Source organism: Pelodiscus sinensis, chromosome 15 (genome assembly GCF_049634645.1).
Source record: "Pelodiscus sinensis isolate JC-2024 chromosome 15, ASM4963464v1, whole genome shotgun sequence".
In the NCBI taxonomy this organism is placed as follows: Eukaryota; Metazoa; Chordata; order Testudines; family Trionychidae; genus Pelodiscus; species Pelodiscus sinensis.
This window is the reverse complement of record NC_134725.1, coordinates 2,579,064-2,722,469: the sequence shown is the minus strand read 5'-3', so window position 1 is coordinate 2,722,469 and position 143,406 is coordinate 2,579,064. Positions and strand designations below refer to the sequence as shown.

Sequence of the window (143,406 nt, the reverse complement as noted above, 5' to 3'; positions counted from 1 at the left end):
GAGACGGAGTGGCTAGACGCCCGGGGAGACTTTATGCGAGACCAGAGAGAGGACTTAACGTTGAGCCGAGCCTGGGAACAAATCCAGGAGGCTGAGGACAAAGAGTTCGGAGGCGAACGGGGTCAGCAAGGACCGAGGTTTGAGGTCCGGAACGACAGGCTTTACCGAGTGGCCCTAGACCCACAGACGGGCGAGGAATCCGTGCAGCTCCTCGTTCCCGCCAGGTACCGAAAGGGGGTACTGCGATTGGGCCATGCCAGTCCCTGGGCAGGACATCTGGGCCGTGAGAAAACGCTGCAGCGGGTGGCCCAGAGGTTCTTTTGGCCCGGGATCCATCGGGAGGTGAGGGAGTTCTGCGAATCCTGCCCCGAATGTCAGCGCACCAACCCAAAGGGGGTACCCAAGGCCCCCCTGGTGGCTCTACCAGTGGTAGGGGTCCCCTTTGAGCGGATCGGGTTGGACTTGGTGGGGCCCCTCGAGAAGGCTAGCTCGGGGTGCCAATATATCCTCGTTATAGTGGACTATGCCACCCGGTATCCCGAGGCAGTGCCCTTACGGAACACCACCGCCGCTACTATAGCCGCGGAACTCATGGAGGTATTCTCTAGAGTGGGGATACCGAAAGAGATACTGACTGATCAGGGCACCAATGTCTCGTCCAAACTGATGGCCGAACTGTGCCGGTTGTTAAACATCCACGCACTACGGACGACCGTATACCATCCCCAAACAGACGGACTGGTGGAGCGTTTTAATCGGACATTGAAATCAATGCTCCGCAAATTTGTAGAAGAGGACCCCCGGGGGTGGGACAAGATGTTGCCAGCCTTACTCTTCGCGGTGCGGGAGGTACCGCAGGCCTCTACGGGGTTCTCCCCTTTTGAACTCCTATATGGGCGACAACCTCGGGGGATCCTTGACCTCCTGAGAGAGGATTGGGAGGGGCAGGAGTCCCGGGTGATGGGAACGGTCCCCTACGTGCTGCAATTGAGGGAGCGCTTGCAGAAGTTAGGCGAGTTCGCTCGAACTAACCTTTTACAGGCTCGAGAAACTCAAGCCAGATACTACGACCGAGGGACAAAACTACGGACGTTTGAGCCGGGCGACCGGGTGCTCCTACTTTTACCCTCGCAAGAGTCCAAGTTACTAGCCAAATGGCAGGGGCCGTTTGAGGTGGTACGCCGAGTGGGGCCTGTCGATTACGAGGTGAGGTTAACGGGGAGGAAGAAGGGACTACAGATATATCATGTAAACTTACTAAAAAAATGGAAAGTGCAGGAAGGACTCGTGATCGATCCCTCCCCACCTGATGAAGACTTGGGGCCTTCGGCCGCTGACCCACCCCCGGATCAACCAGCCACTCTGGGGGAAGAACTGAGCCCGGGCCAAAAAGACGAGCTATCCCGCTTGGTCCAGAAATACGCCCACGTCTTATCTTCCCAGCCAGGCCGGACCAGAGGGATAAGCCATCATATAAGCACCCTACCAGGCCAACGGGTTCGGGACCAACACCGTCCGCTACCTCGGAAGATGTGGGGGCTGGTGGAAAGAGAACTCCAGGCGATGCTGGAGATGGGAGTGATTGAGGAATCTCGCAGCGAGTGGCGCAGCCCCATCGTGCTTGTCCCAAAACCCGACGGGACGATGCGCTTCTGTATTGATTTCCGGAAGGTCAATGCCATCTCAAGATTTGATGCTTACCCCATGCCACGCGTGGATGAGTTACTCGAGAGGCTGGGAAAAGCTCGGTACCTCTCCACCCTAGACCTAACCAAGGGTTATTGGCAAATCCCGTTGACCCCGACCTCCAAGGAAAAGACTGCCTTCCCCACCCCGTTCGGGCTGTACCAGTTCATCACAATGCCCTTCGGCCTCCACGGGGCGGCCGCCACCTTCCAGCGTTTAGTAGACCGGTTATTACGCCCTCACCAGCTATACGCCACCGCGTACATAGATGATATAGTCGTCTACAGCCAAACGTGGCCGGAGCACCTTCAACATCTGGAAGTAGTATTAAAAGCCCTCGAGGACGCGAACCTCACGGCAAACCCCGGGAAATGCCACTTGGGATGAAGGGAGGTGACTTATCTGGGATACACGGTGGGGAGAGGGACGTTGAGACCCTTAGTCGACAAGGTACAAGCCCTCCAGGAGTGGAAGAGGCCGACAACGAAGAAGCAGATTCGGCAATTTCTGGGACTGGCAGGTTACTACCGCCGATTCATACCTGACTTCTCAACATTGGCGACACCACTGTCAGACCTGACTCGGAATTCCATGCCGACAAAGGTACAATGGACACCAGAATGTGAAGAGGCTTTCCACACATTGAAACAACGACTAGTAAAAGAACCCGTGTTGTTCCCCCCAGACTTTGCTAAAGACTTTATCCTCCAGACGGACGCCTCTGAGAGAGGACTAGGAGCCGTGCTAGCCCAAGAAGTGGACGGCGAAGAGCATCCGGTGCTCTATATGAGCCGGAAGCTTTTTCCCCAGGAGCAGAGATATTCCACGATTGAAAAAGAGGCGCTGGCCGTAAAGTGGGCCACAGATGCACTCCGGTATTACCTGTTAGGTAGCCACTTTCGACTGGTCACGGACCACACCCCTCTGAGATGGCTACATAGTATGAAAGACACGAATCCTCGGATAATGCGATGGTATTTGTCACTGCAACCCTACGATTTTGAAGTGGCCCACCGCCCGGGTAAGACTCATATGAATGCCGATTTCTTTTCCCGATTAGGAGAAGAAGAAACCTGGGCAAAACAGACGGTAACTACCCATTTAAGGGGGGAGGTGTGTGACGGGGCGGACAGGCCCCGCACTAACGAGCAGGAGATAGCCCAGGCCCAGCTGGCAGAGAAGGCCCCGCCCCTCCGACCCTGCTGGGCATGCTCCCAACAGCGGCCGGGTATAAAGGCAGGAGGAGCCCCGCAGGCGGAGAGGCCCCAGGGAGAAGGAGGAGACCAGGCCGGACCGGAGTTCTTGCAGTTGCTGGGTCCAGAGTCGTCGCCCGCGCTGAACCGGGACACGGAGAAAGCAGCCGCCGGCCCAGAGTGGCAGGAGCGTGCCCTCAACCCCGACAGGTACTGCCTGAGAGGCGAAGGGGCCCGGGGGGAACCAGGGCGTGGTAGGAAGCAGCCCAGGGCAAGGGATACAAAGTTTGGCTCGGCGTGTATCGGCCGGATCCCCCGCCGAGCCGGCAGGAGCCATAGACCCTGCCTAAAGGGCCCTGGGCTGGGACCCAGTGGAGAGGGAGGGCCCGGGTCCCCCTACCACCCGTTTTCCCCTTCCCTGGACAAACAAACCCCGGGCCAGGGGAGGCTTCGCAGAGCAACTAGGCCTCCGCTACCGTATATGCCCTGATAGAAGGGCCGAGACTTTTGTGTTGAGACTTTGTTACCATATATGCCCTGATAGAGGGGCCGAGACTTTCGTGTTGAGACTCTGCTACCGTATATACCCTAATAGAAGGGCCGGGGCCTTGGCCTAGGGACTCTGGAGTACCGTATAGGCCCAGTCGGAGGGGGCCGAGCCCCTGGACGGGGGCGTACCCCTTGACATATGCCATTAGCCTTCTTGGCTACAAGGGCACACTATTGACTCATATCCAGCTTCTCATCCACTGTAACCCCCAGGTCCTTTTCTGCAGAACTACTACTTAACCTGTTGGTCCCCAGCTTGTAACTATGCTTGGGATTCTTCCGTCCCAAGTGCAGGATTCTACACTTGTCCTTGTTGAACCTCATCAGATTTCTTGTGGCCCAATCTCCAATTTGTCTAAGTCACTCTGGACCCTATCTCTGCCCTTAAGCGTATCTACCTCTCCCCCCAGCTTAGTGTCATCCGCAAACTTGCTGAGGGTGCAATCCATCCCCTCATCCAGGTCATTAATAAAGATATTGAACAAAACCGGTCCTAGAACCGAACCTTGGGGCACTTCGCTAGAAACCGACCGCCAACCTGACATCGAGCCGTTGATCACTACCCGCTGGGCCCGGCCTTCTAGCCATCTTTCTATACATCTTACCGTCCATTTATCCAATCCACATTCCCTTAACTTGCTGGCAAGGATATTGTGGGAGACCGTATCAAAAGCTTTGCTAAAGTCAAGGTATATAACATCCACTGACTTCCCCATGTCCACCGAGCCAGTTACCTCATCATAGAAGCTAATCAGATTGGTAAGGCACGACTTGCCCTTTGTGAATCCATGCTGACTATTCCTAATCACTTTCCTCTCATCCAAGTGTCTCAAAATAGATTCCTTAAGGATCCCTTCCATGATTTTTCCAGGAACCGAGGTAAGACTGACCGGCCTATAGTTCCCTGGATCGTCCTTCTTCCCTTTTTTGAAGATGGGAACTACATTTGCCTTTTTCCAATCATCCGGGATTTCTCCCGATCTCCACGACTTTTCACAGATAACAGCCAAAGGCTCCTCAATGACAGTTGCCAACTCCCTCAGCACCCTCGGATGTTTTAAGTCCGGACCCATGGATTTGTGTACGTTTAAATAGTTCCTAACCTGTTCTTTACCCACCACGGGCTGTCCATCTTCATCCCATCTTGTGTCACTTAGCTCAGAAGTCCAGGAGCCGACCTTGTCCGTGAATACAGAGGCAAAGAAAGCATTGAGTACTTCAGCTTTCCCTACATCATCTGTCACTAGGTTACCTCCTTTATCCATTAGGGGTCGCACACCCTCTCTGATCACCTTCTTCTTGTTAACATGCCTGTAGAAACCTTTCTTGTTATCCTGCACATCCTTAGCCAGTCGCAATTCCATTTGCGCTTTTGCCTTCCTGATAATCCCCCGGCATTCCTGAGCTGTACATTTAAACTCCTCCCTGGTTATTTGTCCAAGTTTCCACTTTTTGTAAGCTTCCTTTTTGTGCTTAAGTTCACCAAGGATTTCCCCTGTAAGCCAGTCCGGTCTCCTACCATGTTTGCCTCTCTTGCTATGCGTCGGGATGGTTTCTTTCTGTGCCTTCAATAAGGCTTCTTTAAAATACTGCCAGCTGTCCTGGACTCCTTTCCCCTTCATGTTAGCATCCCAGGGGATTCTGCCCATCAGATCTCTGAGGGAGTCAAAATCTGCTTTTTGGAAGTTCAAGGTGTGTATTTTACTACTCTCTTTTCTTCCTTTGGTCAGGATCCTGAAATCTACCATCTCATGATCACTGCTTCCAAGGTTGTCACCCACCTCCACTTCCCCTATTAGTTCCTCCCTGTTTGTGAGCAGAAGGTCAAGCTGCACACGGCCCCTGGTCGGATCCTTCAGCACTTGTGCCAAGAAGTTATCCCCAACATTCTCCAAAAACTTCCTGGATTGCCTGTGTACTGCCGTATTAGTTTCCCAACAGATGTCAGGGTGATTAAAGTCCCCAACTAGAACCAGGGCCTGTGATCTGGCAGCTTTGCTCAGTTGTCCAAAGAAAACCTCATCTACCTCATCCACCTGATCCGGTGGCCTGTAGCAGACACCAACTACAACATCACTGCTGTTGTTTGCTCCTTTAAACTTAACCCATAGACTCTCAACAGGTTTTTCTCCCTCTTTATACTGGAGTTCAGAGCAATCGTAGTGCTCTCTTACATATAGTGCAACCCCTCCTCCTTTTCTCCCCTGCCTGTTGTTCCTGAACAGTCTATACCCTTCCATGACAGCGCTCCAGTCATGCGAGTCATCCCACCAAGTCTCTGTTGTCCCAATTAAGTCATATTTCTTGGACTGGGCCAGGGTCTCCAGTTATTCCTGTTTGTTGCCCAGGCTTCTTGCATTAGCCTCAGGCTCAGCCTTCCCCTGTGTGACTCAGAAGGGGGCAGGCCTGACCTAGGCAAGCAGGCTTTAAAAAGCCAGAGCAGAGCGACCAGGGAGTGAAGCGCACAGGGGACTGCAGACAGGGAAGTTGAAGAGGGAGTGACTGATGGTGATGAAGACCCGAAGCGCTTGTGCCAGTACTTCTCCTGTCTCCTCCACCTGTGCCTGTATCCAGACAGAGAACCTGAGCATGGATGCCTCTACCCAGGTCCTGGTGTGGTCTTGCTGTAGTTGTGGCTTGCAATTCCCACTGAGTGATCTCCAGGCTGGGGGAGACAACCATTGTGAAAGGTGCCTGCTGGTGGAATCTCTCAGGCAGCAGGTGGGAGAGCTACAGGAGGAGGTGGCCAGGCTGAGGAGCATTTGAAGCCATGAGGAATTCCTGGACAGTATTCCTGTGGAGTCCACGGAGGTCACTGTCCTAGGATGTGGGACTGTTGACCAGCCACTTATGGAGGAGGCAGTGGTGCAGGGTGAGAACTGGCAGCTGGTTACTTCCGGCAGCAGGCAGTGTTCCACCCCTGCTCCTAACCCTCCCACTGTGTTGTTACATAACCGTTACACTTTACTTTCAGCAGGAGACAAGGAGTCACCCCCCACAGTGGAGGAGACCAGGCCTTGCACCACCAAGGTTGAGCAGTCTCCTGCCACCACTGCGAGGAGGAAACGTAGGGTAGTGGTGGTTGGAGACTCTCTTCTGAGGGGAACGGAGGCACCCATCTGTCGCCCTGACAGCTCATCTCGAGAGGTATGCTGTCTGCCAGGGGCCCGTATCCGAGATGATACGGAGGCATTGTCGAGAATTATCCGGCCCTCTGACTACTACCCCATGCTACTCATCCACGTGGGCACAAATGATACTGCCAGGTGTGACACTGAGCGGATCAAGTGTGACTACAGGGCTTTGGGAGTACGGGTGAAGGAGTTTGGAGCGCAGGTGGTATTCTCTTCTATCCTTCCTGTCAAAGGTAGGGGCCCGGGCAGAGAGAGGTGCATCCTGGAGGTGAATGCCTGGCTGCGACGATGGTGTCGCCAGGAGGGATTCGGCTTCCTTGATCACGGGGTGCTCTTCCAGGAAGGACTGCTTGGCGGAGATGGAGTTCACCTTTCCAGGAGCGGGAAGACCTTGTTTGGACACAGACTGGCTAACCTTGTGAGGAGGGCTTTAAACTAGGTTTGTTGGGGGCAGGTGAGCAAAGCCCACAGGTAAGTGCTGCATGAGCGGGACTGGGAGATGGGTTGGAAATGCGGGGGACTACGGCCTATAATGGCAAGGAGAAAGGAGGGTCAGGGCACAACAGGGAGGCAAGATCAAATCAGTATCTTAGATGCCTATATACAAATGCGAGAAGTATGGGTAATAAGCAGGAAGAACTGGAATTGCTAACCAATAAATACAACTATGATATCATTGGTATTACAGAAACCTGGTGGGATGGGACGCATGATTGGAATGTTGGTATGGAAGGGTACGGCTTGCTCAGGAAGGACAGACAGGGAAAAAAGGGAGGAGGGGTTGCCTTGTATATTAAAAATGTACACACTTGGACTGAAGTGGAGATGAATGTAGGAGATAGCTGTGTAGAGAGTCTCTGGGTTAAGCTAAAAGGGGTAAAAAACGAGGGTGATATCATGCTAGGAGTCTACTACAGGCCACCTAGCCAGGTGGAAGAGGTGGATGAGGCCTTTTTTAAACAATTAACAAAACTATCCAAAGCCCAAGATTTGGTGGTGATGGGGGACTTCAACTATCCAGACATATGTTGGGAAACTAACACAGCGAGGCACAGGCTATCCAATAAGTTTCTGGACTGCATTGGAGACAACTTTCTGTTTCAGAAGGTTGAAAAAGCTACCAGAGGAGAAGCTGTTCTGGATTTGGTTTTAACAAATAGGGAGGAACTAGTTGAGAACTTGAAAGTGGAAGACAGTATAGGGGACAGTGATCACGAAATACTAGAGTTCATGATCTTAAGGAAAGGTAGAAGGGAGACCAGCACAATTGAGGTAATGGATTTCAGGAAGGCAGATTTTGATAAGCTCAGAGAACTTGTAGGTAAGGTCCCATGGGAAGCAAGACTGAAGGGAAAAACAACTGAGGAGAGTTGGAAGTATTTCAAAGGGACGTTGTTAAGGGCCCAAAAGCAAACAATTCCGCTGTGTAGGAAAGATAGAAAATATGGCAAAAGACCAGCTTGGCTTAACAAGGAGATCTTGCACGATCTCAAAATAAAAAAGGAGTCATATAAAAAATGGAAACTAGGACAACTAACAAAGGAGGAATATAGGCAAGCAACACGGGAATGCAGGGGCAAGATTAGAAAGGCAAAGGCACAAAATGAGATCAAACTAGCTACAGGCATAAAGGGAAACAAGAAGACTTTTTATAAATACATTAAAAGCAAGAGGAAGACCAAGGACAGGGTAGGCCCACTGCTTAGTGAGGAGGGAGAAGCAGTAACAGGAAACTTGGAAATGGCGGAGATGCTCAATGACTTCTTTGTTTCGGTCTTCACCGAGAAGTCTGGAGGTGTGCCTAACGTAGTGAATACAAGCAGAGAGAGGGTAAGTTTAGAAGATAGGATACACAAAGAACAAGTTAAAAATCACTTAGGAAAGTCACCAGGTCCTGATGAAATGCATCCCAGGATACTCAAGGAGCTGATAGAGGAGGTATCTGAGCCTTTAGCTATGATTTTTGAAAAATCATGGCAGACAGGGGAGATTCCAGAAGACTGGAAAAGAGCAAATATTGTGCCCATCTATAAAAAGGGGAATAAGAACAACCCAGGAAACTACAGACCGGTCAGTTTAACGTCTGTCCCAGGGAAGATAATGGAGCAGGTAATTAAGGAAATCATCTGTAAATACTTGGAAAGTGGCAAGGTGATAGGGAACAGCCAGAATGGATTTGTAAAGAATAAATCATGTCAAACCAATCTGATAGCTTTCTTTGATAGGATAACGAGCCTTGTGGATAAGGGAGAAGTGGTGGATGTCATATACCTAGACTTTAGTAAGGCATTTGATACGGTCTCGCATGATATTCTTATTGATAAACTAGGCAAATATAACTTAGATAGGGCCACGATAAGGTGGGTGCATAATTGGCTGGATAACCGTAGTCAGAGAGTTGTTGTTAACGGTGCTAAATCCTGCTGGAAAGGGATAACAAGTGGAGTTCCGCAAGGGTCTGTTTTGGGACCCGTAGTGTTCAATATCTTCATCAATGATGTAGATATTGGGATAGAGAGTACGCTTATTAAGTTTGCAGATGATACCAAACTGGGTGGGGTTGCGACTTCTTTGGAGGATAGGGACATAATTCAAAATGACCTTAGCAAGTTAGAGAAATGGCCAGAGGTAAACAGGATGAGGTTTAATAAAGAGAAATGCAAAGTGCTCCACTTAGGAAGGAACAATCAGTTCCATACATACAAGATGGGAAGCGACTGTCTAGGAAGGAGCATGGCGGAAAGGGATCTAGGGGTCATAGTGGACCACAAGTTGAATATGAGTCAACAGTGTGATGCTGTTGCAAAAAAAGCAAATATGATTCTAGGTTGTATCAACAGGTGTGTTGTAAGCAAAACTCGTGAAGTCATTCTGCCGCTCTACTCTGCACTAGTTAGGCCTCAGCTGGAGTACTGTGTCCAGTTCTGGGCGCCACATTTCAAGAAAGATGTGGAGAAATTGGAAAGGGTACAGAGAAGAGCGACAAGAATGATTAAAGGTTTAGAGAACATGACCTATGAAGCCAGGCTTCATGAACTGGGCTTGTTTAGTTTGGAAAAAAGAAGATTAAGGGGGGACATGATAGCGGTTTTCAAATATCTAAAAGGGTGTCACAAGGAGGAAGGAGAAAATTTGTTCCTCTTGGTTTCTGAGGACAGGACAAGGAGTAATGGGCTTAAAGTGCAGCAGGGGAGGTTTAGATTGGACATTAGGAAAAAATTCCTAACTGTCAGGGTGGTCAAATATTGGAATAAATTGCCAAGGGAGGTGGTGGAATCTCCCTCTCTGGAGATATTTAAGAACAGGTTAGATAGACATCTGTCAGGGATGGTGTAGACGGAGCTTGGTCCTGCCTTGAGGGTGGGGGGCTGGACTCGATGACCTCTCGAGGTCCCTTCCAGTCCTATTATTCTATGATTCTATGAAATATTCCTGACTCATCGTATTTTGCAAATAATTTTAACTCATTTCAATACAGAAAAAGAACATTCACCAGAAGCATTTGTGATGGGTATTGTTAAAAATATTTTCAGAACGGTTTCTACATTTGGAAAGGTTGCCTGCAAACCAGCATGTACAGGTCTATACAAATCAGCTGGTGATCTTGAATCACAGACCTCAAAAGTTTGAGAAGTATCCTATTGCTGTTTTAACTAATGACTTTGCTTCAGTTTTTGCACGCGATTTTTCAGAATTTGATGTGGCTATGTCTAATAAGGTTCTCTTTATAACATCATAGCTCATTTTCAAAGCCAAAACAGCATCTGCATGAGCAGACCACATAGTGTCACAGATCCTTTTCACTGTCAAATGTTTTCCATTTGCCTGCTCCAAGCGTGATTGTAGCATACTATGGGTTAAGTTTAGAGGTGGAAGCAACAGGAGTGATGTGGTTGGTGTCTGCTACAGACCACCGGATCAGGTGGATGAGGTAGACGAGGCTTTCTTCAGACAACTGACAGAAGCTTCCAGATCAGAGGCCCTGGTTCTCATGGGGGACTTTAATCACCCTGGCATCTGTTGGGAGACCAATACAGCAGTACACAGACAATCCAGGAAGTTTTTGGAGAACGTTGGGGATAACTTCTTGGTACAAGTGCTGAAGGAACCGACCGGGGCCATGCGCAGCTTGACCTTCTGCTCACAAACAGGGAGGAACTAGTAGGGGAAGTAGAGGTGGGGGACAACTTGGGAAGCAGTGATCATGAGATGGTAGGTTTCAGGATCCTGACCAAAGGAAGAAAGGAGAGTAGCAAAATACACACCCTGGACTTCAGAAGACCGGACTTTGACTCCCTCAGAGAACTCATGGGCAGGATTCCCTGAGATGCTTACATGAAGTGGAAAGGAGTGCAGGAGAGCTGGCAGTACTTTAAAGAAGTCCTGTTAAAGGCACAGGAAGAAACTATCCCAATGCGCAGTAAGAAAAGCAAATATGGTAGGCGACCAGATTGGCTTGCCGGGGAAATCCTTGGTGAGCTTAAACACAAAAAGGAAGCTTACAAGAAGTGGAAACTTGGGACAGATGACTAGGGAGGAGTATAAATACATTGCTCGAGAATGCAGAGGAGTTATCAGGAAGGCGAAAGTGCAATTGGAACTGCAGCTAGCAAGGGATGTGAGGGGTAACAAGAAAGGTTTCTACAGCAGGCATGTTAGCAATGAGAGGGTGTGGGGCCCTTACTGGATGAGGGAGGTAACCTAGTGACAGATGTGTTGCATAAAAAAGCCTCCACCTGAGGTTACTTGATTTTACACATGCATTTTCTGAAAATACACTAAACTATAAGGTCTAATGTTTTAAAATGCAACTCATTGTAATCTTTGTCAAACTTTGCAACTCTCAGCAACTGTACTTTATAAGTTCAGAAACTTACTGTGAGCTGCAACTTCGTAATCTTTGTAACTTTCAGCCACTTTGTTTGTAACTTGCTCTAAACTGCATTCTCCCCAGAGTGATGGAGAGCGAGAGTGAGAGTGTAAGTGTGAGTTAGGAACTGCAAGGCAGGAGCACATGGTGATGAGTCATCAGACTGCTGCTTTGCTGGATAAAGGGAAGTCTGGGCATGCTCCCTGGTGACAAGGTGGATGAGTCACAGGGACCATTCAGACACAATATAAGGAGAGGGAGCACGTGTGAGACTCTCTCTGGGTATGTCTACACTACAACGTTAATTCGAACTAACTTAGTTCGAATTAGTTAATTCGAACTAAGCTAATTCGAACTAACGGATCTAGACTAAAAAACTAGTTCAAATTAGCGTTTTGCTAATTTGAACTAGCATGTCCACACATAGTGGACCCTGAACTGGGCTTAAGGATGGCCGGAAGCAGTGCCGGCAGGGCATCAGAGGAGGACTTAGAGTGTGGAGATGCTGCCTCAGGCTAGCCCAGGGCTGCGCTTAAAGGGACCCGACCCCCACCCTGGACAGACAGTTCTCAGGGGTGCCCCGCTTGCAAAGCAGTCCTGGCTTGGAGTGCCCGGACTACCCACACTGGGCACATCACACCACTCGGCCATCAGACCGGATGCACGTGCCGCAGGCTGCCATCTGGGGAGAGGGGGCAATTGGGGGGCTGCAGGAGAGCTTCCACCCCCAGAAGCCCGCAGAGCCAGCCTGGTCCTCCCCATCGGGGGCTCGTGCCCCAGTCCTCCCTCACCTCCTTCCACTTACCCTTCCCTAGCCCCTCTTCTTGATGTACAAAATAAAGGACACGTGTGTTCAAAAATAGAAACTCTGTTTATTTAACAAAACTCGGGGAAACTGGGAAAAGGAGGTGGGAGAGGGGAAGAGAGAGGGTGGGAGAGGGGAGGGGGAAAACTGGGAGGAGGGAGCTGAAAGGGGGAAGCAAGGGAAAGGAGGGGGTGGGGAAACTGAAGGATCAGGGGTGGGGGTCTCGCCGGGCCAACCGCCTCCCAGCACGGCGAGGGAGGGGGCCTCGGCGTCCCCGGGGGGATGGGGTGGAGGGTGCGGAGGTTGAGGTGGGGGGTGTGGACATTGAGGAAGAGGTTGTGGGGGTTGAGGAGGGAGAGGTGGGAGGGGGAGCAGGAGTGGGAGGAGGGACAGCAGTTGGGGGGGCAGCAGGTGCAGGACCAGCACGGGGCACCATGCTCTGCAGCAGGAGCTGCAGGTTGGTGCTCAGCCCTCGGCGCTCAGCCAGCAGCTCGTGGCGGACCTGCAGGTCTTCCCTCATCCACGCCTGTAGTGTGCGATTTACGGCTCTCAGGGCCCCAAGGTGCTGGTCCCTGTACTCCTGCTCCGTGCTGGCGGTCCGGAGCAGGCCGCGGGTGCGGGAGCATGTCCCGGGCGGGGTGGTGCGCCCTGCACGAGCAGCTGGTGCAGCTGTAGAGACAGAAGAGAAGTGGTCAGTTCTCCCTGGGGACACAGAGGATGATGCCCAGCCCCCTCCCCAACTCCGCAACGTGAGGGTGACCATGTCCTGCACCGTCACAGCCGCTGTGCTTGTACAGAGGCCATGGTCAGGATGTCTGGCTCTCCCCGGGACTGGGAGCTGCCCCAAGACCGCACCCATGTCCCTGTGCCATGTATAGTGTGGCCGGGGCGGTGGGGGGGAAGGGGAGATGTCCCCTGCCTCCATGTAGAGGGGACATGTGAAGGGAAATCATCCTGCTGGGTCCTGCCCCGGGGTCGGGAGCATGTCACGTCTCTTTGCACAAGCATGTGCCTATTGGGCAATGGCCCCTGGGTGTCACGCAGCTGGAGCCACCTGCCCAAGGGTGGCATGGCACGTGCTCGCACGTGCACAGGTGTCTGCGTGATCCGTGGAAGGCATGGCCCACGCGCGCGGTCCCTGGTCTCCCTCCCACCTCCCCCCCCGAACTACTTAATTCAAACTACTTACCCGGTACGGTCTCCCTGGACGACCCTGCTGGAACTGCTGGTGGTGGCCCTTCTGGTGCGCCCAGGTCAGGGCCCTCTGGTCCCGGCTCGCTGTCCCCCGGGCTGGCACGGACCGCCCTGCCCCCCAATAGTTGGTGGAGGGCAGTGAAGTAGGGGCAGGTGGCAGCCCCTGCAGCGGCGCCGCCCCTTGTGGCCCTGGCGGACGCCTGCCGCAGCTGTTTAACTTTAATGCGCACCTGCTCCTGGGTGCGCCTGTGTCCCCTGCTGGCCATGGCGGCTGCTATGCGGCCATAGACGGCCGCATTCCTCCTCCTAGTGCGGAGATCATGGACATTGGGGGCCTGCCCCCAAACCTCAATGAGGTCCATGACCTCCGCACTAGACCAGGAGGCCGCGCGCCGTCTACGGCCCCTGGCTGGCCCCTGGGCACTGGGGGACTGGGCAGGGGACGTCTCACTGGCACTGGCTGCCTGGCTCATCCTGCAGCCACTGGTTCGGGGCAGAGACTCCTGGCAGGGCTGGCTGACTCTAGTGCCGTCTGGCCAGAGTCTACCCCTTTAAGGGCCCGGGGCTGGGGGAGAGGAGAAGAGTTTTCCTGGTTGTGCCCAGAGAGGCCACCAGGGGGAACCTTGGAAGGGCTAGCCTCCCACTAGTTCGAACTAAAGGGCTACACAGCCCTTAGTTCGAACTAGCTAGTTCGAACTAGGCTTAATCCTCGTAAAATGAGGTTTACCTAGTTCGAACTAAGCGCTCTGTTAGTTCGAATTAAGTTCGAACTAACGGAGCGCTAGTGTAGAGCCTAGGAAAGCCTAACTTTGTAGTGTAGACATACCCTCTTCCCCCTGCTCCTGAGAAACTCCTCTCTACAGCCAGTGTCTTTCCTGACCAGCTCTCCAGCCATGATGAGCAGACGGACCCTCCAGGATCTACATGCCTTGGCTCCTTCTGCAACCCATATGCCTGTGTAAGTCTGTGAGTGCCTGAGGGCAGGAATGAATGTGTGTGAATGAATGGAGGTGTGTGTGTGCTTGTTTGCGTGTGTGAGAGGCTGTGTCTAAACTACATCCCTTTTCTCGAAAAAGGGATGTAAATTATACACTTCTAAATTGCAAATGAAGCCGGGATTTAAATTTTCCATGCTTCATTTGCATAATGGCAGCCACGGGTTTTTTCCGAAAAGGGGATTTTTGAAATAAAAACGGCTGTTTAGATGGGGATCGTTCGAAAATAAAACCCTTTTTTGAAAGATCCTGTACTCATTTTTTCAGAAGTACAGGATCTTTCAAAAAAGGGTTTTATTTTTGAACGATCCCCGTCTAAACAGCCATTTTTCTTTCAAAAAGCCCCTTTTCAGAAAAAAAAATGTGGCCGCCATTATGCAAATGACGTGTGGGAAATTTAAATCGTGGCTTCATTTGCAATTTTGAAGTGTCTAATTTACATCCCTTTTTCGAGAAAGGGATATAGTTTACACACAGCCAGCGAGAGATAGCTGGTTCCCTCATTAGTTTAAATCTTTGGTGGCTCTCTATCTTCTTTAGTTTATACCTAGTGGCAATAAACCCATGACAGTGTAACCCTGGGTGGTCTCCAGTGGGATTTTTTGGGGTAACAAGATGATGTGGGAAAAGCTGAAGTACTCAATGCTTTCTTTGCCTCTGTCTTCACGGACAAGGTCAGCTCCCAGACAAATGCACTAGGCAACGCAGTATGGGAAGGAGGTGGACAGTCCTTGGTGGGTAAAGAACAGGTTAGGAACTATTCAGAAAAGCTAAACATACACAAATCCCTGGGCCCGGATTTAATGCATCCGAGGGTACTGAGGGAGTTGGCAAATGTCATTGCGGAGCCTTTGGCTATTATCTTTGAAAACTCGTGGAGATCGGGAGAGATCCCGGATGATTGGAAAAAGGCAAATGTAGTGCCCATCTTCAAAAAAGGCAAGAAGGACAATCCAGGGAACTACAGACCAGTCAGCCTTACCTCAGTCCCTGGAAAAATCATGGAGGGATCCTCAAGGAATCCATTTTGAAGCACTTGGAAGGAGGGGAAAGTGATCAGGAATAGTCAACAGGGATTCACGAAGGGCAAGTCGTGCCTGACCAATCTGATTAGTTTCTATGATGAGGTAACTGGCTCTGTGGACATGGGAAAGTCAGTGGATGTGATATATCTTGACTTAAGCAAAGCTTTTGATACCATCTCCCACAATATTCTTGCCAGCAAGTAAAGGAAGTAAGGATTGAATAAATGGACAGTAAGATGGATAGAAAGCTGGCTAGACTGTCGGGCCCAACGGGTAGTGATCAACCGTTCAATGTCAGGTTGGTGGTCGGTTTCTAGCGAAGTGCCCCAAGGATCGGTTCTAGGACTGGTTTTGTTCAATATCTTTATTAATGACCTGGATGAGGGGATGGATTGCACCCTCAGCAAGTTTGCAGATGACACTAAGCTAGGGGGAGAGGTAGATACGCTGGAGGGCAGGGATAGGATACACAGTGACCTGGACAGATTGGAGGATTGGGCCAAAAGAAATCTGATGAGGTTCAACAAGGAGAAGTGTAGAGTCCTGCACGTGGGAGGGAAGAATCCCAAGCATTGTTACAGGCTGGGGACCAACGAGCTAAGTAGTAGTTCTGCAGAAAAGGACCTGGGGGTTACAGTGGATGAGAAGCTGGAGATGAGTCAACAGTGTGCCCTTGTAGCCAAGAAGGCTAATGGCATATTAGGTTGCATTAAGAGGAGCATTGCCAGCAGATTCAGATAAATGATTATTCCGCTTGATTCAGCTCTGGTGAGGGCACATCTGGAGTATTGTGTCCAGTTCTGGGCCCCCCACTACAAAAAGGATGTGGAAGCATTGGAGAGGGTCCAGCGGAGGGCGACCAAAATGATTAGGGGGCTGGAGCACATGACCTATGAGGAGAGGCTGAGGGAGTTGGGTCTGTTTAGTCTGCAGAAGAGAAGAGTGAGGGGGGATTTGAGAGCAGCCTTCAACTTCCTGAAGGGAGGTTCCAGAGAGGATGAAGAGAGGCTGTTCTCAGTGGTGACAGATGGCAGAACAAGGAGCAATGGTCTCAAGTTATAGTGCAGAAGGTCTAGGTTGGATATTAGGAAAAACTATTTCCCTAGGAGGGTGGTGAAGCACTGGGATGGGTTACCTAGGGAAGTAGTGGAGTCTCCATCCCTAGAGGTGTTTAAGTCTCGGCTTGACAAAGCCCTGGCTGGGTTGATTTAGTTGGGATTGGTCCTGCCTAGAGCAGGGGGCTGGACTTGATGACCTTCTGAGGTCTCTTCCAGCTCTTCGAGTCTATGATACTCCACTGATATGTGGAAACTGAAAAAAAAAAATATGTGTTTTGAACAAAGTCAAAAAATGGGTAGGTCCCTCACAAGATGCGGCTGCAGCATTTCAGATTATTCAATCCATGTTCCAGTCATTCCTTAAATTTGAAGCAGAGGGATTTGCATTGTTCAGTCTTGCCTGTAGATCTGAATATTTTCCTGCCATATTTGCGGCTGTAAGCCTGTAGGGCTTGGGAAGGGGTGCCTTCTGCTCAGGGTCAGTGGGTGGCCACTCAAACCACTGCTGAGAAGGAGGAGGAAAGTGTGGCTGCTGCTGCTGCTCTCCCCCCACCCTGTTCCTGCCACACTGGCTGGAGCTCTCCCTGCCCTGCCCAGCCACCACCTGCCTGCTGAGGTCTGCTGCTGCTGGACCTTCTTCCCCTGGACACCACTGCTGCTGCTGCCTTCCACCAACTGCTGCCACCTGAGGGGGGGCGGGGCCTGCCAGCCTGCCCCCCCCTCCAGAGGGAGAGGAAGAGGACCCCACCACCACCAGCATCCACCATCTGGGGTCCCCCGCCTGGGTTGGCTGCCACCTGCCTGCTGCTGCGGCAGCACCACCTGCACCCCGTCAAGGAGGCGAAGACACCATCACCACCTGGTCTTGTGGAGGGGGCTTTCAAAGTCTGAGCTTTTTTCACCTGCGCTCCTGGGGTGGTGGTGAGTTGAGTTGTTGTGAGGGGGGCCAGGGGAGAGGCGCAGAACCCTCCCCCCGCCCAACTGCCCCCAATTCCTGCTGCCACCACCCCCAACGCCCCCTCCACTACCCTTTAACACCTGGACATTCTCTTCGCCCCTTGATGGGGCCGCTGCTCCACCACTCCACCTGGGACTGTTCTGCTGTAGCAGCGGGCGAGGCTGAGCCCCCACAAGTGCTCGTGGGTGTGCTCCCACCCCACCCCTTGGACTTGGCCCCCCTCCTTCAGCTACAGTTGGCTGGGGGGACTCTCTCACCCCTGTTCACCCTGACCTGCCCCCCACCACAGCAGTTTCCCCCCCCATATCTGTCCTGTCCTGTTAGCCAAATTTGTTTTTACCCACCCTCCCTGAGTTTGTTCAACTGCCCCACCCAGCCCAGCCCCAGAGAGTTTGTTCACTGTCTGCCGCAATGCCCTCCCCAGCTTAGCCTGCTGTGGTGTGCCCCGCTGCCACAGCAACAGCTTGCCGCACCCTGCCCTGCCCTCTGCTCACCTAGTATTATCCCATCCCCCAGCCTCTCGATAGCCCTTCGCCGCCACCCTGTGCACCCTGGTCCCCTCCCCGAGCGCTTGTGTCCTTTCCCCCCTTTTAGTTAGCTTCCCTCCGCACACTGCACCCCCCTTAATGGCCCCATAGTTCCCCTCTGTACCCTAGTGCAGCCGGAGGAACCGGCCCCCGCCCTGCACCTGCCACTGCCCCCCCTGCCCCATCCCACCAGCACCCTCCTCCTCTGCCTTCAGACTTGCAGGGAGGAGCGGTTGCTGACCCTTCGGTTCCCCGTTCGTGTCCTGCCTCTGTTAGCGCCCTCCCTCCCTGCAATCAGTCCAGCGGGAGGGAGTAGTTGCTTTTTCCATTCCCCTCCCTCCCCTGTCGCGAACCCCCTTCCCTTGTGTCCTTGGCCCACCTTCTGGCACCCTCCTCGTCTGCTCCAGCCTCACAGAGAGGAGCGGTTGCTAGTTTCCCTTCCTCAGTTTCCCCACCCGTGCCCTTCCTCTGCTAGCACCCTCTGTGATGTAGTGTTGGTACTTTGCTGGTTGCTATGCTGGGTGGTGGGCTGTGGGTGACCTCCGCTGGCGGCTGTTTGTAGCACAGCCCAGCAGGACAGGGGATGAGTCATTATGCAAGGGGCTCCCAACCTGTCGGACCAGTTGCCTCCTAGGGAGAGAGACAAAGGAAGGAGGGCGGGGCCAGCCCCTGGCTGGGGGGCAGGGCTGGAAGGGTCGTTTGACTTTCTGTCTGGAATCATGGAGGAGGCAGCCTAAGCAAGGGGCTGGGATTTAGGGGCCCAGTCTCCCCCATTTCAAGGGGGGGCTGAGGCATCCTAGGCCTGGCCCTGTAACCGGATTGCATCTATGCTGTGCTGTACCCTGGAGAAGAAGAGGTTACTTACCTCGTAACTGTAGTTCTTCGAGATGTGTTGCTCATGTCCATTCTGATTAGGTGTACGCGTGCCGCGTGCATGGATTCCGGAGCTTTTTTCCCTTAGCAGTATCCATAGGGCCAGCAGGGAGCCCCCTGGAGTGGCGCCAGTATACCGGTGCATATATATCCCTGCTGGCCCCTCCACCCCCTCAGTTCCTTCTTGCCGGCTCCTTCCGACACGGGGAGGTCGGTGGGATGCAGAATGGACATGAGCAACACATCTCGAAGAACTACAGTTACGAGGTAAGTAACCTCTTCTTCTTCTTCGAGTGCTTGCTCATGTCCATTCTGATTAGGTGAGTCCCTAGCCGTGTCCCCCCTCCGGAGGCGGGGTCGGAAATTGACTAACTACTCTCTTATTATTATTCTGCAGAGCCCAGAACTGCCCTCCCGACGGCAGCATCCTCCTTGGCCAGTTGCGTGATTGCATAATGCTCTGCAAAAGTGTGCACCGATGACCAGGTTGCTGCTCTGCAGATTTCCAAGATTGGCACGCAGGCCAGGAACGCCGCCGACGTTGCCTGGGCTCTAGTGGAATGTGCTGTTATGCGGGGCGGTGGTCTACCCGCGCCCTCATAGCACAGTCGAATGCAGGAAGTAATTCACGAGGATATACGCTGCGCCGAGACTGGCTGCCCACACATCCTTTCCGCCACTGAAATAAACAATTGAGTTGACTTACGGAACTCCCGTGTCCTATCTATATAAAAAGCCAACGCCCTCCTAACGTCCAGGCAGTGCAGAGCCTGTTCCCTGGGCGACGCGTGTGGCTTGGGGTAAAACACTGGCAGGTAAATGTCCTGGGACATATGGAAGTGCGAGACAACCTTGGGAAGAAACCCCGGGTGTGGACACAACCTCACCTTATCTTTAAAAAACACCGTGTAGGGTGGTTCTGAGGTAAGAGCCCTAAGCTCTGACACCCTCCTGGCCGAGGTAATGGCCACGAGGAAAGCTACCTTATAGGACAGGTGCATCAAAGAGCATGAAGCCAGAGGCTCGAACGGGGACTTCATAAGAGTAGTCAGGACCAAGTTAAGGTCCCAAGCCGGGACCGGAGGTCTCTCATATGGCATCATTCTGTCAATTCCCTTTAGAAATCTTTTAACCAAGGGATTGGCAAAGATAGACCTTTGGCCCCCCCCCCGGCGTGGAAAGCCGCTATGGCTGCTAGGTATACCCTTAGGGAGGCTGTGGCCAGGCCCTGTTTCCGCAGGTGGAGAAGGAATTCCAAGACAGTCAGAACCGCCCCTTCACCTGGAGAGAGCGTCCTGCCCTCCAGCCACGAAGTAAACCTCTTCCACTTAGCCTCGTAAAGGGCTCTAGTGGACGGCTTTCTGCTTTCTAGGAGGACCTCCTGGACTGCTCTGGAGCAGGCTCGCTCCGTCACTGAGAGCCACTGAGGAGCCACGCTGCTAGGTGCAGAGATGGTAGGCTCGGGTGGAGTGCTACCCCGGCCTCGCAGCTCTGAGTGATTAGATCTGGCACTAGGGGTAGCCTGAGCGGGCCCTCCACAGTCAGATCCAGCAGGGTGGTGAACCAGTACTGCCGAGGCCATACTGGCGCTATCAGGATGATCTGGGCTCTGAACCTTTGCACTCTGAGGAGTGTATCGTGGATCAGAGGGAATGGGGGGAAGGCATAGAGTAGGCCCCTGGGCCAGCTGACCTGCAGTGCATTGCCCCGAGAGCCCAGACCGTGCCCCATGTACGAACAGAACTCCCTGCACTTGGCGTTGCTCAGAGTTGCAAACAGGTCCAGGTGGGGAAACCCCCACCTTTGGAAGACCCCGTGAAGTACATCCCACCTTAGCACCCACTCGTGTGCCTGGATCAAACGGCTGAGCCTGTCCGCTAGCCCGTTCCTGGTTCCCGGAAGGTGAGATGCCTCCAGGTAAATACTGTGGGCTATACACAGTTCCCATAGATCTAGGGCTTCCCAGCACAGGGGAGAGGAACGCGCCCCACCCTGCTTGTTGATATAGAACATGGCCGTAGTGTTGTCTGTCAGCACCGCCACCACTCTGTTCTGAAAGTGGGGGAGGAACGCCCTGCAGGCCAACCTGACTGCCCGCAGCTCCTTGATATTTATATGGAGGTGAACCTCCTCTGTTGACCATGTACCTTGCGTCCTGAGGTTGCCTAGGTGAGCGCCCCATCCCACGTCCGAAGCGTCCGTGACCAGCTGCACTGACGGGGACGGTTTGGTGAATCGGACCCCCGCACACACCGTGCCCACGTCCTTCCACCAGTCCAGCGAGCGCAGAATGTCCTGAGGGATAGTCTCTACCGCATCTAGCGGCGACCTCAAGGGGTTGTGCGCTACCTTGAGCCACCCCTGCAATGGGTGCATGCGCAGCCTGGCGTGTTGGACCACGTAAGTGCACGCCACCATGTGGCCTAGGTCCTCGCCGTTGTAGTCGGGAACTCCTGCAGCCCCACTACCAGCGAGTGAATAGCCATGAATCTGTCTCTCGGTAGGGATGCCTTGCCCAAAGGCGAGTCCAGATGGGCCCCCACAAAGTCTATGACTTGCGTGGGATCTAGCAATGACTTGGCCTCGTTTATGAGGAGGCCAAGACTCTCGAACAAAACCCTGGCCCTTGAGACATGATCCAACACCTGTTCTCGAGACTTGCCCCTTATGAGCCAATCGTCCAGATATGGAAACACTTGGACCCTGTGCCGCCGCAGAAACGCGGCTACCACCGTCATACATTTGGTAAAGACTCTCGGGGCTGTACACAGTCCAAATGGGAGGACCGTAAACTGGAAGTGGTCCTGTCCCACCGTGAACCATAGGAATTTTCTGTGACTCGGAAAAATTGAAATGTGGAAGTACGCATCCTTCAAATCGAGAGCAGCATACCAGTCCCCCTTTCTGAGCGATGGGATGATGCAGGCTAGCATCACCATCCTGAACTTTGCCTTCCTTATAAAGGTGTTCAGGTTTCGGAGGTCTAGTATGGGACGCATGCCCCCTTTTGCCTTGGGTACTAGGAAGTAGTGGGAGTAGAAACCCTTTCCTCTTACGTCTGGGGGCACTCTTTCTATGGCCCCTAGCGTCAACAGGTTGGACACCTCCTGCCGAAGGAGTGTCTCGTGAGAAGGGTCCCTGAAAAGGGAAGGGGATGGAGGGTGGGAGGCAGGGTAGGAAAGGAAGGGGATAGTATATCCCCGCTTCACCAGGTCTAGGACCCAACGGTCCAACGTGATCTTTAACCATTCCTGGTAAAAGAGGGAAAGACGGTCCCCAAAGGGTGGACAGGTAGGTGCTACTGGTATTCTGCTCTCTGGCGTACCTTCAAAATGAGGGCTTAGTTTGGTGACCGGGTGACGGGCCTGAGCCTCTCTCGGAGTCTGACCGAGGGCCCCTACGCCTGCCTCTGAAGAGGTCAGGGCGGTTATTGTTACGACCCCTCCTGCGACCCCTATCATTGTTTTGCCCCCTTCTAGGGTAGGGTCTAGTCTGGAAGGAGCGCCTCTGAGGCGCCGGGGTATGTATCCCTAGCGACTTCAGGGTTGCTCTTGAGTCCTTCAAGCTATGAAGCCTGGAATCAGTCTGCTCTGAGAACAAGGCCGGCCCCTCAAAGGGCAGGTCCTGGATAGTGGTCTGCACCTCGGGTGGGATGCCAGACACCTGCAGCCACGCACTACGCCTCATAACAACCCCTATGGCCATAGTGCGGGCTGCCAAATCAGCCGCGTCCAAGGCCGCCTGGAGAGAGGTACGCGCCACTGCTTGTCCCTCTTCCGTCAGGGCCCCGAATTCCTGGCGGGATTCAGGAGGAAGCTGGCTGGCAAATTTCTGCATAGATGCCCATGTGTTAAAGGCATAACGCCCCAGCATTAGTTGCTGGTTAGCTATATGTAGCTGGAGGCCCGCCGTGGCGTAGGCCTTCCGGCCAAGTAGGTCCAATCTCCTGGGCTCCTTCGCCTTCGGAGTAGGACCTGGAGGCCCTTGGCGCTCCTTCTGCCCTGCGGCCTGAACCACTATGGAACCCGGAGCCGGGTGGTTAAAGAGATGCTCGTGCCCCGCTTGGGGTACGTAGCACCTTCTCTCGACCCCCTTCTGGGTCAGTGCAATAGAAGCCGGCGTCTGCCACAGAGTTTTGGACAGTTTGTCCACCGTTTTATTCAGCGGGAGCGCCACTCGACCAGGGCCCGCTGCCGCTATGATGTCCACCATAGGATCTTGGTCCTCGTGAACCTCCTCGTGCTGGACTGCAAGATTGACCGCCAGCCTTCGGAGCAGCTCCTGGTGCGCCCTGGAGTCCATTGACGGGGGCTGGGGCGCAGGGTCGGCCAGGGCCTCGTCTGGTGAAGATGACGAGAACTCCCTTGAGGGGACTGCCTCCTCCTCGCTGAGCTGTACCCCTGGTTCCCCCTGGGCAGAGATGTCCATATAGGTTGAGCCCAGCTGGGACATAGCCCCCTGCCCCTGACCAATAACCGGGGGTCTTGGCATCGCCACTATAGACGATCTGTCTCCAGGCGGGGGGGCTGTCAAAGGGGTGGCAGATGGGGTGCCGCTCCTTCAGGACGACCCCGCTGCCGACCCCGTAGGGGGAGGCCCCTGGGCCTGGTGGTATGCCCAGGGCGTCCAGAATGCCCACTGAGGTTGCCCCTGCCACTGCTGCTGGTCCACTGGCTCCCGGTGAGATGATCTGACCGATGAGCGAGACCTATGACGGGGCCGTGACCTGTATGATGACCTGGCGGATGCCACCGATTTGGCCTCAGACTCTGAAGAGTATTCTGATGCTGACCAGGGAGGGGCCGAGGAAGACTGCACCTTACGCTGCGCTGCCATGGCCAATGGCTTGCCCCTGTGCACCACACGCGGTGCCGGTGGGGGCATAAATGGAGGTCCTTGCTGTAGCGGTACTGTGCCCAGCTGCATCTGATAGGCCGGTAAATAACCCTCCGGTGCCGTCATGTGCAGCGGCGCCACGCCCTGCTGCTGGGTTGGCGCGCCCAAGGTGTGAGCAGGGATCGGTGCCGGGAGAGGCATCAGCGTCGGTGCCGTGCGGGGCGCCTGCTGTGGCACCGCAGATGGCGCATAGTACGGTGCGGGGCCCTGCACCGTCCAAGGGGCCGTCTGCGGCGCCGGTGCCGTCGGTGCCACAAGCGCACTCGCTCCCGGTGCCGCTGCCGGTGCCGTAGGGAAGGGGCCCGGGGTCGGTGCCGGCGTTCGTCCCGGCTCCGGTGCCGGTGTTCTTCCCGGCACCGGGAAAAACTGCTGCTGGGCCGAGGCCTGCCCTTCGCCCAGAGGGTCCCACGACCCGGCCATAGCCTGCTGGGGGGCACTTAAGGCCGGTGCCGGCGCGGTCCGCTCCTGCGGCACCAGGCCCTCTCCTTCATCCACAGCCATGTGAATGAGGTCCCAGGCCGCCTCAAAGGTTTCTGGGGTGGAGGACCGATGGACCTCTCCTAGCCCCACGGGCTGCCCCGGGCTCTTGCCCTTGTCCGGGCTGCGCCTGCTTTTTGGAGGCCTTAGAAGAAAGGTGCCCCTCCTTAGGGCGCACCTTCTGGGCACTCCTCTCTGCCGAGCGTCCCCTCGAGCTCTTGGAGGCCCTCGGCACCGGGGACTGCGATCTGTGCCTCGGTGCCTTGTTGTCCGACGGGGGTGCCGCCGATGGTGTGCTGCGGGCAGAGTGAGGCCGCTCCTCGCTCTGAGGCTGCAGTGCTGACTCCATTAGTAGGAGTTTCAGCCGGGAGTCCCTCTCCTTTTTGGTCCGGGGCTTAAAGCTCTTACAGATAGAGCAGCTTTCAGCTCGATGGGCCTCACCCAGACACATTAAGCAGTCGGAGTGGGGATCTCCGCAGGGCATAGGTTTGGAGCAGGAAGCACAGGGTTTAGAGCCCTGGGGCCCTGGCATGCCCTCCCCTCACGGGAGGGTTCCGCTGCTCCCCTATCTAACTAAATATTTACAACACTTAACAACTACTTAACTAGATAAAAACTTCAACTAGAACTATAATACAACAGATAAGAAATAAGCTGCTAAGAGATAGGCTATCAGCCTGAAGCATGCTCCAGCTACCGTCACGGGCGGTAAGAAGGAACTGAGGGGGTGGAGGGGCCAGCAGGGATATATATGCACCGGTATACCGGCGCCACTCCAGGGGGCTCCCTGCTGGCCCTATGGATACTGCTAAGGGAAAAAAGCTCCGGAATCCGTGCACGCGGCGCGTGTACACCTAATCAGAATGGACATGAGCAAGCACTCGAAGAAGAAGCAATAAACTCCCTCTATTCTACTGGCTGCTGGAGTCTGTTCGTGCCACTACGGGGGTGCAGGAGGCTGGGGAACCCTGACGCGCCGCCACAGTGGTGTCAGGGGTGGGATGCACTGCACCCCGTGGATGGAGCTTCCAGCAGCGAGTGTCAAGGCGCAGTAGAAGGAAGGGGCTTAGAGCCAGGCATGCTGGAGACAGAGCGAAGCGGTTCCTGAGAATCGTGAGGCGCTGCAGCACTAGACTGGTGAGTCTGCACCGAGGGGACCAGTGGGGACATGGCCTACACCCAACTCCTGAAGGCAGAGCTGGTGATGCTGTGCAGAGAGAAGGGCTTGCCTGTGCGGAACGCAACCAAGGCCCAGCTGATTGCCCGGCTGGAAGAGAATGACCAGTCACGGGGCTGGGATCCTGTCCCAGTGGGGAGCAGCCAGACTCCCCCGGGAGCGTGTCAGGCTCTGAGGGGGGGCGGAGCACTGGAGCCCACCGGAGAGATGGGACAGCCTCCCAGGGGAACCCTGCAACCCATAGTCCGCCCAGGGGAGGTTCCAACCCAGCAGAGCTGCGGCGGCTGGAGATCCAGCTGCGGATGAAGGAAATGGAAGTAGAGGACCGAGAGAAGGAGCGCCAAGATCGAGAGAGGCAGCGACAGCATGAGTTGGCCATGGCAGAGCGGAGAAGCGGTAGGGCCCCGGCTGCGCTGAATGGGGAGGGACCCCAGGGTCCCGGGGCTGCCAGACACTTGGAGAAGCTCGTGGTGGCCCAACTGAAGGACATGGGCGACATAGACGGGTTCCTCAGCTCCTCTGAGAGGGCCTGTGGACTGCAACTGGTCCCCCCAGCTGACTGGCTACAGGAGCTCATCCCCGCACTGAACCAGGAGGCTGCTGGGGTGCTCAATCAGCTGGAGGACCTACAGCCAGGGGATTACAACCGAGTCAAGGAGGCCCTGCTGCACAAGTTCGGGCTGACTCCCAAGATGTACAGGAAAAAGTTCCGGGGAGTGCAGAAGGGGCCACGGGAGACCTATGTGGATATGGCCTCCCGCCTGGTGCAATACTGCCGCAAGTGGGTGTCTGGAGTCGAAGCCCAGACCGCAAAGGAACTGCTCAAGCTGATCATGATGGAGCAGTTCTATGAAGCATGCACACCCAGCCTGAGGCTGTGGCTCAAAGACTGAAGTCCAGAGAACCCCCAGGAGGCTGGGAGGCTGGCAGACGAGTTCACGGAGAGCCGGTCCGGGTGTGAACGGGAGTCCCGGAGAGAAAGGAAATCGCACAGAGACCAGTTCTTGGCTGAGCGACAGAGAGAGGCACCTCCGAGGCGAGCCCCAGGGACCAGGACCAGTCATTGGTGCCCCAGAAAACCAGCCAGGGCCCGGGCAGAGCCGACCCAAAAGGGCCTGCAGAACCTAACTTGCCACATCCTCCCTCACTACAAACAACTTAGCGGGAGGGAGTGGTTGCTTCCCCTTTTTCCCTTAGTTCCCCCCTACCCTTACCTCCCCTTCCCTTCGCATCCGCGCCCCTTTCTTTGCGCTCTCCTCCTCCGCCTTCAGCTGGTGGGGAGGAGTGGCTGCCACCCCCTCCCCTCGGTTGCCCCTTTCCCCTAAGTTTGGCGCCCTCCTCCCCAGCCTCTAATTTAGTGGGGAGGAGTAGCTGGCACCCTTCCCTGGACCTCCCAACCCATTGAGCATCCTCCTCCCCTGCCTCTGACTTAGCTGGGAGGAGTGGTTGGCTCGTCCTCCCCATCCCCCCGACTGGTCCCACCCCTCCCCTGCTGGCTGACTGTCAGGGAGGAGAAGTTGATCCCTCAGCCCCCTTCCTCACAATCTGTGCCTCCTCCAACACCCGCCCCACACCCCAGACCGCTGCAGCCGACCTCCAGACCCCTGGTCTGGGTTCCGCTGCTGCCATGGCCAATGCTCCCCCTGATATGGGAGAGCCTTCCACCTTGGCCGGTACGAAGGGCCAGGGGAAGAAGAAGGGCAAAGGCCTGGCCCAGAAGGCCAAACCTCCCGGGGCCGAGGCTGCCCCATCCGCGGTGGCCCTGCCATCCGCCGCACCCCCTCCTTCCCCTGCTGTTCCCCCCCACCGGCTCTGGGGGCAATCCACCCGCAGCCGGCAGAGCGTACGCCGAGGTGACCACTGCCGCACCCCCCCCCCCACATGCTGCCGTGTCATCAACCCCGACCACCGCCTCCAGCTCCATTGCGGGTGGCTGGGGCCCCTTTCCCACCCTGACCAGGAGGCATGGCGTCCGCTGCCTCCTGGTCGCCACCTCGCCCAACGTGGAAACGTATGTGCATGTGTTGGCGAGGGTTTTGGGAGCCTCGACCATAGTGGCGGCCTCCAAAATGTACAGGAAGGTTGTGTTCTTCCTTGCATCGGAGGCCGCTGCCCAGGAGGCGGTGGAGAGGGGCCTAGCAGTGGGGGGTGTGCATGTGCCCCTTGAGCCATTGGAGGACCTGGGTATACTCGTGGTCCTCACCTCCATCCCGCCCTTCCTCCCCAGTGCCACCTGCCCTCTCCACCCTGGGGAGGCCCATTTCGACCATCAGTCCTCTCCTGCTGGGCTGCAAGGACTCCGCCCTCCATCACATTTTATCATTCTGCGGCCAGGTACAGCTGCAGATGCCGCTGGCAGCACGTGATGGGGTGGCGCTGGAGGGGTCCTTCCTGGTGCCCTACCAGGGGGCCCATTACTTGGTCCACTATTCCTTGGGGGAGACCCAGTGCTTCCTCTGCCAGGAGATGGGGCATGTCCAGAGGGAGTGCCCTTTGGCCCGGTCGGAAGGGACGTCCAGGCCCCCCAGGGCCCGGGAGGGTGCTGGCCCCAACACCGCTGACCCCCTGGTAGTCTGGCCGCCGCGGCTGCCCCTCCTCCGACCGATGGCTCTGCTCGGGGGCCGGGGACACGCCCCCCCGGTACGCCCGAGCGAGCCCTTTTTAAATATTGGTGGCACGTTGGCTACCTTCCAGTCAGTAGGTACGGAAGCCGATTTAAAGGATAGGTTACAAACCACAGATAATAGTTCAGCAATTTCCCATTTGAGTTCTTTTAGCACCCTTGGATGAATGACATCCAGTCCCGGTGATTTCTTAATGTTAAGTTTTTCTATTTGTTCCAAAACCTCTTCTAATGACACTTCAATCCAGGACAGCTCCTCAGATTCATCACCCACAAAGAACGGTGCAGATTTGGGAATCTCCCCAACATCCTCAGCCGTGAAGACTGAAGCAAAGAAATCATTTAGTTTCTCCACAATGACTTTATCGTCCTTGATTGCTCCTTTTATATCTCGATTGTCTAGGGGACCCACAGGTTTTTTAGCAGGCTTCCTGCTTCTAATGTACTTAAAAACATTTTGCTATTTCTTTTTGAGTTTTTGGCTAGCTGTTCCTCAAAATCTTTTTTTTTTGCTTTTCTTATTACATTTTTACACTTGATTTGACAGTGTTTATGTTCCTTTCTATTTATCTCACTAAGATTCCACTTCTTGAAAGATACCTTTTTGTCCCTCACTGCTTCTTTTACATGGTGGTTAAGCCACGATGACTCTTTTTTTAAGTCTCTTAGGGTATGTCTACACTACCACCCTAGTTCGAACTAGGGTGGTTAATGTAGGCAACCGAAATTGCAAATGAAGCCCGGGATTTGAATTTCCCGGGCTTCATTTGCATCTTGACGGGCGCCGCCATTTTTAAATGTCCGCTAGTTCGGACTCTGTGCCCGCGGCTACACGCGGCACGGACTAGGTAGTTCGGATTAGGCTTCCTATTCTGAACTACCAGTACACCTCGTTCCACGAGGGACCAAGAGGCAGGACATCAAAGCCTACCACCAAACCCACAAATTCCATGATGCTCTCCTGGCCTTTGGGTTGGAGAGCAGCCTGTTGCGGGTCCTTCAGGAGGCCGACGATCACCCTGCCCGCAAGGATCCGCCCCAGCCCTCATCATGAAATATACGATCATCGCCACCTTAAATACCTGGGGCTGTAGGGTGGGTCTCCGCAGGAGTCAGGTGCTCTCCTTCCTCCAGGAGGGGGGTACTCGATGGTTTCCCTGGAGGAGACCCACATGACTCCAGCCATCACGGCTGGCTGGGGACGGGGTGTATTTTAGCCACCTCAGCTCCCGCTCGGCCGGGGTGGTCACCCTGTTCTCCTCTGCCCTATGGCCCGAGGTGCTGGGGATCACCGAGGTTGTCCCGGGCCGCCTGCTGCACGTCCGGGCCCGCGTGGAGGGGCTGACGTTGAATCTGGTCAACGTTTACGCCCTGAATGTGGGCCCAGACTGGGTCACCTTTTACCAGCAGGCGGCCACCTTCCTCGGCACCTTGAATCCTCGCGAGTGTCTGGTCCTGGGCAGGGATTTCAACACCACACTTGAGGACCAGGACCGCTCAGGACTCAAGAAATGCCAGGCCACAGCAGGCATCCTCAGGGAGATCGTGGACCATCACTCCCTGGTGGACGTCTGGCGAGACCACCACCCGGACGACACCACCACCTTCACATTCGTCTGGGTGGGAGACAATCGGTCGAGCCACTCCTGGTTGGACCCCATCTGGCATGAGCCAACTCCTCCAGCATCTGGCCAGTCCTGTTCATGGGCCACCACTTGGCGTCTGTGAAAACCGCTCTGTGTTCAGAGAGACTGGGGCCGGCCTATTGGAACTTTAATAACAGCCTGCTGGAGAATGTGGGCTTCGTGGCTTCCTTCCAGGAGTTCTGGCTGGCCTGGCGGAGGCAGCGGTCCGCCTTTCCCTCGGCGTGGTGATGGTGGGACGTGGGGAAGGTGCGCGTCTGGCTTTTCTGCAGCAACTACTCCCAGGGCGCCAGCCAGCAGAGGGATGCAGTGATAGAGCAGTTGGAGAGGGAGGTTTTGATGCTTGAGAGGCGCCTGGTGTCCGACCCCGAGGATCCACCCCTCCGCGAGGCGTACTTGGAGAAGCGGGAGGAACTCCGGGCCCTTGAGGACCACTGGGCCCGGGGTGCCTTTGTTTGATCCCACATCTGTCTCCTTCGGGAGATGGATCGCGGCTCCCGCTTCTTCTATGCCCTGGAGAAAAAGAGGGGGGCTAAAAGGCACGCCACCTGCCTTTTGGCGGAGGACAGCACCCCCCTCACGGATCCGGAGGAGATGTGTGGAAGGGCCAGGGCCTTCTATGCCAGTTTGTTCTCCCCGGATCCGACCGAAGCCGACGCCTGCACGGTGCTCTGGACCGAGCTCCCCATGGTCAGTGCGGGTGACCTGGACCGGCTGGAGCTGCTTCTCACTCTGGCTGAGTTCGCGAAAGCCCTCTGGCTCATGCCCACCAGCAAAACCCCGGGCATGGACGGGCTGACCGTGGAGTTCTACCGCATGTTCTGGGACGTCCTCGGCTCAGACCTCGTCACCGTCTGGGCTGAGTCCTTGGAGAGCGGGGTCCTCCCTCTGTCGTGCAGGCAAGCCGTGTTCGTCTTCCTACCGAAGAAGGGGGACCTCCGCGAACTTCGGAATTGGCGTCCTGTGTCGCTCCTCGGCACGGACTATAAGGTCACAGCAAAAGCCATCTCGCTACGACTGCGGTCCGTGCTGGCGGACATGATCCATCCCGAACAGACCTACACCGTCCTGGGCTGTAGCACCTTTGATAATTTGTACTTGGACTGGGCTCTCCTACAGCTCGGGTGTAGAGACGGTCGGTCGTTCGCCCTCCTGTCCTTGGACCAGGAGAAGGAGTTCAACAGGGTGGACCACGGGTATCTCCTGGGCATTCTGCAGGCCTTTGGCTTCAGTCGCCGTTTTGTGGGTTTTCTCCGGAGTGTTTGGTCAGGCTCAACTGGACCCTGACCGAGCTGGTCAGCTTTGGGTGGGGAGTACGTCAGGGGTGTCCTCTGCAGGGCCAGCTGTACGCTCTGGCGATCGAGCCCTTCCTCTGTCTCCTCCGTAGGAGGTTGACGGGGTTGGTGCTTCGAGATCCAGGGCTGCAGCTGGTCCTGTCAGCGTACGCCGATGACGTGCTCCTCGTGGTCCAGGACCTGGGCGACTTGGCGTGGGTGGAGGCCTGCGAAGCAGTCTACTTGGCAGCCTCCTCCGCCTGGGTGAACTAGGTCAAGAGTTCTGGCCTGGTGGTCGCGGACGGGTGGCGGACCGGCTCCCTCCCACCCGCGCTTCAGGCCATCAGGTGGAGCGCCGGTCTTCTGCTCTATCTCAGCGTCTTTTTATCCGCCATGCATCCTTCTCCACCGGAGAACTGGCAAGGTTTGGAGGCCAGGGTGGGTGAGTGGCTGCAGAGATGGACAGGACTGCTCCAGTGTCTCTCCCTGCATGGGAGGGTGCTGGTGCTGAACCAACTGGTCCTGTCCATGCTCTGGCACTGGCTCAATACCCCGAGCCTGGCCCCAGAGGTCCTGGCCAGACTCCAGAGTATAGCCCTGGAGTTCTTCTGGTCAGGAATGCACTGGGTCTCTGCAGGGGTTCTGTCTCTTCCCCTGGAGGAGGGGAGCCAGGGCCTGGTCTACATGCGCAGACAGGTCCGGACCCTCCGCCTCCAGGCCCTGCAGAGACTCCTCAATAGTGCGGGTATTCCACCCTGATCCCACGGCCCACTGGGGACATCAGTTGGCAGCTCGTTCATGGAGCCGTGAGCACAGCTCCTTTCGCACACCTGTCCCTTCTGCCGCGTGAGGGAAAACCTGGTGCACATGTACCTAGAATGCGTCAGGTTGCAGCCCCTGTTCCGGCTCCTCGAGAACCTCCTATTGAGGTTCTGGCTGCACTTTTCCCCTCCCCTTTTTATTTATGCACATGTAAGCAGGGGCTGAACTGCTGCTTGCTGTCAGCCAGCTAAAAGGAGGGGTGGGTGTGACCACTACAGGGCTACGTCTACACTGGCCCCTTCTCCGGAAGAGGCATGCTAATTTTGAACTTTGGAATAGGGAAATCCGCGGGGGATTTAAATATCCCCCGTGGGATTTAAATAAACATGGCCGCCGCTTTTTACCCGGCTTGGGGAAAAGCCAGAAAAGAGCGTCTAGACTGGCGCGATCCTCCGGAATAAAGCCCTTTTCCGGAGGATCTCTTATTCCTACTTGCAATGTTGACATGTAAATACTGCTCAGAAGAGAATCTGAGGTGTGGCTATGTAAATCCCATTCAGCCAGGGCTGATGGAAGGTCAGTGTTGGAATGGAATGTAGAGAAGTGTATATAACTTGGGACTGTTGTGGGGGTAACTAATCACGCTACCCCTAAATGTGGGAACTGTAAAACATGCCACCAGTGCTTGCAGGAGAGACACCACCATCATGGGAAGAGGTCTCGGACGAACAAGCCTCCCCCCTTCCAGAGTTGAGTGAACAGAGCGGGGGGGGAAAAGGTTAAAGAATTTGAGTTAGCCTGTCTCACAACTGTCAGGTAAGAGCTATAAGACTGGCTCAGCCTGCACCTTTTCCCCCTTTGTTTTAAGGACAGACCTAAAGCAGACTCCCTGAGGAGTCTTTTCTTCTGCTAGTCCACTGAAAGCTGGATTCATTTGCCAGTCCAGCTGGTGGCTAAAGAGTTGAAATCACTGAGGGTATGTCTACACTACAATGTTAGTTTGAACTAACGGACGTTAGTTCGAACTAACATTCATAGGCGCTACACTAGCGCTCCGCTAGCTCGAATTTAAATCGAACTAGCGGAGCGCTTAGTTCGAACTAGGAAAACCTCATTTTACGAGGACTAAGCCTAGTTCAAACTTACTAGTTCGAATTAAGGGGTGTGTAGCCCCTTAATTCGAACAAGTGGGAGGCTAGCCCTCCCCAGGTTTCCCTGGTGGCCACTCTGGCCAACACCAGGGAAACTCTATTGCCCCCCTCCCGGCCCCGGACCCCTTAAAGGGGCACGGGCTGGCTACGGTGCCCGTGCCAGGTGCAAGCCTGCCAGCACCCAGCCAGCAGACCCTGCACCTGGCACAGCACAGAGCCACCCACCCAATGTCCCCCAGCCCACCCCCTCTTCCCGGGACCAGGCTGGCGGCTCCCGGGAGCTTGCCCGGGACCGCAAGAGGCGGGCACCTTCCTGGTCTAGTGCAGACATCGTGGACCTAGTCCACGATCTCCGCACTAGGCACAGGAAAGTGGCCGTCTAGGGCAGGAGAGCTGCCAGCCTGGCTACCCAGGAGCAGGTGTGCATGAAAATCAAGGGGGTCCACTGAGACCCCCGACCCTGAGCTTACAATGGCCGTCCTGGGTCAGACCAAAGGTCCATCTAGCCCAGTAGCCTGTCTGCCGACAGCGGCCAACCCTAGGGACCCTGGAGGGGATGGACCGAAGACAGTGACCAAGCCATTTGTCTCGTGCCATCCCTCTCCAGCCTTCCACAAACTTCGGGCAGGGACACCACTCCTACCCCCTGGCTAATACCACTCCATGGACCCAACCTCCATCACTTGATCTCACTTCCCTTTAAACTCTGTTCTAGTTCTAGCCTTCACAGCCTCCTGCAGCAAGGAGTTCCACAGGTCGACTCTTTGCTTTGTGAAGAAGAACTTTCTGTTACTAGTTTGAAGCCTGCTACCCATTCCTTTCCTTTGGTGTCCTCTAGTCCTTCTTTATGGGAACTCATGAAGAACATTTCTGAATGCACCCTCTCCACCCAACCCCTGCTTTTAGAGACCTCTATCCTGTCCCCACTCCATCTCCTCTTTTCTAAGCTGAACAGTCCCAGTCTCTGTAGCCTTTCTTCATCTGGGACCTGTTCCCAACCCCTGATCATGTTAGTTGCCCTCCCCTCTCCCAGCCTTTCTCTTCCCCTCTCACACCTCCTTTTCCCAGTCTCCCCCAGTTTTGTTCAATAAAGACAGAGTCAATGTTGGAAGAAACGTTATCTTTATTTTGTACATCAGGAAGGGGGGCTAGGGAAGGGTAAGTGGAAGGAGGTGAGGGAGGAATGGGGTACGAGCCCCCGATGGGGAGGACTGGGCTGGCTCTGCGGGCTTCTGGGGGTGGAAGCTCTCCTGCAGCCCCCCAATTGCCCCCTCTCCCCAGATGGCAGCCTGCGGCAAGTGCAGCCGGTCTGATGGCCGAGTGGTGTGATGTGCCCAGTGTGGGCACTCCGGGCACTCCAAGCCAGGACTGGTTTTCAAGCGGGGCACCCCTGAGAACTGTCTGTCCGGGGTGGGGGTCGGGTCCCTTTAAGCGCAGCCCTCGGCTAGCCTGAGACAGCATCTCCACGCTCTAAGTCCTCCTCTGATGCCCTGCCGGCACTGCTTCCGGCCATCCTTAAGCCCTGTTCAGGGTCCACTCAATGTGGACATGCTAGTTCGAATTAGCAAAACGCTAATTCGAACTAGTTTTTAGTTCTAGACGCGTTAGTTCGAATTAGCTTAGTTCGAATTAACTAATTCGAACTAAGTTAGTTTGAACTAACTCTGTAGTGTAGACATACCCAGAGAGCTGAAATCACTGGTTTGGCTGAACGCCAGACCTGTTGCACCAGTGAAGTAGTGGTGACGTGTGGTGTGGCGGCGGGTGAGGAGCAGCGACCAGCAGCGGCGGCAGGCGAGGAGCGGCGGCGTGGCGTGGCGTGGTGCGGTGGCACGCGAGGGGCGGCCATCAGCGGCGTGGTGTGGAGTGGCGGCAGGCAAGGAGTGGCGACCAGCGGTGTGGCGTGGAGCGGCGGCAGGCGAGGAGTGGCCATCAGCGGCGTGGCGTGGAGCAGCGGCAGGCGCCCAGTGGAGCATCCAGAGGCGTGGAATGAGACAGCTGGTGGAGTGTGGTGAAGTTTTGTATAAGGTGCCCCCTATCTATTCCCCGACCTCCATTTCTACCCAGGTTGGGAGGTGAAACCCTGTGGGTGAACTTTGGGACTCTGGGTGGCACGGACCAGGGACAGAGACCTTTGGGTTGTTCGACTTGTTTGGACTTCAGGTGATTCTTGGCTGGGGCGGGGGCTTAGCTCATGTTTGGGTTATGAACTCTGTTTGGTGTTTTCCCCAAGCTAATGCCATGTGACTTCTCTCTCTGTTTCATTAAATGTTTCTTTCCTACACACAGACTCAGTGCTTGCGAGTGGGGAAGCATTGCCTTTCAGAGGCACCCAGGGGTGCGTGAATTTCCCAGATTACTGGGTGGGGGCTCGAGCCGGTTCTGTGTGAGATGGACCCCTAGATATTGAACCCAGCCCTGGTTACTGCCAGGCCTACCCGGCAGAAGGGTTACACACACCTAATCTGTGGCCCCACAAAGTCAACCTCCTCCTGGCCCTGGCGAAAGCCACTGTATACAGCAGCAGGAGGAGGGTGCGAGATGTGGGGTTTTCTGAGACTGTGGGGCCTATTTCTGTTCCTCCCTGGTCTCGTGCATCTGGGTGGCATTCACTGGCTCCATAGACAGTTTCACTCCATAGACAGTGGGTGCTGTCCAGAGTTCTCTGCTCTGTGTCCCCATCCGGCTCCCTTGTTTTATACCTTTGATCTGCACCCCTTGGCCTTGTTTTTTATTCTTTGTCCCAAGGAATTAGTTGAACCCCAAGTCCAGTCATTCCAGGCTGGGGGAGGGGCTTTTACCGTGGGCAAAGCATGCGTCAGGGGAGTTGAAGGAAGGTTATTTTTCCATGTATGCCCCTCCAGAAAGAGGACCCTGTGTGCTTTCCCTAGGGCCCCTAGGAAGGGAAGGGGTGTTGACTGTCCCCTTACCCCGTGCTACAGGTCCCCTAATGGAGATGGATAGGAGGGCCTCTAGCTTCCCCTGGAAGGGCCTGGTCTCTCCTGCGCAGAGGTGCATTAGAGGAGAGGGACAGCCCAGCTTTATCCAAGCGCAGGAAACGAGCTCTCACTTCTCCCTCCCTCCGTTCTAGGAAGCGTTGGCCGTAGCCGCCATGCATTGTGGGGCAGCAGTAACAGAACCAAGATGGCGGCCAGCAGGCGACTGATGAAGGTAACATCTAGCGCCGCGCCGGGGAAAGGCGAGTAGGGGGGCGGCCTGGGGGAAGAGAGCGTTTCCGTCTCGGGTCCCCTTCGCGCCAAGTGGGGGTGGGGAGCTCTCCTCTCCAGCAGCGACAACCCGTGGGACTAAGAGACCGGAACGGAACAGCCGGCATCTAGGCCGCGCTTAGGAGGAGTCTTTCTCCGTCTGCTGTGCCCGGAACCGGGCTCCCTGAACCTCCGTGGCTGCCCGATACCGTGTTGGGAGCCAGCGAAGGGCGCTAGGGGCATCCTGGGTCGCTCGGGCCCCTCGCTGCGGGGTGTCCTGCGGTGACTAACCAAAGAGGAAGAGTTGATGCGGGAGGAAATGCTGCATTGACTTGACCAAACTGCTTGACGTGCTGCTCTAGCGCCCCGCAGCCCCTGACGGGCAGAAGCCAAGCCCTGACCTGCCGGGACAATGAGAACTGAATAAGGTGGGGAAGAACTGAGGAATCCCCACAGCTTATTGAGTTCACTTTTTGTCAAGCGTTTTTGTGCTTTTAACGGTAATCTGCCCCGCAAATGAGGGAGACGTGGCTGTTTATCAAGTTGAATTATGGACTTGGATTCAGAAGTTACTTAACTCTACGCCTCTGAAACTTACTTCAGTTTGTCTTGAAGACGAATGCATTTGTGTTCCCAAACCTTTATTCCAACTGTGTAATAGTAATGTAAAGAGTGGCTCGTGCCTGTGGTGGTAGTTTTTTTACTTAAGAATTATTGTATTATAATATTTGTATTCTATTGTTCTTCAACGTTGTATCATTATTTGTTCTCTTGCAATAGCTCTCACATTGTGTAAGATGTTTTCCCAACACTTAGGAAGATAGTCACTGCCCCAAAAAGTTTACAGTGTTTGTAGTGGATGACATCAATAATTAAGATTGCATACTACTCTGGGCAGGCATCTGCCACACTTGTATATCAACTAGTAGGACTGAATCAACTAATTATCAGTATACATTGAACTGAACAAACATGCTATGATCTTTGCACTGATGGGTTCATAACCTGAGTCAGATTATATAGTTTATCCATGTGATACATAGATGCATGGGCCATATATTGAATGTGGTGCGATGTTCTTTATTTTTAACATATCTTGTACTTGATGGGAGAGAATATTTTGGTGCCACTTCTGTTAGTTTTGTTCTTTTAAGTCTTGATCCTGAAAGTGGCTTCAGGCAGGTGGAGCTCTGCCCAGAGCCTCACTGAGATCAGTGGAGTTCCATCCAGACATAGGGTTCTATCCTTATTGAGTCAGTTGCTCTATTGGGGTCTGAAACTTGAGTTATACAAATGCATAGTTTATAAATTCAAGAGTGCCTGAGGATTATAATGGAAAAGAGAATTATGATAGCTTAATATTGGTTTCATTTAAGATTAGCGTTGCTATTTTCCATTAGTTCAGAGTGTAGGTCATAATTAAAACTGTAGAACACCTTGGGTGCAGAGTCATGCGTGCAAGATAATAGCCACAACCTCAGTGAGGAACATAAACTGCCCCTTAGGAGCTTAGTGAGATAAATGAAAATCCAAATTAGTTCAATTTTTAATAATTTATCTTTACTGCTACCACCTATGAAGCTGTTGCTGCCAATATGTCAAAATGAGGCCCCCCCACATTTCACATGGTGAGCAAGAGTTGTTGTTTTATGTTTTTATAAGCTTAGCTTTTCTGTTTTCTTTTAAATTAAATTTCACGTTAAGAGCCATATATATACCTTTAAAAATGTTTGTAAAGTACAAAATGTACATAAATATTCCTAGTACATCTCTGAACAGGAGTAAAAAACACATATTAAAAATCTGAAGGGCTGCAGAGACATTAGTTAATGTTGCTGAGTATCTCCCAAAGCTAGTTATCATTCTGCTACATTTTATGGTGTTAATAGTATTGCCACAGTATGTTTAGGGAGACAGTCTATAGATGTTAGGTTTTTTAAAATATTTGATTCCTCTATCTGCAGTTAGACACATCTCTTCTAGAAGAAATTTGTGGCCAGCCATTGGCAGATTTGTGAGAGTGGTGTTGGGAATAGAGAGGCGCATTGGTAACAAAACTACTAGTAGAATTTACTTTCATTTTTATTTTGTATTCATGAATTGTGATGCTCAGAAACTTTTCTCCATTATTTCAGCAGTTACATAATGCTTGTTAGACATTCAGAAATTACCCTCTTATACATCACAATTAGTTGACATTGTTACCCACCCTCCCAATTACTCTGGTCATTCTTTCTATAGTAGATCAATCCAGCTCCCATCAAGTTTTGTCATGGGGACTACACGAGAGCTAGATTAAAAACAAAGATCCAAATCCTGTAATTGGGACAGCTTCAGGATTTTGGCCTAGCATACAATTCCAGAGTACACAAACTGCACCCATATATATTCCATTGCTGAACAGATTTTCTGATTTTTTTTTTTTAAATAGGAATGATAATTGGATGTTTCCTGAGTTATTTAAATTATGCTTTTTAAACAAAGCTTAAATTATAATCAATGCTGGAATATCAAAGGAAACCCAGTTTTAGCTCTGTATTTTCACACTTAATGATGATGATAATAATTTTTAAATCTCAACTTTTGTACAAATCCTTGAATTAAATATAGTTTTATTTATAACTGAAAATAAATTTGGAACCTCCTGCATATTGTGCAAAATAAAATATAACATTCACGTCAACTGGGATGTAAGTGAATGAAAAATGTTTTATTCTAAAGCAGGGGTGGGCAATAACTTTTGATCGGGGGCCACTCCAAGATTTTGGAAAGTGGTCAAGAGCCACACTTCTCTGTGGACGGGGTGTGGGGTTTGGGACGGAGGTTGGGTGCAGAAGGGAGCGCTGGGTAGGGGATTGGGGTGCAGGAGAGAATGTGGGGTCTGAGAGGGAGCTATACGTCCCTGGGGGGCAAGAGACTTTGTGCACCTGCTCCCCTCCCCCCAGGCCAATCTGGTCCTGGGGGCGGGGGCGCTCATTAAGTCTCTCACGCCCCACCAAGGTCATGTGGCACCTAGAGGGAGCGGCCAACTGTTTTGAACAGCTGGTAGCTCCCTCTATGCACCATGTGCCCCTGGCTGGGGGAGGAGATCTTATGTGCTCCCCTGTCCCTACACCAGTCTTTGCAGCTGAGGGCAGGGGGGTGTGTGAAGTCTCTCGCTCCCCGCCAGGGGCACATGGCGCATAGATGGAGCTGCCAGCTGTTCAAAATGGCTGATGGTTCCCTCTACACGCCGCGTGATCGTGGCAGGGTGTGAGAGAACTTGAGTGCTCCCCTGCCCCCAGCTGCCAGGATTGGCCTGGGGGAAGGGGCGTGCACAAAATCTCCTCCCCTGCTGCCAGGGGTGTGCAGAGCATAGAGAGAACTGCCAGCTGTTTTGAATAGCTAGCGGCTCCATCTATGCCATGTGCCCCTGGTGACAGGTGGCGGGGGAGAGACCTCTTGCGCTACCCTGCCCCCAAGCCAATCGGGGCATGGGAGTGTGTGAAGTCTCTCACGTGCCCCCTTCCTGCCCCCCACCAAGGTGGGCCACGGGCCAGCTCAAATGGCTTGGGCTGAATCAAGCCCATTCCTGTTCTAAAGTATTGGAGTTGTTTAGAACCATTGACATGGATCATGGTGGTTTATTTGTATCACACCAATAGGCTCCATTTGAGATCAGGGTACTGTTGCAGGTGACAGTGCTTGCTGTGAAGAGCTTATGCCATAAATTAGGGCTACTCGACTTTGGAAGCCCCGGGGGCCACAATGATACTCACAGCACATGCAGAGGGCTGCAACGTAAGTGTGGTTGCATGTACATGCAAATAGCTTCTTTCACACTGATGGGCATGAATACAAAGGTGAAGGCAAGACTACACAACACACAAGCCCCATTTAAATCAGTTCTGCTCAGATTAATAAAATGCAACATTTACCCGATTTCCACCCATATGACAGCACTTGTAATGAGCAATGACAGTCCAGGAATTTAACTACTAAAATGCATAGCAACAGAAGACCATTATATTGGCTACTTTTTTGTTTTGGCTCCCACCTGCGGGCTGCAAACAAACTGGCCACAGGCTGCATGTTGAGTAGCCCTGATATAAATAGACAAGACAAAGTGTGGGAGACTGGAGTATCATCTCCACTTTGCAGGTGAAAACTAGAAAGCTAGCATTTATATTTAGTCTTGACAGAATTCAATTTTGATTTTTATAATTTAATGGATAATATCAATATTTATTTTGAGCATTTTTTAGATTTTTTTTATCAATTTAATTTTTGACATTTGTGTGATGTTATGGGTATTAAGCACTTTCCTCTATTTTTATCATTTTAAATGTTCAGTTGCAGGAAGCTATGGGGGAGGAATCAGAGATTATTTAATGACAATAGATATTCAAGCTTTAGAACTGTTAAATACAAATTGCCAATGTCAGAATATACAAAGTAAATATTCTTAAATCAACAAATCATAGATGTTTTTACTCATCCACTTGTTAGTCCATTTGTAACAAGTCTAATTCTAAATCACTGGGTTTTGACTCTGTTCTCAAGTAGAGTTTTTCTTACTTTGCCTGGCTATAAATTTTGGCGGTTATTGATTGAAATTAGGGATGTTAAATTTAGATTAATCGGCGAATCGAATAGTCGATGCAATTTGTGTTGACTATTCAATTAGTCAATAAGGGCGCCTCTGTCTTTGAAGTGTAGCAACAGCCCTGAGGTGCTGTGGCAAAAGCGCTGCAGGGAGCACAGGTCAAGCGAGGGAGTCCCCAGCTGCCCCTGGACTCCATGGGTCGCTGCTGCTTAGAAGCACTCCCTTCTCTCCCCCCCCCCCCCCCCCCCCCCCCGCTGCCTCTTTCTGATAGAGGTTGCAAGCAGGGGGGAAGCGACTGGTAGACTTGTGTGTCGACTATATGATGAGCATTTGCTTATCGGATAGTTGACTAGTCGTTCACATCCCTAGTATTTACATATTTACTTATTCCGGAAAAGCGGCTGATTTTCCGGAATAACTTGCCAGCTGTCTACACTGGCCCCTTGAATTTCCGGAAAAGCACTGACGATCTACTGTAAAATCATCAGTGCTTTTCCGGAAAAACTATGCTGCTCCCGTTCGGGCAAAAGTTCTTTTCTGGAAAACTGTTCCGGAAAAGGGCCAGTGTAGACAGCACAGTAGTGTTTTCCGCAAAAAAGCCCCGATCGCGAAAATGACGATCGGGGCTTTTTTGCGGAAAAGCGCGTCTAGATTGGCCACGGATGCTTTTCCGGAAAAAGTGCTTTTCCGGAAAAGCATCCTGCCAATGTAGACGCGCTTTTTCCGGAAATACTTATAACGGAAAACTGTTCCGTTTTAAGCATTTCCGGAAAAGGGTGCCAGTGTAGACGTAGCCTTTGTGTATAGTTGGTGGCCCTGTTTTCCCTTTGTAAACAACTAATCAGGTGAAAAATACAAACATCTGTTTTCGTGTTGTGTTTAGGGATGTAAAATATGTTTAATTTTGTAAACGTGTAACTGCTGTAAATTTCAGTCGTGACGTGTTTATGCACGGGGAGCACTGGCTCCTCCCTGTCCTGCTGCGTCTGTGGGAGGCAGCAGGGTGTGAGGGGAGGTGACTCCGTGATAGCTGGCACGCGCGCGGGGCTGACTTAAAATCTGGCTCCTGCCTACACCTCCCCACCCCCCGCTGCCTCTGTGGGTGGGTGCAGGAGCGGGTTGGGGGCAGGGTGTCTGGCTGGGGGGAGGGGGCAGGAGCGGGCTGGGGTTGCGGGGTCTTGGCAGGGGAGGGGGTGTGTGAGGGGGCTGGAGGTGCAGGGTCTGGGCATGAGGGGCTGGGGGGGGGCACTTGTTTCCACACTGTGTGCTGCTCCCAAGCACCAGAGGCTTTCCGCGCTGCTCCATTGGGAAGCGTGTCTCCGTGATGCTGTTCTCCCCCCCCAGCTGAGGGAGGGGAGCAGCAGTACTCAACCACTTCTGCCTCTGGCTTCTTCCCCACAAACCGGATCGGGTGGGGAAGCTCGGGGCTCTTCTCCCCCGCCCCGCAGGAAACCTGCGCTGGCGCTCCAAGTGTGCAGGGGGCCAGAAGGTTGGAGTGCCAGTACGGGCTCCCTGCTGCAGGGGGAGCAAGGGGGCGGGGCTTAGCTCAAGCTGCAAAAGAGCCATATCTGGCTCCCTAGTGAGCCACAGGTTGCCAATACCTGGTTTAAGGCTTTTGTGTATAGTTGGTGGCCCTGTTTTCCCTGTGTAGACAATACTTGAAGCAGGTCGCAGTCTTGGGATGGTTCATGTGTATTAGAGCTTGCAGGATTGGGACCAAAGTAACTTTTCTTTATTTGTGTAGCTTTTTCAGATAGCATCAGGAACATTTTTGTGGGGTTTTAAGCTATTTATAAAATCACAAACTTGCAGAGGGACTCAGGTGGAAGTTTAATATTTGAAATTACTTTCAACTTCAATTGACTAGATTTCAAGTTGATGGCATTTTTTACTTTTTGCTTTTTACATTTTTAATTTATGCTTTCAAATAGCACAAATGGTGAAAAGTACTTTTTCATTTTTGGTAATAAACATACATAAAGAAATATTTAATGCTTTTTGTGATTCTCCCTTCACTGCTGTAGTTTGATTAAATATTATATATCAAACAGTATAGTCTCCATTTTATATACAGTACTATGTTCTTTTATCTGAACATGTTGAAACACTTGACAAACATGAAGTCACAACACATCTGTATAATACAAGTAGGTATCTCCATGTTATAAAAAGGAAATCTGATTTAGCAAGGTCACATACAGGGTCAGTGGCAGAACTGGAAATAGAATTAGGAGTGTGCACTCCTGCTTCCATGTTTTAGCTATTCGTGCACTCTTAGTCACTAATTTACATTACTTAAGACGACAATATTGAAGAGGGTGGGAGAGAACTGGAATTTGACTGTTCACTACATTTCTAACCTTAGGTTTATTTTAGAAAAAATGCATGTTTAGCCTCATTCTCTCACTTCCCAAAGTCGAGTCAGTGATCATAAAGTGAAATTAGTAATCTTTCTGACTCTGAACATGGTACTGCCTTTAACCAGCCTGTTGCCTGTGGCCATTCAGCAGAATCATATTTTCTTTTGACAAAAGTATGTTTTTATTCATTAGTTGTATTGCCTTTGCTGTGCTAGTATTTATTATGAATTGTGTACTAGGGATGCATCAGTCAGCAAAGCAGAGAGGGGAAGCAGGTGCTGGTGCTGGGAGGAGCCATCTTAAAAGACAGTTCCCCCCCCAGCACTGTCTCCACAGTGCCACCTGCTGCCCCCCTTGCTGCTGCCTCTGAGAGGCAGGGGGGAGGGGAAGCAGCCACGAAGCAACCCCTGTCTGCAGGGGGGGGGGGTCCCAGCTCCCTGCTGGGACTCCCCAGAGACAGGGGTTGCTCCGGCCAGGCAGGCAGGCCAGCTCAGTCTCATCTCGCACTGGGTCCAGAACCTACCCTCGCTGCACCTCTGCAGTTTAAATGTAGTAGGAGCTGAGCTGCCTGTGTGCCTGGCTCCTACTACATTTGAACTGCAGAGGTGCATTGGGGGTAGGTCCTGGACCCGGTGTGAGCTAGGACTGAGCGCCTTACCTTATCGACTAATTGTGTAGTTGATAGAATTTTTATCGACTACGCGATTAGCTAGTTACCTGTCTCTTAACATCCTTATTGTCTATCACTAGCAAAGGTAACTACATTTCAGGTACAAAATCTTTATTTCTGGCAATGCACTAGCCAGAGAACACAACTTGATTTGCAGCTTCCAGGTTGAATTTGCAGGGGAAGGAATAAATGAAAAGCCTCTTCTAAATAGAAGTTACTGATTTGCAATAAATATAGAACCTCAGAGTGCTACTTCCAGTCAGTTATTTTTTGAGTATGAAGTGGAACTTAAAGCAACCACAAGGTACTGGCAAAAAATGTCTAATGGAGATGGTCTTCTAATAAAGGAAAAGTAGGATGGTACTAAAGAACTTCCTTCTCCACAATCTTGTACTTTGTGTTGTCATGCTTGTTTAAAATACATTCATTATATTCTAGTCTGAGTTGGCAGCTTTTTATACCTACTTTGTACTTCCTGTGCAAAGGTAGAAATTGCTACAGTAGATGAAAGGCAGTGGAGAATCAGGCTCGGACATTTGGTGATGCTTGACGGGAAAGGGGTTTCTTGAATGGGTTTCATTATTGTATGTCACGTCAAATGAAAGTGCTATTGAGACAGTAGTGTTTACTGGGGGAAAAATTAATTTATTCAATTTTGAGCAAAGGCATTTAAGGGAACATGAGAGAGGCTTGCTGATTCATTTGAAACTTACTTTGGTTACATACAAAGTTGCTTAATTTTGTGTTAATTTTCTGCATTTCTTAAATCAACCACATTACAGACACATCAAGATTTTTAAACAAAAGTGAAAGTATTTGGGTCTAACGTCATTCATTTTTTTTTTTCATTCTTTCAAAGCTTATCCCACAAATGTAAAAACAACGAGGAGTTCTGTGGCACCTTAAAGACTAATCTGACCAAATGGATTTTTATCCATGAAAGCTTTTGTTCAAATAAATCTTAGTCTTTAAGGTACCACGTGATTCCTTGTTGTTTTTGTAGATACAGACTAACACTGCTACCCCTCTGACACTTAAATGCCTCAATTATTTTGAGGGAGACAGACTGACCATGTTGATTGTTAACTTGGCTTAAATCACTGCTTCATCTGTTTTTATGTGTACAGATTGGACCTCCCTGGTCTGGTACCCTTGGGACCTGACTAGTCCAGAATGAGAGATTTTGCCGGACATGGGGAGGTCGTTTCTACCCCCCTGCCCTGCCACCCCATCAGGCTTCCTGGCTCCCCAGCAGCCTAGCTGGGTTGCATGCTGAGCTTCCCCCCAACCCAGCTGGGCTGTGCGTGGCCTTCCTGGCTCTCCTCCACCCTGCCATCCAGCTGTCTCACGCGCCAGGCTTCCCAGCTCTTTTCCCCCCACCCCTAGCCCATTTGAGCTGTGCATGCTGGGCTTCCCCCCCCTTGCATCGCACTGGGCTCCTAGCCCCACACCCCCTGCAGTGCACTGGGACTTGTTACCTAATTTCACTAGAGACCAACCCAGGGTTACACTTACACTGATTTATTCTTACACTATTGGATCAAGCAAAAAGGGAATGGAACTCCTTCACACGTGTGCGCACACATTCATACATTCAGACACTCGTACACTTACGCAGGTGGTGAGTTGCACAGATATAGGTTCCGGTGTCTCTGCCTGTAGTCACGAATCTGGGCCGGTGAGCTGATCATACGGCCTGTGGTCTGCATGCTCTCTTCTCTTTATTGACCTAGGCAGCCCCTGTCATGCACACCTGAGTTCTTTCTTTGTGTCCCTCACCGAGAGGCACACTCAGCTCTCATTCTCCTCATGCATATTCAGTTCTTCTTCTCTTCATGTTCCTTGCACCTCCACTTCTTGCCTTTCTCATGTGCAAGCGTAGATTAGCTCAGACCCTACCTAGCCCCAGGCTCTGTCTGTAGCCTCATGGCTCCTCTCCACAAAGGTGCAGACGTTACCCTGTTCGCTCTCTGTCTCCATTCATACACATGAACTCCCTTGTCACAGGATAGAATGTTAGAGATTGTACAAGCAATAGCTGGAAGTTACAAAGCTTACAAGAAGTTGCAGAACTTAAAACATTACATGACTCTCAAAAACTCAGTTACATGTCTTACATCCACATTATACTGGATTGGGCAGAAGTTTTACATAACCAGACTCTCTGATCCTGGAACATCCATGGTCCTACTAGACCACGGATGTTACCAGACCAGAGAGTTCCAGTTTATAGAGGTGCAACCTGTATTAGATGGAAAGCTCTCTGGTCAGAGACCATGTCTTCCTGTGTTTTTTCTGTAGAACCGCTAGCACAATCTTGATGGGGGTGGGCAAGAGAGCCTCTGCGGGCTGGATCTGGCTTGCCAAGTGGGTTGATCTGGCCCATGGACACCCTGCCACTCTCCCACCCCCAAGCCAATCAAGACCTGGGGATGGGGGAGCACACAAAGTTTCCTCCCTTCACCGGGGCGTGCAGCGCCTAGAGAAAACCACCAGCTGTTCTGAACAGCTGGCGGTTCACTCTAAGGCAGTGGTTCCCAACCTTTTCCAGATGGGGACCCATTTTGACAATTCAGGAAGACTTGGTGACCCAGGGCAATTAAAAAAGGGGGGGGGGGGGGTCAGTGCAGTAACTAGCTAATTTTGCACCCGAGGAAGAATATAAAAATGTGCCCTCTCCTGTTTATATATTCATAAGAACAGCCATACTGGGTCAGATCAAAGGTCCATCCAGCCCAGTATCCTGTCTGCTAACAGTGGCCAATGCCAGGTGCCCCAGAGGGAGTGAATCGAACAGGTACTGATCAAGCGATCTCTCTCCTGCCGTCCATCTCCACCCTCTGACAAACAGAGGCTAGGGACACCATTCCTTACACATACTGGCTAAAAGCCATTGATGGACCTAACCTCCATGAATTTATCTAGTTCTCTTTTAATCCCTCTTATAGTCCTAGCCTTCTCAGCCTCCTCAGGCAAGGAGTTCCACAGATTGACTATGCTCTGTGTGAAGAAGAACTTCCTTTTTATTGGTTTTAAACCTGCTGCCCATTAATTTCATTTGGTGGCCCCCTAGTTCTTATATTATGGGAACAAGTAAATAATTTTTCCTTATTCACTTTCTCCACACCACTCATGATTTTATAGACCTCTATCATATCCCCCCTTAGTCTCCTCTTTTCCAAGCTCAAAAGTCCCAGTTTCTTTAATCTCTCCTCATATGGGACCCATTCCAAACCCCGCATCATTTTAGTTGCCCTTCTCTGAACCTTTTCTAATGCCAGTATATCTTTTTTGAGATGACACCACATCTGTACGCAGTATTCCAGATGTGGGTGTACCATGGATTTATATAAGGGCAATAAGATATTCTCTGTCTTATTCTCTATCCCTTTTTTAATGATTCCTAACATCCTGTTTGCTTTTTTGACTGCCTCTGCACGGACGTCTTCAGAGAACTATCCACAATGATTCCAAGCTCTCTTTCCTGATTAGTTGTAGCTAAATTAGCCCCCATCTTATTATACGTATAGTTGGGGTTATTTTTCCCAACATGCATTACTTTACATTTATCCACATTGAATTTCATTTGCCATCTTGTTGCCCAGTCACTTAGTTTGGTGAGATCCTTTTGAAGTTCTTCACAGTCTGCTTTGGTCTTAACTACCTTGAGCAGTTTAGTATCGTCTGCAAATTCATAGTAGTTATTTCATAAAACTGAAAATACATTATTAATAAAATAATAACACTACATTTATTTGAGTTGTGGTGGGGGAAAGACACTCATCCTCAAAGCGCTCCTCTCCCCGGTCTTAAACCCCACACTCAGAGGCTGGAGGAGTCCTGCTCAGGGGCTGGGGAGCACATTCTGGGAGTCTCACACACAGGTGTTACAAAAATACAAGAAACATAATATGTGTTATTCAAAAAACAAGTAAAATTGAGTATTTTACCAAACAGTTTCACCTGAACTTAAATTTATGGGATGATTGGGCTTGTATTTGCTTTGCTAACTGTTGTATGCTCGCAGTTGTTGTGGCACCCCCCCACCCCCCCCCCCCCCCCCCAGCACAGTCCCAGCCTCTCTTTCTCCCCTTCTCCCGCCCCGGCTCCTGAACACAGTCCCAGCCCCTACCCCGGCCCCCTGTGGCTGCAAGCCGGCCAGGACTCTGCCCTGGCCGGCCAATGCAAGCTGCAGGAATCCTGGCCCGGGCAGCTGGAAACCTCTCAACTGGGCACTTGGGCCCCCACCCCCCACCTACCTGAGCTGGGCGCTGCTTCTTTTCTGCATTCCCTAGCATTCTAACTTCTTTCCCCCCATGTCCAGGGATATTTCCTTACTCCAGTGGTCACCAATCAGTCAATCGGGATCTACAGGTAGATCTTGGATCCTCTGACAAGTGATCCTGACTAGTGTGGCTAAGAGGTTATCAAGTGCCGGTACTTCAGATGCCCCTCCCCCCACTGCTGTGCACCTCAGAAGGGGCACAAAGGAGGCGGGGCAAGGGTATTTGGTTTGAGAGAGATCCTGGATAGCACTTAAATTCAAAAAGTTATCTTGTGCTTAAAAAGGTTGGAGACCATTGCCTTACTCTGCTCTGAGTCACTGAAATGGTATTCAAGTCAATTGATTGTTTAACTGCCTGAAGGTTGTTAAACCAATTAAGTTGAGTACCAGTTCAGGTGACTGGCTCCTTAAACTAAGCCAGTTGTGGAGCTGACCAGCAGGGACTTTTTCAAGTGTGTGAATGGCTCCTTAAGAGCACCACCTGGGGAGACACTTGGTGAGCCTTTTGAAATGTAATGAGGACCCATATTTGGGTCCTGACCCATAGGTTGGGAAACCCTGCTCTTAAGTGCTCATCTAGACTATGCTAGAGTGTCGAAAGAGGATATGGAAATTCTGCGGGAATTTGCATATCTTCTTCCGATCTCACTTTCGAAAAAATGAGGTTTACATGGCTTTTCGACAAGGGGGGGGGGTTGGCCGAAAAAGCCACATCTAAACTACTTTCACTTTCGAAAGCTCTGCTTTCGAAAGTGAGATGGGAAGAAGATATGCAAATTCCAGCTGAATTTGCATATCCTCTTTCAACACTCTATCTTAGTCTAGATGAGCCCCAAGTGCTGTGTGCCCCTTGCAGGGTGGAAGCAGGGAGCAAGAGGCTTCACGTGCTCCCCCTCCCCCAGGCCCTAATTGAACCTCTCTAGTGTGGCACCCTCAGGACCTGATGGGTGCTGAACCATGGGAGGTCAATATTGTCTAGCAGCATTACCAACACTTCCACTGCTTACTGGGCTCTTAGAAGATGTTTAGGGGCAAATTGGAGCTAAATAACAGCACAGAGAGCCAGGACTGGTGGCTGCAAACAAACTTTATGGGACTGTTGGAAACTTGGCCACACCCATGATAAGTGGACATGCAGCTAACTAACATCATGCCGGACCATGCATGTTGTCAGACCAGAGTGTGCCGGACTGGAGAGGTTCAACCTGTACCCAGCATAGTACTAGATTCTTAGTTAAAATGGACATAGAATCATAGAACACTCGAGGTGCCTTCCAGTTCTAGAGGTCATCAAGTCCAGTCCCCTGCCCTCATGGCAGGGCCCAGTAATGTTTAGACCATCCCTGATAGACATTTATCTAACCTACTCTTAAATATCTCCAGAGATGGAGATTCCACAACCTTCCTGGGCAACTTACTCCAGTGTTTAACCACCAGGAAGTTTTTCCTATTACCAACCTAAACCTCCCTTGCTGCAGTTTAAGCCCATTGCTTCTTGTCCTATCCTCGAAGGCCAAGGAGAACAATTTTTCTCCCTCCTCCTTGTGACACCCTTTTAGATACCTGAAAACTGCTATCATGTCCTCTCTATCTTCTTTCCAAACTAAACAAGCCCAGTTCTTTCAGCCTTCCTTCATAGGTCATGTTCTCTAGACCAGGGGTGTGCAACCTTTTAGCGGCCGTGACCCTCGGCGGCTGGCAAAGTTGTCAACAAAGGGGGAAAAAAACCCCACTCTGCCGGCATCTCCCAGCCAGGCTTCCATCCAGCCGTATCTAAGCTGCACCGCGCAGCCAGGAACGGACCACGACCCTCCCCAGGGAAGCCATCCATGGTTCCTGTAGGGCTCGCAACCGGCCGGACCTGGGAGCTGCGCCACGTGGTCAGCAGCGGACAGGAACACGCTGCAACCCCCCGAGAAGGCATCTGCGACCCCCTTAGGGGTCGAAACACACGGGTTGTGTACTACTGCTCTAGACCTTTAATCATTCTTATTGCTCTTCTCTGGACCTTCTCTAATTTCTCCACATCTCTCTTGAAATGCGGTGCCCAGAACTGGACACACTACTCCAACTGAGGCCTAACCAGCGCAGAGTAGAGTGGAAGAATGACTTCCCATGTCTTGCTCACAACACACCTGTTAATACATCCCAGAATCATGTTTGCTTTTTTTGCAACAGCATCACTCTCCTGACTCATATTCCGCTTGTGGTCCACTGTGACCCCTAGATCCCTTTCTGCCGTACTCCTTCCTAGACAGTCGCTTCCCATTCTGTATGTGTGAAACTGATTGTTCCTTCCTAAGTGGAGCACTTTGCATTTGTCCTTATTAAACTTCATCCTATTTACCTCAGACCATTTCTCCAGTTTGTCCAGACCATTTTGAATGATGACCCTATCCTCCAGAGCAGTTGCAACCCCTCTTAGCTTGGTGGTATCTGCAAACTTCATATGCATACTCTCTATGCCAATAGCTAAATGGTTGATGAAGATATTGAACAGAGCCTGTCCCAACAGACCCCTGCAGAACCCCACTCACTATGCCCTTTCAGTAGGATTGTGAACTGTTAATAACTACTCTCTGAGTACGGTTATCCAGCCAGTTATGCACCTAACTTATAGTAACCCCATCTAAGTTGTATTTGCCTAGTTTATTGATAAGATCATGCGAGACTGTATCAAATGCATTACTAATTGTTACTGCTAATAATGGTTATCCACTGAAAGCATTGTTTAGGTTTAGCATATCCCTATAAATGTCAGTCCATGAGACTCTTGATGTGTCTTCATGCTCTAAATCAGTGGTCTCCAACCTTTTTACACCGAAGATCACTTTTTAAATGTCAGGGCAAGCCAATATCCCACCCATTCTTTGAGGCCTCACCCTCTCCATTCCCTTCCGCTCCTTCACTTGCTGTCCCCAGCCCTTACTCACTCTCACTGGGTTGACAGGAGGTGGGGGCTCTGGGGTGGGAATGAGGGATTTGGGTGTGGGAAGGGGTGAGAGGTGCAAGCTCTGGGAGGAAATTTGGGTGCAGGAGGAAGTAGAGAAGGGGATGCTGGCTCGGGAAGGGGGCTCCAGGCTGGGGAGTGTTGGGGTCAGGTTGTTACAGTAATCTTTTAACAGATGGAGAAGTGTCATGTAGACTAGCTACTCCAGATGGATACTTTGTAATCGTACCCTGGTCTCATCTGCTAGGGATGGTATCTCAGGTGCGACTCTCACTCCATATCTAATCACCGGAGAGTATATAATTTCTCAGCGATGTTAGGCGCGTATAAAATGAAAACTTAAGACCGAATTTTCAGTGAAAACCACAAGACTATATTATTTAACAAATTTAACCAACAGTGCCTTGAAGGAACAAATGAGGGGGCAGTCCCCCTTTTTACATTAAATGGACCAGGAGGGGAAGTCCCTCTAGGCCCCTATACCTACACAGAGTCTACGGCGACGGAGACGATTGATGAGTTGCTAGCGACCTACAACCCTTGGGCTAATTGAAAGCCTTTAGGGAGGACAGCTAGGTGTCCCTCGTCGGCTGATCTTGACGCTAGGCGACCTACAATCCGTTAGCTAATTAAAGCCGCAGGAGAGGAACAGCCCAGGAGATCCCTTGAAGCACGGATGGAGGACGAAGACGGTTGGTTCACCTTCCGTGAAGCCCTCTGGTCCTCGCTGCCTCTTCTCTGCGCTTCGGTGCAGCCGGATCAGGCGATTGATGACTCTGTTCTATCTACTCTAACCCTATCCTAAAAATAAAACCTTAACCTAATCCCGACGCGCCCGACGAACAGACACAACGACGGCCGACATGCGTGGACCGACGCAGCCTGACGTACAGACTCGATGACGGGATCTAATCTAACTAAAATACTAAACTAACTAACCTAACTAATCTATTTGAGGAGGTCTGGCCTTCCGCCAGCCTGACTCAAGAAAATACTATATTATATAAAATAGAGATAGCATAGCCTTCTGCTAGCTTCTCTAGAAGAATATCTTTACAGGACCTCTTTCATACACCTAGGACAAGGATGACTCACTCTCTCTCTAACCTAAGCTAAGCCTATCCCGACGGAACCGTCGAACCCGACGTAGACCCGACGCGACAGCAACTGCTGCGCGGCAGAAACTTAAAAAGTCTGGGTTCATGCATATTCATTAGGTTCCGTGGTACAATCTGATTGGCTTAGAAAAGATGCTTAACAGCATGTTTTAAAATCATTGGCTGACATAAGATGCTTATGAATATTTATAGGTTATTCAAATTTCAACACGTATACTAGCTTGAATTTTAAATCCTAACAGCTAGATATACAGGTAGCTTTAATACGTGACAAGATCTTAACTTAAAATGGATGTCAGTAGAATTCTCAACTTAAAATGGAGTTCTGGACTCCATTTTGAAATAGGACATGTTTACATATATGGATTGGTTTCACATAGATGTTACATTTATAAACATAATGAGTGGATGTATATGCATTCAGATATTTCAGTCCTGTATCATTTACATGCACTGTTCAAGATGATACATTAGAGGCTCATATTGGATGTTACATCTGCATTCATTTGGTTACAATACTTAGCAGTTGGATTGTTACATATTTGTTACAAAACTGGAGTTGTTACATTCTTTTGCTATTCTGCTTTACAAGGTGGAAGGTTGGGGTACTGAGCAAGCCGCAGGCTTGTGGCTGTGAGGGTGCAGGAGTTTGGGTTGGGGGTGTGAGGGGCTCAGGGCAGGGAGGTTGGGAGTATGATGGGCTCAGGACACAGATTTGTGGTGTGTGGATGGTGCAGGTGTGTTGTGGCAGAAGACTGGGGATGTGGGGATACAGGAGTTTGGGTATGTGAGGGTATCACGGGGTACGCCCCCGTTTGGGGTTTCAGCCCCCTCCTAATGGGCCTACCCCGTACCCCAAAGTCCCAATGTATAAGCCCCGGCCCCTCTATCAGGGCATATACGGTACCCAACGTCTCAATGCAAAGTCCCAGCCCCTCTATCAGGGTTGTGGGCCCGCTCCTGCTGTCCTGGGGGGGGGGGGCGGCTGCTTTCCCCGTGTCTGGGTCAGGCGCGGGCGGCGACTCTGGTCCCCGCTGTTGCAGGAACACTGGCCCGGCCTGGTCTCCTCCTTCGCCCTAGGGCCTCCTTGACTGCCGGGCTCCTTCTGCCTTTATACCCGGCTGCTGTTGGGAGCATGCCCAGCAGGGTCGGAGGGGCGGGGCTTTCTCTGCCAGCTGGGCCTGGGCTATCCCCTGCTCATCAGTGCGGGGCCTGTCCGCCCCGTCACACACCTTCCCCCTTAAATGGGTAGTTACAGTCTGCTTTGTCCAGGTTTCTTCTTCTCCTACTCGGGAAAAGAAATCGGCATTCATATGAGTCTTACCCGGGCGGTGGGCCACTTCAAAATCGTAGGGTTGCAGTGACAAATACCACCGCATTATCCGAGGATTCGTGTCCTTCATATTATGTAGCCATCTCAGAGGGGCGTGGTCCGTGACCAGTCGAAAGTGGCTACCTAACAGGTAATACCGGAGTGCATCTATGGCCCACTTTACAGCCAGTGCCTCTTTTCCAATTGTGGAGTACTTCTGCTCCCGGGGAAAAAGCTTCCGGCTCATATAGAGCACCGGGTGCTCTTCACCGTCCACTTCTTGGGCTAGTATGGCTCCTAGTCCCCTCTCAGAGGCGTCTGTCTGGAGGATAAAGTCTTTAGCGAAGTCTGGGGGGAACAACACTGGTTCTTTCACTAGACGTTGTTTCAATGTGTGGAAAGTCTCTTCACATTCCGGTGTCCATCGTACCTTTGTCGGCATGGAATTCCAAGTCAGGTCTGACAGTGGCGCCGCCAGTGTTGAGAAGTCAGGTATGAATCGGCGGTAGTAACCCGCCAGTCCCAGAAATTGCCGAATCTGCTTCTTCGTCGTTGGCCTCTTCCACTTCTGGAGGGTTTGTACCTTGTCAACTAAGGGTCTCAACGTCCCTCTCCCCACCGTGTATCCCAGATAAGTCACCTCTCTTCATCCCAAGTGACATTTCCCGGGGTTTGCCGTGAGGTTCTTCGAGGGCTTTTAATACTGCTTCCAGGTGTAGAAGGTTTTCCGGCCACGTGTGGCTGTAGATGACTATATCATCTATGTACGCGGTGGCGTATAGCTGATGAGGGCGTAATAGCTGGTCTACTAAGCGCTGGAAGGTGGCGGCCGCCCCGTGGAGGCCGAAGGGCATCGTGACGAATTGGTACAGCCCGAACGGGGTGGGGAAGGCAGTCTTTTCCTTGGAGGTCGGGGTCAATGGGATCTACCAGTATCCCTTTGTTAGGTCTAGCGTGGAGAGGTACCGAGCTTTTCCCAGCCTCTCGAGTAACTCATCCACACGTGGCATGGGGTAAGCATCAAATCTTGAGATAGCGTTGACCTTCCGGAAATCAATACAGAAGCGCATCGTCCCGTCGGGTTTCGGGACAAGCACGATGGGGCTGCGCCACTCACTGCGGGATTCCTCGATCACTCCCATTTCCAGCATCACCTGGAGTTCTCTTTCCACCAGCCCCCACATCTTCCGAGGTAGCGGGCGGTGTTGGTCCCGAACCTTGTGGCCTGGTAGGGTGCTTATATGATGGCTCATCCCTCTGGTCCGGCCTGGCTGGGAAGATAAGACGTGGGCGTATTTCTGGACCAAGCGGAATAGCTCGTCTTTTTGGTCCGGGCTCAGTTCTTCCCCCAGGGTGGCTGGTTGGTTCGAGGGTGGGTCGGCGGCCGACGGCCCCAAGTCTTCGTCAGGTGGGGAGGGATCGATCACGAGTCCTTCCTGCACCTTCCGTTTTTTTAGTAAGTTTACGTGATATATCTGTAGTCCCTTCTTCCTCCCTGTCAATCTCACCTCGTAATCGAAGGGCCCCACTCTGCGTACCACCTCAAATGCGCCCTGCCATTTGGCTAGTAACTTGGACTCTTGCGATGGTAAGAGTAGGAGCACCCAATCGCCCGGCTCGAACGTCCGTAGCTTTGTCCCTCGGTCGTAGTATCTGGCTTGGGTTTCTTGAGCCTGTAAGAGGTTGGTTCGGGCAAACTCGCCTAACTTCTGCAAGCGCTCCCTCGGTTGCAGCACGTAGGGGACCGTTCCCATCACACGAGACTCCTGCCCCTCCCAGTCCTCTCTCAGGAGGTCAAGGATCACCCGGGGTTGTCGCCCATAGAGGAGTTCAAAAGGGGAGAACCCCGTTGATGCTTGTGGTACCTCCCGCACAGCGAAAAGTAAGGCCAGCAACATTTTGTCCCACCCCCGAGGGTCCTCTTCTACAAATTTGCGGAGCATTGATTTCAACGTCCGATTAAAACGTTCCACCAATCCGTCTGTTTGAGGATGGTATACGGTCGTTCGTAGTGCGCGGATGTTTAACAACCGGCACAGCTCGGCCATCAATTTGGACGGGACATTGGTGCCCTGATCAGTCAGTATCTCTTTCGGTATCCCCACTCTAGAGAATACCCCCATGAGTTCCGCGGCTATAGTAGTGGCGGTGGTGTTCTGTAATGGCACCGCCTCGGGGTATCTGGTGGCATAATCCACTATAACGAGGATATATTGGCACCCCGAGCTAGCCGTCTCGAGGGGCCCCACCAAGTCCAACCCGATCCGCTCAAAGGGGACCCCTACCACTGGTAGAGCCACCAGGGGGGCTTTGGGTACCCCCTTCGGGTTGGTGCGCTGACAGTCGGGTCAGGATTCGCAGAACTCCCTCACCTCCCAATGGATCCCTGGCCAAAAAAACCTCTGGGCCACCCGCTGCAGCGTTTTCTCACGGCCCAGGTGTTCTACCCAGGGGCTGGCATGGCCCAACCGCAGTACCCCCTTTCGGTACCTGGCGGGAACTAGGAGCTGCGCGGATTCCTCGCCCGTCTGCGGGTCTTGGGCCACCCGGTAAAGCCTGTCGTTCCGGACCTCAAACCTCGGTCCTTGCTGACCCCGTTTGCCTCCGAACTCCTTATCCTCAGCCTCCTGGACTTGTTCCCAGGCATGGCTTAACATTGGGTCCTCTCTCTGGTCTTGCATAAAGTCTCCCCGGGCATCCAGCCCCTCCTTCTCTCCCTCCTTTATGGGTGGGGGTGGGGGTCCCGCTGAGCCCGATGTCCTGGCTCCAAGTCTCGGTTCGTCCTTGGGTTCGGGGACGTCACCTTGGGCCGCCACCGTCCCTGCTCGGGGCCTTCTTCCGGTTTCGGGAGGTTCCTGCTGGGCCCACTCTTGGACCAACCTACGGAGACCGGGCCAATCTCGCCCCAGTATTACCGGATACGCCAGCTGTGGGGCCAACCCTACCCGACAAATCCTCTCCTCGCAGGCATCTGCGACCCTCACCCAGGCTGTCGTGTAGGCCTTTATATCCCTGTGCACACACTGTAGCAGGACTGGACCCCCTGCGGGTTCGGGACTCTTTACCAGGCTCTCCTGTACCATGGTCTGGCTACACCCGGAGTCTATTAGGGCCCTGACAAGGGTCCCTTCCACCCGTACCTCCACTACGGCCTTTGCTGGCCCACTTTCCCAGGCCTTGTGCCCCACAGTCGGTACCTGGACATATCCACTGTCCTCTGTTGTCCCTGACTGCAGCCTCCGCGCCTGGTGGGTTAGTAACCCTTCCTTCAGCCTCTGGAGCAGCTGCCCTTGTTGCTCCAGTTGTTGCGCTGTCCACTGCTGCAACGTCTGGCTCAGCTGCAGGAGCTGCCCCCTCTGCCTCTTGGCCATCTCTTCTAACAATCTCACCGCCTCCGTTTCACTCTCTCCCCTGTTGGGGCATTCACCCCACCGTTCCTCCCCTAGGTCCAGGGGTGGCATGCCCACATTCTCCACCATGTTGTCACGGGGTACCCCCCCGTCTGGGGTTTCAGCCCCCTCCTAATGGGCCTACCCCGTACCCCAAAGTCCCAATGTATAAGTCTCGGCCCCTCTATCAGGGCATATACGGTACCCAACGTCTCAATGCAAAGTCCCAGCCCCTCTATCAGGGTTGTGGGCCCGCTCCTGCTGTCCTGGGGGGGGGGCGCGGCTGCTTTCCCCGTGTCTGGGTCAGGCGTGGGCGGCGACTCTGGTCCCCGCTGTTGCAGGAACACTGGCCCAGCCTGGTCTCCTCCTTCGCCCTAGGGCCTCCTTGACTGCCGGGCTCCTTCTGCCTTTATACCCGGCCACTGTTGGGAGCATGCCCAGCAGGGTCGGAGGGGTGGGGCTTTCTCTGCCAGCTGGGCCTGGGCTATCCCCTGCTCATCAGTGCGGGGCCTGTCCGCCCCGTCACAGAGGGGCTCAGGGCAGGGGATTCTGGTGTATGATAGGCTCAGGGTTGGGGTCTGTGGGGGTGCAGGAGTGTTATAATGCCGTGGCCCAATGGGTGCTTGGCCCCAATTGGGGGCTTGTTGGCTAGGCTTCATTTTAAATGAAATATTACGTTCAACACAAAATGTTTCAGCATTGTTTTTGTTTATGGGAGGGGCGGGGAACCTGTTTTGGGTCGGGTCACTGAGCCACAGAAAAATCATTTGGGGACGACACAAGTGAGATGCAAAAAACCAACCCCTCCAAAACGCCCCAAGCCTCAGTGATGTGGCCCCAACTGAGACACCTCACTCCTCTGGCACTCCAGCCCCATGAGGGGAGGGTAGGTAGGATTAAGGTTCAAGGCCTCAGGCCAGATGAACTCTTCTGGGGTTCCAGGGTTAGTGGATTTTGTGGGCCCCTCTATCCTCTGAGGTGGGGCCAAAAATGAGGGGTCCAGTGTGTGAGACAGGGCTGCTAGTGAGTGGGATAGGGATGGAGGTGCAGAAGCTGGGTGGAAAGTAGGGTACAGGAGCAAGCTGGGGGTAGGTGTCTGGCCAGGGGGCAGGAGCAGGATGCTGGTGGGGGTTTGGCCAGGGGACAGGAGCAGGGTACTGTTGGGGGTGTGGCCAGGGTGCTGGTGGGAGGTCTGTTCAGGGGAGAGGGGGCAGGAGCAGAATGCCAGTATGGCATCCAGTACGGCCGTTCTCACCTCAAAAAAGATATTTTGGCCTTGGAAAGGGTTCAGAAAAGGGCAACTAAAATGATGAGGGGTTTGGAACGGGTCCCATATGAGGAGAGGTTAAAGTGACTGGGACTTTTCAGTTTAGAAAAGAGGAGACTGAGGGGGGATATGATGAGGTATGTAAAATCATGAGTGGTGTGGAGAGGGCCAATAAAGAAAAGTTATTTATTAGTTCCCATAATTGAAGAACTAGAGGACACCAAATGAAATTAATGGGTAGCAGGTTTAAAACTAATAAGCGAAAGTTCTTCTTCACACAGCGTGTAGTCAACCTGTGGAACTCCTTGCCAGAGGAGGCTGTGAAGGCTAGGACTATAATAGAGTTTAAAAAGAAGCTAGATAATTTCATGGAGGTTAGGTCCATAAAAGGCTATTAGCCAGGGGATAAAATGGTGTCCCTGGCCTCTGTTTGTCAGAGGCTGGAGAGGGATGGCAGGAGACAAATTGCTTGATCATTGTCTTCGGTCCACCCCCTCTGGGGGACCTGGCATTGGCCACTGTCGGCAGACAGGCTACTGGGCTGGATGGACCTTTGGTCTGACCCAGTATGGCCGTTCTTATGTAATGCTGGTGGAAGGTCTGGCCAGGGTGCTGGTGTGTGTGTGGGGGGTCTGTCCAGGGGAGAGGGGGCAGGGGCAACTCGGCCGGTATCTGGGGGTCTCCAAGGACGAGGATTTCTGGGGCAGGCTCTGTCGACCCCATGATCACTGGCTTCCCCACCTGCGGGGGCAGGGCATCGACAGCACCCACATCCCCATCCATGCCCTTGCCCACATCAACTCGAAGGGGTACTTTTCAATGGTGGTGCAGGCCCTTGTGGACCACCGAGGCCGCTTCACTGAAATTAATGTTGGGTGGTTGGGGAAGGTGCATGACACCTACATATTCGGGAACTCCAGCCTCTTCCAGAACGTGCTCGCCTGCATCATCAGGATCAGGGATGTGGACAACGCAGCGTACCCCTTGTTTCCCTGTCAAATGAGGCCCTACATGTGACACCTGGACCCCACCAAGCAACGCTTCAATACCAGGCTGATCTGGGCCCACATCGTGGTGGAGGGCGCTTCCGGCTGTTTGAAGGGGAGGTTCCGGTTTCTCCTCACCTGCCTGGAACTTGGTGAACGCACCATCCCCCAGGTGGTGAGGGCCTGCTGTGTCCTGCACAACCTGTGCGAGAACAAGGGGGAGACATTGCTGCCAGGGTGGGGGAACAGAGGCAGAGCAGCTTGCAAGGGTCTTTGAGCAGCCACGCACTGCTGCCATCCTGCAGGCCAATCCGGGGGCTGTGCACATCTGGGAGGCCTTGAGGGAGAGTTTCAGAGAAGGCCAGCTGTGACACACTCGCCTGTGCCTCCCTGCATTGCTCCTGTGTGCATTGCCCATGTGCCTTTTCTTCCCCATCAAATAAAACAGACTTTTTTTAATTTGGAACAAACTGTCTGATATTTTTATTTGGAGTAAATGTAACTGGGGAAAGAACCTTGGAGGAGGGGGCTCAGGGATGGGGCTGAGATTGGGACCAGCGGAGGCAGGTGCCACCATCTCGTGTGCAGGGCCCTGTGTGGCCATGGGGGGGACGTCTTGGGAAGGAGCGGGGCAGGGGTTGCTGGATGGCTCAATGTCAGCGACCTGGCAGTCGATGGCAGCGATGTATGCCACGCACGTGCTGCGGTTCTGTATGGACAGCTCCTGCCATGTGGTGCGGCGCAGCTCCAGGTCAGCGTCCAGCCTCCGGTCCTGCTGCTCCAGAGACTGCTGCAGGGCATGCAGGTGGGCAGTGTGTTCCTGCTCAAGGTCTTCCTGAGGTCGCCGGCGCCTGTGGGTCTTGGGGGGGTTGGGAGGCTGGCGTGGGAGGTGTGGCTCATTCCCCACTTGCAGCTGGTCCAGCTGTGAAGAACAGAGAGAAGGACAGTCATCCCAGGAGACATTGTGCATGAAGCTTAGCTCTAATCTGTGAGGCGACACGGAAAGGTCTCAGTTCAGACAATGGCGATGCGATTCAAGCAAGGCCATCTGAGGCCTAGACAGCGGGCCCTTTCATACAGGGGCACAGATGTCCTGGGGGAGCCTTGCTACCCCCATGTCCTGCGAACAAGCAGGCATGGGAAGGTGCTGGCCTGGCCAGGACAGGAGCCTGTAGGTGGGAGGGGGGTCAGGGTGGCTTGCCTTCCCTCTGTGCCATGCACACACTGGGTCTGGCAGTGGTGGCCTCCCACATGGGGAGGAGTTCCATCCCTGCTCGCTGAAGGAGCTGGGGGAGGTGTGTGTGGGCGGCAGGCACTGCTTGCCAGGAAGAGTGCTACTGTGGTCCCTCTTCTTCCTCCCCCCAGCAGGTTCCCATGTAGGGACTCGGTGTCCTGTGTCTCGCCACGATTGCCTGGGAGGCATGAGCCCGTGCTGTGAGCAGCACTGCTACGTGTTTCCATGACCCCAGCCTCCTTACTGGTGGCTTGTGGTGGGAAGGTGTCCTACCACAGAGTCGAGACTAAGGCAGGCCTCTTCAGAACCCCTGTGAGCAGGAGCACAAGGTTCCTTTATGGCAGACTCGTGCTGGTGTGCTCTGGACTGGTGCTCCATGTGCACCGGCTGCTGTGCGATGCCCAGGTCAAGAAGCAAGCAGCCCCTCGCTGCCCGCTGCCCACTGCCTCCCCTTGCATGTGTCTAGGGAAGGCGATGCAACTCACCTGATAGGCCTTCCCTGGCTTTGTCCGATCCCTGGGAGACATTCTGGGAGTAGGGGGGGATGGCTCCAGGGACAGGATGAACTCTTGGCTGGTGGGCATGGTGTTGGTGCTGGCTGCCTCCTCGTCCATGGACCCACTCTCCTGGAGACTGACAATGGGTGTGTCCAGGCAGGAGTCAACAATGGGGTGGGGAGTGGCGATGGTGGTGGGATGGCACTGATCTCCCCCCCGATGTGGTTCAGCAGCTTGTAATACTGGCATGACTGGGATGCCACTCCAGAGTGGGAGCTTTGCTCCCTGGCCTTTGTGTAGGCCTGGCACGGTTCTTTGACTATCATGCGCATCTGCTCCTGGGTGCACGTGGCCCATCTGGGCCAGGCTGTTGGCCATACAGCCATACACATTGGGATTCCTCTGTCTGGTGCGGAAATCTTGGAGGCTTGCTTTCTCTCCCCAGACCTCAATGAGATCCAGGATCTCCTCACCAGACCAGGATGTGCCCTTCTTTTCCACCCGCAGGCAGGGGCTTGGGAGCAAGCATGGGGGTCTGCCATAGCAGCAGTGAAGGCTGCTGCTGCTGCGTGGCACACGGCTGGCAGGGCCTGTTTTGTTCCACAAGCCCTTTCCCCTCTGGCTGCACCTTTAAAATCTGCAGGGGAAGGGGAACTATAGAGTTCTGATGAATGTGGCCAGCAGGGCAGCTGTGAGAAGCCCTGGAGGGCTATTATTTCAAAATAACCACAGCTGCACCGTCCACACACATCCTATTTCGAAATAGGTGTTATTCCTCATGAAATGAGGGTTTATTATTCTGGAATAAGAAGCCTGTTATTTTTGAAATAGGTTTTCTGTGTAGGTGCTCACCTTGTTATTTTGAAATAACGCTGTAGTGTAGACATGCCTGGAGGGAAAATATAATTAACTGCATGAGCTAAGAAACTATACAGCAATTCCTGAAGGTAGTAAGTATCCAAATTGCTGTAATATTGCTGTTAACTTTATATTTTGTTTTCAGCCTTAACTTAGAGCTTTGTCTACATCAGGGGTCTGCAGCCCTTTCAAACCAAAGAGCCAAACTACATAAAAGTTCAGAACAAGTAGTCAGAGCTGTATAAGAATGCTCATTTGTATGACTGAAAATATACAACTTATTATTAATAATTGACATAATTAATAGCATAAATGAAACATTGTACTCACAGACTATTTAAAGGGACTTCTGCTGCATCTTTTCACACGTTTCTTTGAAATTTACGTAACTGGTCAAATCCAGCTTCATGCACGCATTCAGGCTGGAATCTGGTGCAGGAATCTGGGTTGGGGTGTATGAGGGGCTCAGGGCAGGGGGTTCAGGTATGATGGGCTCAGGGCTGTTATGATGCTGTGGCCAGATGGGGGCTGGGCCCCAATTGGGGGCTTGTTGGCCAGGCTTCATTTTTAATTAAAGTAAAATATGTCCAACACAAGGTTTCAATGTTGTTTTTATTTATGGCAGGGGTGGGGAACCTTTTTTGGGTCAGGGGCCACTGAGTTGGGGTGAAGGAGGCAGTTGTGACCTGAGGTATGGGATTGGCGTTTGAGAGTTTGGATTGTGACCTAGGGCAGGTGATTACAGTGCAGGGGTTTGGATTGTGACCTAGAGCAGGAAGGGGTTGGAGTGCAGGGTCTGGGCTGGGGTATGGGCTCAGGAGGGAGGCAGAAGCAGGCTCTGGCCAGGAGACAGACTAGTGAGACTCCAGAGCAGCAGCCCAGCACATTTCTCAGGAGCCTGCCCTGGCCTCCCCCACTGCACAGGCTGCAGGGCCATGCGCATTGGTGACTAAGAGCCTGAGAGGAGGGGAGATTGGTGCTTCACTCACTGCATGTTCTTGAAACAGGCTGTTTCCATTGGTCAGAAACCCACCAATGCGATTGTGCTGGGGGCGGGAGTAGCCATGAAATACCACTCCCTGCTCCCCTCCAGGCTCACAGTTTGTGAAAAACAAACAGCCCCGAAGTTGCTTTTCTGCACGGCATGCGGGGGCGGGGCAAGCAGGGGAGACTGCCTGGGGGCTCCCTGCTGCATCTACAAGCTGGATTGTTTTGCGCAGGCTCCCTGCTGTGGGGGCGAGCAAGTGGGGGCTGGGCTCGAGCTGCAAAAGAGCTGTATCTGGCTCCTTAGTGAGCCGTATTTGGCTCGTGAGCCATAGGTTGCTGACCCGTGGTCTACATGATGGAGGTAAAGTGAATGGGTTTCTAAACCAGTCTAATTAGACTGGTACAAACCTCTGGTTTATTTTGGTTTAAGGGCTGTCAGGGCTGATCCCCACTCTGGCACTCTGAGTGCAGAAGGTGGGGGCCTGCAGAGACTTAAAATATACCTTGCCACTACAGGTACTGTTACAAAAACTTCCCCCAGAATCACAAATGCACAGATTTGGCGAGGGGTAGCTACCACCAAGTGATTTTTATCCCTGAAACTAAGGTGAACAGTTGAATTCTTCCCCAGGGGTGCCACAAGAGAGCTTGAAAGAGACAAACAAGCTGCAGTCTCCAGTAGCTGACCTCTTAATCTGAGGCCTGCACACACACACAGACAGACAGACCTCCTGTACTTTCTAGGATACAAGAATCAAATTATTACCTTAAAGCAGTGGTTCCCAAACTTTTTGGCATCACGCCCCCCTTTTGATTTTTGAGAAACCCTCACACCCCCCACCTCTTCTTTACCATCATCCAACCCCCCTTTAACAAAAAATTCAATTTGTAATTTAAAATTAAAAATGAACACAAAAACTTGGTATACAAATTATTTAAAATTAAAAATATGCACAAATAGTTTTTCTTGGCACAAAAATTTAATAAAAATGTAATTTAACATTAATAGCAGAAACAAATCGAATTTAATGTGGATAATGCTGCGTTTTCTTCATGAGTTGGGAAATCCTAGGTTTGAAAGATGAAAGTGCGCAACGCAAATTGTTTTCGACATCCAGTTGATTTGTTTTGTTTTTCATGTGACTAAACTTGAAAAGCTTTTCACAGAGGTATGTTGACGAAAATGGAAGAATAATACGTAGCGCTTCTTCGCCAACTTTTGAGTACATTGGGAAATATTTTATCCAAAATTCCTCCTAGCTTGTGTTTTCGAAATTATCTTTCGCACTTGAATCATATTTTATTTCGAGTGCTTGTTCTTGCAATGAATGTGCTTCTGGCAATGAATCAACATCAATGTTGAATGGATTGCATACTAATTTATGAATTGGGTTGCCAGAAAAGTTGTCTGGAAAATAGCAGATGAATTCGTCAGCAAGGCAGTCCAGATGAAACACAATTTTGCTCTTCACATCCTCTTTACAAACTTCTTGGAAACCTTCATTTTCAGCGAGTGATGAAAATGTCGGAAAAGACAAAAAGTTAGGCGTCTGAGCTTGTGTTCGACGCTTCCAAAGCTGGATTTTTTCCGTAAATGCTTTGATGGCATCGTGATGCGCGATAACATTCGCAGCATTGTTTCCTTGCAGCTTCAAATTGAGGTTGTTCAAAGATTCAAAAATGTCCACGAGGTATGCCAGTGAAAGTTGAAACATTTGGTCCGTAAATACATGATATAACTCTTCTTCTGTTGCTTGAGGAAATTTCCACTTTGTCTTTCAGTTTGAATAATCTTGAAAGCATGTTACCTTTGGAAAGCCATCGTACCTCCGGGTAAAACAAGAGTTTTATGATCCGTTCCCAAATCCGTGCAAAGAGCATCAAAAAGTTTCGTATTTAAAGCACTTTTCTTCACAAAATTGACAACTTTGATGGCCAAATTCAATGAGTCACGTAGGTCATCTGGAAGGGTTTTAGCAGCCAATGCTTGTCTGTGTATGACACAGTGAGTTGTGGTTACAGCTGGATTTTGTTTCTTTCACCAACGTCACAAATCCAGAGCAAGAGCCAAGCATTGCTGGAGCACTGTCTGTGCATACACCAACCAGTATTCCCCATGAAAGTCTATTTTCTTCAAAAAAGTCAGAAATCGTTTTCATAATGTCAGAAGCCTTTGATGTGGTCATCAATTCCTTCAAAAAAAGCAATTCTTCTTTCACAGTTCCATTGTTAAGGAATCAAATGTAGACAAGCAACTGACAGCATTGTGCTACATCAGTGGTATTGTTGCACTGAATTGCGAAAAAAGGAGACGCCAACACTGCCTCCCCAACTTGAAGTTTAAGATCTTTCGCCAGCTCATTGATGTGATGTTTCACGGAACTGTCAGAAAGCGAAATTTCCGATAATTTTTTCTTGCTTTCGACACCAAGCACAATATCAGCTGCTTTCATCAAGCAAGGCTTCACAAGAGTTTCTCCGATTGTGTGTGCTTTATTGGCTTTAGTGATTAGCAAACAGTTCATAAGATGCTTCTACCGTTTTGGCCAACGCTTGATGAAAAGCTCCAGTAGTTTCAAATTTTGAAGTTTAGTGGCAAAAAAACTCTTTTGGTTTCTCTGTCAAAGCACTGTGGTTCTTCGTCAAGTGTCACTTGACGACTAGGTCTCAAGGTGTCATTGCTAAGAACTGTGTGGCATGCTACGCATTGAGGATGATCAATCCCGTTTTTTTCTATGACAGTGAAGCCATACTTAATGTAGTCTTCATTGTACTTCTTCATTTTCTTAATCACAGCCATAATATATTAATTAAAAAAAATCTATAAAAATAATTTTCCTGATTTAGAATCAATTTAATGGACGCAAGCTACTTTGATAAGTTATTGCAAATGTTTATTTACTACTACTATTACGTACGGATGCGTGGTGCCTTATATATACCCCACCACCAGTAACAGCGCAAGACTGGCTACCTACTCCCATGATAGAACAGTCCCAAACACTCCCGCAAGCATGCTAGAAAGTTCAAAAAAGTTCCATTGCCTTCTACATCGTTTTTTGGCCTCCCCACCAAACGAACCAGTGCCCCTACATGTCGAAAGGCTATCTATCTATATATATTCGCATTTCATGGTATGAAATTTGAAAATTAAAAATTTTTTACGGTAGTGTCTCCAATCTTTTTACACCCAAGGTCACTTTTTAAATGTCAGGGCAAGCCCCAAGATCCCACCCCTTTCTAGAGGCCCCACTCTCTCCGTTTCCCTCCTCTCCATCATTTGCTGTTCCCAGCCCTTACTCACTCTCACTGGGTTGAGACAGGAGGTGGGGGCTTTGGGGTGGGAATGAGGGATTTGGGGGTGGGAAGGGGTGAGAGGTGCAAGCTCTGGGAGGGAATTTGGGTGCAGGAAGAGGTGGAGAAGCGGCTTCTGGCTCGGGAAGGGGGCTCCAGGCTGGGGAGTGTTGGGGTCAGGTGGAGAGTTGGGGTGCTGAGCAATCCACAGGCTTGTGGCTATGAGAGTGCAGGAGTTCAGGTTGGGGTGTATGAGGGGCTCAGGGCAGAGGGGTTGTGAGTATGATGGGCTCAGGACACAGATTTGTGATGTGTGGATGGTGCAAGAGTGTTGTGGCAGACTGAGGATGTGGGGATGCAGGAGTTTGGGGATGTGAGATGCTCAGGACAGGGGGTTCCAGTGTATGATAGGCTCAGGATTGAGGTGTGAGTGGGGCTAAAGGGGTGTTATGATGCTGTGGCCAGATGGGTGCTTGGCCCCGATTGGGGCCTTGTGGGCCAGGCTTCATTTTTAAATAAAATATGTCCAGCACAAATGTTTCAGCGTTGTCTTTATTTATGGGAGGAGCAGGGAACCTGCTTTGGGTCAGGGGTCACTGACCCACAGAAAAATAAGTCAGGGAACACACAAGTGAGATGCAAAAAAACCCAAACTCTCCTAGCCCCCCCAAACCCCACTGATGTGGCCCCAACTGAGACACCTCCCTCCCCTGGCACCCCAGCTCCATGGGAGGAGTGTAGGTAGGACTGAGGTTCAAGCCATCAGGCCAGATTAATTCTTCTGGGGTTCGAGGGTTAGTGGAATTTGTGGGCCCCTCTACACTCTGAGGTGGGACCAAAAATGAGGGATCCAGTGTGTGAGACAGGGCTGCCAGTCAGTGAGATAGGGATGAGGGTGCAGAATCTGGGTGGCAAGTTGGGGGTAGGTGTCTGGCCAGGAAGTAGGGGGCAGGAGCAGGGTCCTGGTGGGACCCTGGGCAGAGGGGGCAGGGTACTTGTGGGAGTCTGGGCATGGGGGCAGGGTACGCGTGGGTGTCTGGGCGAGGGGAGAGGACAGCTAAGCTGGTACCTGGGGGTCCCACAACCAGGTCCGGGGTCTCCAAAAGCACGTGTGCCGCTTGTTCCATGAGCTGCGTCCTGACTTTGAGCTAGCAGCTGTTTGCAATTCTTCCCCCATTTGAGCCTTTAATCAATGATTATTCAAGGAGCTGAGCCCCATGGCCCCTATTGTCTGGGGGAAATTAGCACCTTTTCAAATATCAGAGGGGTAGCCGTGTTTAGTCTGAATCTGCAAAAGCGGCGAGGAGAGCTGTGGCACCTTAGGGTACGTCTAGACTACATGCCTCTGTCGCCAGAGGCATGTAGATTAGGCTACCAGACATAGGAAAATGAAGCGGCGATTTAAATAATCGCCACTTCATTTAAATTTACATGGCTGCCGCGCTGAGCCGACAAACAGCTGATCAGCTGTTTGTCGGCTCAGCGCGATAGTCTGGACGCGCGGGTGGCGACATCAAAGGTATTTGTCGACCACCCAGGTATGCCTCCTGGGATGAGATTTACCTGGGTGGTCGACAACTCCCTTTGATGTCGCCACCCGCGTGTCCAGACTATCGCGCTGAGCCGACAAACAGCTGATCAGCTGTTTGTCGGCTCAGCGCGGCAGCCATGTAAATTTAAATGAAGCGGCGATTATTTAAATCGCCGCTTCATTTTCCTATGTCTGGTAGCCTAATCTACATGCCTCTGGCGACAGAGGCATGTAGTCTAGACGTACCCTTATAGACTAACTGAAGTGTTGGAGCATAAGCACTTCAGTTAGTCTATAAGGTGCCACAGGACTCCTCGCCGCTTTCACCTTTTCAAAGTGGCTCTGGGGCTTGTCTGTAGCCCCGGGAGGAGGGAGGGAGCACAAAACAAACAGTTAAAGATTAACTTTGGGTGAGGTAACACCAGCACGGGGCTCTTTCTTGGGGCAGGGCTGGGTCACCTCACGCCCCCCCAGGGGGGCACACCCCCCAGTTTGGGAACCTATGCCTTAAAGTGATTTATTACAAAACAAAAGATACATTTAATAAAGCAGACTTGGTTGCTAGATGTCACAGAGCAACTAAGGAAAACAAATTCAAACACGGAGACAATCTCTAGGAACAATTCTTAGATGGTAAATGGGGAAGACGGCATGGATTCTCACAGAGCAGTTGAAACCAAACCACAAAATAAAGAAAATACCCTGATCGCGACTAGATTCACTTTTTTCCTTGACTTACTCCCAGTCTTTTCTTGGTTCAGTCCACTTCCATGCCCCGAATCCCTTGGAGGCATGGTAGTCCTGCCTGGGTTTGAATCATTCTGTGTGTCTCAACTGCTGGTTTACCTCTCCCACACAAAGAAAGCAGGCAAGGTCCTTTATACAATTCACATTTCAGCATTTTATTCCTATTGGTTTTTCTGGCTTCCTGCCAACCCCCTTGCTAGCTACCTGAGTTTAACCCCTTAGTCACTGGGTGCTGGCCAGTACTCCTCCTATTCATTACAAGGGCTTATTTCAGTTTAGCTTAAATCTTAAACCAAAATGAGTATTCACGCTGTGGTTTGTACAAATTTAATTAGATTAGTTTAAAATAATCTCTTCAATTAAACCAGTGTAACTTTCTCACATAGTCAAGTCTTAGCGTATCTGTTTCTTCTATTTGTAGCTGACAAATTGATACACTATTCTCAATACACATTCTTTGAGAATAAGCTTTTTAAACAAATTAATATCCTATACTACTGAGTGACAAAAGTGCAAATAAAAATTAGCTATGATGCAATATTATTAACCAGGCTTCTGTTGTAATTTCATGGCATATCCCTTAATTCATTATATAAAGATTTTCAGGGCTTGACAAACCGCGGCGAGAGCTACTCACCAGCCCCGCACTGCGCATGTGCCAGACCGGTACTGTGCATGCGCGCAGCACCGGTGAATGGGGCGCTCGGAGCAACTGGCTGAAATCTACTCACCATGGGCGAGTAGAATCAGCGGTTTGTCGAGCCCTGAAGACTTTGATTGCCTGCTTGTGATAACACTGGCAAAGCTTCAGTTATTACCTGTGGCTACATCTACACTATGAGTTTTCTTGGCAAAAAATATGCTAATGAGGGACTCATTTGCATGAGTCATGATCTCATTTGCACATTTTCTGCCGATCCGTTTTTGCGCTGGGGTTTTTGCGCAAAAACAAGCAGTGTGGACATTTTCTTTATGCACAAAAACCCCTTTTCCCGCAAGATCTGTATGCCCCAAAAAAGGAGGTTTACTGATCTTGCAGGAAAAGGGGTTTTTCCGCAAAAAGAAAACGTCTACACTGCTTGGTTTTTGCGCAAAAACCCCAGCACAAAAATGGATTGGCAGAAAATATGCAAATGATATTGCAACTCATGCAAGTGAGTCCTTCATTAGCATACTTTTTGCTGAGAAAAAATCTTAGTGTAGACGTAGCCTGTGGGTCTTGCGCTACTGGCAGATAGTGTTAGCCTCAGAGGCTTGCTGTGGCTCTTCACACAGCCTCTCTCTTTACTAGAGGCAGGAGCCACAGCCTACTGAGCCATACTCATCACAGGCTAGTTCATAAGTTTTGGGTAAAATCCCCCTCGGGGGTCCTGGTCTCCCTTCTTGAGGCAGATTTTGAAATGTCATGGGGAGGTTTGGGGGGAGCCAAGGCCCACCCACTACTCTGGGTTCTGGCTCAGGAACCTTAAGGCAGCAGCAACAGGCAGGGTTATTGCCATTCTTAATTTGGCAGTTTTTCCCTGGGACAGTTTCCCCCAAATAATCCCTCCCAGTACCTTTCCTTTAGTACCTGCTCATCAGTGCTCTGCACACAGCACTTCCTCTCTGCTTGCCTGGAGGGAGCCCTTTTAAAATAGCACCACAGGCCTTAATTGGCTGCAGGTGTTTAATTAGCCTGTGGCTTCTAGCAAGCTCTCATTGGCCCCAGGTGCCTGCCTGATTATGCTGGATTTAGGCTTGGCCTTTTTTTAACTCAGGGAAGAGAAAGCTCTTCACCCAAGCACCTCTCCACCAGTGAGTGGCAGATGGCTGGTCTGGGTCTGTCAGGTAACCCTAATTCTTTGAGTGCAGGAATTGCGTTTGTTTTATTAATTATGTGGCTTGTCACAACTTGTTTCTGAAACACAGATTAATATAAAACAAAGGAACCCATGTTCCCCTCATGCTGATTACTGTTATTCATGTACATTTGCGCTCTGCTTGTTTTTCAGGAACTTGAAGAAATTCGCAAATGTGGAATGAAAAACTTCCGTAATATCCAGGTTGATGAAGCTAATTTATTGACTTGGCAAGGGCTTATTGTTCCTGTGAGTATAGAACACTTGTATTGTGCTTGGAAAGCATTCCACAGCACTACTTGTACCTGGTGATGATTTGTGTTGCAAGTGCAGGGGGGTGGGGGGGAAACATTCACAAATCCATAACTGTTAGAACCTGACACATGGGTGATTATTTGCTGTTATAAAACATGACTTTCATAGTATGGTTTGCTATTTTTGTTTGAAGAAAAAAATAAGATCCAGCAAATGGTTGCACTGAAAACATACATGTTGTTTACTGGTTAAAAAATAACTAGGCTTAGCAGGATTAGGGATATAAAAAAAGAGTAGTCAAATAGTCGACTATGTACATTCTTCCCCCCCCCCCCCTTCCTGCCTCTGTATCAGAGACAGCAAGGCAGGAGCTGGTGCTGGGGGGAGCTGGCTTAAAAGTCTCTTCCCCCCAGCACAGTTTCTATGGTGTGGACGGGGGAGGCAGAGGCACAGTGGGGAACCCGGCACAAGCAAGGACTGAAGCAGTTCCCACTCTTCTGTCTTTGTGGCAGGAGCCCCATCCACGGGGGGGGGGGGGTCCCAGCTCCCCACTGGGACCCCCCGCAGACAGGGGCCGCTGGGACCCAGTGCAAGCTGGGACTGAGCGAGCCTGGCTCAGTCCTGGTTCAAGCCAGATCCGGGAGCTACCCCCGCTGCAACTCGGCAGCTTAAATGTAGTAAGATCTGGGCTGCCTGCCCGTGCAGCTCTTAATACATTTAAACTGCAGAGCTGCAGCGGGGAGTAGCTCCCGGACCTAGCACAAGCTGAGACTGAGGCTTCCCCCTCATTATTGGCTACTCATGTAGTCAATAGAAATTCTGTCAAATGCTGTTTGTCCATCGAGGTCGATGAGGACCACCCAGTGTCATAAGTTTAGTTGGGGGCGGGTTCGGAGATGGCTGATTAGTCCAATCCGAGCCCGAAATTGACGGTTACAGTGGGGACATGAAAGACCGGACTGCCGACCGGAGGAAGAGAAGATACCAGCCCTGGACTTGCGAAGAAGACGTTTCTCTGCAGCATAACGCAGTCTCTTTTGTTCGTGGGCTATTGCACCATCATGTATTCGTCTGCGCCAGGCGGAACGATCATCATCAATACTCTCCCAATTTCCAGGATCTATGTTACAGTTCTTAAGGGAGGCCTTAAGGGTGTCTTTGAATCTCTTCTTTTGACCTCCAAGAGATCGCTTGCCGTGTTGTAATTCACCATAGAGCATCTTCTTGGGCAATCGATCATCAGACATGCGCACAACATGGCTAGCCCATCTGAGTTGTGCCTTGCAAAGCATGGTGTGAATGCTTGTCATATTAGCCTGTAGAAGAACATCAGTATCTGGCACTTTATGCTGCCATCTTATCTTCAGCAGTTTCCGTAGACAGTTCAGGTGGAAGTGATTCAGCTTTTTCGCATGACGACTATATACAGTCCAGGTCTCACAAGCATAGAGGAGGGTGGGCAAGACGACCACCGAGTAGACTTTTAGCTTGGTCTTAATGCCTCTTCGATTCCAAACATTAAGTTGAAGCCTTCCAAAAGCTGCACTGGCTCTGGCGATTCTAGTATTCACCTCCTCGTCGATGTTGGCTGCCTTCGATAGAGTGCTGCCAAGATATGTAAACCTGTCCACATTATCGAGCTTCTGGCCATTGACAGTGATGGATGGCTCAGTGTAGTCACAGCCAGGAGTGGGCTGATGCAGAACCTTGGTTTTTTTGGTGGAGATCGTGAGGCCGAAGCTCATGCACGCTGCGGAGAATAGATTCATGCAGTGTTGCATGCCTGCTTGCGTACCTGAGTTGAGGGCGCAGTCATCCGCAAATAGAAAGTCATGAATGGTCTCGACCTGAACCTTGGTTCTGGTCTGAAGCCTCAAGTTAAATAGCCCCCTTTGTCAAATACACAATTAGTTAATTACTAGTTTCCTAACATCCCTACTTTTTACAAGCTGACCTGATCGGTTAAAAAACAAAGCATGTTTAACTGAAGTGTCATAGTCTCCAAATGACGTCCCAATTTTATACCAGAATTTTCTCTGGGAAAAAAACCCATCTTTATAGCAAATGTTATCCTACAATTTAGAAAAATCAAATTGTCATGGAATTCCTATATTTAACATCTTAAACTAGATGAGGCTTTGAATGTGCAGATAAAAAAATGCTGTGTACAAATTTAGGAACTATAATTTTTCACAATGTAGTCTGATGTGGGGTGTCACCTTACCAAATTGGAGGGGAGCAGCCAGATCAGTGCTGCACCCATAGATGGGGGTGTTGGCCCAAAAAATGGTATAAAAGGGGGCCATGTGGGGTGTTAAATAGAAGCTTACTGACTGCTAATCCTATGTACACTAGTCATGTGATTGTATAATGTCTGTGTGTAGAGTTAGGAATCTGTGTGGATACTGAATATTTCCCTGCATGTGGTCGAGCATTTGGCAGAGCCCGGCCTATGGACATGCTAATTAGCGAGGCCCTGTGGGACAATGGCACTCAATGGGCCAAGGACACACCTAAAGAATGAGTGGTGACTCATATCTAAGGGCTGCCAGCAGGGAACACAGGGATAGGCCGCTGGCCAGGTGACCTGCGATAGCCAAGAAGAGACCAGGAAGGAGGGATAAAGAGTCCATGTGGTCGACTCCATTTGGTTCTCAGCACTTCATCCCAGAGGCAGCAGTGGGAACCTGCATCGAGAACTGGGAGATTCGATGCATGTAATGTATGATACTTTAGCAGCCTTACTCTCATGCTTTTCTTTATTGTTGTAATAAACCCTTAGATGGTAGATTCTAAAGGATTGGCTCAGCATGATTTGTGAGTAAGGTCCAGAGGGTAAATTGACCAGGGATCTGTGGCTGGTTTCTTGGAACTGGACAGAACTTGTTCGGGGTAGGTGGGATTGGGTTCTAAGACCCTCCACCGGTGTATGAGGCCCGGGGCCATCTGGGGCACGGATATTGCTGGGGTGTTGGAGGGGTTTTGCTCGTGAGGCTTCAGGCAGGCAGCTGAAGCGCTCTGTGGGACTGGTTTGGGGCCTGTTTGGAGAGGTCACCAGTCTGGGGGCTGTAAGGAGCCCCGAATTTGAGCAATTCGCCCTGAGCGGACGCCCTCGGCTGTGCCCAGAGCGGCCCGGTCCGTCACAGTGGCGTAGTTGGCAGGATCCACAGATCTTGGTCAATTGAGCTTTGGGTCAGGACCCCACGCTGTCTAAATTTGATTTGTGGTACTGAGTGTGCGGTTGGGTAAAGGGCAGCTGAAATGAGTCAGCACTAGTATGAAAGCCTAAGCAGAGAGGCTCTGAAGGATTTGTGCTCACAGAGGGGCATTGGCTTCCTACAGAAGACTACTAAGCAGCAGCTGACCATTTTGCTGCTGTGGGACAAGCTGCGGTCCAAGGAGTGGCCCCCACCAGATGCCACAGATGCGGTTGCAGAGGAAATCAAGAGGCAACAGGCAGCAAGGAAAATGGAGCTAGAACACGAGAGGGCCCTGGCAGAGATACGTGCAAAGGAGAGAGAGGCGGAGAGAGCGGCCCACGTACGGCGCATGGAGGAGAGGGCGGCAGAGAAGAGTTCCCAGCGGCGCCAACTCCAGATACTGGAGGCACAACAAAGGGTACAGCAACCTGCGAGCCCAGCCCCGCTGGCCAACAAGAGTTGGGAGAGGATCTGTCCCATCTACAGCGATAATGACAATATCGAGGAGTTTTTGGCCACCTTTGAGTGCATCTGCAATGTGAACCAGAACCCAGACGAGCAGCGCATGCCTGTCCCGATGACCAAACTGACTGGCAAGGCCAGGGAGGTATTCAATGACATGGGGGAGGAAGAAGCGTTAGACGACTGGCGATTTAAGGACTATGTACTGAAGCGGTTCAGGGTTACCCCTGAATCCCACCGGGTTAAGTTCAGGAGTTTTAGGATGTTGTGGTTGGTGTCTGCTACAGGCCACCGAATCAGGTGGATGAGGTAGATGAGGTTTTCTTTGGACAACTGAGCGAAGCTTCCAGAGCGCAGGCCCTGGTTCTCGTGGGGGACTTTAATCACCCTGACATCTATTGGGAAACCAATACGGCAGTACACAGGCAATCCAGGAAGTTTTTAGAGAATGTTGGGGATAACTTCTTGACACAAGTGCTGAAGGATCTGACCAGGGGCCGTGTGCAGCTTGACCTTCTGCTCACAAACAGGGAGGAACTAATAGGGGAAGTAGAGGTGTGTGACAACCTGGGAAGCAGTGATCATGAGATGGTAGATTTCAGGATCCTGACCAAAGGAAGAAAAGAGAGTAGTAAAATACACACCTTGGATTTCAAAAAAGCAGATTTTGACTCCCTCCGAGATCTGATGGGCAGAATCCCCTGGGATGCTAACATGAAGGGGAAAGGAGTCCAGGACAGCTGGCAGTATTTTAAAGAAGCCTTATTGAAGGCACAGAAAGAAACCATCCCGACACGTAGCAAGAGAGGCAAACATGGTAGGAGACCTGATTGGCTTACAGGGGAAATCCTTGGTGAACTTAAGCACAAAAAGGAAGCTTACAAAAAGTGGAAACTTGGACAAATGACCAGGGAGGAGTTTAAATGTATAGCTCGAATGCCGGGGGATCATCAGGAAGGCGAAAGCGCAAATGGAATTGCGACTGGCTAAGGATGTGAAGGATAACAAGAAAGGTTTCTACAGGCCTGTTAACAAGAAGAAGGTGATCAGAGAGGGTGTGCGGCCTCTAATGGATGAAGGAGGTAACCTAGTGACAGATGATGTGGGGAAAAGCTGAAGTACTCAATGCTTTCTTTGCCTCTGTATTCACGGACAAGGTCGGCTCCTGGACTTCTGCGCTAAGTGACGCAAGATGGGATGAAGATGGACAGCCCGTGGTGGGTAAAGAACAGGTTAGGAACTATTTAAACGTACACAAATCCATGGGTCCGGACTTAATGCATCCGAGGCTACTGAGGAAGTTGGCAAATGTCATTGAGGAGCCTTTGGCTATTATCTTTGAAAAGTCGTGGAGATCGGGAGAAATCCCGGATGATTGGAAAAAGGCAAATGTAGTGCCCATCTTCAAAAAAGGGAAGGAGGACAATCCAGGGAACTATAGGCCGGTCAGTCTTACCTCGGTTCCTGGAAAAATCATGGAAGGGATCCTTAAAGAATCCATTTTGAGGCACTTGGATGAGAGGAAAGTGATTAGGAATAGTCAGCATGGATTCACAAAGGGCAAGTCATGCCTTACCAATCTGATTAGCTTCTATGATGGGGTAACTAGCTCGGTGGACATGAGGAAGTCAGTGGATGTGATATACCTTGACTTTAGCAAAGCTTTTGATACGGTCTCCCACAATATTCTTGCCAGCAAGTTAAGGGAATGTGGATTGGATAAATGGATGGTAAGATGGATAGAAACCTGGCTAGAAGGCCGGGCCCAGCGGGTAGTGATCAATGGCTCGATGTCAGGATGGCGGTCGGTTTCTAGCGGAGTGCCCCAACGTTCGGTTCTAGGACCGGTTTTGTTCAATATCTTTATTAATGACCTGGCTGAGGGGATGGATTGCACCCTCAGCAAGTTTGCGGATCACACTAAGCTGGGGGGAGAGGTAGATACGCTTAAGGGCAGAGATAGGGTCCAGAGTGACTTAAACAAATTGGAGGATTGGGCCAAAAGAAATCTGATGAGGTTCAACAAGGACAAATGTAGAGTCCTGCACTTGGGACGGAAGAATCCCAAGCATAGTTACAGGCTGGGGACCAACCAGCTAAGTAGTAGTTCTGCAGAAAAGGACCTGGGGGTTACAGTGGATGAGAAGCTGGATATGAGTCAACATTGTGCCCTTGTAGCCAAGAAGGCTAATGGCATATTAGGGTGCATTAAGAGGAGCACTGCCAGCAGATCCAGAGATGTCATTATTCCCCTTTATTCGGCTCTGGTGAGGCCACATCTGGAGTACTGTGTCCAGTTCTGGGCCCCCCACTACAAAAAGGGTGTGGACGCATTAGAGAGGGTCCAGCGGAGGGTGACCAAAATGATTAGGGGGCTGGAGCATATGACTTATGAGGAGAGGCTGAGGGACTTGGGTCTGTTTAGTCTGCAGAAGCGAAGAGTGAAGGGGGATTTGAGAGCAGCCTTCAACTTCCTGAAGGGGGTTCCAAAGAGGATGGAGAGAGGCTGTTCTCAGTGGTGACAGATGGCAGAACAAGGAGCAATGGTCTCAAGTTGTGGTGGGAGAGGTCCAGGTTGGATATTAGGAAAAACTATTTCCCTAGGAGGGTGGTGAAGCACTGGGCTGGGTTCCCTAGGGAAGTAGTGGAGTCTCCATCCCTAGAGGTGTTTAAGTCTCGGCTTGACAAAGCCCTGGCTGGGTTGATTTAGTTGGGATTGGTCCTGCCTACAGCAGGGGGCTGGACTTGATGACCTTCTGAGGTCTCTTCCAGCTCTATGGTTCTATGATTCTATGAATGATTGTTCTTATATGGAATGTGCTCACAAGTTGATGGGCTTTGGTAAAAGGTGGCTGATGGTGGCAAAAGTAAATGGGAATTATGAGAAACTGCTGGATTTGGTCACCCTGGAGCAGTTTCTGAATGTGGTGCCTGACCAGGTCAGGATGGCTGTGTGTGATCGGGAGCCTGAGTCGGTCCTACGGGCTGCAGAGATTGCAGATGCCCATACCCAGAACAGGGCACGGGACCTGCACAGACCCTTGGGGACGACTCCGTACCTTTCCCCCCAGTTTAAACGGAGGGAGGGGTTCAGGAGTAGACCCGGCCCAGAATCCATCGAGGGGATGCATAGGAGCCCCGAGAGCAGGGGTGCTCTCCCCAGGGATAAGCAGGCCAAGTGCTATCACTGTGGCAGATCTGGCCACATTCGGCCTGACTCTCCAGACCTAAAGAGTGGCCCCAGGCCGGCAGCTCCCAGCCGCTCTATAAGCACCAATTCAATTACAGTGTACACACAGGCCGGGTTCTTGGACCCCAGCGAGGCCCCTGACGCCGCCCTGGGTCCAGATGTGAGCACTGCAGTGGCCAACGTTAACACTGTAACCTATGGAGGAGTGAGGGAGGGCAGTGAGCTCACCCGGTATGGCAGGACTGAGGCATGGAAGGGCAGTGAGAAGTTTATGGGGGAGGCGAAGGTCAGTGGAGTTGGATATAGGGGCTGGCGGGACACTGGCTCTGACATCACGATAGTCAAGGGGCACCTGGTGAGACCGGAGGACACGGTGCCCGGGAAAAGTGTAATGATAATGGACTTTGTCCGAATACTCGGTGAACCTGCCGGTGGCTAAAGTCCATCTCGAGTGGGGAGGCTTTAGGGGGCAGGTGTTGGTGGCTGTCCGGGACTTGATCCTGGCTGAGGTCTTGGTGGGGAATAACATAGTGGATGTACCTCACCAAGGTAATGGAGTAACCGGGCTGTGGAAGGAGGACAGGCCTGAAGCAGGTGGCCGGGGGTCTGTGAGGGAGGGTTTGATGGGCCTGTCTGATGCCTCAGAGGTGAGGCTGGAATCAGAACCAGGACAGGAAGAGCCCAGAAATCTGGGGCAGTCTGGAGTGGCTGGCCAGAGCGGAGTTGTAGCTAAGGAAAAACATACAGTTCTGGAGGGGGAGGAGTTGGTGACTGGTGAGGTTTGTGGAATTGAACCTGCACGAGGTGAAAAGGAGTGGTGTGAAGCACCGTGTGTGCGAGCGGGCGATTTGGCTGGTGGAAGTAGCAGTGGGTCAGTGAAGGAAGCTGCCTCAGTTGCTAGCTGGGTGCCTAAGAATAGTCAGAAATACGGGGAAAAAGGAGAGATTCTCTCTAGGCCTCCAGCTGCGTGTGGCAGTGGCCGGCCTGTGGGGAAAGGGTTTCCACCCAGTCCGTTGTCTGAGGAAGGTGCCCCGCGGCCTGTGATGGCTGAGAGTGTTGTTGGTGCCTCAAAGCTAGGTCTGGATACAGCTGAGGCCCGGAAAGGGGGTGGCCCACGGTTTGTGTCTGCTGGGGAGGAGGATGCTGTGACTCGGGTAGACCCAGTCAGTGTTTGGCCAGAACCCCAGAAATCAGACAGTGGTGACCCTGATATTGTGCCTGATGCTGCTGTGTTGCTGGAAGAGGGGGGAGCGACTCTGTGGGACCAGGGTGACCCCTTAGCCCAGGCACAGGGAGAGAATGAGGGACTGTTAACTCTGGAGTCTGTCTGTGTGCCTGAGAGGGGATTGTCTGTGAATCCACCGGAGGGGCCAGAGATGACTCGGGGAGTAAGGGAATTGCAGGAGGAGTTGGTTGGGGCTCAGCAGGGCAATGCTGCTGCAGAGCCAGGGAAGGGTGAACTGCTGCTTAAGGAAGCTCATAGGGAGGAGAGTCCTGGCAGTGCTTGTAGCAAGCAGGTTGCAGTAACTGAGGGAAGTGACAATGCCTGGCTTGGAGAAGGCATTCAGGGGAAAGCTCTGCCTGTAAAAGGCAGTGGCTTGTTGTGTGAGGCACTTGTTCTGGTGCCTGACAGACAGAATTTGTCTGTTAGCAGTGACTCCACTGACTTGGGTTTAGGGAAACCCAGTGTGGATGGTGTTGGAAAGGTCTCAGAGGGACTGAGGGTTGTTCCAGATGAGGCAGGAACATCCAGAGAACTGGAGCAGGCTGCTAACCCAGTGACTGTGTGTGACCAGCTTGCTGGGAAGTCAGTGTGTGTGGGACAGGATTGTTCCCAGGTGAATGAGGAGAGTGGGAAGTTAGTGTCTCAGATTCAGGAGGAGGACTGTGTAGCTAAGTATGCAGAGCAGAACGGCTGTGTGGTCACTCTCCCTAGGAGGCAGGAGATGGCAGTTATGCTCCCATCTCTGGACACGGTGGACACTCATACTCAATCAGGGAAGCTGATATCTGGTTCCATGTGGAAAGAGAGGTTGGAGATGGACAGAGGAGAGACTTGGGAGTCTACAGCTCACTGCTGTTACCCCACTGAGTGGGGGAAGGGGGAGAATTCCAGGGCCATTGTGAGCCAGGGAGTCACGCCCAGCCAGCCCATTGTCTTGGTCAGGCCAGAGCTTTCAGGCCTGGAGCCCAGAGGACAAGGGGGAGGGGGAGGGGCAGGACTTGCTTTGGCCAAGAAGATTTGCAGTTTAAACCTGAAGGGCCAAAACTGCAATGGTGTGGGGCCAGAGAAGGGGCCTGATGGAGAATGTTAATATACACCTGAGATAGGATTGTTCTTGTTACTGATGTTAACCTTTGTACCCAATGTGCTGCGGTTACCTAGAATTGTAAGGATGTATGCTGTGCCTGATCTTATGGAAACACCTTGTAACCTGTCAGGAAATGTGCCCAGTGACAGACTGTATGTAAAAGGACATTGTGATGTTGATATTTCATAGTTAATGCTTGTAACTGGTCTTGGAACTTCATACAGGGCAAGGAAGGTTCCAGCCAGACGGTGCTGCATGATAAGGGAAACTGAGGCACACCACCATTTTGTTTTCATGGATAAGTGCAAAAATGCCTACACTATTTGGGATGAGAATACCTGCATTCACACAATGTTAATTGTGGTTCAGAGAGTTGCCAGAGCTGGCCTGGATAAATTCACTACTTTCTTCAGCTCTGGGCAAAATCACCTGACACACATGGGGATCATGCTACAAAGGCAGATCCAATTAGTTCTGGGTTTTACCAAGTTTTACCTTGGGATTCTAAGACAGTGCAAGGATGTGCTTGTCGCCATGACAGACCTTGCAGTAATGAATCCTATTTTAGGCAAACTGGGCTCTCATACACTGATCCTGCTCTGTACTGTTGTTTCTAACATTGGGTTAGAACATGTGATGAGACAGAGCCAAAACATGGGGAGGCCTATGATGCCCTCAGTGATGTTACTGGCATCACCTCCTGCATCAATTTTGCATTGGGGGTGTCATGTTACCAAATTTGAGGGAAGCAGTCAGATCACTGCTGCACCCATAGATGGGGGTGTTGGCCCCAAAAATGGTATAAAAGGGGGCCATGTGGGGTGTTGAATAGAAGCTTACTGACTGCTAATCCTATGTACGCTAGTCATGTGATTGTATAATGTCTGTGTGTAGAGTTAGGAATCTGTAATCTGTGTGGATACTGAATATTTCCCTGCATGTGGTTGAGCATTGGGCAGAGCCCGGCCTATGGACATGCTAATTAGCGAGGCCCTGTGGGACAATGGCACTCAATGGGCCAAGGACACACCTAAAGAATGAGGGCTGACACCTGAGGGCTGCCAGCAAGGAACACAGGGATAGGCCGCTGGCCAGGTGACCTGCTGCAGCCAAGAAGAGACCAGGAAGGATGTATAAAGAGTCCATATGGTCGACTCCATCTTGGTACTCAGCTCAGCACTTCATCCCAGAGGCAGCAGTGCAGGGATCGAAGAGCCGGAAAGAACTGTGGACCCATCCTGATGCTAGGATGCGCAACAAGGACTTTTAAGCCAGCAGCTGCTAGAACCTGCATCAAGAACTGGGAGATTTGATGCATGTAATGTATGATACTTTAGCAACCTTACTCTCATGCTTTTCTTTCTGGTAGTAATAAACCTTTAGATGTTAGATGCTATAGGATTGGCTCAGCATGATTTGTGGGTAAGATCCAGAGGGTAAATTGACCAGGGATCTGTGGCTGGTTTCCTGGAACCGGACAGAACTTGTTCGGGGTAGGTGGGATTGGGTTCTAAGACCCCCCTGCCTGTGTATGAGGCCCGGGGCCATCTGGGGCACGGATATTGCTGGGGTGTCGGAGGGGTTTTGCTCGGGAGGCTTCAGGCAGGCAGCTGAAGCGCTCTGTGGGATTGGTTTGGGGCCTGTTTGGAGAGGTCACCAGTCTGGGGACTGTAAGGAGCCCCGAATTTGAGCAATTCGCCCTGAATGGACGCCCTCAGCTGTGCCCAGTGCGGCCCGGTCCGTCACATGGGGAAGTTAGAATTTAGTGTATATATGAGGGGTAAGGTTTTCAAAACCACTTGCAGATTTCTTTTTCCTGAAACATAGTGCCTAAGTTAATTAGGCACTTTTGAAAATTTTACCTGTTCTCAAAGGCATAATACATTTAAAATGACATTTTTACGGCTGTGTATACTTCAAAACAAACACTATTGTAAGGTGACTTGAGCATTTAAGTTGCTTAACCATTGCTTAGTACCAGCTTAGTTTGGGCGGGGGGGGAAGAGACCAAGGTTTGTGGTGGTAGTCTGTAATTCTGGGGTCACACAACAACATGTAAAGAATATTGTGTTTTGAAGCAGCTAGACTAAGGTTTTGTCTACACTGCCCACAGCTTTCACAGTGTTGCATAAATTGCAAGGTTTCGTCCCCTTGGAGGCTAGTCTGATTTACCCCAAGAAGAGAGTCACACTTTCAGGCTGGGTCCAACTCAAGTTTATTGGTTGCAACCACGGTACGGCTAAGGAACTCAATGTTCAAATCAGAGCCGACCCCCAACATCTCATATGCAGGGGTTTTTATAGGGTTCACATCCTTCCTGGTTTAGGTGCCTTAACATGATAGGTTACTTCATTTTTGACGTTTAGCATTCCTATAGGTCAGGTTAATTTTCCCAATGAGGTTAAATACAATGCCTACTTGCTGACTTTGTGGTTACAGCTGTGTTACATTCATTCATTTTTGCTGAACAATGGGCAAGCCATACTTCCCTTTTTCCTTTCCTGCTTGAGCCGGTCACAAGTTTAAAGGATGTGGAATCTATCCATATCTCTACTTAACAGAAGACTGGTTTCACTTCCCCTCGTCTCCTTATTATAAGTTATTACCTGTGACAGGCCCTGACCTTTGTCATGTCTTACTCCTATACAAATAGCAAATATATCTAAGCATTAAGCAATGTATATATATTGTACGTGCCCCTCATAGGGGAATCAATGGCTCCGGGGGATTTGACTTCCCTTTTACACATCAACAGGTCTGCCCCCCTGACAAGTTTTGCCTGGGCAAGTGTCAGGGGGAATGGTCAGTTGTCAGCAGGAGTGCTGTCCTGTAAACAATGCAAATCCCGCTTTTAGCGAGTGGGAGTAGTTTGTTGGCAAAAGTGCGGACAGAGTTTACACTGTATCAACTCAGCCATTTTGCTAAAAGCTGTGTAGTGTTGACAAAACCTAAGCAGATATAAAAGGTCTAAGGCTGTGTGTGTGATGGCACTTAGATCGTGCTAGTGCATCTGATTTTACAATTTTGAAATGGTTCCTGCTAATTTGGTGTAAACAGTTTGCCTGCCTATTATGACTTACTGCCATAACTGTTTTAATACTGTTATTACTATTATTGTAGCCAGGCAAACCATATTTACCTCACTTTAGCAGGATTAATTTTTACATTGTTTTAAAACAGCTCTACTAGTATACTTTTTATGCCAGGATCAGTGGGCCTAAACAACAGGTCTTAAACTGGTGCAGGAAATACAAAAATAACTGAGTCCATAACAGCGTTCCCTGTAAGCTAAGGTTTGGGCTGCTGCTCAGAAGAAATTCAAATGCTGCCCAGCTGATTAGCAGAGTGCCCACAGCTAGGTTTTGTGTTTCTATTGGTAGTGCATATTCACATGTGCCTTGGTAAACTGACAAATTTATTCTGCACGTGGGTGGAAAAGATTAGAGGGAACATTGGTCCATAATAAGGTGTGCTGTGGCATCAGAGTTCACTATCCACACTATTTAAAACCGTTGACTAAAGATAATGGAGAAAAGGTGGAAATACATGGGGTATTTGTGGGAAAACCTGCCCATTAATTTCATTTGACATAATTTTAAAAAAAAATCTAGTCTCACTACTTTAAAATGCTCAGTGCAAAACAATTTGGTCTAGGTTTTAAAGATTGGGCATTTTAAATTAGGCTCTTAGTGCTAGGTTTTAAAATTCTCAGCACCTCTGGAAAAACAGGCCACTTATTTATGCATTTAGGTAACTAAATTTAGGCATCCACTTTTAAAAACCTTGTCCGGAGTTTTGTATTCTCGAAAGAGGAGTATGAATAGGCAACTTTTGGACTTGTTTACTAAAATATTCCCCAGGGCTGGCAGCTAGGGCACTCCTGGCCCCGCTCCTGGGGAGTCCCCTGCCACCCCTGTCCACACACACCCCTCGCCAAGTTCTCCGCAGACAGAGGCTGCGCTGGCATCCTGTCTCTTCTCACGCCCCCCCCCTGTTGGCTGCTGCCTCCCTATTCTATACTCACTTTCCTGAATGAGCAGCTGCATCTAGTCTGTGGGAAGGAGGGTTGGGCTACTTGGACATCAATGCTGCCTTTTGGTTGGGTGCACTAGAAAGCTGGAGAGAAACCTAATTGCCTTTCTACATCAGCTCTGCAGTGCTTCTGGCTTTGTTAGTTGAAAGCCACTCCTGAACATGGATAATGTGTGCTACATCAAGATTCTTGCTGATCCTTTGGATTTGAAACACTGTAGAATGACAAGTTTAAAGTTAAATCTGTCTTATCTTACTCATGCAAATAATCCATTGGAGTCTTTTGTGCCTCTCTTGTGAATAAAGTAAGCAAGATTGACCTTTAGGAAAATAAATTTCTATTAGTAATATATTTTTTATAAAACACTGTGGTTTTTGTACAGCATTTTATTGCTATGGCATTTTTCCTAACCAATATAAAGCTGTGTGCACTTTTCTTTTTAAATAAAAATACTCTATGGTGATCTATTCCTTAAAAATCAAACAAAACAAAAAAATCCCATCCCCACTAAAATGTGTTAAAAATCAAGTGTCTGTTTTAAACAAAGATTTCTGCTCATTAAGACTTGAATTTGGAATACTTTCCTCTACAAAGGTTCATGACATCACAAACAGCAAAGACAATATTGCAGGGAACAGCATCCCAAAGACAGCTTTAGGTTTTTATGTGCTTTTGCTGGATAAACAGAATGTTGAGCTTATTGTTTTGGCCTGATCATGAGGAAATTATTTTAAAACAAATTTTGTCACTGAATCTACACGTATTAAGGATCTTAAGTTTTTGTATGTATTCAAAAAGCATTTCATGTCACAATTTAAAGGGCAAGCAGAATATAAATATTCCTCTCCGTTCTTTGCTTAACTGGTCTAGAATTGTCTGAAATCCAGTATTTCAACTAAATTTGACTATTTTTGATTGTCCAGTTCTCCATTTTTAATCTCCCTTCTAGCCAACCCTTCTCCGCAGCTTTGTAGAAGTGTTGATTAATATTCAATTGAGAATTTCTGGCATATACAGTAGGCAAGCTTCTTCTTTGATATTTTGTGTAGTGTTCAGTCTTGGTTGTTGTAGAGGGGACAGTTCTAAAAGTAGCCCAGCCTGCTGTATTTGTCCCTAGAACATTGTTTAAGAAATAGGCAGTCATCCAATTATGAAACAAGTCAAAGGCAGCTTGTTACCTTGCATTTTTCCTCTGCAGATGTGTCAATTTTTTACTTTGCTTGTTTTACATTACTTATAACAGAACATTAATTTCAGAAAAACTTGCAGGATAAGATGGTTTCATATTCTATACATTGAAACATTTATGCATCTTACTGAACTTCTATACTAAGTTTTGTTTCAATTTCAACATATTGTGGCAAAGTTCTGGCCATGCCCTGTGGTTCTTGTGCTACTGGCAGATAATAGCCTCAGAGACTTGCTGTGTTCCTATACACACCCTCTTTCTCTTTACAGGAAGCAGGGTCCACAGCTTAGTGAGCCATACTCCTCATAGGCCAGTCCATGGTTTTGGGGTGAAAACCCCTTGATAGTCCTGGTCTCCCTTCTTGGGACAGGCTCTATGTTGGTGGGGGGGAAAGTTTGGGGGTAACCTGGGCCCGCCCACTACTCTGGGTTCTGGCCCAGGGCCCCTAAAGTAGCAGCAGTAGTCAAGGTTGTTTTCCTTCTGATTTGGCAGTTTTTACCCTGGGCCACTGCCCCCAAACAACCCCTCCAAAATGTCCCTCTGCTACGGGTTAACCAGCTCTCAGCTCACACACAGCTTCTTGTTCCTCCCTTTTCTCCTTCCGATCCATCCAATTTGTCTTCCCCCTCTCCTTACCTAGGGGTATGCTGACCATATAGCCCCCAAAATCCAGGACAGTCCCAGATTTCAGTCTCCTGTCCTGGTGCCCCCCAAACCCCTGAAACAGTCCTGGAAACATCAGCGCAGCTAGAAGTGCTGCATGGCTGCTGTTTCCCTCCCCGTGCTGTTCTTACTAGGTTTGAAAGGCAGAGAGGCAGAACAGCTGTATCTGGGAATCAGTTGATTCCCAGTCTGGCTGCAGCTCTGCTCTTTAAACTTAGTAAGAGCCACCTGGGTAGTCTTAGACTTAAACGGCAGAGCCAGCACTCTGCACAAACTGGGGTCAGCTGATTTCAAGCTCAGCTGGCCCTGTCCCACCCAGCTCTGCCACTTGATTCTTGCTAAGTTTAAAGGGCAGAGCAGCAGCCAGGTGGGAATGAGCTCATTGCCTCTGCATTTTAAACCTAGTAAGACCCATGGGTCTTAGAATTAAAAGGCAGAGCTGTGTGGGACGGAGACTCCCAGGTACTAGCCGAGCTGCTCCTGCTGCCCCTGGCCATACCCCCACCAGCACCCTGCTCCTGCTCCCTCCCTCCTGGCCAGACACCTACCCCCAGCTTGCTCCTGTACCCTACTTCCCACCCAGATTCTGCACCTCCATCCCTATCCCACTCACTGGCAGCCCTGTCCCGCATGCTGGATCCCTCATTTTTGGCCCCACCTCAGAGCGTAGAGGAGCCCACAAAATCCACTAACGCTGGAACCCAGAAGAGTTAATCTGGCCTGAGGCCTTGAACCTTAGTCTTAAATTATTTATCTTAAATTAATAAAAGGTGGGCAGGGGGAGGGAGCTCATAACTTGGAGGGGGAGAGGGGCTTGGAGTGGCATGTGGGGTGACTAGATGTGCCACCTCAGGGGAGTGGGCAGGAGGGGGAGCTGAAGCGGGGTCAGGGATGGCAGGAGGAGGGGGCATGAGCATTGCTTGGGGAAGGAGCAGAGGCATTGCAGGGGGGCAGGAGGGTAGTAGGCAGCAGGAGCAACAGCATAGAATCATAGAACCATAGAACTGGAAGAGACCTCCGAAGCTCATCAAGTCCAGCCCCCTGCTCTAGGCAGGACCAATCCCAACTAAATCAACCCAGCCAGGGCTTTGTCAAGCCAAGACTTAAACACCTCTAGGGATGGAGACTCCACTACTTCCCTAGGTAACCCATCCCAGTGCTTCACCACCCTCCTAGGGAAATAGTTTTTCCTAATATCCAACCTGGACCTCTCCCACCACAACTTGAGACCATTGCTCCTTGTTCTGCCATCTGTCACCACTGAGAACAGCCTCTCTCCATCCTCTTTGGAACCTCCCTTCAGGAAGTTGAAGGCTGCTCTCAAATCCCCCTTCACTCTTCGCTTCTGCAGACTAAACAGACCCAAGTCCCTCAGCCTCTCCTCGTAGGTCATATGCTCCAGCCCCCTAATCATTTTGGTTGCCCTCCGCTGGACCCTCTCCAATGCGTCCACATCCTTGCTATAGGGGTGTGACGGCGCGTTGGGGGTTCCCCGTCTCCTGCACCCCGAAATGGCACAAACAGACTGCACCAGCCAGTGGAATTGAGGGTGGTTTATTGCCTCTCCAGGATACAGCATAGCACAGATGTAATCTGGTCACAGGAACTGGGCTAGGATGCCTCAGGCCCCCTTGAGATGGGGGAGACTGGGCCCCTAAACTCCAGCTCCTCTCCCTAGGCTGTCTCATCCATGCCCTCCGACAGCCAGCAACCAACTCCCTCACTTCCAGCCCTGCCCCCCAGCCAAGGCAGCATTCCACCTTCCTTTGTTCCTCTCCATGGGGGGTGTCTGGCCACTGGTTTGCATAGTGACTCATCCTGTTTTGCTGGGTCGTGGTACCCACGGCAGCCAGTGGGGGTTCCCCCAGAGCCAGCAGCATAGAAACCAGCCAGGTACCCCCACTACGTCACAGTTCTCCCCCCTCCGAGAGCGAACTGAGCAGGGTCACTCCGCTCGTGACCTAGGGAAGTTCGGGTCCTCTGCGTGGGAACCCGCCCTGGGGACATGGGTGCTCCCCTTGACTCAGGCCGGCCGTGGCGAGGCCCCACATGAGCTGGCTTCCCTCTGTCCACTCGCCGCCCCGCTCCAGGGTGACTGGCCCAGGCCTGTCCTCGGGGGTCACACCCACCCTTCCGCTGGCCTTGATCTCTGGCCGGGGTCTCTCGGGCCAGGGCCATGAGCCCAGTGAGCTTCCACCCCCGATGCTCCATCCAGGGAGGACTTCCCCTCCCATAACTCTCTCAGCAAGCCCAGAGGGTCCTCTATCTGGGGTAGAGACCCCCAAGCCGCTTTCCTCCTGTCTTGGGCCTTCCCGCCCCTCTGGCAGGAGTCACAGGACCGGCAGTACCGCTGCACGGCTGTAAAGATTCCCGGCCAATAGAAGTGCTGGAGCAGCTTCAGCCGGGTGCTCCGGATCCCCCGGTGGCCCCCAACGGGGACATCGTGGGCCAAATACAGCAGCTTGAGGCGATACTTTCGGGGGACGACCAGCTGCCGCTGGACACCCCATGCCCTCGCCTTCCTGGGGGGGAGCCACTCACGGAACAGGAGCCCACGCTCCCGCAGGAATCTCTCCTGGCCACCTCTCCCCCGGGGCTGAGCTGCATGGAGGCCAGCCTGGTCCCTCAGCCTCTGCAAGGAGGGGTCTGCCTGCACCTCAGCCTGGAATTCAGCTGCTGAGGCAGGGATCGGGACCTGTCCCCCACCTCTGCCTAGGTCCGGAGTCCCAGCCTGGCTGGACCCCGCGTCCACTGGGATGGGACCCTGAGGACGCTGCCAGGAGTCCTTCCCTGGACCCAGGTTGTCAGCCCCCCGCTGGCTCTGGCTCCGGGTAGTGACTAGAGCCCGCTGGGATTCATGGGGCCACTCCTCTAGGTCGTTCCCCATCAGCACCTCGGTGGGCAAGTGCGGGTGCACCCCCACTTCCTTGAGGCCTTCCTTCGCCCCCCATTTCAGATGCACCCTGGCTACAGGCACCTTAAACGGGGACCCGTCTATGCCCTTCAGGGTCAGCTGCGCGTGGGGTAGTATCCGCTCCTGGGCCACTATGTCAGATCGGGCCAGAGTCACCTCCGCCCCCGTGTCCCAGAAGCCCGTCACCTTCCTACCATCCACCTCCAGGGGTATGAGGCACTCGCTCCGCAGGGGCCGTCCTGCCCCCACCCGGTACACGGAGGAATCCGCCTCCTGAGAATCAGACCTCCCAGGGGAGGTGCACTGAGCATCCTTCCCCTCTCTCTGAGCTGAGGTTTGCCTGCCAGCCCCTGCCTCTGGGGCAGCCTGCCCTTCCTCCCGCCCCAGCCAGTTAACCCTGGACAGTCCCCGGTCCTGGGACCTGGTGCACTGAGCCCTCTTGTGGCCTTTTTGCCCACAGCGATGGCAAGTTAGGATTTGGGCTGTCTCTGTCCAGGCCCTGGCTGGTTCTCTGGGGCGCAGACGACCTGTTCCTTGGTCTCGCCTCGTAGTTGACTCCCTCCGTCGCTCAGCCGAGATCCAGTCTCTGTGCGGTTCCCTTTCTCTCCGGGACTCCCGTTCACACCCGGACCGGCTCTCCGTGAACTCATCCGCCAGTCTCCCGGCCTCCTGGGGGTTCTCTGGTCTCCGGTCCTTGAGCCACAGCCTCAGTTTGGGTGGGCACGCTTCATAGAACTGCTCCATCATGACCAGCTTGAGCAGCTCCTCTGCGGTCTGGGCTCCGACTCCAGACACCCACTTGCGGCAGTATTGCGCCAGGTGGGAGGCCAGGTCCACATAGGTCTCCCGTGGCCCTTTCTGTACCCCCCGGAACTTCTTCCTGTACATCTCGGGGGTCAGCCCGAACTTGTGCAGCAGGGCCTCCTTGACTCGCTTGTAATCCCCGGGCTGTAGGTCCTCCAGCTGACTGAGCACTCCGGCCGCCTCCTGGCTCAGTGCGGGGATGAGCTCCTGCAGCCAGTCAGCTGGGGGAACCCGTTGCAGTCCACAGGCCCTCTCAAAGGAGCTGAGGAACCCGTCTATGTCACCCATGTCCTTCAATTGGGCCACCACGAGCCTCTCCAAGTGGCTGGCAGCCCTGGGACCTTGGGGCCCATCCGCACTTGGCGCAGCCGGTGCCCCGCCGGTTCTCCGCTCTGCCATGGCCAGCTCATGCTGCCGCTGCCTCTCTCGGTCCTGGCGCTCCTTCTCTCGATCTTGGCGCTCCCTCTCTCGGTCCTGGCGCTCCTTCTCTCGGTCCTCTACTTCCAATTCCCTGATCCGCAGCTGGATCTCCAGGCGCCGCAGCTCCGCTGGGCTGGCCCCTGCCCTAGATGGGCTACGGCTTGCAGGCCTCCCGGGAGACGCTGTCTCATCTCTCCGGTGGGTTCCAGCGCTCCTCCCCCTCTCTGAGCCTGACACACTCTCAGGGGGGGTCTGGCTGCTTCCCCTGGGGACAAGATCCTGGCCCTGTGGCTGGTCATTATCTTCCAGCTGGGCAATCAGCTGGGCCTTGGTTGCTTTCTGCACAGGCAAGCCCCTCTCTCTGCACAGCCCCACCAGCTCTGCCTTCAAGAGTCGGGCGTAGGCCATCTGCCCGCTGGGCCCCTCGGTGCAGACTCACCAGTCTAGTGCTGCAGCGCCCCACGATTCCCAGGAACCGCTTCGCTCTGTCTCCAGCACGCCTGGCTCCAGGGCTCTTGCTTCTACTGCGCCTTGTCGCTTGCCGCTGGAAGCTCCATCCACGGGGTGCAGTGCATCCCACTCCTGACACCAGTGTGACGGCGCGTTGGGGGTTCCCCGTCTCCTGCACCCCGAAATGGCACAAACAGACTGCACCAGCCAGTGGAATTGAGGGTGGTTTATTGCCTCTCCAGGATACAGCATAGCACAGATGTAATCTGGTCACAGGAACTGGGCTAGGATGCCTCAGGCCCCCTTGAGATGGGGGAGACTGGGCCCCTAAACTCCAGCTCCTCTCCCTAGGCTGTCTCATCCATGCCCTCCGACAGCCAGCAACCAACTCCCTCACTTCCAGCCCTGCCCCCCAGCCAAGGCAGCATTCCACCTTCCTTTGTTCCTCTCCATGGGGGGTGTCTGGCCACTGGTTTGCATAGTGACTCATCCTGTTTTGCTGGGTCGTGGTACCCACGGCAGCCAGTGGGGGTTCCCCCAGAGCCAGCAGCATAGAAACCAGCCAGGTACCCCCACTACGTCACAAGGGGGGGCCCAGAACTGGACGCAACACTCCAGATGTGGCCTCACCAGAGCCGAATAAAGGGGAATAATCACTTCCCTTGATCTGCTGGCAATGCTCCTCCTAATGCAACCTAATATGTCATTAGCTTTCTTGGCTACAAGGGCACACTGTTGACTCATATCCAGCTTCTCATCCACTGTAATCCCCAGGTCCTTTTCTGCAGAACTATTACTTATCTAGTCGGTCCCCAGCCTGTAACAATGCTTGGGATTCTTTCGTCCCAAGTTGCAGAACTCTACACTTGTCCTTGTTGAACCTCATCAGATTTCTTTTGGCCCAATCCTCTAATCTGTCTAGGTCACGCTGGATCCTATCCCTGCTCCCTAGCGTATCCACCTCTCCCCCAGCTTAGTGTCATCCGTAAACTTGCTGAGGGTGCAATCCAGCTTCTTATCCAGGTCATTAATAAAGATGTTGAACAAAACCAGGCCTAGAACCGATCCTTGGGGTACTCTGCTAGAAACCGACCCCCAACCTGACATCGAGCCGTTGATCACTACGCACTGGGCCCAACAGTCTAGCCAGCTTTCTATCCATCCTACAGTCCATTTATCTAATTCATGCTTCCTTAACTTGCTGTCAAGAACATTGTGGGAGACCGTATCAAAAGCTTTGCTTAAGTCAAGGTATATCACATCCACCGATTCTCCCATATCCACAGAGCCAGTTACCTCATCCTAGAAGCTAATCAGATTGGTCAGGCGTGACTTGTCTTTAGTGAATCCATGTTGACTATTCCTGATCACTTTCCTCTCTTCAAAATGGATTCCTTGAGGATCCCCTCCATGATTTCTCCAGGGACTGAGGTAAGGCTGACCGGCCTATAGTTCCCTGGATTGTCCTTCTTCCCTTTTTTAAAGATGGGCAATACATTTGCCTTTTTCCAATCATCTGGGATCTCTCCTGATCTGCATGAGTTTTCAAAGATAATGGCCATAGGCTCTGCAGTGACATTTGCCGGTACCCTTAGATGTATTAAATCTGGACCCATGGATTTGTGTATGTTTAGCTTTTCTAATTAGTTCCTAACCTGTTCTTTCTCCACCAAGGGCTGTCCACCTCCTTCCCATACTGCGTTGCCTAGTACATTAGTCTGGGAGCTGACCTTGTCTGTGAAGACAGAGGCACAGAAAGCATTGAGTACTTCAGCTTATCCCACATCATCTGTCACTAGGTTACCTCCCTCATCCAGTAAGGGCCCCGCACCCTCTGATCACCCTCTTATTGGTAACATGCCTGTAGAAACCTTTCTTATTACCCTTCACATCCCTTGCCAGCTGCAATTCCAATTGTGCTTTTGCCTTCCTGATAACTCCCCTGCATTCTCAAGCAATGTATTTATACTCCTCCTCGTCATCTGTCCACGTTTCCACTTCTTGTAAGCTTCCTTTTTGTGTTTAAGCTCACCAAGGATTTCCCCGGTAAGCCAATCTGGTCGCCTACCATATTTGCTTTTCTTACTGCGCATCAGGATGGTTTCTTCCTGTGCCTTCAATAAGGCTTCTTTAAAATACTGCCAGCTCTCCTGGACTCCTTTCCTCTTCATGTTACCATCCCAGGGAATCCTGCCCATCAGTTCTCTGAGGGAGTCAGTCTGCTCTTCTGAAGTCCAGGGTGTGTATTTTGCTATTCTCCTTTCTTCCTTTGGTCAGGATCCTGAAATCTACCATCTCATGATCACTGCTTCCCAGGTTGTCACCCACCTCTACTTCCCCTACTAGTTCCTCCCTGTTTGTGAACAGCAGGTCCAGCTGCGCATGGCCCCATGTCAGTTCCTTCAGTACTTGTACCAGGAAGTTATCCCCAACATTCTCCAAAAACTTCCCGGATTGCCTGTGTACTGCTGTATTGGTCTCCTAACAGATGTCAGGGTGATTCAAGTGCCCCATGAGAACCAGGGCCTGTGATCCGGAAGCTTCTGTCAGTTGTCTGAAGAAAGCCTCGTCTAGCTCATCCACCTGATCTGGTGGTCTATAGTAGACACCAACCACAACATCACCCATGTTGCTTCCACCTCTAAACTTTTAACCCAGAGACTCTCAACAGGCTTTTCTCCCTCTATATACTGGAGCTCTGAGCAATCATACTGTTCTCTTACGTATAGTGCAACTCCTCCTCCTTTCCTCCCCTGCCTGTTCTTCCTGAACAGTTTATACCCTTCCATGACAGTGCTCCAGTCATGTGAGTCATCCCACCAAATCTCCGTTATTCCAATCAAACCATAGTTCTTTGACTGGGCCAGGGCTTCTAATTGTTCCTGTTGGTTTCCCAGGCTTCTTGCATTCATGTACAAACACCTTAGATAACCAGGTCATTGCCCTACCTTCTCCATTTAAATTAGGGGTCCTCCTTTGTTGCTCCTTCTTCCTTGTGTTTCTTCCCGGTATCCGACTTCCTCACTTACCTCAGGGTTTTGGTCACCGTCCCCCAACGAACCTAGTTTAAAGCCCTCCTCACTAGGTTTGCAAGCCTGCCCGTGAAGATGCTCTTCCCTCTCTTGGTTAGGTGGATCCCATCTCTTCCTAACAATCCTTGTGCCTGGAACAGAGTCCCATGGTCGAAGAAACCAAAGCCCCCTCTGCAATACCACCTGCGCAACCACGCATTTACGTCCTCAATTCGACGATCCCTACCCGGACCTTTTCCTTCAACAGGGAGGATGGACGAGAACACCACTTGCACTTCAAATTCCTTGATCCTTCTTCTCAGGGCTACATAATCTGCAGTGACCCGCTCAAGGTCATTCCTGGCCGTATCGTTAGTTCCCACATGGAGAAGCAGGAAGGGTTAGCGATCCGAAGGTTTGATCAGTTTTGGAAGACTCTTGGTCACATCCTGAACTTGAGCTCCCGGTAAGCAGCACACTTCTCGAGATTGCAGGTCTGGATGGCAGATGGATGACTCAGTCCGTCTTAGGAGGGAGTCCCGATCACCACCACCCATTGTCATCTTTGGGGGGGGGGTGGCCGTGGAACCCCCATTCCTAGGACTACGCATCCCATGCCTTCTGGTAGATGGGGGTCTCCTTCTGATCTCTTCCCTGAGAGGTCCCTGCCAAAGCATTCTCCACTGCAGTGCCTGTGCAGAGAGTCTGAAAGTTGTTACTTACCTCTACAGGAATGGGGGATACCTGATTTGGTTGCCTTCTTCTAGAGGTTACATCAGTAGTCTCCAACCTTTTTACACCCAAGATCACTTTTTAAATCTCAGAACAGGCGAAGATCTACCGCCCCGCCCCTTCCTTGAAGCCCCGCCCTCTCTCTTCTCCTCCTGTCCGTCACTTGCTATCCCCAGCCCTTACTTACTCTGATAAACAGTTTATTTTTAAATTATGCGATATATAAAATTAAAATCAGGTGTTTATAGTTATGAAAGAAATGGTCTGTTTTTATTCATGCTATTTAAATCTGAAATGAAGCATTTAGAATTATACATTTTGTGGGGACAGTTCTGCGGCTGGGGGTAGGGGAGAGGGAACAGGGTGCCAGTGTTCGGGGAGTGGGGACAGGAATGGGGACAGAGTTCTGTGGCTGGGGCCAGGGGAGTGGGGGCTAGGGAGTGGGGTGGCAGTGGAGGCGGAGAGTCCCCTGCATCTCCCTCTTCCCAGGATTCCCCTGCCCCCCAGGGAAACCAGCCCGTGCCTGCCCCAGGGCTGACCCCCCCCCCCCCCCCCCCGGCATAGGGAAGCACCGTGCATGCGCGTGCGCCTGCCCAGGGAACCGACCCCCCCCCCCCCCCCGTGCAAGGAAACCCCCCCCCCGGCACGTGTCTGCCCAGGGGGCTGACCCCCCCAGCGCAGGGGAGCCCCGCGCGCGCTTGTCCTGGCACCAACCAACCAACCCCCCCCCCCCCCCCCCCCCCCCGTGCAGGGAAACCTGCCCCGGGGCCAACCAGTGCAGCGAAGCCCTGCACATGCCTGCCCTGGTGCCAAACCCCCCCCCCCCCCCCCCCCGCACAGGGAAGCCCTGCGCGCACACCTGCCCCGGGGCCAACCCCCTGCGCGCCGGGAAACCCTGGGGGTTTTTTTGCATCTCACTTGTGTCGTCCCTGACAATGTTGAAACGTTTTGCGTTGGACATAATATTTTATTTAAAAATAAAGCCTGGCTGCCAAGCCCCCATCTGGCCACAGCGTCCTAACACTCCTGCACCCCCCAGAGACCCCAACCCTGAGCCCATCACATCCCCACACTCCTGCACCATCCACACACTGCAAACCTGTGCCTCTCATACACCCCAACCCAAACTCCTGCACCCACACTTCTACAAGCCTGGGGCTTGCTCAGCACCCCAACACTCTCTAGCCTGGAGCCCCCTCCCTCCTCCTGCATCCAAATTCCCTCCCAGAGCTTGTACTTCTCACCCCTTCCCACCCCCAAATCCCTCATTCCCACCCCAGAGCCCACACCTCCTGTCTCAACCCAGTGAGAGTGAGTAAGGGCTGGGGACAGCAAATGATGGAGAGGGTCCTCGGGGAATGGGTGGGGTATATCTTGGTTTGCCCTGACTTTTTAAAAGTGATCTCGGGTGTAAAAAAGTTGAACTATCTAGAGCAGTGATCTTCCTTGCCTGCACCCCCAGCCTGCTCACTCACCATGCTGCTAAGACCCTGTACCTTCATTTCCCCCTCACATACACCCTCCACCAAGACTCCCAGCTCATTCCTGTACTGTCCCCTTGCTCTTGCACCTTCGCCCTCTCCTACCCAGATTCTGCACCCCCATCCCTATCCACCCCAGAGACTATGGGGGCCCAGAAAATCCACTAACTCTGAAACCCCAGAAGAGTTAATTTGGCCTGAGGCCTTGAACTTCAGTCCTCCCTGACCTTCCCAGGGGGAGACCAAAATTGTTGAGCCAAAAAAAAAGGGGGGGGACTCTGAGAGTTATTAAGCAAAAAAAAAAAAAAAAAAAAAAAGCTTTTGAAGTGTTTTGGCCCTAACAGGCTGCTAGCCATCTTGTCTTCCTGCTCCAGGCCAGACAGCTCCCCTGCGGAACCAGGTAAGCACTGGTTAATTAGTCCCAGGTGTTTTCCTGCCTTCATTTTATTGCAGTAAGCTCCAGTAGTTTACTCTGGAAAGAGAAAGCCACTTATTCAGTGTCCTGTAGCTCTGCAGCCCCCTGCTCTCAGGGTGCTGCACTTTCTCCTGCACCCCTCCTCTCTCCTTCCTTTTTGAAAGGGGGTGCCTGTGGAGGGGGGCTGCTGTTTTTGTGGCAGCTGGGCCCTGGCTCCCCCTACATTCTGGGCCAGGCCCCTTTCTTCTGCCTGCCTTTCTTGCAGGTAGCTTTCTATCCCTTCACCTCAGCTGGCTGTTGGGGGTGCTTGGTACAGGAAGTGGGGTGTGTGGGTGTGTATCTCTGCTGCCCTGCCTCTGGGTGGGGTAGGGGGAGGCCACCCTCCCATTTTCTTGGGGGTCTATTTGGCCCCTTTTTCACTACTGAAGGCCTGACATCCACCATTCCTGCTGCTGCTCTCCCTGAGGCAGAGGAGGTAAGGGGGCTGCTTTAGGGCAGCCCCTGGGGTTTTCTCTCCCCACAGCTTGTCCTGTGTTGGGGGGGGGGGGAGATTACAGGAGCCCATTTCCATCAGGGTTCCTGTTTGGGGGCTGGTGCAGCTCTTGTGGGGTGCTGGGGGCAGGGGGTGGTTCACTTCCCCCCCAGTTCCCCTGCCCCTACACTTCTGCTGCTGCTCCCTCCCCAACCCCAGTTGCTGCAGGGGCCTTTTTCCATTCTTGGCCCCACTGCTTGCCTCCCCGCCCCTCTTCTGCTCTGCTGGGCCCTGCAGCAGGTGCTGTGGGCCTGCTACTCAGGTGCCTGTGGGAACATTGGTTCCCTTCCCCCAGCTGTGTCCAGCTACCCCCGTTTAAGCAGGTATCTCCTCACTGCCTGCCTTCCCTCTCCACTGCTTGTCCCCCATCCCCCCCCACCTTCTTGTGTGCCTATGTCCCCCCCCATTCATTCTTGGGCACCTGAGCGTCCCTCTCCTTTTTAGTTACCCTCCCCGCACACACAGCTTCACGTGTCCCCATGCTCTTTAAATAGTTGACCACCTCATCTCCCCAGTGCAGGCAGAGGAGCCGCTCTTTCCATCCTGTGCTGGGAGCTGTACCCCTTACTCCTTTATTCTCCCTCCCCCTTTCTGCATTGTTGCCCTCCCAACACCTCCAGCATAGTCAGGGGGAGTGGTGAACCTCCTTCCTTCCCTCCCTTCCCCAGCACTTTGGTCCTCCCCTAATTGTTTGTTCTTGTCCTTTCCTCCCCACCCATGACTACAATGGAGGGGTTGTCTGGTGACACCCCTGCCAACCCTTCCCCACCCCTCCCCATATCTAAAAACAACTCCTCCTCTGAGGCTGCTGGGCCCCCTGTCATTACAGTGGAGATGGCGGACATGGACGGAGACGGCGGGGCCTCAACAGTTCCTGCCGCAACACCTCCGGTCACCATTAAGAAGGCCCCCCTGAAGGGTAGGAAGGGCCGGGGGACCAAGAAGGGCAAGAGCCCCACCCGGAAGGCAAAACCTCCTGTGGCGAAGGCTCACCTCCCCAACCGCGGCCCCGGTGTCAGCCGTAACGTCCCCTTCTTCCTGCCCCCCCGTTCCTTCCACCAGCTCTGGGGGTGATGGTGTCTCGGCCCCCAGGGCATACGCCCAGGTAGTTGCCACCCCCCTGTCTGCTGCCTCCTGGAATTCCATCTCCAGCAGCCGCGGCCCCTTTCCCACCCTGACCAGGAGGCACTGGGTCCGTTGTCTCTTGGTGGCTGCCTCGCTCCACGTGGAGACGTACGTGCGGGCGTTGGCATGCGTGGTGGGGCCTGCGGCCGTGGTAGTGGCGGCCTCTAAAATGTTCGGGAAGGTGGTATTCTTCCTGGCGTCCGAGGCCACCACCCAGTAGGCGGTGGAGAGGGGTTTGGCGGTGGGGGGGAGTCCATGTTCCCCTCCAGCCTTTGGAGGACCTGGGCGTGCGGGTGGTATTTTCTTCTGTCCCTCCCTTCCTCCCCAACGCCACCGTACTGCCTTTCCTCTCCACCCTGGAGAGGCCCTTGTCAGTCCTAAGTCCCTTCCTTTGGGCTTCAAAGACCCTACCCTCTGCCACGTCCTTTCCATTTGCCAGCAGGTACAAGTCGAACTACTGCCGGCAGGACGTGGCGGAGAAGCCCTAGAAGGGTTGTTTCTGGTGCCCTGTCAAGGGTCCCAGTACTGGGTGTCCCATGGGGGAGGCCTGGTGTTTTTTCTGTTGGGTGACAGGGCATGTCCGAAGGGACTGCCCCCTGGCCCATCTCGGAGAGGCACCCAGGAGGGCACCGGCCCCACCATCGCCGGTGGCCCTGACAGTCCAGACCCTGAGGTCGTCCCTCTTCCAACTGCGACCGTCGTCAGTCCCGCTCATGTTTGGGTACGGTCACGGTTTGCTGCGGGGCCCGATGGGGACTGCCAGCACTCCCGCCAGCGAGGATCTTCCCCAGCCCTCTCAATGCCGCCGATCATCCTTGCCACTTTAAACACCCGGGGCTGTGGGCTGGGTCTCCACAGGTGTCAGGAGCTCTCCTTCCTTTGGGAGGGGGTGTTACTCTGTCATCTTACTGCAGGAGACCCACATGGCTTCAGCCGCAGAGGCTAACTGGTGGCTGGAATGGGGGGGACAGGGTCTACTTCAGCCACCTGTCGGCCCGTCAGTCCGGGATGTCCACCCTGTTCTCCCCGAACCTGTGGCCCGAGGTGCTGGGGACTGCCGATGTTGTGCAGGGTCGCCTGCTCCGTCTCTGGGTTCGGATGGAGGGGCTGACGTTGAACCTCATTAATGTCTATGCCCCGATGTCCAGCCCAGAGAGGCTCTGCTTCTACCAGCAGGTGTGTGCCTTCCTTGGCGCTCTAGGTCCCCGGGAGTGCCTGCTCTTGGGTGGGGACTTGTCCTGCTCCTCGAGGGTGCAGTTTTGTACAGGAACCAAGCAGTGCCCGGCCTCCACAGACGTCCTCAGGGAGATAATAGACCAACACTCCTTGGTGGACATCTGGCGTGACCACCACCCAGGCGAGGACGCGGCGTTTACGTACGTCCGGGTGGAGGGTCAACGGTGAAGGAATAGAATCTGGAGATCGTATGTGAAGCAAGCAGAAGTTTATTACACACAGCGCTGGGTGGAGTGCCTCATCATTTGCTTGAGCTCAGTGAACACTGCCAAACAATAGGTTACAACTAATTATATAGGATGCTCAATGGGCAGATCAAAGTGATTGGGGGGGGGAGTAAGATCCTGGACCCCTGGATAGGTGCTAATAAGAGTAATAATATAAAGTTACATAGTGTTTCCATTTAAACAAAGCAGACATCAGTGTTTTCCAGTAAAACAAGTATTTAAACAAAGCAGATCAGCTAAATGGTGGTGTGTCTTTGTCAGCTTCAAGAAGATATCTCTGCAGGATGTGGTCCATTTGGGAATGTCTGTGATTCATCTGGGGATTAAAGTAGAGACATTAGCACCATTGAATGTGTCTTGTCCTGCCTCCCATCCTGGGTGATGGCTTTGCTTTGATGGGCTAGACTGGTGGGGAAGGGGAATAACCATGTACTATGTGTGTGGCATTCCCAGAGTCAAAATTTAGATTGCGGTTCTTAACAGGATATCATAGCCTGCCTCAGAAATTTTCACCCTACAACGGTCGTTTCACTCCCAGTTGGACTGGATCTATCTCTCTCGTCATCATCTATTCCGGGCCCACTCCTCCAGCATTCGGCCGGCCCCGTTCTCGGACCACCACTTGGTGGCCATGACGGCCTCTCTTTCCTTGGAGAGGCTGGGGCCGGCCTACTGGCATTTCAACAACAGCCTGCTGGAGGATGTGGGCTTTATAGCGTCCTTCCAGGAGTTCTGGTTGGCCTGGCGTGGGCGGCGGTGCACCGTTCCCTCGGCACAGCAGTGGTGGGATATGGGGAAGGTGTGCACGCGGCTCTCCTGCCGCGACTACACCCGGGGGGGGGGGGGGGGCCAGCCGGCGGAGGGATGCGGTGATAGAGCAGTTGGAACGGGAGGTCTTAGAGCTAGGGAGGTGGCTGGCCACTGGCCGCGGAGATCCATCTCTCTGTGGAGCGTACCGGGAGAAGTGGGAGGAACTCGGAGCCCTCGATGACCTTTGGGCCCGGGGTGACTTTGTTCGTTTTCGCATCCATCTCCTTCAGGAGATGGATCGCGGCTCCCAGTTCTTCTATGCCCTGAAGAAAAAGAGGGGGGGCTAAAAAGCACATCATCTGCCTTCTGGCGGAGGATGGCACCCCCCTCACTGATCCGGTGGAGGTGTGCGACAGGGCTCGAGCCTTCTACGCCTCCCTGTTCTCCCCGGATCCGACTGACACGGACGCCTGCAGGGTTCTCTGGAATGAATTTCCGATGGTCAGCGCGGGCGACCGGCACCGGCTAGAGCTGCCTCTCTCTCTGGCCTAGTTCTCGGAAGCCTTCCATCTTATGCCCACCAATAAATCCCCAGGCATGGACGGGCTGACCGTGGAGTTCTACCGCGTGTTCTGCGATGTACTCGGCTCAGACCTTGCCAGCGTCTGAGCCAAATGCTTGGAGAGCGGTGTCCTCCCTTTGTCGTGCAGGCGAGCCGTGCTCTCCTTGCTGCCTAAGAAGGGGGACCTCCACAATCTGAGGAACTGGCGTCCCATCTCACTCCTCAGCACAGACTATACAGTCGTCACCAAAGCCATCTCCTTGAGACTGAAGTCCACGCTGGTGGACGTGGTCCATCCAGACTAGACCTACACCTTCCTGGGCCATACCATCTTCCACAACCTCTTTCTGGTCCGGGATCTCTTAGAGCTTGGGTGTAGGGATGGTCTGTCATTTGCCCTCCGGTCCTTGGTTCAGGAGAAGGCATTCGACCGGATGGACCCACGGGTACCTCCTGGGCACCCTGCGAGCCTTCGGCTTCAGACCTCGTTTTGTAGGGTTTCTCCAGGTGCTGTACACCTCCACAGAGTGCTTGGTCAATCTTGGAAATAAGTGTGGACACTCTGGATGTGGTGAAAACAGGCAAGAGGATTTATTACACACACCGCTGGTGGTGTGCTACTAGCGGTTAGGCTGGTTAACACTGCTTAAGCAAAACATTACAATAGATTATGTAGAGGGCTGATGGGTAGAGGGGAAACAATTCAGTAGGTTCTAGCAGCAAGACGAAATGAGCACATAAGCCAATAAGCTAAGAAAGATTACATAGCATCTCTGCCCATCGTCAAACACCTTATCTCTAATACAAGTTATTTTTCCTTAAGAAGCTAAACAAGCCAACATAAACAGACAATTAAATGGCAACTTTTGTCTAGTTAAATTATGATGCATCTGTGAAGAGGTTAATGGCGCCTCGCACTGATGTGATCCATGAGTTTGATCCCCACTATCTGGGATCAAAGCAAAACATGTTAGCAAGGTTGTTTTGGTGCCAGATGGTGTCTTATCTGGTGAGGCCCCTTGGAATGTGGTTGCCAGGGCGACTATGCCTTTCTCAGGGTCATGCTAACTCATGCTAACTGCCTGTCCTGTTAGGTCTACAGGCCTGTTTTAGATCTCAGATTTTAGGGTTGAATAGGGGGTTCTTAGCGAAATACCATGGACGGCCTCAATTTACCACCCTACAGTCAAGGTCAACTGGACCCTGACCGCACCGGTCAACTGGACCCTGACCGCACCAGTCAACTTAGGGCGAGGAGTACATCAAGGCTGTCCGCTGTCAGGCCAGCTGTATACTCTGGCTATAGAGCCCTTCCTCCATCTCCTTCGCAAGAGGTTGACGGGGTTGGTGCTCCGTGAGCCAGAGATGCAGCTGGTCCTGTCGGTACGCCGACGATGTGCTCCTCGTGGTTCAGGACCCGGGTGACCTGGCATGGGTGGAGGCTTGCCAAGCTGCCTACTCATGGGCCTCTTCCACCTGGGTCAACTGGGTCAAGGGCTCTGGCCTGGTGGTGGGGCCGGGTGGCAGGCAAGCTCCCTCCCACCCGTGCTTCAGGCCATCAGGTGGAGCGCAGGTCTGCTGCTCTATCTCGGCGTTTTTCTTTCTGCCACGCTGTCACGTTACTGGATTTTAGGGAAGCAGCCAGATTACTATTGCACCCATGGGGGGTGGTGGCGGTGTTTGCCCCAAAAGTGGTACAAAGGAGGCCATGTAAGGTGTCAAATGAAAGCTTGCCTTCTACTCATTCTGTTTATGCTCTTCATATATCTGTGCCGACTCTTCCGGGGTGTAATCTACCACGGGCGAGTAGATTACATTATTTGTCGAGCCCTGCTAATGAGCAAGTCTCCATGGAACAATAGCCCTCTATAGGCCAAGGACACACCTCAAGAATGGTGACTGATACCTAAGGGCTACTAGCAGGGAACACAGGGATAGGCCGCTGGCCAGGTGACCTGCTGCAGCCAAGAAGAGACCAGGAAGGAGGTATAAAGATGCCATGTGGCAGCCTCCATTTGGTCTTCAGATGTGCTTCTGACCCCAGATGCGGCCTCGCAGGGAATCACGAGCCGGGAAGAACTGTGGACCCATCCGGACATAGGATGTACACCAATGACGTTTAAGCCAGCAGTTATAACATCTCTGCTGCGAGCCTGCATCGAGAACTGGGAGATTCGATGCATCTAATGTATACTTTAACAACCTTGCTCTCATGCTTTTCTTTCTTTTAGTAATAAACCCTTAGATGTTAGATTCTAAAGGATTGTCTCAGCGTGATCTTGTGAGTAAGGTCTAGAGGGTAAATTGACCTGGGATCTGTGGCTGGTTTCTTGGAACTGGACAGAACTTATTCGGGGAAGGTGAGATTGGGTTCTAAAACCCCTCACCTGTGTATGAGGCCCGGGGCCATCTGGGGCACGGATATTGCTGGGGTGTCGAAGGGGTTTTGCTCATGAGGCTTCTGGCTGGCCAAGCAGGCAGCTGAAGCGCTCTGTGGGACTGGTTTGTGGCCTATTTGGGAGGGTCTCTAGTCTGGGGGCTATAGAGTGCCCCAAATTTGAGCAATTCGCCCTGAGCAGACGCCCTCAGCTGTGCCCAGAGCCGACCCGGTCTGTCTCACGCGCATCCCTCTCCGCCGGAGAACTGGCAAGGTTTAGAGTTCAGGGTGGTTGGGCGATTGCGGAGATGGACTGGACTGCTCCAGTGCCTCTCCCTGCGTGGGAGGGCACTGATGCTTAACCAACTGGTCCTGTCCATGCTCTGGCACCGGCTCAACACCCTGGTCCCGCCCTCGGGTTTCCTGGGTCAGATCCAGCAGCTGCTGCTGCGGTTCTTCTGGCCAGGACTGCATTGAGTCTCTGCAGAGGTTCTCCGTCTTCCCCTGGAGGAGGGAGGGCAGGGCCTGACATATTTACGCATGTGGGTTCATGTCCTCCATCTCCAGGATCTGCAGAGACTCCTATATGATGCAGGTAGTCCGGCGTGGAGCACGCTGGCGCACACTTTCTTTCACTACTTCCGAGGGCTCCGATATGACTGGAAGCTCCTTTATTTGAGGGGTCTTCCGTGAGACCTCTCTGGGCTGCCGGCCTTCTACCAGGACCTCCTCCAGACCTGGAAACTGCTTGCAGCGACCAGGTCCTCGGGAGCCACCATGCGGGCAGACCTCCTTGTGGAACCCCGCTACACAATCCCCATCTTCATGTGCAGGCAGCGAAATCCCCCTTGGTGCGCCAGAGGTTGGTCCTGGCAGAAGTCACCAGAATCGGAGACCTCCTGGACTACAACCGGGGAGACTGGGTGGATCCTCAGGTGCTTGACCAGCGCATGGGGCTCTCCACCCTACATACTCCCCGGCATGTACTTCAGGAGGTGAAGGACGCTTTGCCGCCCACTGCTCGGATTTACCTAAACAGGGTCCTGTGAGAGGGTGCACCCCGCCCACCCTTCACCCCTGGCCCTCCCAATCTTTTCGTTGGCCCCCAGCCCCGCATACCTTCCCTACCACCTCCCACTCGTCACCCGAGCCGGCTTCATGCGTTGCAGCCGGTCCTCTTCTGAACCGCACCAAAGAGTCACCTGTACACACTTGTGATTCGCACGCTGTGCTTCCCCACCCTCGTGTCCCACCCAGACACCAAGTGGCGGGACCTCCTGCCGCCAGTAGAGGGTGGGGAGTCCCAGTGGGCCAGTCCCTATTCCACCTTGGTTCCACGGCCCACCGGGGACCTCAGCTAGAGAATCCTGTATGGTGCTGTGAGTACGGGCAGGTACTTGGCGCAGTTCACCCCTGTTCCTGACACTTGCCCCTTCTGTGGTGTGAGGGAGACCCTGGCACACGTCTACCTTGAGTGCGCCAGGCTACAGCCCCTCTTTCGGCTCCTCCAGAACCTCTTGTTGAGGTTCTGGCTGCACTTTTCCCCTCACCTACTAATCTACGCACACCCCCAAATGTGGCCCCACAAAGTCGTGGGACCTCCTGGTCAACCTCCTCCTGGCTATGGCCAAACTGGCAATTTACAAAACCAGGGAGCAGAGGTTGGCTGGGGGAGGGGCCTGCGACTGTGGGGCCTATTTCCGTTCCTGCATCCGCTCACGCATCCGGGCAGAGTTCCAATGGGCAGCGTCCGCTGGTTCTCTCGAGACCTTCAGGGGGCAGTGGGCGCTGTCCAGGGTTCTCTGCTCGGTGTCTGCATCCGCTTCCCTCGTTTTAGCCCTTTGACCCTCACACCCGTCCCTGTTTTCTCTTTGTCCCAAATAATTAGTTGGTTTTTCTGGGTTCTGTGGACCCTCTCCGCAGGCTGAGGGGAGGTTGTTTAGATGTGCACAGGCTGGCGCCCGCTCACCTCCCAAACATGAAATAGGACCCAGCTTCTGTAGGCCCCTGCTCGCAGGGTGCTGAACATTCTCCTGCACCCCTCCTCTCTTCTTCCTTTTGGGAGGGGGGTTACTGCTGTTGTGGCAGGCAGGCCCTGACTACACCTATATTCTGGGCCAGGCCCCTTTTTTCCACCTGCCTTTCTTGCAGGCAGCTTCCTCCCCCCCACCCCTTCACCTCAGCTGGCTGTTTAGGGTACTGGGGGGGGTCTCTGCTGCCCTGCCTCTGGACAGGGGAGGAGGGTATCTTCTTGGGAGTCTATTTGGCCCCTTTTCTTCGCTGCTGCAGGCCTGAACTCCACTATTCCTGCTGCTGCTGCTCTCCTTGAGGCAGAGGTAAGGGGGCTGCTTTAGGGCAGCCTGCCCTGTGTTTGGGGGGGAGATTAAGGGGCCCTTTCCATCACGGTTCCTGGGTGGGGGCTGGTGCAGCTCTTGTGGGGTGCTGGGGGCAGGGGGTGGTTCCTCTCCCCCTGCTTCCTCTACTCCTGCTTTTCTGCTGCTGCTATTTCCCCAACCCCAGTTGCTGAAGGGGCCTTTTTCATTCTTGGCCCCACTGCTTGCCTCCCTGCTCCTCCTTTGCTCTTCTGGGCCTTGCAGCAGGTACTGGGGGCCTGATACTCAGGTGCCTGTGGGCACACTGGTTCCCTTCCCCCAGCCGTGTCTAGTTACCCAGTTACTTTTCTTCAACAGGCATCTCGTCACTGCCTGCCTTTCCTCTCCACTGTTTATCGCCCCCCCCCCCCACCTTCTTGTGTGCCCATTCCCCCCTCTGTTCTTTTGTTTGATGCCTGAGCTTCCCCCCATTTTTAATTACCCTCTCCCTACACACAGTCTCATCATCATCAACAACCATGGGCTCAGCGCCCGGTGGTGTCCGATGCCTCCCTCGCTATTTCCTTCCATCTTTCCCTGTCCAGTGCGGAGTGGCTTAGTTTCTGTAGACTAGCTCCGCACCAATCTACTATATCATCTACCCATGCTCTGTGGGGTCTGCCTCTCCTATTCGGACCATCCATTATGCCGATACCAGGGTCTTAACTTGTCGCTCGTCGTTCATTCTGCAGATATGCCCAAATAGCTGTATCTTCCGTTGTATAACCTTCTGGAGTGGGTTCTCTTTCGGCTGTATCTTCCTATACAATTCCTCATTGGTGACCTTCTGAATCCATCCTATCATCAGGATCTTTCTATATCAACTCCTCTCGATTGCCAATATCTTTGTCTTTGGATCTTTCATTACTACCCATGTCTCACACCCATACAACATGCTGCTAAATATACACATTTTCAAGACGCTCAGCTTCGTTCCTAAGCTAATCACTTTACTTTTCCAGATCTTATCCATCGCCTTCAAACTCGCTCTTGCTTTTGCTATTCTAGTCGCGATTTCCTTCTTACAGTCTAGATCATACATCATGTTGCTCCCCAAATACGTGAACTTCCCTACGTTCTCTAGTTCGATCCCATCTACACTGATCTTCCTTCCTATTTCCTTATCTCCAAATACCATTGTCTTCGTTTTATCGATATTCATAATCAGTCCATACCGCTTCCCTTCCTCATTTAGCATCTTCACCATTCTTGCTAATTTCTCTTCATCTTCCTCGCTGAAAACTATATAATCTGCGAACCTCAAGTTGTTAATTCTTATCCCGTGCACCAATATCCCTTCTACCTCTTCCTTGATCTTGTCCATTGCTCTCTCTAGGTGTGTGATGAAGATACTCGGCGATATCGGATCTCCTTGTCTCGTACCTCTACTTATTCTAAACCAACTTCCCAACTCTGTAGGTTCTCACCACTGCCTCCGCGTTATCGTTGATATCCTTCAACAACCGTATCAGTCTCTCCACTCTGTATGACTCCAACACTGCCCAAGTCACTTTCTGATCTATATTGTCAAATGCCTTCTGAAAATTGACAAAGCAATTGTAGATGTTTTTGTTCTTTCACCAAGCTTTCTCCACTATCAATCTTAGTGCCAATATCTGCTGTATGGTACTTCTATCTTTCCTGAATCCCGCTTGCTCATCCGCTAGATGTTCTTCTATCTGTGATCTCAATCTCTCTGTCAGTATCATCATCAGCACCTTGCCTAGATGACTCATTAAGGCAATCGTTCTGTAGTTCTTGCATTCCAACGCGCTTCCTTTCTTGTGTATTGTCACTAGCACCGATCTTGTCCATTCCTTAGGTGCCTTCCCTTCTTTCCATGTTGTTTTACATAGTTGATGTATTTCCTGAATCATACTTTCTCCACCGTATTTGATCATCTCTCCCGTGATCTTATCATTTCCAGGGCTCTTGTTGTTTTTTAATCATTTCACTGCTCTTTCTACTTCAGAAATTGGTCTCGCTCTCGATGCTTGACGGTGATATCTCTTTCAATTCTTCCATCAGTCTCTCTGAGACACTCGGGTCCAATTGTGCTTTGTACAGATCGGTACAATATCTCGTCCATCGCTGCACAACCTTTTCCTTGTTGATGAGCACCTTATCATTCTCGTCTTTGATCGCTATCTGCTTCGGCTGCCACTTCCTATTAATATTCCTAATCATTTTATACACCTCCCTGATCTTACACTCACCGTAATACCTCTCTATATCTTCACACTGCTCCTTTAACCACTTCTCCTTATCCATTCTGGCCACTTTCTTTACCTCGTTGCATTTCGCTCTATATTGCTGTTCCGCCCTCTCGGAGACATCTCTTCTTGGTCTTCAATACTCTCTTCTCTTGGACCAACTTGAGTGTCTCCTGTGTAATCCACTACTTATTGATCTTCTCGTCTTCCAGAACCGTCTGCTCAATTGCCTCTTCTATCGCCGTATGTCATGGAGTAGACTCACCACCATGGCACCTTCAGCTGGTTGCCTTGGGGAATTACTCATAGACTTTAAGGTCAGAAGGGACCATTATGATCATCTAGTCTGACCCCCTGCACAGTGCAGGCCACAAAACCTCACCCACCCCTCCTAGAATAATCCTCTCACCTATATCTCTGATATTGAAGCCGTCAAATACTTTGAAGAAACCAAGATGCAGAGAATCCTCTAGCTGTGATCTGTACCCCATGCTACAGAGGAAGGCGAAAAACCTCCAGGGCCTCTGCCAATCTACCCTGGAGGAAAATTCCTTCCCGACCCCAAATATGGCGATCAGCTAAACCCTGAGCATGTGGGCAAGACTCACCAGCCAGACACCCAGAAAGTTCTCTATAGTAACTCCTATCATCCCTCCATTGACCTATTTCCCACTGATAATGACTGGTCAATTAGTTACCAAGATCATGTTATCTCATCAAACCATCCCCTTCATAAACCCATCTAGTTTAATCTTGAAACCAGATAGATCTTTTGCCCCCACTACTTCCCTTGGAAGGCCGTTCCAGAACCTCACTCCTCTAATGGTTAGAAACCTTCGTCTAATCTCAAGTCTAAACTTCCTGCTAGCCAGCTTATATCCATTTGTTCTTGTGTCCACATTGGTATTAAGCTTAAATAATTCCTCTCCCTCCCTGGTATTTATCCCTCTAATATATTTAAAAAGTGCAATCATGTCCCCCCTCAGCCTTCTTTTGGTTAAAGTAAACAAGCCAAGCTCCTTGAGTCTCCTTTCATAAGACAGGTTTTCCATTCCTCGGATCATCCTAGTGGCCCTTCTTTGTACCTGTTCCAGTTTGAATTCATCCTTCTTAAACATGGGAGACCAGAACTGCACACAGTATTCCAAATGGGGTCTCACCAATGCCTTGTATAATGGCACTAACACCTCCTTATCCCTACTGGAAATACCTCGCCTAATACATCCCAAGATCGTATTAGCCTTTTTCACGGCCATGTCACAATGGCGGCTCATAGTCATCCTATAATCAACCAGGACTCTGAGGTCCTTCTCTTCCTCCGTTACTTCCAACTGATGTGTCCCCAGCTTATAACTAAAATTCTTGTTATTAATCCCTAAATGCATAACCTTACACTTCTCACTATTAAATTTCATCCTATTGCTATCACTCCAATTTACAAGATCATCCAGATCTTCCTGTATGATATCCCAATCCTTTTCTGAATTGGCAATAGCTCCCAACTTCGTGTCATCCGCAAATTTTATTAGGACACTTCCACTTTTGGTGCCAAGATCAGCAATAAAAAGATTAAATAAAATTGGCCCCAAAACTGATCCCTGAGGAACTCCGTTAGTAACCTTCCTCCAACCTGACAGTTCACCTTTCAGTATGACCCGCTGTAGTCTCCCCTTTAACCACTTGCTTATCCACCTCTCAACTTTCATATTAATCCCTATCTTTTCCAATTTAACCAATAATTCCCCATGTGGTACTGTATCAAATGCCTTACTAAAGTCGAGGTAGATTAGATCCACTGCATTTCCTTTATCTAAAAAATCTGTTATTTTCTCAAAAAAGGAGATCAGGTTGGTTTGGCACGATCTACCTTTTGTAAAGCCATGTTGTAATTTGTCCCAATTGCCATTGGCCTCAATGTCTCTAACTACTTTCTCCTTCAAAATTTTTTCCAGGATCTTACATACTACAGATGTCAAACTAACAGGCCTATAGTTACCCGGGTCGCTTTTTTCCCCTTTCTTAAAAATCGGAACTATATTAGCAATTCTCCAGTCAAATGGTACAACCCCTGAGTTTAGAGATTTATTAAAAAATTTTGCTAATGGACTTGCAAGTTCATGTGCCAGTTCGTTCAATATTCTTGGATGAAGATTATCTGGGCCCCCCAATTTACTCCCATTAAGCTGTTCAAGTTTGGCTTTCACCTCGGATATGGTAATATCTACCTCCTTATCCTCAGTCCCATTTGTTAGCTTACCATTATCCCGAAGATCTTCATTAGCCTCATTAAAGACTGAAGCAAAGTATTTGTTCAAATATTGGGCCATTCTTAGATTATCCTTAACCTCCACTCCATCCTTAGTAATTAGCGGTCCTACTTCTTCTTTTTTTGTTTTTTTCCTATTTATATGGCTATAAAACCTTTTACTATTGGTTTTAATTCCCTTTGCAAGGTCCAACTCTACCTGACTTTTAGCCTTTCTCACTTTGTCCCTACATGCTCTAACCTCAATAAGGTAGCTTTCTTTACTGATCCCTCCCATTTTCCACTCCTTATATGCTTTCTGCTTTTTCTTAATCACCTCTCTGAGATGCTTGCTCATCCAGCTTGGTCTAACACACCTGCCTATAAATTGTTTCCCTTTTCTAGGGATACAGGCTTCTGACAGCTTCCGCAACTTTAACTTAAAATAATTCCAGGCCTCCTCCACTTTAAGATCCATAATTTCTTTAGTCCAATCAACTTCCCTAACGAATTTCCTTAATTTACTAAAGTTAGCCCTTTTGAAATCAAAAACCCTAGTCTCAGATTTATTTTTGTTTATCCTTCCATTTAATTTGAACTGAATTAGCTCATGATCACTTGAGCCAAGGTTGTCTCCTACAACCATTTAATCTATGAGGTCCTCGCTACTCACCAAAACCAAATCTAAAATAGCATCCCCCCTTGTTGGTTCAGCAACTACTTGATGAAGGAATTCATCAGCTATCACATCTAGGAAAATCTGAGCCCTATTATTATTACTAGCACTTGTTCTCCAGTCTATATCTGGAAAGTTGAAATCTCCCATGATTACGCAGTTTCCATGAGTATTTACTTCATTAAAAACATTAAAGAGGTCTCTATCCATATCCAAATTGGATCCTGGTGGTCTATAACACACCCCAAGCACTATCCCAGGGGAGGATCTGATAGTTTTCTTCCCCAATGTGATTTTTGCCCAAACGGACTCTGTCTTCTCCATTCCATCACTTTTTATTTCTTTACAATCCACCTCATCTTTGATATACAATGCGACTCTACCACCTTTACCCTTATTTCTGTCTTTCCTAAACAGCACATACCCTTCAATACCTGTACTCCAGTCATGCCTAGTATTCCACCATGTTTCTGTTATTCCTATAATATCTGGTTTCACTTCCTGGACCAATAGCTCTAGTTCCTCCTTTTTGTTACCTAGGCTCCTCGCATTGGTGTACAAACATCTTAAGTTTTGCTGTTTGGCCTCACTCACATTCTTTACCCAATTTGGCACAGACGTTATACCTCCAATATGACCTATTAGACTAGTATCCACCCCACCCTTCCTCGTGTTCATTCTCCTACCCCCAGCTATATCCTTTCTTACTTCGTTTTCCTCCCTCTCAGTGTTAAAATCTGGCGTAGAGATTACCTGGGCATCTCCCAACCGTCTCCCCCAAATTCCTAGTTTAAAGCTCTCTTAATAAGTTGAGCCAGCCTCCATCCTAGAAGTCTATTTCCCTCCCTACTTAGGTGAAGTCCATCTCTAGAGAACAGTCCTCTGTCCATAAATGCCTCCCAGTGACCATACATCCCAAAGCCCTCCTTATAGCACCACTGCCTAAGCCATCCATTGATCATCATAATCCTGTCACATCTTTGTTGCCCTTCTCTAGGAACAGGCAGAATCCCACTAAAGATCACCTGAGCCTCAGTTTCCTTGAGCATCCTCCCCAGCCTAGCATAGTCTCCCTTAATTCGTTCCAGCGAGAATCTAGCTGTATCATTTGTTCCTACATGAAGGATGATCAATGGATTCCTTCCTGCTCCCTTAATAATTCTCTTCAACCTCAGTTCCACATCCCGTATCTTAGCACCTGGCAGACAGCACACCCTTCTATTCTCTGGATCAGCTCTGGTTACTGGCCTGTCTATTCTTCTCAGTAAGGAGTCCCCAATCACATAGACCTGCCTTTTCCTAGTGATAGTGCGATTCTCTGGTCTATCTCTTGGTTCCTCCGGCTGCAAGTCCTTGCCATTCCTATTTTCCCTTGTAATCCTCTTTAACCCATCCTGTATCCTCCTAATGCTCATTATTGGTGTTGTCTCCATTAAGTCTTCCCCTTTATCTATGGGACTAGCCACTCTTCTCTTCTTCCTCACCCTTCCATCTTCATTATCTACCTGCTGTACCCCTTCTTCATTCTCCAGCTCCACATACCTGTTCTTGAGCTCTATTCCTCCTTCACTGACCCATCTTTTCCTCTGCCTGGTCCTCTGAGTCACATGCTTCCACTGTCCATTTTCTTCGCCCAGCAGTCCCCCCTCTGAGGCCCTTGATCCTGCTTCCATCTGCAGATCTAAACTTTCCCCTTCAGCCACGTCATGCCTTTGCCCCATCATCTGCTCAAACCCCCTTCTAAACTCGACCAGAGTTTCCACCTGCATCTCAGTCCTCGGATCTTTTCTTCCATCAGCTCTATCAGGCGGCACTTCATGCAAACAAAACTCCTTTCAGGTACCCCCTCCAGAATCATGTACATACCGCAGCTACCACATCCAATCATCCTCCTTGTGTTCTCTACTACTTGGGCCATGGCCACTAATGCCTCTGTGTTTTATCTACTTTCTCACCAAAATCCTATTAGTTTGGTGAACACAAAAACAAACCAGAACACCCTCTCCACAGCAAAAACAAACTCCAAACAAGTTCCAATATCCACACTCCCCTTACAAACTCCCACTCAAACACCCCTGTTTACAGCTCTGTTTGCTTGGCTCCTGTGCCGATGCAGCTTGTTGTTTCATTGCGTGCCTTCCTCCAGCTGGTATCTCCCCGTGTTCTCCTTTAACCACGACGTCCTCTTCAGGGCACTACCCTCTAGCAGTGCCCACTCCAGTCTCTCTGCGCCCCCTTCTGGGGGGGGGGTTTACTCCACTGCACACTCCAGGGTCCCCCCTTCTCCCCGTGACCCCCAGTTCTTCTCCCTGGGAACACCCAGTTCCCGTGTACCCCCCTTGCCTCAGTGACCCACTGCCAGTCTTCATCTAGCCCCTGCCTCCGGGGGCAGACTGCAGTCTGTAACGGCCACTCATCATTGGCAAAGGGGTGTGGATCTGTTGCCCCTGCCTACCATGGCTGTCTCCCACAGCCCCAGTAGCTTCAGGCCCTGCAACCTGGGACCTTACTTGGCTAGAGCCTCCCCAGCCCTGCCTTCCTTCCCCCGCACTGCTCTACATCCAGGAAGTCTCCCGCTTCCTTGGCAGTCAGGTCCCTACTACGCTCCAGCCAGAGCAGCAGTCAGTTCTCCCCTCCCTCCAGGAGTCCTTCTATATGTAGCCTGCAGCTGAGCCCTCATTAGCAGAGCTGCCTCAGCTGGGGCTTTGGTCTCAGCCCTCACTCAGGGCTGGGATTTTGCCCTTAAAGGGCCAGTGCAGGGCAAACACCCTGTCACACCGTAGCTATCCCTTCGACTCTCTTATCTAGGTCTTTCTCTGTGCCCGCCTTCCTGATCTTCTCTTCCAGCACTGCTCTGTACGCGTTCCCTATTTCTTCCTTGCCTAGCCTCGCCACGTCCCTTCGTTTCTTAAACTGTGTCTTATACTTTCTCTTAAGTTTCTTCTTCATGTTTGCAATCACTAGACTGTGGTCCGAGTCCATATCCACTCCTTGGAAAGTTCAGCACTGATGTTACCCATCTTCTTCTTCTTGAGATTATATCTATCATATTCTTGGACTTCCCGTCGTTCGATCACCATGTCCACTTCCTACAGTCCTTTTCTTGGACTCTTGTGTTGCAGGTCACCATCTCATGCTCCTGGCAAACTCTAGTAGTTTCTCACCTCGTTCATTTCTTTCTCCGTATCCAGATCTTCCCATGACTTTCTTCCAACCTTCGCGTTCCAGTCTCCTCCGATGATCAACACATCTCTCTTTGGTATCTCCTCCGACGTCTTTGTCAAATCTTTATAGAATAGCTCGATCTCTTCCTCCGTGCTTTCCTACGTGGGCGCATACACCCGAACGACCGAGATGTTGAACAGTTTTGCTTTGAATCTCGCTACCATCATTCTCGCACTCACCGGTTTGTATCCTAACAATGCTTCTCTAGCTCTTTTGCGAAGAAGAAATCCGACTCCTGCCTTATGTTTCGCTTCGTTTCCTGACCAAATGACTTTGCAACCACACATCTCTCCCGATACCGTCCAACACATCTCCGCCAGTCCAAGTATATCACCTTGGTATCTCTCCATCTCCTTTTGAGAGCTCTAACTTTCCCGTTGCCCACAACGTTCGTACGTCCCACGTTCTGGTTGATAGTATATGTGTTAGTTGTAGCCAGCTTATCGCTCCAACCCTGATCGCTCGGTTGGTATTACGGACCTTGTTTATCTGGGTGATGTCCGAGCCGGCATCTTTTATCAGTTAATCGTCCTGGCATCAGATTTCATTTGTATTGTTGTTTTACGATCAGCGCATCAACATTCATCTGCTCAACCCTCCTCCTTTATCCAGGCTTGGGACTGGCATGAAACCCCTAGAGGCTTCATGGTGGAGTTACACAGTCTCACTTATCCCCATGTTCTTTAAATCTTTTCCTCCCCCCACAGTGTAGCCGGAGGAACCGGTCTTACCATCCTGTGCTGGGAGTTGTACCCCTTATTCCTTTATCCCCTGTTGGCCTGTCTGTATTGCTGCCATCCCACCCCACTTCCAGCCTACCAGTGGGGAGTGGTGAACTTCCTTCCTCCCCGCACCCCGTTCCCTTCCCTGGCACTTTTGTCCTCCCCAAATTGTTTGTTCCCTGTTCTTCCCTCCCCGCCCCTGAATACAATGGAGGGGTCGTCTGGTGACACCCCTGCCGCCCCTTCCCCACCCCTCTTCACATCTACCTCTACACAAACACTGACCCCTCTGAGGTTACCAGGTTCCCTGTCAATACAGTGGAGATGGCGGATGGGGATCCCGGGGCCTCAACCGCTCCTGCTGCAGCACCTCTAGTCACCACCAAGAAAGCCCCCCTTGAAGGGCAGGGAAGGGTCAGGGGCCAAAAAGGGCAAGAACCCTGCCTGGAAGGTAAAATCTCCTGTGGCGAGGGCTCACCCCCCCCCCCCCCCAGCTGTGGCTTCCCCTCTTTCCTGTCCCCCTGTTCCTTCCACCAGCTCTGGGGGTGACGGTGTCCCGACCCCCAGGGCGTACGTTCAGGTAGTCGCCACCCCCCCACACACCTGCCGCCTCCCGGAATTCCATCTCTGGCGGCCGCAGCCCCTTCCCCACCCTGACCAGGAGGTACAGGATCCGTTGTCTCCTGGTGTCGGCCTCGCCCCACGTGGAGACCTACGTGTGGGCGTTAGCACGTGGTGGCAGCCTCTAAGATGTTCGGGAAGGTGGTATTCTTCCTGGTGTTTGAGGCCACCACCCAGGAGGCGGTAGAGAGGGGTTTGATGGTGGCGGGGGAGTTCTTTCCTTCCGCCGGCAGGTACAAGTCCAACTATTGCTGGTGTGGTGTGGCGGAGAAAGCCTAGAAGGGTTGTTTCTGGTGCCCCATCAAGGGGCCCAGTACCGGGTGTATTACACGGTGGGGGAGGCCTGGTGTTTTCTCTGTTGGGCGAGAGGGCACATCAGAAGGAACATCCCCCCAGCCCGGCTCGGAGAGACACTCGGGAGCCCTGACGCCTGGAAGGGCACTGGGCCCCACCATCGCTGGTGGTCCGGATCCTGGGGTCACCCCTCATCCAACTGTGACCGTTGTCATTCCCACTCAGGCTCCGCACAGCCTAGGTGAGTGAGCGGGCGCCGCTGCCACCGCCAAAAGCGGCAAGGCCGGGCCTGCGGAGGAGAGGGTGGCAGGGTCAGCGCCGGGACTCGAACAGGGCCTACCTCAGGGGGAGGTCTCCCCTTCCCCTGCTGCCCAGCCCCTGTCTTCCCTCGCCCTCCCACCACTGCCTTTGTCCTCTGGCTCTTTCCCCATTTGGGCCCAGCCCTCCTTCTTCAAGGGGTGGGAGCTTGCCATGGGGAGGCGCTGCAAGCGTGCCCAGTGTTCCACCCCACCCACTGAGGGGGAGGACATCCTCCTTGTTCCTCTGGGGGTGGATGCTGGAGCCATCCCTACCTCTGTGCCCCCGGACGCTTCACAGTTCTGCGGGGCGGCTGAGGTAACTGCAGCGGTTGCGGGGGGGTGAACGCCTTCCTCCTGGAGTCCCTGCATGAGGGAGCGTCCATGGAGGATGCTCCCACCGTCCCCACCTCCGCTGTCGAAGCAGCCACTGACCCGGCCACTGACAAAGACTACCACCTGGTGGCCGGCAATGGACTCCCCTTCCCCTCTCAGGAGGTGGAGGCTTTAGGGTTAACCCCAGCTGCCTTAAAGGGGGATCACCATGCCCTGGAGGGACAACATCTGTCCTTTCCTTCCCCTTGTGACCCACCACTCTCCCTTCTCCCTGCCTCCGAGTTGCCCCAGCATGTGACTATCTGCCCGACCATCGACAGTACTTCGGCTGTGGTCACCGAATCCCTTGAGGCTCCTACCGGGCGGGAGCTTCCCTCATTCCCCATCAGCATCTGGTGCTATGCTCTCTGTGGCGCCGGGGCTCGGCGACAGGGAGACACTAACTTCCCCTGCCACCGATCCCTTGCCCTGCGAGGAGGCACCGCATCCTAGTGCCTCTCCTGCTGAGGCTTTTGACCTTGCTCTTGTTCCTGTTCCTACCTCCTGTCCCACTCCTGTTCCCTATTCAGCCCCTCTCCCAACCGAATTTCCCACTCTTCCTCCTGCTCCCCCTCCTCTTACTCTTTCTCCTAATCCCTCACCTCTTTCTCCCCCTACTCCCCTTCCTCCTCTTCCTGATCTCCTCTCTTACCCCTTTTCCTCCCCATACCCTATTGCTGCCGCCCCCGGGGCTGCCTCGTTCAGCTCAGACGTTGGTCCCCGGGAGGTGGTTTTTGTTTCTCCAGCTCCCGGCACATTTGGGGCTGTTTTCCGTCTGCCACTGCACCTACCAGCTTCCCAGCAGGGACTTCAGAGTCCTGTGTTTGCCTGGTCACTCATTAAGAGATCTTCAAGTTGCTCTTTTGTTACAGACCAATTCCACAAACCAAATACACAGGGAAGGGTTGGAATTACAATTCATTCACAAGTTTAATTCTCATGCCAATGGTCTGAATCGAGATACCGGATGGCTGAGACATTATCAACCAACCAACCAATGAAGGTGCCAATGATTCTTTGTGTAGAATCTGGTGTTAGTACTCTTCTTCTCTAATTGCTAACTAATGGTTCTTTTCTGCTTCTTTTAACTATCCAGTCTTTAGGTGCTTATAGACTATCAGCTTTGCCTGTTACATACTGCTCGGCTTTCCCTTTTATATTTATATACCCACTGCTTCCCCCCCCCCCCCCCCCCCCCCGCTTCCTTCTTTTTGGTTCTGGACATCAAACACTCCGGTCATCTGAAGAAGTGGGCTGTGCCCATGAAAGCTCATACCACCATCTACGTGTTTTGTTAGTCTATAAAGTGCTACCAGGCTATTTGTTGTTTTTTAAGTTTATACTGAATTAAAAACACACTTTCGGCTATTCTGAATCACCCTTTCCCCAGCATCCTGAGTAGTTTTATCATGCTGGAATTGTTTGCAGTACAAAAATGCTATATTTTGATAGCCTCTAAAAATCAGTAGTTGTGTGTTTCTTCTGGGTTTCTCATAAAATAATTGAAAAACATTTTGAAACCAGAACTACAGTGTCTAGCAGCAGTTGCTGTGTGTTTCTGAGCTTTGCATTGTTCAGTTTGAGCATGACAAAATCACTCTCCTAACTTCATAGTCTTCTCACCATACTCCTCCCAAGATGATCTGATGAAAAGCACCCAAAACGGCATACAAATTCAGTGTTCTCATCAGCAGATGCAGTGAATATCTATTGTTAGTTTTAAAAAAAGTTAGATTTTATGCAGTCAAAGCAAAAAAGTTCTCTTAGAACGTAAAGAGAAACTTGACAAGTCAAATTGCTCTGTTCTTTGTACCACTGTATTGGGAGACAAATGTAATAACTAGATTTAGAAACAGAAAACTTGAGGCAGAAAGTTGGTATCTAGGGGTACGTCTAGACTACAGGGTTTTGTCAACAGAAGTTTTGTCGACAGATACTGTCGACAAAGCTTCTGTTGACAAAGAGCATCTAGACTACATCCAGTTCTGTCAACAAAGCAAGCCGCTTTGTCGACATGAGAGTGTAGACGCAAAGGACAGTGTAGATGCAGTAACGCCTTTTGTCGACAGAACTCCATCGACAAAAGGCGTTATTCCTCATAGAATGAGGTTTACAGCTGTCGACAAAACTGACGAGTTCTGTCAATGTTATGTCGACAGAACTCAGCGGCAGTGTAGACGCAGGTATAGTTTTGTCGACAAAAGTCCACTTCTGTCGACAAAACCCTGTAGTCTAGACACACCCTAGGAGAGGACTTGAAAACCTTTATGAAATCAGGAATAACAAAAAATTGAGATGGGAGGCCTCATCACCAATGTCACAAAGTTCTGCTTTCACCTAGTAGAAATGTCAACCACCTCTCTGTGCTGACATAATATATGTAGTTTTTTTTCTTACTTTCAGGGTAAATACAAATATTGACAAAATGCTATTACCCCTCTGCAAAAGAATGTCCAGGTTTTGATGTTTTTGACACACAAACCTAAGTCTAGGCCTTGAAGGCCTACCCAGAAAACAGGTGCATCTTAAACAGGGACTATTCAAAATACTGAGAGCTATAGCAGTCCCTTCAAGTACATATGTTCTGATGCCTGAAACCCCTTAATGTTTTGTCTTCTCATTCCAGGACAATCCTCCGTATGATAAGGGAGCCTTCAGAATCGAAATCAACTTTCCAGCAGAGTATCCCTTCAAACCTCCTAAGATTACATTTAAAACAAAGATCTATCACCCTAACATTGATGAAAAGGGGCAGGTTTGTCTGCCAGTCATTAGTGCTGAAAACTGGAAGCCAGCAACCAAAACTGACCAAGGTAAAACACTCTGTATGGTGAACTTAATTTCAAGTGACTGTGTTTGTTAAAGCCAATGGGTGCTTGTTTTTTATCATGTGGTAGCTGATATCCCAAGGTATCTGTTTGTAGGTTTGTGCAATAGATTACTCCCTAAGGGAATGTAGTGAGCTGTGGAACTCCATCGTTGATGATGAAAGCACCTAGAAACCGTAGAACTGCAAGTTCAAACCCTAACAAAGATTAATTCTCTCTTAAATCTTAAAAGATATGTGATTTAAAGTGTGAAGTCTCTTGGAAAAGACCTTAAACATTTGGGTTTGAAGGAGCTTTTGTTTCCATGTATTGTCAAGCTAAGAATTTGTCTCCATTTGATGTTTGATGATGCTGGCTGGCAGAGTTGTTGGTATTGAATGCTGCTGGGTGACTATTGTAACTTTAATTATTGTTAGGGAGCTCCTTTTTTGTATGGGCTTTTTTTAGTGCTATAAACCCAAATTATTAGTAGAGATTCTGTCTTCCTCAGAGCTTCAGTGATCATGAAAAGCTTTTTTTTATGTAGGAGGCAGAGTCTGTACAGGTAAAAAATTCCCTTCTCCCACCTCTCTTTCTCACCGTGAACTGTGTGTTGACAAAAACAGATACTGGTTGAACCTCTGTAAACCGGGACTCTGGTCTGGCAACATCCCTGGTCTGGTAGGACCATGGATGTTCCAGGACCAGAGTCCTGATGGAGGGCTGGTGCCGAGGAGCCCTGCGGACTGGCAGGGTTGCGGGCAGCTGCCAGTGGGGCCAGGAACCTAGATTCCCCTGCAGCTGAGCAGGGATCCAAGTTTTTGGTCTCGACCTATGTTCCTTGTTCCCAGGATGGCAAAGGGTGGAGAGTGTTATGCCCTCTGGGAGTAGTACCGCATGTAGTCTTTTAGTAACCACTTTGGGGAACTCTGAAATTATGATGGATGCTGGAGTGATGAACAGAGTCCAAATCCTCATCTGCTGAGACACTGTTGTGATGTTGAGGGAATAGGGGAGCATGGGGAAATATGAGTGTGTTGAAAGCTGTGAAGTATAGAGAAGGAAGATCATCTGTAATTTGCAGCCTGATTTGAAGGTGTTTTAATCATGCCCCTTGAACTTTGCTACAGCCTTTGCAACATGTTATAAGAGTCTGTAGCACATTTCAGGACACTGTGTTGTAACCACAATAGATTGTATTGTAAAGGTGGTTGTACTATGTAGTTGGGACTGTAGTGTCGTCAAATTTAACATGAGAGTGATAATGTCTTGAATAACTTGTACATTAGGAGCCTCTTTCAGTACTTTAAATTATAGATAAAATATAACTTATCAAGACCACTTTTGTCAAACTCTGTCTATAATGCATATTCATGATAGTCTTCCATGCACCATCATACAACGAACATCCATTCATAGAAATAATTACATAATAGAAATCCTAATTTAACCAGTGTTATTTCTATCATATATTGTTTTTTATCATATATTGTGTGGAAGGGGCTTGACTATAAATATAGGAATGTAGTGGTTAGTTTACTATAAGTGTGTTCTCTACAGGCTTATTCTCCACTATTTGTTGAAATGAGCAATGCTGCATTGTCACTCAGCACTACTAATATGCTTAGCACTGTAAGAAACAATGAGGAAATTTTGGTACCTACCCCAAGAAACTTGCAATTGACACTTTCTATTTCAGAGCAGTTGTTTTTTTAATTAAATTATTCTGCCTTTGTCCCTATCTACTGTAGTCAAATGCATGTATCTGACATCCAAGAATGTGCTGGTTGAAACTAAGTGTTGGATCACCAACATCATGTGTAATGTATCTTGGTCCCAATTACCAAAGCTCCTGCTCACTTTTGCCACTATACAAAAGTGAATTAAAACTGTCAGATGTTTACTAATTTGTACACTTTTGAATAGGTAATCTCCTATAAAATTTTGCAAAACCAATGATTGTTTTAATCCCATAACACTTATTTCCCTTGATTTCCTTTTTCAGTGTTTTTCTCCCCCCAGATGTCTAAGGTTTTTTTTTTATTTTTGGGGAGGGGGGGAGGGTTTTTTTTTTTTTTTTTTTTTAAACTTGCAGTTCCGGATAGTTGTTACAAGAGTCTGATAATCCCATAGCAAAAATAAGTCTGCGGTGTGCTTTTAGCTAGATTATTCTGGCATCCAGGGCTTTTCTACTATAAAACTAGTTCCTTCAATATAGAGCAGTTGTTTTCAACCTTTTTTCATTTGTGGACCCCTAAAAAAATTTCAGGTGAAGGTGCAAACCTGTTTGGAAATCTTATCGTAGTATGCAGACCCCCCCCAGGTGTCCACGGACCACAGGTTGAAAGGAGACTTTCCTTTTACTAGGGATGTAAGCAACTAGTCGACTATCCGATAAGCAAATGCTTATTGGATAGTCGAGTAGCGACTTAATTAGTCGCTCCTCCCCCCCCCCCCCCCCGCTGCCTATTTCAGAGAGAGAGAGCCCTGTGGGGCTCTTGTACATTTCAAAAGCAGAAGTGCTATGGGGCGAGCAGGGACTCAAGCAGTCCCCGCTTGCCCCATGCTCTCTGCGGCACCCCCACCCCCCCGCCTCTATCAGAGGCAGTGGGGTGCGGGGGGGAGAGAGGGGACACTGCTGCAAAGCAGCCCCTGTCTGCAGGTGTCCCAGTGGGGAGCTGCCCCCCTGCAGACAGTGGCTGTTGCCGCCAAGCAACCCCCGTTCGCGGTGGCCAGGGCTGCTGCCTGAGCAGCCCCTGTCTATGACCAGCCCTGGCTGCCACGAACAGGGGCTGGTGCTGGAGCAGTCTCTGTTCGCAGTGGACAGGGCTGTTTGCCGCAAACGGGCTGCTGAGCTCAGCGCAAGCTGGGACCGAGCAGTCCTGGCTCGTGCTGGTCGCTGCACCTCTGCATTTTAAATGTAGTAAGAGCCCAGCGGCTCTTACTATATATAAAATGCAGACTCACAGCGCGGGCGGCTCTGGAGCCGGCAGGAGCCAGGACTGCTCAGTCCCGGCTTGAGTCAGCTCCTGGAGCTACCCCTGCTGTGGCTCTGCAGAGCGGCGCTTATTGACTAATTGTATGGTCGATAGAAATTGTATCGACTATACAATTAGCCAGATGATCACATTTTAACATCCTTACCTTTTACCCTATTATACAAGTACTATATTTATCTAGCAACTGTGGTGTTGAGGGAAGGAATCTTCCTTTATATAATTTTTATAACCAGACATTCCAGAGAGCTGCTTTCCATTCCATATGGCAGCTGGTTACCAATCTGGAAAATATTAAATTATTGAAGTTTTGGCATAGTTGCCTGAAAAGCGTGGGGGCAATGTTGTATATTGTTTGAGACCCCTAAATTGGACTGGTATTAGGGTATTATGAATGAACAGGGCTCGACAAACCGCTGAATCTACTCACCACGGGCGAGTAGATTTCAGCCGGTCGCTCCGAGCACCCCATTCACTGGCGCTTCACGCATGCGCAGTGTCGGTCTGGCGAGTGGCTCTCGCCAGGGTTTGTCAAGCCCTGTGAATGAGCATCAGACGACAAACTTTTTTTTTTTTTCCACACATCTAGTTTCTGTAGATCTGAGATATTTATCACCAATAATCTACTTTCCATTTATGCGTATTCCTTTTACTGACTGCACATAGTAGAGTTTGAAAATTTGTAATTGCTGCACCCTGTCAGTTTAGCTAATTAGTTTCTAATGGCCAAAGGAACATAAAAAAAGTAGTATTAGATTTCACAGCAGTATGCCAAGTCCATCATTTGAGTGCCACGCCAGTTACCTAGCCAGAAAATCTGGAGTCCAGTTTGAACTGTATGGGATTTGTCTATTAGTTTTCTAATGTGAACTTCCAATTTTTCCTTCTTGAGATGAATGTTAATTCAGAATCATTACTGAACTAAAATTTTGAACTGTGTCCAGTTGCTATGTACTAGTTTATCAATGTATTGGTTTGCCTTTGGAAATCATACAGATTTAGAATCCTAGGGCTGGGAGAGACCTCAGGAGTCATCAAGTCCAGCCCCCTGCCCAAAGCAGGACCAACCCCAACTAAATCAACCCAGCCAGGGCTTTGTCCAGCTGGGACTTAAACACCTCTAGGGATGGAGACTCCACCCCCTCCCTAGGGAAACCCATTCCAGTGCTTCTCCACACTCCTAGGGAAATAGTTTTTCCTAATACCTAACGTAGACCTCCCCCACTGCAACTTGAGACCATTGCTCCTTGTTCTGCCATCTGTCACTACTGAGAACAGCCTCTCGCCAGCCTCTTTGGAACCTCCCTTCAGGAAGTTGAAGGCTGCTATCAAATCCCCCCTCACTCTTCTCTTCTGCAGACTAAATAAACCCAAATCCCTCAGTCTCTCCTCATAGGTCATGTGCTCCAGCCCCCTAATCATTTTGGTCGCCCTCTGCTGGACCCTCTCCAATGCGTCCACATCCTTTTTGTAGTGGGGGGCCCAGAACTGGACACAATACTCCAGATGTGGCCTCACCAGAGCTGAATAAAGGGGAATAATGACATCTCTGGATCTGCTGGCAATGCTCCTCCTAATGCAACCTAATATGCCATTAGCCTTCTTGGCTACAAGGTCACACTGTTGACTCATATCCAGCTTCTCATCCACTGTCATCCCCAGATCATTTTCTGCTGAACTACTACTTAGCCAGTCGGTCCCCAGCCTGTACCAATGCTTGGGATTCTTCCGTCCCAAGTGCAGGACTCTACACTTGTCCTTGTTGGCACAATCCTTCAATTTGTCTAGGTCACTCTGGACCCTATCCCTACCCTCCCACGTATCTACCTCTCCCCCTTCATAGGGACATTTTTAACACCATTTAAACTCTTACTTTTAATGCATCACTTACATTTCAGCTATTTAAAAATTAAATGTTCAAGCCACTGACAATACTTGTATTTCTTTTAACAGTAATCCAGTCCCTCATAGCACTGGTGAATGACCCACAGCCTGAGCACCCTCTTCGGGCTGATCTAGCTGAAGAATACTCTAAGGACCGTAAAAAATTCTGTAAGAACGCTGAAGAGTTTACAAAGAAATATGGTGAAAAGCGACCAGTGGACTAAAATCTGACAAAGTTGATGTCAGCAACGTGTGATAGAAGATCTGGAGCAGTGCATTTCAGACATACCACAAAGCAGGGCTGTATGGAAAATTGACAAGTGCCACCTTTTAGTGTTAACTTGTGGCTGTTACTAACTTTCTACAGCTTTCTTAATCAAAAGTGGTCTAGGTAACCTGTAAAAAAAGGAATAAAAAATTAAGATGTTCTAGTTCTGCTTTCTTTGTTTAAAAATCACTGCTTCAGTATATTTTAAAGGATGCTGTTTCTTTTTCTTGTCAGAATTTAACAAAAATATCTTAGACTTATAGTCTGCCCTTAACATTTAAAAGGTTGTGGCTGTTGTTTCTTATTTTCTCTTGCAGTTCCCACTATATTGCGTTCATTTAATTTTCTCTCCCCCCCCCCCCCCCCCCCCAACTGATATCTTACAAAATATATTCCTGTCCTCACAGAAAATGGTTGAATGTTTAGCAGCAGTTTACTTTTATCTTTAAATGTTGGACTGTGCTTTGTGGAACTTGGGTTGCAAGTCCCTCTTAACTTCAGTTTGTGGGGTATTGGTTTTATTATGTTACAAAAACAATCAGAAACAAAGCCTAGGGGTCTTCTGTAAATCTGGCTGATGTTACCACAATAATGTTTATTAAATGGGAAAACCCAAGTTTTGTGTGCGTGATTGAATTAAAAAATTGCTTGTTTTCTACATTTGGAAAACGGGGGAAAAAAATCTGTAGCAAATGAATAGTGGAATGTGATTATGAAGTTTTTTCACTTTTATGCTTAATATCTATGCAGACTAGCTAGGAAAAAATTGCACAGAACAGCATTGCAACCACTTTAGGAAGTTTTAGAAATTGGAGACCAATAGGAACCAAAGCAACAAACTGTTAGATTTAGATTTCAATTGCAAAATTAACATTTCCAAAAAGTATTGTTTTTGTTTTTTAAATTCAGACACCATGGCTAGTCATTTGAGTACATCTTTCCATCAGACTGTATTTTGAAACCATCTGTGCTTTTTGGGATGGCAACCCTCCTCCCACCAATTATTGCATAATTATTTTTTAATGGTATGATGATAGCATTAAGCAATAAACTAATAAATAGAATACATTTCACTAGTACTGTTCATAAATATCTGTAAGAAATAATGTACTACGCTTGACTTAAATGAGTCAATGAGTATTTAAAGTAATACTCCCTTCTCACTTATTCAGATAAAAATAAGGTATTTTCCTTTCCATCCAAGGCATTCCTGCTCAGATAAAAGGAAGCCCTTCCTGTTTAGCACACAAGTACACTTTACAATCTGTTTTTCATATTTTAAGCTGCCTTTTATTCCTCCCTAAAACTAAAATGAGGTCATAGCCACACAGTCAAATTGCCTTCTCTTCCCAACCATTAGAATGTTGGTATTTTATTGGAAAAGCAGGTTTATTTCCAGAAATCCAAGATTAGGAGTGCATATCGGATGTGCAGGAACCTATATTAGTAAATTCTTCACACCCAGATGGTTATTTGTACTTCTACAGTCAGCATTAGTACAGGCCCTGTCTTTGCAATGTTTCAGGACTTGTGTGAAACCCCTTTGGTTTTAATGTCTTGTATGTTTCTGTCTCTTCTGCCCAGCCCTTTTTAACTAGATCCAGCTTTGATTTAGAATTTAGCATAAACAATGACAGCCCAGTGCCTCTATTGAAAAGAAAACATTTTATAAGTGAGGGAACTTAAACATAAAAGTTCTTAAGTGTTCTTTATTTACCTGCCAGAAAATCTTAAGTTACACCATGGTCACCTTTATTTAAGGAAACATGCATTTCCTGTCTGTTAACAAATTTTTACATATTTGTGTCTTCATTTGCAGAAAGTTGGTACTGATTTTGTTTGATTCACGCTCACTGATTCATAATAAAAAGAAATCCCAGATTATCTGACAAATTGAAGTGTGTGTAACTTCTGCATCAGATACCTAAACGACCCACTGGGTTTTTTTTTTCTCCTCTTGATCACGTCTGTTAGCATGGAAATTTGCCATTTTCCAAATTTATATTTATAAAAACTGTAGCACCTCTTTGTCACTCTTGTTTTGATATATTGTGAATATATTTTCTGACTGTAAACCTCTCAGGTTAAATGCTAAATACGTATGAATTAGATACCACTGAAAGGGAACTGAAGAGGTTGGATAAGTCTAGGAACTGCAGTTCAAATTCACATCAGCCAACAACAAGTTCAATATTTTCTTCCACCTGATCCTAGGCATAAAATTAAACAGGCACGATCTCAATTCTCTTCTTTACAGTCCAGTCCCCAAACCATAACATGTGGAACACCTGTAGTAGCTTTTACTTATAGGTGATTCTTTTTGCAAAATACACAGACCGAATAAGTATGTGTACTGTATGGTTGAAGTGGGAGTAGATAACACAGGACTGGCTTAGTACTTTTTATTTAACTAAGGATTTCAAACTTTTGTTCTATTGGTTCCCTAAGTCATGCTCAATTCTAAACATGCTGTAGTTTTGGATCTTAAAACTATACATCCAAAAGTATTGGTATAGGCCAGGGGTTGGCAAGCTGTGGCACACATGCCATAAGTGGCATGCGAACTGATTTTCAGCAACACGTAGGGTGGGATCTCAGCCCTGCCCCATCTCCCCCACGCAGCTGCTGGAGAGCTCTCCCTCTTCCCGGCAGCAGGTAGTACTGGGGTGAGGCTCCTCAGCAGTACCTCCAGGGCTGGCCTGAGACTGCATGGCCATGGCAGTTGCTGCAAGGGGGCATGAAGCCAGGTAAATGTCCTGCCTCATGCCCAGACCCCCAGTCCCCCTCACTCGCTCTCCTACCAAGACCCCACACTCCCAACTTGCTCTGAAACCCTCCCTTGTTCCTGCACCCTCCCTCCTGGCTAGACACCTACCCGCACCCTGCTCCTGCATCAACTGTTGCTCCTGCTCCCTTCACCTGGCCAGACACCCTACTCCCAGCCTGCTTCTGCGCCCTACCTCCCACCCAGATCCTGCAGCCCTGTCTCGCACACTGAACTCATTTTCGTCCTTACCCCAGAGCCTAAGGGGGGTCCATAAAATCCACTAACTCTGGAACCCCAGAAAAGTAAATCTGGCCTATGGGAAACCCTGAACCTCAGTCCTCCCTGTTCTTTCCCCTCACCACGTGGGGCTGGAGCGCCAGAGGAGTGAGGTGTCTCAGTTGGGGGTTTTGGGGGAGTTTTTTTGCCTCTCACTTGTGTGGTCCCCAATTGATTTTTCTGTGGGTCAGTGACCCCCGACCCAAAAAAGGTTCACTACCCCGCCATAAATAAAGAAAACATTGACACCTTTTGTGTTGGACATAAATTAATATTTTACTTAGTTTATCAAACTTCGTTTTAAATGAGTTAAAATGCTTAATTGGTTTAATAATTAAAATTAAAGCATTCTCCCTGGCTGCAGCTGGTTCAGAAAATATGGTCACTGTACCCAGCCTGCCTGTACTCCCTCCCCACTCCCCCCCGGCATACAGCTCCGTAAATAAGTTAAATTTTGGCACACCACTTCTGAAAGGTTGCTGACCCCCGGTATAGGCTTTCTGCAGTTCCATTCTGCTACTGGTAATAAAAATGCTCTCAAAAACTTTGAGAGCTGAAGTTCATGGTTAAGAACACAAATTATAAGCTTCCCCTGTATAAAGATATTTTTAATTTCAGTCTGTGGCATGGTTTGTTAGTCAAATACTTTCAGAAAACACTGAGTTTATAGCTTCCCTATTCCCCAATGACAGCACTGCACACCTAATTACAGAGCTGTGTGACTTTGTCCTCACCCACAACTACTTCCAATTTGGAGACAATTTGTATCTTCAAGTCAGCAGCACAGCCATGGGCACCCACATGGCACCACAATATGCCCATGTCTTTATGGTTGACCTTGAACAACGTTTCCTCAGCTCTCGCCCCCTAACGCCCTTACTCTACTTATGCTACATCGATGACATCATCATAAGGATCCACGGGAAAGAGACCCTTGAAGAATTTCACAGGGATTTCAACAACTTCCACACCACCATCAACCTCAGCCTGGATCAGTCCACACAAGAAATCCACTTCCTTGACACTACGGTTAAATGATGGACACATTTCCACCACCTTATACCGGAAACCTACTGACCGCTACACTTACCTTCATGCCTCTAGCTTCCATCCCAGGCTATGTCTAGACTACAGGCTTCTTTAGGAATAAGCATTTTTTGGAAGAGATCTTCCGAAAAAACTTCTTCCAAAAGAGTGTGTCCACACTGGAGAAGCGCATCGAAAGAGCGATCTGCTTTTTTGAAAGAGAGCGTCCAACCTGAATGGACGCGCGCTCGCATGTAAGCTATGATTGCAATGGACGGAGTGGCCACCAGGGCACCTGTGCTTTTTCCTCTTCTTCTGAAAGAACTCCCTCTTCCCCGTCCACACATGCCTTTCTGCGAAAGAGCTCTTTCACAAAAAAGCTTCCTCGTAGAATGAGGAGTGCCAATGTCAGAAAAAACCCTCTGTTCTTTCGATTGTCTGGCGGACGTTCCTCAAGTTTTGTCAGAAAAACAACCGTTTTTCCAACAAAACTCTGTAGTGTAGACATACCCCCAGGCACATTTCTCAAATCTATTGTTTACAGCCAAGCCCTAAAATACAACTTGATTTGCTCTAATCCCACAGACAAACACCTACAGGATCAGAGCATTCTTAAAACTGAAATACCCACCTGGAGAAGTGAAAAAACAGATTGACAGAGCCAAAAAAGTACCCAGACATGAACTACTTCAAGACAGACCCAAAAGAGAAAACAGAATTCCACTTGTCATCACCTATAGTAGGGGTGGCCAACCCGTGGCTCACAAGCTGTATATGGCTCTTTGATTAAAAAAATGCGGCTCCTGCTGGTACCGCTCAGGCCGGCCACTCTGCACAAGGCGCCCCAGTGCGTGCTCATGGCCAGGCTGCTCTGTACCGCATTCCAGCGCACACTCACAGCCAGCTGCTCAGCGCACATACCCCAGCCAGCACATGCTCAAGGCCAGCCACTCAGCACACACACCCCAGTGCCTGGAGGGAGACACGCATGGCTGTAGCAGCGGTGGTGGTGGCAGCTCCGGCTCTGGGACCAGGACATTAGGTTAGAGTGGAGGGGGGGTGCTTGGCTCTGGGAGAAAGGAGGGGGGTTGGGTTAGAGCCATGGTCACCAGCCTGTCGATTGCGATCAACTGGTCAATTGCAGGGGCATGACCAGCTTATGGTGAGGCGTTCCAACCCCCCCCACACACACACACACTTTCCCTCCCACCCCCAAGAAGAAGCCTGTGTTGATGCTACCTCCAGCGAAAATGGAGCAAGTGCACTGTCTTCCTGCGGCGTGGTGGGGAAGTCCCGCAGCTACGAGCTAGGTCCTGTGTCTCAGGAAGCGTGCGGGCTGCTCTTCCCCTCCCCTCCCTAGTTGGTGCGCTTCCTGAAATGCCAGGTCTGTCACACTGCTGGGGACTTTTCACCCTGCTGCCTGCCTGCCTGCCTGCCTGCCTCTGTGGGAGGGAAGGAGTAGGAATCCCGGGACTGCATGCCAGCTCCAACTTCTCAGGAAGCACGTGGCTGTCGTGGGGAGCAGAGGAAGAGTGCGCGCTTCCTGAGAAGTTGGAGCTGGCATGCAGTCCTGGGACTCTCACACACACCCTCACAGGCAGGGGGAAGTAAGTCCCCGGCAGAGCGACAGACCCGGCGTTTCAGGAAGTGTGCCCTAGGGAGGGGAGGGGACCCGTGCACTTCCTGAGACCCGGGATCCCCAGGTACCGGCCGAGCTGTCCCTGTGCCCTCCCCCTGGCCAGACCCCCATGAGTACCCAGCCCTGACAGGCACCCTCAGAGGCATAGTGAGGGGGAGCAGGGGGGACAGTTGCCCCCGGGCACCACGCTAGGGGCATGCTGGGCTGGGGTGGGACTGGAGCGCACAGGCCCATGTGACGCATAGCAGCGAGCTGGGAGCAGGGCTGTAACAAAGGCGGTACATCCGGGGTTTCAGGAAGTGCATGGGCTGCACTTCTCCCCAAACAGCCGGCACGCTGACTGAAAAGTCAGGTCTGTGGCGCGCCAGCGACTTCCTTCCCCCTGCTGCCTTGCTGCACGGGGGAAGGGGAGAGTAGGAGTCCTGGGACCGCGCCAGCTCCAACTGCTCAGGAAGTGTGCGGCTGTCGTGGGGAGTGAGGAGCAGGGCACATGCTTCCTGAGCAGTTGGAGCTGGCATGGTGGTGGGATTTCCCCCGCCCCTCCCCGCAGGCAGGCAGCAGGGGAAGGAAGTCACTGGCATGCCACAGACCTGGCTGTTCAGGAAACGCGCTGTCTGTTTGGGGGAGGGGGAAGCAGCGCACGTGCTTCCTGAAGCCCCAGACCTGGCGCGCAGCTGCAGGATTCCCAGGTACTGGCCCCAGCTGTCCCTGTCTCCTCCCACTGGCCAGACCCCCCCCCCACACACACACACACACGAGTACCCTGCCCCCACCACCAGCACCCTGCCCCAGCACCTTGTTGTCCCCTGCCCCCACACCCTGCCCCAGCACACACCAGCACTCTGTTACCCCCTGCCCCAGCACCCTGCCCCCTGCCCAAGCACGTACCAGCACCCTGTCCCCACCAGCACAGTTGGGCCCACATTAGTGAGGCTTGGGGGGTTTTGGAGGGGTTGTTTTTTTGCATCTCAATTACGTGTTCCCGACTGACTTTTCTGTGGGTCAGTGACCCCTGACTCAAAACAGGTTCCCCGCCCCTCTCATAAATAAAGACAACACTGAAACATTTTGTGTTTGACATAATATTTTATTTAAAAATGAAGCCTGGCCAACAAGCCCCCAATTGGGGCCAAGCCCCCATCTGGCCCCAGCATCATAACACTCCTGCACCCCCCCCCCGACCTCAAACCTGAGCCTGTCATACACTGGAACCCCCTGCCCTGAGCCTCTCTCATCCCCAAACTCCTGTATCCCCACATCCCCAGTCTTCTGCCACAACACTCCTGCACCATCCACACATCACAAATCTGTGTCCTGAGGCCATCATACTCCCAACCTCCCTGCCCTGAGCCCCTCACACACCACAACCCAAACTCCTGCACCCTCACAGCCACAAGCCCTGGCTTGCTCAGCACAACAACCCTCCGCCTGACCCCAACACTCCCCAGCCTGGAGCCCCCTTCCCGAGCCAGCATCCCCTTCTCCACCGCCTCCTGCATCCGAATTCCCTCCCAGAGCTTGCACCTCTCACCCCTTCCCACACCCAAATTCCTCATTCCCACCCCAGAGCCCACACCTCCTGTCTCAACCCAGTGAGACTGGCTCTTGGCCAAAATGTCCTGTAACATTATTTTAATCACTATATTGTGTGTACTATATATATCTACCTATATAGATAGATATATAAAAAATAAATATATAATACATGGCTCTTTGCACTCTATCCACTGCTATTTTGGCTCTTCGTCTCTAACGGGTTGGCCACCCCTGCATTATACAGTCAAAATAGAATAGTAATTCTGTATCTAGCCACTGGCATGAAATATCTTTTTAGAAGATTTTTTGTGAGGTGGCAGGGGTTAGTTGTAAAAAGTTGATGCATGATTGTCAGCCACGTGTGGATGAGCTATCAGCTATTGCAACATTTGCAGGAACTGAGTTACTGTTAGACTGAGAGTTGGGAGAGTCCAGTTATTTCTTCTTCGAGTGGCCCCGTGGGTGCTCCACTCTAGGTGTCGGGTCCATCCCGGCACCGCTGGTCGGAAGATTTCAGAGCCATCTTCGGCCGGTCTGCGCATGCCCCCTGCAGCGCGCAGCTTTCGCGCCTTTGATCACGAGCGCAGACCGCCCCCCCCCCCCGCCAGTTCCTCTCAGCCGCCCCAGGTTGCTGGCGGAGCTTTGTGATCTCCTCAGAGCAAATCCTGTCAGAAAGACATTGTAAATTAGATAGTTTTTATTAGATAGTTCGTTACTTGTTAATTAGTTAGGGTATGTCTACACTACCCTCCTAGTTCGAACTAGGAGGGTAATGTATGCATACCGCACTTGCTAATGAAGCCCGGGATTTGAATTTCCCGGGCTTCATTAGCATAAGCGGGGAGCCGCCATTTTTAAATCCCCGCTGCTTCGAACCCCGTGTAGCGCGGCTACACGGGGCTCGAACTAGGTAGTTCGGACTAGGGTGCCTATTCCGAACTACCGGTACACCTCGTTTCACGAGGAGTAACGGTAGTTCGGAATAGGACCCTAGTCCGAACTACCTAGTTCGAGCCCCGTGTAGCCGCGCTACACGGGGTTCGAAGCAGCGGGGATTTAAAAATGGCGGCTCCCCGCTTATGCTAATGAAGCCCGGGAAATTCAAATCCCGGGCTTCATTAGCAAGTGCGGTATGCATACATTACCCCGCTAGTTCGAACTAGCGGGGTAGTGTAGACATACCCTTAGTTAGTTAGTTAAAAAAAAAAAAAAAAGAAAGAAAGACGTTTTTCTAGGCAATTCCTGCCAGTGCGGCAGTCTGCCTAGTCAATTTAATCATGCCTGGGACACCAGGATTCAAAAGGTGCTCCCAGTGCAAAGAGGCTATGCCAGCCTCAGACGGACACACAGTCTGTGTCAGCTGTTTGGGGGAGTCCCATGTACCCCAAAAATGCGTCCATTGCTTGAAATTAACCCCGCGGGCGCGCAGGGACAGGGATCTCCGGCTCAAGCTTCTTCTCTGCGACAAGGCTCTTCAGCTGCCACAAACTGCACAGGAGCAAATAGCTGCTCCAAAGAGAAGGGCGCTATCCCCAGGAGTGCCTAAAACAAAAAAGAAAAAGGCTTCTCCCACCCGCTCTCTCCCCGCTGTCCCCCTGCCGCGGGTGAGTCAGGACAAGTCGGAGGCAGTAACAGGGGGCATTAGACCGGCATCTAAACCACTTTCCCGGTCTGTGGCAGAACCATCAAAGCCGCGCACAGCTTCGGCTTCTGAAGCGGCTGCCCCTACTCATAGGGAGCATGCACGGACCAGAACCCCTTCGGGGGATAAGCTGGCCATGCCGCTAATGCCACCAACGATGCCGCCTGACAGGGAACTGTCCCCGCAGCAGTGGGACGAGTTAGGTGCCGTGTGAGAGCACTCGCTCCCTGCAGAGGGAAATCATTAACTCCGGGCCGACAGCTGCTCAGAACCCCCTCCCCCCCCCGCACCGAGATTGCAATCTCTGCCTTCAAGGCCATTCCAGGTCACCTTCACTGTACTTCTCACCTGAGCCTTCCCCTCCTGCATGTCACTCAGACAGGGGGGCTTATTCCTCCGCGTATAGCAATGCTCATAGACGCTCCTGCTCGAATTACTCTTATAGACGTGGCTCTCCACATAGATCTTGCTCGCCGACCTACTCTCCTCCCAGATCATATCGGAGCAGGCACAGCAGCAGATATACATCAAGGAGATCATCTCCTGACTATGATTATCATACTCACAGGAGTTATCATGCCCCTATAACAGGGGTGTCCAAACTTTTTTCAAAGAGGGCCAGATTTGATGAAGTGAACATGCGTGAGGGCCGACCATTTTGCCTGACATTCTTTGAACCATTAAAATTAAATGCAAATTAACTATTTTATGCAAAGTTTATTGCAAACGGCATACTTTTCATTTCGTCACATGGATGACAAATCTAAACAGGTGTTAAATCACTCTGCCTTTCATATCTGAAGGCCAGATGAAAAAAAATCCAGGAAGCTGAAATATACGTCAGGAACATTGTAAAGTACATTACATATTATTGGTAATAAAGGTTGTCTGTCAACTTTTAAGTTAAAAAAATATGAACAGGAACATAACACCAAGTATACATGTTGTGTCCAAATATATTTATAACTGATTTAGACCAACTGACATTAACTGAGATTTTACAATGTATTCATCTCAATACATATGGATTCATTGGGGGCCATAAAAGATAGATATTGCCAAATTACCTGTGGGGCCGTATTAAACCGGAACACGGGCCGCAATTGGCCCGCGGGCCGGACTTTGGACATGCCTGCCCTATAAGGAAGGGCAGATCACACTCCCATTCCCACTCTTGCTGTTGCCACCAGCCTTATCATAGACGGGCTTCACCGCATGCCCCTGAATATCAAAGACCTCAATCACCGAAACCACCCCTTCCCACGGCACCCTCAGTATCAGTCCTTTCTGACCCTGAGGAGGGTCAAATTTCGGATACAGGCGAGAACACGCCTGCAGCTTCCCCTGGGGATGTTCAATCACCCTCCCCAGATGATGCAGTTTTCGTGGGGGATCCTTCACCACCAGACGATGCCCGTGAATTCCAAGACCTATTCAAGAGGGTGGCACAGTCGCAGGAAGTTCAACTAACGGACGTGCAAGCGAAACAACATAAGTTGTGGAAGAACTTACACCCTAGGCATCAATCCAGAACGGCCTTACCGCTAGATGAGGCAATTCTAGAGTCGGCTTCAGAGATCTGGAACACGCCGGCCTCAGTTACCCCATTGTGTAAAAGGGCGGAGAAAAGATACTTCATAGCAGCCAAAGGGGCAGAGTTCCTGTTCACTCACCCCCAGCCAAATTCACTGGTGGTGGACGCAGCCTTGCAGAGAGCAAAGAACCCACAGGTCAGAAATTCAGCAGCTGACAAGGATGCAAAAAAGCTAGACACCTTTGGACGGAAGGTGTATTCTTCATCCACGCTTCTCCTGCGTATCGCTAATTATGCGGCGCTCTTGTCCAATCATAGCTTCGATAACATTGCAAGATTGACGGAAATTGCACAACGAATCTCCCAGGCCGATAGGGTTCTCCTCCGTGAGATAATTCAAGAGGGATATGCGTGTGCCAGAGCAGGTCTGCAAATTGCCAGTGACATGGCTGACACAGCAGCGAAAACAGTTGCTACGGCAGTATCCATAGAATCATAGAATCATACAATAATAGGACTGGAAGGGACCTCGAGAGGTCATCGAGTCCAGCCCCCCGCCCTCAAGGCAGGATCAAGCTCCGTCTACACCATCCCTGACAGATGTCTATCTAACCTGTTCTTAAATATCTCCAGAGAGGGAGATTCCACCACCTCCCTTGGCAATTTATTCCAATATTTGACCACCCTGACAGTTAGGAATTTTTTCCTAATGTCCAATCTAAACCTCCCCTGCTGCACTTTAAGCCCATTACTCCTTGTCCTGTCCGCAGAAACCAAGAGGAACAAATTTTCGCCTTCCTCCTTGTGACACCCTTTTAGATATTTGAAAACCGCTATCATGTCCCCCCTTAATCTTCTTTTTTCCAAACTAAACAAGCCCAGTTCATGAAGCCTGGCTTCATAGGTCATGTTCTCTAAACCTTTAATCATTCTTGTCGCTCTTCTCTGTACCCTTTCCAATTTCTCCACATCTTTCTTGAAATGTGGCGCCCAGAACTGGACACAGTACTCCAGCTGAGGCCTAACTAGTGCAGAGTAGAGCGGCAGAATGACTTCACGAGTTTTGCTTACAACACACCTGTTGATACAACCTAGAATCATATTTGCTTTTTTTGCAACAGCATCACACTGTTGACTCATATTCAACTTGTGGTCCACTATGACCCCTAGATCCCTTTCCGCCATGCTCCTTCCTAGACAGTCGCTTCCCATCTTGTATGTATGGAACTGATTGTTCCTTCCTAAGTGGAGCACTTTGCATTTCTCTTTATTAAACCTCATCCTGTTTACCTCTGGCCATTTCTCTAACTTGCTAAGGTCATTTTGAATTATGTCCCTATCCTCCAAAGAAGTCGCAACCCCACCCAGTTTGGTATCATCTGCAAACTTAATAAGCGTACTCTCTATCCCAATATCTACATCATTGATGAAGATATTGAACACTACGGGTCCCAAAACAGACCCTTGCGGAACTCCACTTGTTATCCCTTTCCAGCAGGATTTAGCACCGTTAACAACAACTCTCTGACTACGGTTATCCAGCCAATTATGCACCCACCTTATCGTGGCCCTATCTAAGTTATATTTGCCTAGTTTATCAATAAGAATATCATGCGAGACCGTATCAAATGCCTTACTAAAGTCTAGGTATATGACATCCACCACTTCTCCCTTATCCACAAGGCTCGTTATCCTATCAAAGAAAGCTATCAGATTGGTTTGACATGATTTATTCTTTACAAATCCATTCTGGCTGTTCCCTATCACCTTGCCACTTTCCAAGTGTTTGCATATGATTTCCTTAATTACCTGCTCCATTATCTTCCCTGGGACAGATGTTAAACTGACCGGTCTGTAGTTTCCTGGGTTGTTCTTATTCCCCTTTTTATAGATGGGCACAATATTTGCCCTTTTCCAGTCTTCTGGAATCTCCCCTGTCTGCCATGATTTTTCAAAGATCATAGCTAAAGGCTCAGATACCTCCTCTATCAGCTCCTTGAGTATCCTGGGATGCATTTCATCAGGACCTGGTGACTTGCTGACATCTAACTTTCCTAAGTGATTTTTAACTTGTTCTTTGTGTATCCTATCTTCTAAACTTACCCTCTCTCTGCTTGTATTCACTACGTTAGGCACACCTCCAGACTTCTCGGTGAAGACCGAAACAAAGAAGTCATTGAGCATCTCCGCCATTTCCAAGTTCCCTGTTACTGCTTCTCCCTCCTCACTAAGCAGTGGGCCTACCCTGTCCTTGGTCTTCCTCTTGCTTTTAATGTATTTATAAAAGGTCTTCTTGTTTCCCTTTATGCCTGTAGCTAGTTTGATCTCATTTTGTGCCTTTGCCTTTCTAATCTTGCCCCTGCATTCCCGTGTTGCTTGCCTATATTCCTCCTTTGTTAGTTGTCCTAGTTTCCATTTTTTATATGACTCCTTTTTTATTTTGAGATCGTGCAAGATCTCCTTGTTAAGCCAAGCTGGTCTTTTGCCATATTTTCTATCTTTCCTACACAGCGGAATTGTTTGCTTTTGGGCCCTTAACAACATCCCTTTGAAATACTTCCAACTCTCCTCAGTTGTTTTTCCCTTCAGTCTTGCTTCCCATGGGACCTTACCTACAAGTTCTCTGAGCTTATCAAAATCTGCCTTCCTGAAATCCATTACCTCAATTGTGCTGGTCTCCCTTCTACCTTTCCTTAAGATCATGAACTCTATTATTTCGTGATCACTGTCCCCTATACTGTCTTCCACTTTCAAGTTCTCAACTAGTTCCTCCCTATTTGTTAAAACCAAATCCAGAACAGCTTCTCCTCTGGTAGCTTTTTCAACCTTCTGAAACAGAAAGTTGTCTCCAATGCAGTCCAGAAACTTATTGGATAGCCTGTGCCTCGCTGTGTTAGTTTCCCAACATATGTCTGGATAGTTGAAGTCCCCCATCACCACCAAATCTTGGGCTTTGGATAGTTTTGTTAATTGTTTAAAAAAGGCCTCATCCACCTCTTCCACCTGGCTAGGTGGCCTGTAGTAGACTCCTAGCATGATATCACCCTCGTTTTTTACCCCTTTTAGCTTAACCCAGAGACTCTCTACACAGCTATCTCCTACGTTCATCTCCACTTCAGTCCAAGTGTGTACATTTTTAATATACAAGGCAACCCCTCCTCCCTTTTTTCCCTGTCTGTCCTTCCTGAGCAAGCCGTACCCTTCCATACCAACATTCCAATCATGCGTCCCATCCCACCAGGTTTCTGTAATACCAATGATATCAAAGTTGTATTTATTGGTTAGCAATTCCAGTTCTTCCTGCTTATTACCCATACTTCTTGCATTTGTATATAGGCATCTAAGATACTGATTTGATCTTGCCTCCCTGTTGTGCCCTGACCCTCCTTTCTCCTTCCCATTATAGGCCGTAGTCCCCCCCATTTCCAACCCATCTCCCAGTCCCGCACATGCAGCACTTACCTGTGGGCTTTGCTCACCTGCCCCCAACAAACCTAGTTTAAAGCCCTCCTCACGGCCTCCAAGGGCCTCATGGCTAGCAACGGCCGCAGTACCTAGAGAGTTACAATCCAAGGTGGAAGACCTTCCATTCGATAGGATTAAGCTCTTCGCGGAAAAAACGGATGACGTACTCCATACAGGGAAGGACTCGCGAACAACCTTACGTACTCTCGGAATGTACGCCCCACCTTTCCGCCGCAGACAATATTTTCCGTTCCAAAAACGGTATGACTATCAATTCCGGAGACAACAAAACCGTCCTTACGATAAAGGTCACCCTAGGCAGAAACCGCAGCGCAGACATCCTCACCCGACTAGAGTGAACAATGCCGGGGCGCCCAAACAGCAGGTTTGACTCCCATGTCGAGGGCGTGCTGAACACTCCAATCGTTGCCAGAGATGCCAAGCCCATTTTTCATCACAGACTGCAACCCTATTATCATCAGTGGGCTGCTGTAACGTCAGACAAATGGGTGTTGGAGGTGATAAGATCCGGTCTCACCATCCCATTCACATCCCTCCCTCCTACCACCCCACCATCCCCGTCCCTTTTCAGGGACCCTTCTCACGAGGACCTCCTGCAACAAGAGGCCTATCACCTACTATCTATCGGGGCGATAGAGAAGGTCCCAGAGGACTTCAAGGGAAAAGGGTTCTATTCACGTTATTTCCTAACACAAAAGAAAACGGGGGGATGGAAACCCATTCTGGATCTACACCAGTTGAATCGCTACCTCAGAAAACAGCGATTCAAAATGACGATGCTCACGACGATCATCCCAGCTCTGGACAACAACGATTGGTTCGCGGCCCTCGACCTACAGGATGCGTACTTTCATATAACGATACATCCCGCACACAGACGATTCCTGCGCTTCATCATAAAGGACGAGCATTTCCAATATCGTGTCCTCCCATTCGGTCTCGCTTCGGCCCCGCGGGTATTCTCAAAGACCCTCGCAGTCGTTGCGGCGCACCTCCGGCGAATGCAAGTCATCATATTCCCTTATCTGGACGACTGTTTGATAAAGGGCGCATCACAGGAAGAAACATCCCTCATGGTCACAACGGTCAGACGAGTGTTCGACTCTCTAGGACTAATTGTGAACGAGCCAAAATCGACCCCCACTCCAACGCAGAACATACAGTTCATAGGGGCAGTTCTCGACTCAAAGACGGCAAGAGCCTATTTACCGAAGGACAGATTCCAGGCGATAAAGGACCTGGTCACTCTACTAGGCAAGGGCCCAGTAGTCTCAGTACATACCTGTCTGCGTCTCCTGGGCCACATGGCTGCGGCCACGTTTGTCGTTCCCAATGCACGCCTCCACCTCAGAAACCTGCAACACTGGCTGTCAACGGTGTATGTGCCGGGAAGACACGACATTCACAAGCAAGTTTCTCCTCCGCTCCACGTTCACGTGTCTCTGCGCTGGTGGACCAAGGCATCAAACATTCTCGTGGGAATGCCTTTCCACAGACCAATCCCATCGATACAGCTGACGTCGGACGCCTCCCTCATCGGATGGAGTGCGCACATGGGCGACAAACGCATACAAGGTCACTGGTCTCCTGCCGAGAGGCGTCTACATATCAACAGACTGGAGTTGCGTGCAATATTCCTGGCATGCAAACACTTCCTCCCTCACCTGAAGGGCAAAACAGTCAGAGTGTTTACGGACAATATGGCAGCGATGTACTACCTAAACAGACAAGGTGGAGCGAGGTCACATTCCCTATGCACAGAAGCGGTATGGTGCTGGAACTGGTGCATAAGGAACAATATCATCATAGCAGCATCCTACTTACCTGGCATAGCCAATGTCATTGCCGACTCCCTAAGCAGGCGCTTCCCCATCGACCACGAGTGGGAGATGAGGCAAGATGTGATTCAGGACGTCTTCAACAGATGGGGCACGCCCCGGTAGATCTGTTCGCGACGGCCTCCAACAAGAAGTGTCGCCTGTTCTGTTCCAGAGCAGGGATCGGCAAGGGATCCCTAGGCGATGCACTTCTAACCAGCTGGAAGAAATCACTACTGTACGCGTTCCCTCCAATAGTTCTCATTCCCAGAACACTGGAGAAGATCAGAGCGGAGGCAGCAACGGTGATTCTGATAGCACCGGCCTGGCCCAGGCAAGCTTGGTATCCGTTCTTGCACAGGATGTCTCTACGGCCTCCGTGGCCTCTGCCTTTACACCAGAACCTTCTCTCCCAAGAACGGGGTTCTCTTCTACATCCCAAGCTGGAGATGTTACATCTGACAGCGTGGCTCCTGACTGGCTCGACCAGGATGAGAACCTTTGCTCACAGCAGGTCAAGTCCATTCTAATTCATAGTAGAAAGGATTCAACAAGACGTACTTACCTCGCTAAATGGCGCAAATACTCGGCTTGGTGCCTTCAAAACAACGTCCAACCCCTGTCCGCTCCATTACACCAGGTCCTCGAGTACATGCTTCACTTGCGGGATTCAAAACTCTCATTGGCATCCCTCCGTGTTCATCTATCGGCCATCAGTGCATTCCATTCCCCGATACAGGGGTTCTCATTGTTTTCACATCCGACCACCAAGCGATTCCTCAAAGGTCTAAATAATATAAGTCCACCTTGGAGACCTCCTCCACCGTCGTGGAATTTGGACTTAGTACTCGAAACACTTATGTTTCCCCCATTTGAACCACTGGCATCCGTAGCATTACACATGCTGACTATGAAGACTGCTTTCCTGCTTGCAATTACATCAGCGCGCAGAGTCAGTGAGTTAGGAGCGATGATGTCGACTCCCCCATTCACATTGTTTTCAAAAGAAGCAGTGACTCTACAGTTGCACCCGGCGTTCACTCCTAAGATCTCCTCGTCGTTCCACATCAACGAACCGATTGTACTTCCTTCTTTTTATCCAAAGCCACATGCCTCAAATAAGGAGGCTATGCTTCATACACTGGATGTCAGACGTGCCCTGGCCTTCTACATAGACAGAACCAGACAATGGCGCCGAACAGATAAACTTTTGGTATCAACAGCGCAGCGATCCAAAGGACAGGCGCTTTCAACTCAACGCATAGCTAGGCTTATCTCCTTCTGCATAACCCGGTGTCACGCTATTCATAACAGACCGTTGCCCTCCAATCCACGGGCACATTCAACTAGGGCAGTAGCAACCTCTACGGCCTTTTCCAGGGGAGTTCCCCTAGCAGATATTTGTAGAGCCGCTACTTGGGCTTCAAGTACTTCCTTTATGAGGCACTATGCCATAGTGCAACGATGGGCGTCAGACCACGCGGTGGCTTCCGCAGTCCTGTCTTCTACAGGCAATAATTAATTGACCCGGAGCGCTGGTGTCCCGGTTACTGCTATACAGTCACCTAGAGTGGAGCACCCACGGGGCCACTCGAAGAAGAACAAGAAGTTACTCACCCTGTGTAGTAACGGTGGTTCTTCGGGATGTGCCCCGTGGGTGCTCCACGACCCGCCCTCCTCCCCGCTCCGGGTCTCTCCCTTTGATTTATCTTGCAGGGACCGAGCGGTGAGAGGAACTGGCGGGGGGGCCGGTCTGCGCTTGTGATCAAAGGCGCGAAAGCCGCGCACTGCAGGGGGCATGCGCAGACCGGCCGAAGATGGCTCTGAAAGCTTCCGACCAGCGGCGCTGGGACGGACCTGACACCTAGAGTGGAGCACCCACGGGGCACATCTCGAAGAACCAGCGTTACTACACAGGGTGAGTAACTTGTTCTTCTACTTACTTTAACTACAAGCCGCTCCCAAGCCAATTACAGTTACCAGCTGCATTAATGGGAGGAATAGACAAAAGTGGTCTAGTTCCTTAGTATACTATCACCTACAATTCCCCCCAGTACAAGCTATATTTATCTCCTCTTGCTTAAAGATCTTTGCAACTCTAGATTCATTAGCTTCATTATCACTATTACAAAACAAGGAACATTCAACTTCAGACATTAAATGCACAGAGTTCATGCAAGCACTCCTATGACTGTGAAAAGCCATCTGCTCCTTCTCCACAGCTTCTGATAGATGGAATAGTGGGGTACCATGGATGTACCATCAGTTCAATTGTTACTGTTCTACTTTTCTGATTTTGAGGTGAAAACTGAGTCATGTGAGAGTTTTCCTTGATAGTGAAATGTCAGCAACATTCAGAGTGTCATCGATAGTGCCATGCTGACTGTTTTTGCCCATTGTACTCAAACCTATATAAATGTCGACCCACCTGTTGGAGGGGGAGATTCAAAAAAAGCTATGTTTCGTGCCTTTTCTTCATATTTTTTGTAAATATAACACTACAGCTAATTTCAAATTGTCTTTTGTTAGTATAAATATTCAGTTTTATTTTGTTTAAACACCCCTACCACTGAACAGGATAACTCATCCTTTAACATACACCCCATCAGTTTATACATCAATTTTCAAACAAAGGCCCCATTCCTGCAGACTGTAAAATGTGGGAGGACCTTGTGCCCATAGAGCGCCCCAGTGAAGTCAACCCTCATCCTACTGCTTTGGTTTGGAAATGTGTAAATGTGTCCTGCTACAGATGTTATTAGGGCCCAATGGCTGTAGACCCACTTTAGACTGGGGTGTGGTGAGCATGCAGGATACTGTTTACTACTGTACATTAAGAATGAATAAATCAGTATTTCAGGTTCTAAACCAATCTTTCAATAAAAACACACAGTTTTAGTTACCTCTAATAATTCTTTGCTAAATATCAGAGGGGTAGCCGTGTTAGTCTGAATCTGCAAAAGTGACGAGGAGTCCTGTGGCACCTTATAGACTAACTGAAGTGTAGGAGCATAAGCTTTCGTGGGCAAAGACCCACTTCGTCAGATGCATGTAGTGGAAATATCCAGAGGCAGGTATAAATATGCAGGCCAGGATCAGGCTGGAGATGACAAGGTGGATCCAATCAAGGAGGATGAGGCCCACTTCTAGCAGCTGATCTGGAGGTGTGAATTCAAAGAGAGCAGAAGCTGCTTTTGGAGTTAGCAAGCCATTGACAGTCTTTGTTTAATCCAGAGTTGATTGTGTCAAACTTAAAGATGAACTGTAGCTCAGCAGTTTCTCTTTGAAGTCTGGTCCTGAAGTTTTTTTGCTGCAGGATGGCTACTTTTAGATCTGCAATTGTGTGTCCAGGGAGACTGAAGTGTTCCCCTACAGGTTTTTGTATGTTGCCATTCCTAATATCAGATTTGTGTCCATTGATTCTTTTACGTAGGGACTGTCCAGTTTGGCCGATGTATATAGCAGTGGGGCATTGTTGGCACATGATGACGTATATTACGTTGGTAGATGTGCAGGAGAACGTACCAGTGACAGTATGGCTGATCTGGTTAGGTCCTGTGATGGTGTTGCTGGTGTATATATGTGTGCAGAGTTGGCACCGAGGTTTGTTGCAAGGATTGGTTCCTGAGTTCGAGTTATTATGGTGCGGTGTGTAGTTGCTGGTGAGAATATGCTTCAGGTTGGCGGGTTGTCTGTGGGCAAGGACCGGCCTACCTCCCAAGGCCTGTGAAAGCGAGGGATCATTGTCCAGGATGGGTTGTAGATCACTAATGATGCGTTGGAGAGGTTTTAGCTGGGGACTGTAGGTGATGGCCAGTGGTGTTCTGTTGGTTTCTTTCTTGGGCTTGTCCCGTAGCAGGAGGCTTCTGGGTACACATCTGGCTCTGTCGATCTGTCTCCTCACTTCCTCGTGTGGGTATCGCAGTTTACAGAATGCTTGTTGAAGATCTTGTAGGTGTAGGTCTCTGTCTGAGGGGTTGGAGCATATGCGGTTGTACCTCAGTGCTTGGCTGTAAACAATGGATCGTGTGGTGTGTCCAGGATGGAAGCTGGAGGCATGCAGGTAAGTGTAGCGGTCAGTAGGTTTTCGGTATAGGGTGGTATTGATGTGACCGTCACTTATTTGTACCGTGGTGTCCAGGAAATGGACCTCCCGTGTAGATTGGTCCATGCTGAGGTTGATGGTGGGGTGGAAGCTGTTGAAATCATGGTGAAATTCTTCCAGAGTCTCCTTCCCATGGGTCCAGATGATGAAGATGTCATCGATGTAGCGTAGGTAGAGAAAGGGTGTAAGTGGACGAGAGCTGAGGAAGCGTTGTTCCAGGTCAGCCATAAAAATGTTGGCGTATTGTGGGGCCATGCGGG

General features: G+C 50.8%; 1 protein-coding gene across 1 annotated transcript; it reads left to right on the top strand.

The window, feature by feature from the left end:
• The first annotated feature begins 35,898 nt into the window (after positions 1 to 35,898).
• LOC102448023 (ubiquitin-conjugating enzyme E2 L3) lies at positions 35,899 to 125,211 on the top strand. The gene is made up of 4 exons (XM_075897839.1): positions 35,899 to 36,041; positions 70,138 to 70,233; positions 117,990 to 118,176; positions 123,120 to 125,211. The coding sequence occupies exons 1-4, from the start codon at positions 36,015 to 36,017 to the stop codon at positions 123,272 to 123,274; spliced, it is 465 nt and encodes a 154-aa protein (XP_075753954.1). The 5' UTR covers positions 35,899 to 36,014; the 3' UTR covers positions 123,275 to 125,211.
• The last annotated feature ends 18,195 nt before the right edge of the window (positions 125,212 to 143,406 follow it).

What these genes read in the sequence shown, in the direction of transcription:
- LOC102448023 (XM_075897839.1), top strand. Translation starts at nt 36,015, where the DNA reads ATGGCGGCCAGCAGGCGACTGATGAAG. An exon ending in GGCAAGGGCTTATTGTTCCT is followed by an intron (nt 70,234 to 117,989) that starts GTGAGTATAGAA and finishes TTCTCATTCCAG; the next exon opens with GACAATCCTCCGTATGATAA. An exon ending in AGCAACCAAAACTGACCAAG is followed by an intron (nt 118,177 to 123,119) that starts GTAAAACACTCT and finishes TTCTTTTAACAG; the next exon opens with TAATCCAGTCCCTCATAGCA.